Genomic DNA, 137305 nt, shown 5'->3' with positions numbered 1-137305 from the left:
GACGATCCTTTTGAGATGGATTAAGCCATTTATTTAATATTTACAATTAGTCTTGAGCATTTAACAGCTTTATGCATAGTGTTGCCATTAAATCGGAAGCTAACCAAGGAACTAAATCAGCCGGCAAAATTTTTTCTTAATATAATGGACCCTACTTATATAATCTCTGATATATTACTGATTGAAATTTTTAAAATTGCAATGATTTGATTATGTAAATTAAAACTGGATGCATAATTCGTCATTGGGGGTCATCCATCTTGAAAAAGGTGATTGGTTAAAATTGGATACGTATTGACAAGTTGAAACTAGTCGCTAAAAGCATACAGCAACTAACTAACCATTTCCTTGATAACAAAAAATTCGCTTTCTTTGCTGAATGATGGTATATTTCACTCTATTTTTATTTTAATAATGTTAGGAGATATTTGTTGAACTATAAAATATAAACTATAAATAACACTCAGCCAAACAGATAAGACTTTAGATTACAATTAATTGTTTTAATATGTGGGCATCACAAAATATTTATCTGAATTTCTAAATATATTTTAATAATGTTATATTATTGGCACGCTTCAATAATTTAAATTAAACAATATTTAAATAAAATTTATTATTAAAAAAATAAATTAAAACAAAGCTAAATTTTAATATAAAAACTATAAAATATTTTTATCATAAAATAAATATATCAAACCATTTTTTATAAGCAACTAAAAAGAACATAAGTATGTTATTTATTTAATTCTACAAAGCTTAAATCCTGCCTACATTAATAAAATCTGCTGATCTATATTTTAGTTCAATAAAAGATCCTTCGAAAACCACTAAATTTTCGAATCACAAAAAGCTACCAACACTGAATATAGCTTTTATCATACATCACTCTCTATTACTCAAAGAACTTGCCACCATTTCAATACGTATAGCATTTTATTAGAACGAAGTTAATCTTTAAATTTTATAGAAAACAAATTACCGCTCCTCTATTTCTAATGCATTTTTTCGTATTTCACCAGGTGTAACAAAAAAGAACTCACTTTTTGACAGCTGCTGTTCTTTTTTGACACTTTACGCGATTATATTATACGACATTTTTACTTCACTTGCTCGAAATAAAAATCACAAAAAGGCTTCTTTTCACCTCCATTGTACGCATTGACAGCATAAAAAACACCGGCGGATATTCCAAAATCCGGCAACGGAGTCACAAAAGCTTTTCCTCCCTTAGCAAAACGTGTCGCCGCGCGCTGAAACTGTGTGACGTTGAACACATTGTCCGCCGCATATCGGTGGAATAATAAACAGCGCTGCATATACTATAATATTTTCCACTCGCTCCTGGGGCTGCAGTCTCTTTTTTCAGCCGAGTCAAGGGCGGTGGTTCATTGTGCAATAACAACTCCATCATGACGGCATATAAAATACTCTAGTATGTGTGCACTGCACGAACGTATGGCTGCGGGACATTTTCTCCCCCTGCAGGTCTCATTACACCCTTGTTGCCCTCTGTGCACGAGGGGACCAAAAACGAGTGTGTTTTTATGCGCATATAAAAGGATTGGGGGTGCTGGTTTATGGGGATTGTGCCAGGAAGGAAGCTCTCAGTCAATTTTCGCCGGACAGGAAACATATTTGCGCATTGTGCGTGCCTACCCTTGTGAATTGCTATTTTTGAAGCGTGTAATTTTTTGGTGTAACTAGATCACCGACTTCTGATTTTCTACATTTTAATATATTATATAGAAGTTTGACTTTACTAAACAAAACCATTACGTTAGAGACCGTAAATTCACTTTTGTTGGCTTGATAATTACCATAATTATAATTACACGTTAATGCAGCATTTTACAGTCTTATCCGATGCTCACTCAGCTAGGGGGTTTTAAGTGTAAAATAAAAAAAATACGATAAAAAACTCCAAATTGAAAATTATTTTCTTAACAGCATTTCTCCCGGTTTGAAAGAAACGATAAACGCATAACTTTTCCTATTACATTTTTTTATAATTTAAAAAAAACAAATTCCAATTTTTTTTGTCACAAAAGCAAAAAATAAATGGCAAAAAATAAAACTTCCCAAAACTGTATTTAAAAAAAATTAAAAAAACAAATGTATAATACTTCTTATTAAAGAGGAATGATACTGGAAAAGCCTGGAAAATGCTTGTTGCCAATGCATAAACTCATCCCTTAGGATTCAGTTAAAGCCTAAATTGACCTAAGGAGCGCTGTAATTTTTTGAGAAAATTGGCTGGAAAGTTACCGTGCTTTTCAAATGGTAATGGCTGTCTCCTTACTTGAAATCCGATTTAATTTCAAAAGCAAGAGTTTCCCCAATAAGTGGCATACACCGTTGGACAGATCTCGACGAGAGGAATCGGAATATGCCAAGAAAATATGTTCAAGCACTGTAAATTTTGGAGAAAATTGGCAAAATTTGAATTTTTATTGTAGGAAGGTCATTTTTTTCATTTTGCAAATTGTTGAACAAATTGTTTATCGGTCAATTGTTTAAGGCATCCAACAATTTAAATAGTTTTCAATTGTTGCCCAGTATCGTTCCACTTTAATTTGTAGTTGTTGCGGAGCCGAGCTCCCACTCCTTTTTCATTTTTAGTCTAGGGTATTGTTATTCATGATTGTTAGAAATTCGTTAATGCAACAGAGAGAGATTTTTAATTTAAATTAGTTTTCACCGGACACACGAGCCAACAAGTCGCATCTTAATTGTTCCGAGCGTTTAATTGTGAAGGACCCGGCTCAATCGGGTAAATTCTTTTCTAATTTTAAATTGTTCTTCAAGACAAATCTCTTAAAATTGTCAATTCTAAGTCGTTTATCAATTTTGTTTAAAGGTCCTTGTGAACTGTTATACTAAGTCGCCAAGAGACTAGCTGTTTCAATAAGAGAAGAATTCGTTGAAAATCCCGCAAGGTTTAATTTCCACCTTCTACCCCCAAAAATTCTTTAATTATGAATAATTTGCTATGCTTAATTGAAATAATGTGTGCAGGACTTGTGTGTATGTATAGTACATAGACCGTATGGTGGCAGCACTATCCATTAGAGGCTTGTGAGAAACCTGCGGGAAATCGAGCAACTAAAACTAACTCACCGTAAACACCAGTCATGTGTTTGTGTTGACGTTGTTATAGGACTTCTAATTCAATTCAGTAAACAAAACTGCTTAACGTGGTTCAATTAGCATTTCTGCAATCCCAAGTCCTATTTGAGCCTTCAAACCTTACAAGCAATCATGCCGAAAGTTGTCTCGAGGAGTATAGTTTGTTCGGACGCCAGAGATCAGGAAGAATACGGCGACGACAAACCTTTGAGGACCTATTTCTGCGTTTGCGGCAATATGACTCTGATTTTGGGTAAGTCCGCTTCACTTCTGTAAAATTCTTTTAATTTAAAACTATGAAATTGCAGACTGTTTGATGGAGAAGCTGCCTCTGAGGAAAAGGGACGGCGCCAGGGTGGTGGACGGCAGCAAACACGCACACAAAATCACTTGCGACCCTGGCGAAACAGTTTACATCAAAAGGGAGGAAGGAGTTGAACGACAATTTCGGTTTAAGTGCAAAAAGTATGTGGTTTTTTCATTTTATTGAAAACTAATTCATACTGCTAGTAAAAATTATTATAATTTGGATAAAAGATTCTTTCAACAATCAATTATTTGAAAAAACAATAATAAAATTAGGAATTTTGGGCCTTGGGTTTTCTACACTAGTGAAGATAATTTTATCTAGTAAATTTTACGATTAAATTTTGCACATTTAGAAAGAAAATTGTCAAATAGAAATAAATTTTTTAAAACGTTTGTGGTCTTCCCAGCAAAGACCTGATTGTAAATTCCTACAAATGTGCATTAATTAAATAATAATTAGGTTTCTTCATTTTTTTAAATTTATCGGTTCTTTCAATAATAACAATGACACATCATGAGCAAAAATTCCTTATTTCCTATCATTTCATACTATTTCAATAACCCTTTTGGGTTTTTGGCCACAGTTTTGATAAATAATTAAATGTTTCAGGTGTAGCCTCCTGTTGTATTACAAACTGGACCAGCAAAGTACGGTCCACTTCATCGTGAGAGGCGCCCTCAAGAGCTCCGGGGAGAATCCCATCAAAGATTTCTACTCTCAAGCAGCGGCGGCAGCGCCTTCAGCCGCGGCTCCGAAGAAAGTCATGGTCACCAAGCACACGAAAAACATGGGCAAATTCTCGTCGGTCACGGTGTCCACCATCGACGAAGAGGAGGATGAAATTGAAGCGGTAGGAATTTGGCAATTTCTTTTGGTAATTAGATCATTTTTTTTTATTTACAGAGAGAAGTGGCTGACTCATACGCAAACAACGCCAGAATTATCGAAAAGCAGCTGGAGAGGAAGAGCGGCGTGAAGCGGAAAACAGAATCAAGTAATATTCAAGATTATGTCAAAATTAAACCAAGAGGAACCCTGATTGATCAGTAGCATCGCATAACTCTTATTATAAAAAAATAAATTCTGGAAATGAAATTAAAATTTATTTCGTTTTATTTCTGTCAAAATGTGGTTTCATTCTATAGATAAAATCGGTAGCAGCACTTCACAAGCGGAAGTATAACCTCAAACCTGACTGCTGGGGGTAGATAACAAATGTACTTCCCTTGTATGAAACAGCGAGCTTTGTTGATAAGCGTTGATAAATATTTGCGAAGCTCGGCCCGCTCTTCGGAACGGATCAATACTGAGCTTCACAACAAACTCGATTTATTCTTTAAATTATAATATTATTCCACTTATCCATTTGATTTAAAAATTTTAATTATTACTTTTAATTTGGTTACATGCAGAATTTCTCTTTAATGAGCAGTTTTTTTATAAAATGTTCGTGCAGTAAGCTTTGGTATCAAAATTTTACGAAATAATAGGACCTGAATAACCTTTGCAGCACAGAAATTAAAATAAGAAATTGATTTTAGTTTTATCCTTTTCTTCCTGATTTATAAAATAATCATCTGCTCTTTTCTTTTATTTCATGCTGCTCCTCTTTTTACATTCAGAGCAAAACATGCGTCAGGCTGTTGTTGGGTGTCGTTAGGGAAAATGTCAGTTTCCGAGCGATTAAGCCAAAATTAAAGCGGCGGCGGCGGGTGTCAAAAGGCGCCGGGCGAGCGATGATCGACGCACGATAACTGCGTGCTGGTTGAGTCTCGAGTAGAAGGGCGCAGGAGGGCTTTGTCACTTAATTTCAGGCGAATGCGTCGGCGCTAATTCACTCGCTGGCTGCCGCTTTCGCGAGTATAACAAACGGCAGAGAGCGAGTCAGACCGGCACTCGCGAGCGGGCTGGTCACCGGGGCGCTTTACACACTTTCTGGCTATTTCGGCCAACATGCCCGTCGAGAACGCCGCCGAGAAAAGGCACTTGGCAGACCTCTACTCGCTCGGCGTCTGGAGCAATCGTGCCCTTTCCGCCTTCCAGAACTGGGGCTTCCAGGAGAAAGATGTGGATAAGGCCGCCGTCAAACTTAGCAGATCAAAGGTGAGAGAAAACGTATAGGGGCGGTTTGCAGTTTGTTTGTTTGTTCGGAGGTGGGAGGCTTTCTTGTTTTTATTAATAGACAAAACAGACTAATAGAAACTGCCAACGCGAACAGACATGGTTTTAGAAACAGAAGTAGATTTTGCAAAGTAAAATAAACACTAACAAATTTATTGAATAGCGTTAAAATAAAAATAAAACAAACTTATCTCGTTCCGGAACTGTTAAATAAATTTATTTAATTTAAGCAACAAAATGGAAAAATAACTGAAATCTAAAATTATTTTTCCTGATTTTTATCAGTGTCTAAACTAAAACACACATGCGGGCGAATCTTCGATTTGCAAAATATTACGAGCAAAACCAATCCGTAGAAACTATTACACACCTGAAAATTGGATAGTGGAGGAAGGAAAAGGCGCAAAAATAATTACTCTCTCACGCTTCAAAAAATAACCTGTTGCACCGTTTCCATCAATTTTAGCTCTCTGTTTTATTGCCTCGCGAGTTCATATACTCGTAGGTCCGTGACCATATATAAATTATTTTCAAACAATATTTGCTTGGAAAAAATCAATATTTATATAGCCATCAGGAAAAATTCATTTTTTTCATTATAATTTGACGTTTTCAGTAAGCTAGATTTATTTCCCGCTGAAACAAAGGCGGGCATTCATTTGATTTGATACATGTCAGTTGCAAAACAATCTGAGTGCCGGCCTGAAAAAGGCATCTCTAATTCAATCTACTCCTCGCTGTGCGGGAAACGCGGAAACACGCTGGGTCGCTGGGTTTCGCGAGGCTCGCTGGGTTTTATGCAACCGGCGCGTCACTAGAGCCATACGTGGCGCCTGCGAGCGGCCACCAGGGTCAATACAAAGAAGTAGTACACTTTATGAAGCAACACGCACGCTACTCTCGGTATTATTCACACTGAACTGCCCTCGAAGGACAACAGATGATGCCCCCTAATTAGTTAAATGCCTCTCCTGGCTGTAAAAAGAGATGAAAATGATTTTGGAGGGAATTAATGGTGTAGTTTTTCATGCAGCCTTTAATTAGAGCTAAATTGTTTTTTTGCACGAATGTTTTTAGACTCAAATATAATTTCAACGAAAGCGCAATGTTGAGAACTGAAATTTATAAAAACAGCTTTTTTAGTTTGTTTATAACGTCGGTTTGGGCATCCCTTAATTTATATTCTTTATTCATTAGGGGGAGTTAAAGTTATGCAGTTTTCGAAGTTCTGATGGTAAGAGCCTGGACAAAATAGGCAAAAAATCACGTTTTTTTAAGTGTGGGAAACGAAAAAACCATCACTCTGAAATTTTCAGCAAAATTAATAATTTTGACAGATTCATGCTATATATTTAAGACTTGATAAGTGGTATAAATTTTGTAGATTTGGCTCATAAACTGTCCTACGACCTAAAGCCCTTAGCTCGACCGAAAATTTCTCCCATCTAAAATAACCAGTTTTTTTATTTTCTATTTGCCCAGAGCAAATAGATTAATAAGCTTTATTTGGCCTTTAAAACACTTTCTCATTAAATATGCGCAGTTGAGTTGTAAGAGCGGCACTTCAAAGGAAATATGTTGGCTCAACCACATCATTCGAAAAGCGAATAAATTAAGCCACTTTAGTATGTTGCTTAAGCATAATAATAAACAATTATTATATCTAGTATTCCGTGTCTTGGGAGAAAGAGGGATTGTATATTATACTGTTGGGACTAACAAGGGACAAGGAAGCGCACAATTTAATACGAGTATTCTGGTGTTTTTTTCGATAATGGTTGATAAAGGATGACAATTTGTTTGCCAAAGGGATATATTTCCTGTGATATATATTTAACTCGATCCAATGAGCCTCCAAAATGATGTATGCAATTCATACTTCTGGAAATGTTTGTGATTTTTCAAAAAATTTCTAGCTGACTTGGAAAATCTGCGTTAGTTTTATTTATTGAGAGATACAGTTTATCGGATTTCCGAATTTGCCAAGATTTTAGCTCCAAAACTTTCTTTTAGCTAATTTCAATATGATTTTAAAATGTTTAAGGGAATTGTAGCAGAGAAAAATATGCATTTTTGTATTAAAAGGTGCCACCTAATTTAATAAGTAATTACTTTCAGTTTTGGAGGAAAGGTGGATCGCAAGATTTCGCGTCCTTGAGACAGCAGTGTCTGCAGGAAGGAGTCTTGTACGAAGACCCTGATTTTCCCTGCACCAATGAATCGCTTTTCTTCAGCAGAGCGCCTCCAATGCCATTGAAATGGCTGCGACCATCGGTAAGAAAATCAACAGAACCTGACAACAAATATATGTATAAAAACTCACTATTCTAGCAAATTGCAAAAGACCCGCGTCTATTTGTGGAAAGCTACTCGAGATTCGACATAAAGCAGGGCGAGCTGGGTAAAATGAAAAAAAATGAGCTGACTTGTAATTTCGGAGCGTGTAATTTTCATTACTTGCAGCCGACTGCTGGCTTTTGGCGGCACTGGCCAATTTGACTTTGCACAACTCGCTGTTTTGCCAAGTGGTGCCCGAGGATCAGAGCTTCAAGAAGGACTACGCGGGAATATTTCATTTCAGGTTTATTATATTCACAAATTGTGAAATGCAACAGAATATTCTAAGAACAAACGCGCATTTGACAGGTTCTGGCAGTTTGGAAAATGGGTCGAGGTGGTGATAGATGACAGACTGCCGACCTTCAACGGCGAACTAGTCTTCTTGAGGTCGACCCAGCAGAATGAATTTTGGAGTGCGCTTTTAGAAAAGGCTTACGCAAAGTATAATTTACAAAAATCATCGACGTTGATATATAATTTCCTAATTGTTTTGAAGGCTGCACGGCTCGTATGAAGCGCTCAAAGGTGGATCGACTTGCGAGGCGATGGAGGACTTCACCGGAGGAGTCACTGAATTGCACGACCTGGATAAGGTCGATATGCAGTTTTTCAAAACGCTGAAAGATTCGTTCGAGCGCCAGTCACTGATGGGTGCTTCCATTGAAGTATTTCACGAATTCCTTTTAGTTATTTATTATGATTTTGTAAATTAATTTTAAACAGCCTGACAGTCCTGATCAGTTTGAATGCCGCACCCCCGACGGTCTAATTATGGGACACGCGTACAGCGTCACCAAAGTGCAGTACGTGGACATCAAGACTCCAAGAGTTACCGGGAAAATCCCTTTGATTCGCCTGCGCAACCCGTGGGGAAACGAAGTTGAATGGAAAGGCGCCTGGTCTGACGAGTAAGCGATAATTGTTTTAATTATAATGGTTGGAAAGTCAACCAAGCGCGTGTTTTACTCGAGTTTTACGGTTTTTAAATTTTTTTGTTAATTTCTTCAGCAGAGTTTTATGAGCCATTCGGGGAAGTCGTTAATAGTGTTTGAAACCGTCAACAGCCTCGGTTCAATTATTTTTTTAAGTCCATAGTGTTGATTTAAAAAAATAAGAGCTATGCAATCAGGGAATATGTTTTTAGTACTCGGCGCATTTAAAACAACAGTTTTAGGTAATTATCCTAGTTCAGGTTAGAAAATTGTTTGTTCAATTTAGTCTCAAATAAATTCTGCTGCTGTGCATCCTATTCGCGGAAGGAAATCAAAATCGGCTCAGTCGGTTTTATGGGAGAAAGGAAAAAACAATTTAAAAAAAACCTTGCTGCCGTTTTTACCGTGATTGGCTGAACCAAATTTTGGTTTTAACCACATCAAATAAAATCTATTTACGCCTATATAGAATGTGAAGGAGAAGGAATGAAAAATTAAAAACAAATAAATCAGAAAATCCACAATGCAAGTACCTGAAAATTGGAATTGAACGATGGAGCCTCCTGCTGGTGGCACCACTCCACACACCAAAACGACTTTCCCAAATGAAAGTGATTTTTAAATTTGATACGACATTTAATGATTTTTTCAGATCTCAAGAGTGGCAGTTCATCCCTCAGGAGGAAAAAAACCGAATCGGTCTGACATTCGATAAAGACGGAGAATTCTGGATGTCATTCCGCGATTTTGTGCGTAAATTCAGCCGATTGGAAATCTGCCTCTTAGGCCCTGGCTCTTGGAACAGTGACAACCAAGGGAAGAAGTGCTGGGAAGCGAGCGTTTTCGAAGGCGAATGGGTGCGCGGAACGACGGCCGGGGGTTGCCGCAACTATCCGAGTAAAATTTAATTTCTTTCTGCACCTGATGCGAATTCTAAATTCTCGAAAAAGAAACCTTTAGCTACAATCCGCAATACAGAGTGACTTTGGAGCCGTCCTTCAATGGCGCGGTTGATTGCGAAGTGGTTGTGGCGCTGATGCAGAAAAACCGCAGAGCGCAGCGGAAAATGGGAGCCCAAAGCCTCAACATTGGCTTCGTCATTTACCAAGTACGTGATATTTGATAAGCCTTAATTAAACCATCAATTAAAATTATTTTTCAAGCTGAATGAAACCACAAGCAAGATAAAGCCGCTGCCGTCGCATTTTTTCCTTGAGAACGTCTCGACCTACAGATGCAAGGCTTTCATCAACCTGCGAGAAGTGACGGAGAGATTCAGACTGACCCCCGGCACTTACTGCGTTGTGCCCTCGACCTACGAGCCCCAGGAGGAGGGAGAGTTCCTACTCAGGATTTTCTCGGAGACCAAAATTCTCCTAGAGTATACATTTAAATATAAAAAATAAGGCGTTATAATGAAAACCATTAAAATTTCCAGAGAAAATGATAAGAAAGTTGAGCTAGTCGAAGCCATCAAGAAGGTGAACGTCTCCCCTGTCGAGGCGGAATTGGATAAAAGAGTGCAGGAGTTTTTCAAGGCCGTCGCTGGCGACGACTTGGAAGTAGATTGGATGGAGTTGAAAAACGTCCTCGATTTCTCCATCAATAAAGGCAAATGATTTATGCTTCAAAGAAATTAAATTACTCAAATAATTAGATTTGCAACGCTGCTCTATTGGCCCGGCAAATCTGATTCAGCGAGGCGGATTTTCCAAGGAAATTTGCCGCAGCATGGTGGCAATGATGGACACCGACAGGTCGGGAAAGCTCGGATACGAAGAGTTTAAAACGCTCTGGCTGGACGTTTGCAATTGGAGAGTATGTTGTATTATTCGTTAAAATGACGAATCGCAATGGAATGTTGTGTAAAAATTTTTTAGCGGGTTTTCAAGGAATTTGACAAGGACAGATCCGGGATGCTGAGCGATTTCGAGCTGCGGGATGCGCTCGCATCCGCTGGCTACCAGCTGAATTGCAGGATTTTGAACGTTCTCATGCACCGGTACGGCACAAAGGAGGGCCAAATCACGTTTGACGACTTTATCGCCTGTGCTGTCAGGCTTAAGTGCATGATTGGTGAGTTTATCGTTTGAAATTGGGCTTTTCTGATTGGGAGTTTCATATTTTCAGATATGTTTAAAGAGAGAGATCCCAGGAGCACTAATAAGGCGATTTTTACTTTTGATGAGTGGATGGAAAAGATTATTTTCTCTTAAAATACTTAAAGCTTCCACACTATTGCTAAACAAGTCTACCATTTTCAGTAATTTACGAGTTTGTCAAAAAAATCTGTGATTTATCATATTGCTGTGACATTTGCTAACTAAAAAAATTGTATACAGAGTTGGGAATTTGAGACATTTTCAAAGAAGACTATTTTAAGACGGTTTAGACGGTTGTAGACTGCTTTAACAATTTTCTCCTTACGATTTTGTTGCCATTAATTTATATCTCATTTTAAAAGGAGGGAGTTGGAATTCTTTAACAAAGTTTTTAATTCTAAAATGAGCTCTTTGGTTTAAGTTAGATGATTTTACTGACAGATTTTGATTTTGAATTAATACCAAAGATTTCCAAAGTCAGCAACTGATTTTACAGCTCGACAGGGATTTATTTAGATAATTTTTCATAATATGCTATTAAATTTTAATGGCCAAAACCGACTTTTAACCATCTCTTTCTGTTTATAACGGAACAAATAAGAAGTTGCATGATGAAGCCTAATTTTCAAAACGGAAAAAAGAAAACCTTTCAGAATTAATTCATTTTTTGTTTAATTCCTAACACCAACATGATTTTAACGTTCATTTTTTAGTAATACTGTATTTAAGTGAAAGTAAAAATCCAGAAGAGTAGAACACATTTTAAGAACAATCTCTAAAACCGAACACGTAAACCGTTTTCCGCGTTTTTGAGCTGTTTCTCATGATTTAATATCGATTTGGAAAGTATTAGGCTATTTTTAATTTGACTGAAATGACTTGAAACTCCGTAATTCGTACTCATTTCGAGTTATAAATAAGTCTGGCACATAGAAAAAAATAGTTAATCGTCTCAAATTCCCAAACCTATAACATTAATCATACAAATCTCTAGATAAAAATAAACCAATTTAAATGGAATGTCTATATTTAAAATTTAAAGTTTGCAAAATTCAAATAGTTCATCTCGCTCTTTATTTATAATCCTCCCTGAATTTCAAAAAACAAAATATTCACCTTTATGAAATAAATCACCGCAGCTGCTTCTCCATAAGGCCTCTCAGAGGAGATTTAATCTCAGCCACAGCCGCTCGGAGCAGAATTCGACACTCCTCAGTCAGGTCACCCTTCAGAGTTTTAATTGCTTGCAGGAGCAGTTTCGCAAAATCCGAGCTGCTTTTCAGTTCGGCGTCCGCGTCTCTGAACATCTGGCAAACCAACTGGACAATCACCGCGTTCCTTGGAATCGAAGAACCTAACAGACACTGCAGCAACTCAAGGTCACCCTTTCTGGCGGTCCAGTCCGAATTCAACAAACACGTCAGGAATGTGTGCCTGACCTCCTCGTTTTCGCACAGGTTGGTCAGCTTGATGGACAGAGCTTTGCCGCTCGAATCATCCCTGGCCAAGGGAACCAGCAGGTGCGTGGACACCAGGAGTGGATGCGATATCATCAGGGTGCAGGTTTTGCCGATGATGGTGACGTCGAAGCCGTCACGTCTGGACAAGGGGAGCAGGATTTTCTCGCACAGGGGAATCAGCAGTTTGATGTTCTCGGTGGCGGAGTGCAGAAGGAGGGGAATGAACAGGTCTGAGTTGCTGCAGGAGGCGAATAGGGTGAGCAAATTCGATTCAGGCTGCGAACAGAGTTTGGAGAAGAATTCGGGGGGAAAGGTGCCGCTTTTTGACTCTTGGCACTGGGCTAGAAACTCGGCTACGGAAACTTTTTCATCCTCCGCAGATTGGGAGTCAAGGTAGGTGTTGTTTGAGTCCATGACCTCCATCTCCTCCTCTTTTTCCGGTTCTTGGAGGCCAGCAGGCTCCTTGGCGAACAGTGGCAAGTCTTCGATTTTTGTCCAGGCGTCCTCGACAACAACAGCTGTTTGAAACGGAGAAACTTCTTCTCTTTTCTCAGGCCGGACCATTTTGGTTCTTTTACTGCTTGGCAAAAAGTGGCCAGCAGCCGCCCTTTTGTGGAAGTTGTGCCATAAGTACTCGCTCATCAAGGTGCCATCCACGCTGGTAGAGCTGTCCACGTTGGCAAGGATGGGATCGAGTTTTTTGTTTCGCATGAAGAAGTCCGTCATGCACTCCAATGAAACGAAAGGTCTGCCCAGATTTTCCACGCCAGCAGTATCCTGAAATTTCTGGGCCAGTTTTATTGTTTTTGAGACCGAGCACTTTTCTTTGCTTGAAGCAGACACTGAATCATCTTTTACGATGTCCGAAATTCTCTGCAGTGACTCTCTTGCTCCGATGATATCAACGTTGTCCTCCTCAACATCCATTTTTAGTCTGTAAATTTCAAAGTGAGAAAAAAGATGGAAATCACTTTCAGAAACAATATTCTTTTGGAAAATAACAACATATGTTACTGCTGGGTTAACTTTTCCTCCCAACTGATCAGTTTATAACATAATGTACAAATAATTTTTTTAAATAGGTTATTAAATAAATATCACATTATTTTTTATGGATAATTATATTACATTTTTTAATTGTTCATATTTTTCACATAGAAAATTGCATTTAAATGTGAGAGAAGAGCTAAATTAATGTGAAATCCTGCTACAGCTAATACATACAAGGAGCACGAAATTTTGTGATGGATTAATTATGTATGGAATAATAATTGTAAAATTAATCAAACACAAATTTAATTTTGAAAAGCAAGCAGAAATTAAGAACCGGAAAAAATTGATAAAAACGTCAGAAAAAATAATTTATTTTCATTTTGCTTCCTACAATTTACTATTGGCCTGTTCTAAAAACTTTTCAGCGGTGAATCTTTTTTAAATATATACACAAAACCTACTTACGACTTAATGATGTGCAGAAGAGCAAAAAATCAAACTGTCAGTGAGTAAATCGCTGTGGCAGCGCCTTTTCCCAGTATCCCAAACAAAAGAGTTGATTTTCGATTTTTGCACACATTGTTGAGCGATTTTTGCAACACGCAAATTTTGCTACAATCGGAAAAGATACTGGGATTGGTCGCTGCCACAGCGAAATTCAATTCATTTTCATTGATAGTAAAAAAACACAACAAACTTTAAAAACAGATGATCCAGCTCAACAAGCGGCAAGGAAAGAGGCGATCCAAGAACAGTCGGCAATCCCGTCCAATCACTGTTGGTTTGCTCCCGCGTGCTCCAATCATGCGAGACCTTGAGAATTTTCGGAGCAGAAGGGGGGATAGACTCAGTTTAGCGGGAAATCAGGAATGGAGGACGTACTATGGGATGAAAAATCGGAAAAATCAAATTATTTATAATTCATATTGTAGCGCAATGAACTATAGGAAGTAGGAAGACAAAGGAACCAACAATCCCTTAGCTCAATTGTTGTAACTGATTGTTTGTTAATTATTTGTCTGTTAGGTATGATTAATTATGTACCACATAATGAATTGTTAAGAAAATTCCGAAGATTCTTCACTTAACCAGCATCCAAAATTATTCACAATTCACATCCTGCTGTATTATTCTTAAAGAACGGTATTCAAAAAGTTGAAATTTTTATGATTACATTTTATCACGATTTATGTATGTGTGCTGAGCTTGAAAATCCCTTAAGCCATTTTAGCAGTTTCCCCAAAATTTACCAATTTTTCACAGCGTTATGTCATGATGATGGATATTTTCGTTATTTTCCCAGGAATAACGTATTATTCTATTTCTAATAATAACAATCATGGCGTTGAGGATGATTGAAAAATCTTAGATTGCGGGTGTTATTAATAATTATTAAGTGTCCGTAGATAGTATTCGGAAATTTAATTGGACCTTTTTCTTTCCATTGGGAAACAATATAAAATTTATTTCGTGTTAGGGTATAGAAATTGAGATTCAACTAACATGGGTGTAAACAGTGAAAATATTCTAGAACATTTATTCACTTTGTAACAAAGCGGCCGAGACGAGGCTTTTGCTTCTCATCTTTCTTGATGTTGTGCTGATCCATAACAAGTTTGTGATTAAAAAGATGTCTCATAGTCGGCCTCCCATGAGGGCAGTTCTAAAATTTACCAAGCGTATGAGCAAATCCACTCAAGGAATTAATTAGCCTACCCATGGCTGGTCCATTGTAGACATGTTATTAACCAGACGTCTCATTCCGGCATGGTTCATTGGTTTCCCGATCATGACGGAATACCGGCACGCTTTTGAGGCCAGAATAGATCGGACTCTCTTGCTCTTGATTTGACTGTAAGGCGAGTCTTGCAGCTGGTAAATAACGTCTAGGACGTCGTCCTTTCCAAATGTGGCATGAAGCAAAGATGGCACAGCAGTCAGTTGGATCCTCTCACCCGCAGGAGCTAAGATTATTTTGTATTACAAGAAGAAACTTATACATTGAGCAAACTATCTCACACTTTGGATGAAGATTTTTTGTTTTACTTTTTACTCACCGTCATCAACAATGTTGAACTCATAGCCATTATCTTTGAAAAGTTTGCTGTGATGGCTGAAAACTAGCTCCTGTGAGGTGTTCAAGTGCAACTTCATTGGTCTGAAAATGATCAAGTTGAAAATTACAATTTAACGTCAGTTTCAACAAATAGAAAAATCTTACAAAACCAATCGTTGGCATTTGATTTTAGTTTCTCTGCATAGCTTTTCAAAGTTGAACTTTTCATCTGAAGCATGCTGGTCAATGATAAAAACGTCTTCCCCTAATCTTGCGATGATAAAGCCAAGGTTGAACTGGCCAACAATCCTCATCTATTTAAGAGAAAAAATAGCATTTCTTAAAATTTAAAAACTTTCTCATTACCTTTAAAAAGTCTCCCTTCATGAAAATTCGGTTTAGCTCCTCTTCTGCCAGCAAACCTTTGGTAGGATCCAAGCCAGCAGTGAATTTGAGATCAGTCTTGCCTGGCGAAGAAGCTTCAACAACTGTTTTTGTTTCTCTTCTTTCGATTAGAACAGGTGAATCTTGGGTTTTTGGCTTAACTTCTTCATCTTGCTCTTCAATATGAAATTCTACAGAGGCAATATTCGCAGATTTAGCGCTTGGGTCTTCTTTAGAAACCTCTACGACTTTGTTTTCACTGACAACTTGGCTCTCCACCTGAACCAACTTGTTTCTCGACATTTTAAAGCGCGCCAAGGGACTTTCTGTAAATATAAATTTACAATTTTTGACAAAAATTTCAAACAGGGTTCACTAAAACTAATAATTTTCTAGTTGTGCACACAAAATTGTTAAATCCTGATAAGTACCTTGACTATTAGTGCGAGCCGCTGATTCCTTATTCTCCTCTTTGGATTCTGCTTGAGGAGCAGGACTATCCTCTTTGTCCAAATTTCCAGGTGAAACAAATTCAATACTAAAAGATGTGTTGGTTGGACTAGATTCTTGCGATTCTTCTGGTTTTCTGACCTCCTCAGAAGGCTCAGTTGACCTTCTAGGCAGTCGCACAAAAAAGCTGTCCAGTTTCAGGGACGGAGACTCGTAAACAGTAAACCTGGGCTTCTTTGCCGCTGGCGGAGTCGACACCTCATTCGATTTCTTTTGACTTCCTTGAGCAAATCTTTCAAAAAAATTACTGCAGTCATTGTATTTGGTTGAGATTGACGTGTTGAGGTTCACCGTGCTTGGAATGTTTTCATACAACTTGTTCAACAGGTCCTGAATGTAAATCAATTAAATTAATAATTAAATTTAATAGAAATTATCAGACCTCAATCAAAGTCTGTAGCGATTTTTGATCTCTAATGATGACGCTTCTCTTGTCCGGCGCCAAATTGACGTCAAAAGAGTCGGACTCTTTGGTTGTGACGTTCAAAACAACAAGCGGAAACTGGTTCTTGTTGAATTGCTTGTAGACATTGTTGATTGCTTTGGAAATCTAAAAATTTTAATTTGTAGAAGTGTTTAAAAAATCAAGACTAGCCTGAGGCATGTCGACTGGTCTGGTGTTCAGATAAAAATACTGCTTGTCAGGCACTCTTCGGCCACTGTCATGGGCGCAGGAGCTGACGAACCCTTTGACTTCAAAATTAGGGTGAGATCCGTCACTGTTGATTTCCAGCAGATTTTGCACCAGTTTGTTGCCCAGAACTTGAATCAAGTTGTTTTTCACGCTGGTCCCATTTGTGAATACCAGCTTTTTATTTTCTTTGCCGTCTGCAACTTGATGAAACACCTGAAATCTATAGGAAAAATTAGGTGTTAATTAAAAATAAAAATTTGGGAGCTCACTTGACTTTTTCTAAAATAATGCAATATGCATGCAGCAAATTCAGCGCTTTTGCAAATTCTAACTGTGATTTGTCTTGGAAAATTTTTCTTCTCACTGGCAGGGTTCCGAAGAGCTTCTTCAGAGTAACTTTTGTGCCAACAGCCTGTTAATAAGAATTATAAAAACCTGAGATTCTAAAAAATCATCAATCAAACCTCCCCAGCAACCTCGATTTTCTCTTCCAATTCGCCACATGCGTTGTATTTGAGTTTCACTGTGACCTCCGAGGTTTCGTGCCTAGTGACTACTTCCATGCCATCGCAAACTCTGCAAAGAGAGCTTAGCGCCTCTCCTCGAAAACCAAACGTCCCGACACTGTCCAGATCAGAAAAAGTGCTCAGCTTTGACGTGTGAAAGCTCTTGGCTAGAGAGAAAAATTATTCAAATTTTACTGTTCTAGTGGATTTTTAATTGTGATAAAAACCTAGTGTTTCAAAGTCAGAATCCTTCACTCCTCGACCATTGTCAACGACTTCAATGCTGTCCAGTCCGTACCCTTTGAGGCGAACTGTGATGCTGGAGGCTCCTGCATCGAGACTGTTTTCAACCAGCTCTTTGACGGCGACACCGATGCTGCCAATCACCTATTATGTGAATCACGGGTTTTAATTTTTTTTTTTCGTACATAAAATATATGAAAATACCCGATCTGAGCAAATTTTGTGGGCTGTGTCCGCAGAAAGTCCAGTGATTGCTTTTGCAATTTCCTGAGTGGCTACCGCCGGCTCTTCTAATTCAATTGAATCCATCGTAAATATTCATTTAACGTCTATAAAGCCTAAATTAAGTTTGCAGTCTGTCTCAAATAAAGAATTAGAGGCTGACAGGTGGTGACAGTGTCCTGATCTAGGGATCTCTTGTCCTGGTCCTGCTCTTTGACTCTCGGTGAAGCTGCCCATGTGTTTTTGTTTTGCTTGGCGCCTGGCGGTTCCGGCAGCCAATCAGAGCTCTCCAAAAGCTGACAGGCGCAGCCGGGGCTTGTTGACGCGGGAGGGCGATGGGGGAAACAAGGGTTGCGCGCAGATGCCAACACTGCTGTTGCTGCTGCAGAAATCCATAAACGCTCTGCTCTGGCTTCCACCCTTGTTTACTTCTCTGTGCCTGTGCCATTTATTTCTAGCCTTAAGTTCTCTCTTGTACTGTCCTTTCAAGATTAGGGCATGGACTCAAGGGACAAATTTCGCGTGAAGTCCGATTCGAGAGAGTCGAAGCTGCCTCACAGCTTGGCAAGCAGCAGTTTAAATGAGCACGTAAGTGTGAGTATTAACCTTTTATTAAATTGGAGTCTTATTTGTCGAAATTGAAATTAATTTATTTTTTCACCACATTGATCAAGTAAAAGGTTGATAAATATTATAGTTAGGAATTTGATACAATCTAATTTATCTAATTTATTTATATTTTCTGTGTGCCCTGCATAAATGATTTAAATCACACATTGATAAATAGTTTAATTTAAATTCGTCTCATTAAGATCCCACAAAACCGGATGACATGTTTAACATGATCAAAAATGTTTGCAATCTCGATCGAGTTGATGATTTTCCTAAAATAAAATCGTGTTTTTCTAACTGATTTTTAACGAACTAATTTTGTTGATGCTTTAATACGGTCAAAATAATTTAAACATTCACCATTTAGAAATCTTGATTTTCTCCAGTCCTGGTAGCAGTTAAAAATTGCGCATCGCTCTCAACAAACACGGCCCTAATTTCAGTGTCAAATTGATTAATTAATAATTAACATGTTTCCTATTCTTGCAACAAGGAATTTGGCGTTTGGTTGTTGAGAAATGCGCAATTTAACCGCTACCAGGACGATTTCCTCCTTTCCGAAGTGAAAACAAGCATTCAGGTAAAATAATTTTCAATTCCCTGAAATTTTTATTCTTGATTGGAAATATATGAAAAAATCCTGTTTAAATGGGTTCCAAAACCCTAAAAATATTTGTCTTTTTGGATTGTAAATGTAAATTTCCTGAGTGGCTACCGCCGGCTCTTCTAATTCAATTGAATCCATCGTAAATATTCACTTAACATCTATAAAGCCTAAATTAAGTTTGCAGAGAAAAAGAATTTAAAGTAAAGAATTTAACCTTATTTAGAAAATTGAATTCCAAAGATATAGGAAATAATTTGATCTTAATTTATAAATTCAATAGAGCTCTTAAATTTTATGTTAAAAATGATTTTCAATTCAGAGAATTCGCATGGCTGCTGTGGACGGCAGAGACGAATCGTTGAGCAGCAGGTGCGGGCATTCGGACGCGGACGCCCAGTCCCCTGGCTCGTACATAACTGTGATCCCCGTCGACTACAGCCGCCGCTCCCCTTACCCAACAGCAACCACCGACTACCTGGTGGACCAGTACAGCGAGTACCTGCGAGAAAGGGCCCGGGACGAGTACCTGAGGGGTGATTACAATATTAACAGTGATCCTCAGTACGAGGACACTGGTCCAATGTACACCTTAGCGCCTCGATATGCAGAGTCGCTTGCCAGCTACAACTCGATGGCGGGGCAAGAGCGCGAGTGGGACCCCAGGAGCCTGGGCCAGGTTGCAAACCAGGTGGTCCCACAGGCACAAGCCATGCAGCCCCAGCAGGTTGTTCACCAGGAGGCGCAAAACTTGAATGAGCAGTTGGCTGCCAAGCAGCAAAGCCAACAGCAACAGCAGCAGCAGCAGCAACAGCAACAAATCGCAGCGGAAAAAGCTGCAATGCCTCCTCCAAAGAAAAGTATTTTCAAATTCACCAGGAAGGATAAGTGAATTAAAAAATATATTTTTCAGCGATTCAATTGGCTGTCTTTCTATTTTCCCCGGTTGTTTTATCATTAGAGGCGCCAAGGCATATCACCGCTGCAGATTTGGCCACCGCTGTTCTGCAAGAGGAGCAACTGGGCCTGCCCAGAAGCTCTGGTGACGCTTTTTCCATCTGGATGACGTCTGGCTTATTAGGTGACCTTTCAAGAAAACTAGTTTTGCAAAATATTAAAATTTATCTTGAAAATGTTAGAAATTCAACTGAAGCCAAACCACAAACCTCTGGAAGCAAGACAGAATTGGCAGTTTCTTTTGAGCAGATTTAGTGACGCATCAGAGTCGAGAAAGGAAAGAGATGAACCAAGAATTGCTCTCCAAAGAAATGTTTATCTTCCAAGACTAGACGAAGAGAGAATCAAGTAATTGTAAACCAACTCTAAAAATTTTCAAATCTTGACCATAATTAATTACAGGGAGCAAAAGGTTTTGGAATTACTTTATGAAGAGGCGAAATACAACATTTTAGAAGGGCGGTATCCGTGTGAAGTTTCCCATTACATAATGTTAGGAGGGCTGCAAGCAAGAATTGAACTCGGACCTTACGACCCGCACAATCACACCCCCGAGTTTTTCCGGTTTGTTTCTAAAACCAATCCTATCGAAACAAAAATTTAAATTCACTTTAAAGGCAACAACACGGTGATTTTCTCCCAGCCCACGTTCGGCGCGGTGCAGGCTGGGCCTGGCTGCCTGTGAGCAGCAAAAGGTCGCCAGAGGTGAGGCTGCTGGAGGCGTTTAAAAGCGTTCCAGCGGCAACTCCGGTCAAGAGGCTGATCAGGAAGTATTTGGAATTCTGCTGGGCACTGCCTTATTACGGGTAAATCTTGAGAAGAGGCTTGAATTTTTAATAATCATTTTAAATAGGAGTGCCTTTTTCAACGGCCAAATTGAGCAACCTGTGCGGGGCCTGACCTCTTTAATTACACACCAAGACATCCCGGTTTTAGTCGCTGTGAATGAAAGAGGAATCCACGTCATTGACGAAATTCAATGCGTGAGTAAAACTGCAACTAAAATTAGGTCAATATTTAAATCATTGCAATTTCAGACTGTGTTGCTGGGACTGAAATATGAGGAACTGAGTTGGGAGTACGCGCGGCCGTCGCAAGAAGACAGCCCGGACTGTCTGCCCTGCTTATTCATTCAATTTATGGTCGTGGAAAATGGAGCGAGAGTGTCGAAAATCCTGCAAGTCTTTTCTAAACAAGCAAGTTCATTTTAGATTTTTTTTTTGCAATTTTTAAATCGTTCCGCATTCCAGGCCATCATGATGGATGCTTTAATTTCAACATTTGTTGATCGATTGAAACAAAAAGCAAGCGAAGAGGCAGAAAAGGCCACTTTTGACGCAGCCACAGACACTGACGGTACTTTATGTCATTTCCCTGAATTAATTTGATTAATTGAGCCACCATTTTTATCAGAGCTGCACGCACCGCTCAGGACTCCAATGCGAAGAGAAATCCCCCTACAATCGACTCTCAGCAACAAACTAAGCAAACTGACTTTGGCCACATTCGATGATGATGGTAATTTTCCAATTTAAGAAAAAGCTAAGTTTAATCTTAAATTTGCAGGTCGCTGTATTGGTCAAATGGGATCTTGGTCATTCAGCCACTAACAATCCCTAATTTATGTGATTTTTACCAAAAAACTAGCTACTAGTCAAATAAACTGTTTCAATTTGAAAGTAAACTTAAATTTTATTACCTTAATTACAAAATTCGCTGGAAATTAAGCTTTGCTGTCTTCCTTGCGAAGCTCGTAAATCTGAAGAAAAGGGGCATTTTTATAGGAATATTCAAATGAAAACAAACAAATTACCTGAATGTAGGCTTCCGTGAGAGTGATCATTTGAGGGAGAACCTCTGTTACGTGCAAGTCTTGCATCTCGTACCATTTTCCAGTGCCCTGCGCGAAAACAATGAAAAACGAGACTACAAATCTTATAAAACGCACCTTTTGCAGCACATGGACTCTGTAGGTGCCCTTCTTTGGTTCTCCATCATGAACAATATTGGCTACAAGATCATACGTGGTATGCTTGTGCTTTGCTTTCATTTCAGGCGTCAGGATGTCTCCAAAATCGACATTCCTAATATTTTAAATTAGGATATTAGAATGAAAACTAGTTAGTTAGACTTACTTGACAGGGAAATTCACAATTGTGGGGTTCTTCTCCACAAAGAATGTGTTTTTGGTGAATCTCTGTGAAAATAATTTAATTAGCATTAAATTATTGGAGTTGTCAGGTGGCTTACCTTGATGTACAGAATCAAGTAGGGGGGCAACTTGGTGATTTCAAACTTCTTCATGAAGTTCTCTTTGTACGTCTTGTACTCCTTCTCACTCTGGCCATTGAATTTGGTCAGCAGAGAGTAGAGATTGACCTGTCATTAAATAATAGAAAATTATATTTCAATTAACACTAGCAATTAACTCACCTGGGGAATGATGTTCTCTCTAAATTCATCTTGAAAGAGTGGAGGTGGTGGAAGGTCGCAGGTCAAGTACAGGAATGGTGACTCAGAAACTGTCTCCTGGTATTCAAAGGTTCGCAACAGTTCTGCTTTTTGCCGGTCATCCAGCTCCACAGGCGGAATTTTCCTCGAGTAGATTCGCATTGAGCCGTGGAAGGATCGGTAGATGATTGATGATGTCGATTTTTTCGTTCCATTCAGAGCCATGTGAAGAGCATTCAGAAGCCAAGACAGGAACTCAACAGGATCCCCTACACACACAAAATGTTAAAATTTATTATTTTCACACTCTAAAAGGTTTATTGCAAACAATAAAAGTATTTTGATAAATTTGGTGTCTTTCTGCAATTAAACAAAGCAAATAAATAAAAATGAAGTCTATGAATTAGGACAGAAACTTTTGATGCAAATGAGGAGTGTTAGTTAACTGCAATTCCCGAAAGCAGACAAAATTCGCTTAGCTTAAAAATACAAATAGGAACAGGAATCTTCTGATTGGAAAAAATAAAGTACTACACAAATCAATTTTAATTTTGGCGAATTTACAACTCAAAAAGGCACCAGAAATTCTGAATTATATAGCAATGCAGACTTTACCTTGTTCTGTGATTTGATACTTTTTCCGACTCCACAAAACCACCGCTTGGAGCATTTCGTGAGGCGAAACGTGTGCTTTAAAGTTGCGAGGGTTCCACAACTTTCGCATCAGCTCGCCAAACCTCTGCACAAGCAAGTAGGAGCTGTCTCCAGGCGGTCGCTTGATGCTGGAGTAGTTCTTTTCCTCTAGAAAGTAGTCTCTCAAGGGAGAAACATGGCTCAGTGCCTAAAAGCAGAAACTTAAATTACTCTGGGAATTTAAATTTTTTATATTGTGTCACCTGCAGGATGACATTGCAGTAATCGTTTTCTTTGATGTTGTTCAAACCAACTATTCCTGGCAGGTACATGGTGCCATCAATTGCTCTGGAGAGTTTGCTTGAAATGTCCAAGTTTTTAATCAGCTCCGAGTCAAATGTCGGATTCAACACGTATTTGATGTCATCAAGTGAAGAATCTAAAATATATGCAGAGGTTGAATAACCATAAACTCCACAAGCAATTTATAGAGTTACCTATGATTTCATAGTTGTCAGGTAGGCAGTAGAATTTCAGGGTCAGCAGATTCAAGAAGACGTGATGGCTCTCGGCGACGCTGTGGGTGTAGGCGTACGTGTTTTGACCTCTCCCTATACCATAACACCCCATAAGTATTTTATTTAACTTATTCCGACTTTAATACATACCCTGAAAATACTTTCCACAAACTAGACAAGCATACGCGTTGATTCTCGATAGTGAGACTGAGCACAGTTTCTCAAAGTCGAAATCTAGAACGTGGCGGTTGATTGTGTCCAGGTAAGGGCATAATCTGTTTCCTGCACCCGCCTTTCTAGTTGCTAAAATTTTAAATTTATGGGATAATGGAGCAGGTTGATGATTATAAAGATATTTATTTATACATACCTCTTGGGTCTTGATAGGCAGCATAATCATCCCCGTCTTCAACAGATTCAATTTTCCTCTTCTTCTCAAGAGATGGCTCGGTTCCATTGTTTTCTGACGACATCTGGAAGCAAATTTTAATTTAATGGTTAAATAAAGATTCATTCCTGTCATAGCTCAAGCACAGATCTAGATAAAAATAGTCAAAATAGCTCAGGCTCTTGGACCAGCTTTTTACGTGCCTTGAAACTGTGATTATTCTTAAATTCTTATCTACATATGTATATATCTCGTTTGCGATCAAATTGTGCGTCATGTGGGAAAATAAAGTACTCTAAATACCTTCAGATTTATGCCAATGCGAGCTTAATAAAATAAAATCAGTGAAATCGGGCTCCGGCGTTCAGCGAATTGCAAAATGCGACCACTCTCTCCTTGTCCTTGTTTGTTTGTTTACAAAATTTAAGGATGGCGCTACTGATGCTTGGAATGAGCCAGAGTGGGCGTTGCTATGTCTCTACGTGCTTTTTAGATGTGTAGAATGGAAAGGAGCTTAAAACTTTACTTTGTTTCAATGAATAATTACGATACTTTTGCACACTAAACTAATAAATTTGATTTTAAAAGCTAAAAAAATTAAAGTAAAATTTAATTTGTCAGGTAGCTTGGACTAAATTCATGAGTTGCGTACAACCGGCTCTTGGTAGATCAACACACTCCATGCACATTCCCGAACGTCACAAAATCATTCGAGTTGCATTCCGGTTCAGCTGGCATCTGGATCTTTTGTTTACACTCATGCCTCAGGTGGACAGGTGTCAGGTCTCGATTGAATATCAAGCACAAAACACAAGTTAGCACTGCAAGTGTCACGACAAAGAAAGCTAGCAGGCTTTCAAAGCGCAACAATGCAGCGTTAAACCTTCAAACTTCAACCGCAAATGGTGAGGTCTGGATTTAAATAGCACCATAAATCACGAGAATTGCATTAATTTTGTATACGCGGCTGTTTTTCATCTTCCCAATTTCTAGAAGATACACACATGAATTATATTTTGTTAAAAATCGCACTCTTCAATACGAGGTCTGATTTAGCCATTGCCATGGATTGAAACAAATTTCGAAATTGAAAAATAACTCGCATTAACTCAGGCATAACTCAAACGGTTAAAAACCACAAAAGCATGACAGCTCATCATGACGTGCCGAAACACGAAAGGAAAAATAAAAATACAGAAAGTGTTAAATTACTGATAAAGATTGATTAGTGCGCTGTTAACACTAAATGCTTGTCAAAAACATACAAAATGACTCATTCATTACACTGCACACCACGCTGCAATTACGAAACCGTGCTCGTCTTCCGATAATAAAATTTTTAAACTATGCGCGTATGATTTATTATGCTTTTGCGTCGTTCTTTCCGCGAAATTGAATGTCCTTGCTAGATTTCTCACGGGCGCGCACTGCTTTTCGTCATTGTTCACAGGTTGAGGGAGACAATGTCGTTTTCAGATGATGAGTCTGGCGCCTCCTTTCAATTCAGGGAGGGGAGCCTGGTCTACCTGAAACCGCGGCATTCAGACGAGGACCCTGAGCCTGCCTTGGTCAAATACTGCGGACCTGTGCCACGGCTCGGACAGGGCAATTTCTACGGCATAGAAATTCTGGTTTGGTTTAAAAAAATTCTGTCAAAATGGTGTGACTGACAAATTTTCTTAAATGCGTTTCAGGTTCCTTCCTCGCAGGGTGTGTGCAACGGAACGATTTTCGGCAAAAGATACTTCACATGCAAGCCGGGAAGCGGAAATTTTGTCAGTGCTAACAGACTAATGCCGTATAAAAGATCAGGTTTGGGAATTTTCTAAAATTGAAAGTAATGAAGGGAAATCGTTTTGATTTTTAAATATTTTCTGCTTTTAGAGAGTTTAAACGAAATGAGCCGGAAAAGCAAACTTAGTCCCAACACAACATCCGTGGTCCTGCATTTGAAGAAAAACGATGAGCCGACAGGTGAACTTTAAAATTGAGTTTTTTTCTAAAAGGACCTTGACGGTGCACTAAAATTGCCATTTTATAATTTCTAAAACATTGTTGAATGAAATTAAATTATTGGCGATTACTAACAATGAAATAGGAACAAAATGTAATGCCAAGATAAAAATCTGGCCTTTTTAGGAATTTTAATTTTTAGATTAAATCAACAATAATATCCCGCTCTATTTTAATTAAACAAATAAATTTCTGGGAAATCAAAATAACATTTTGGAACTGAATACCGTGTTGCTGCCCAGATTTTAGTCCCTAATTTCATCTGTTGTTTGGTTTAAAAAGCATGGACAATAAAGGAAAACCCAACAATCACCTAAACGATCAATGAAAATTTGTATCCAGCTTGTGTTTATGACTCCAATAATTCCCACTGATTTTCATAACATTTTAGCTTCACATTGTTAAAAAGTAAATTTCGCTTCCCAGGTTCTCCCTCTTACGACTACAATAATTGCCCATTCTCGCCGACGTTGGACCCGCTGCCACCGATTACGCCAAACTCCTCCTCCAGCATAAAAAACAACCTGACACACTCCAGCTCCTTGCCAGAACGCGAAGTGAATTTTGATGATGAACCAGATTACTCGCCACTAAAGCTAGGCGACAGGGTCGTCTGGCTAAGCGACAATGGGCCGGAATTTGGGACCGTCCGCTGGCTTGGAGTGCTGCCTGGCGCCTCGTCGCACACCATGGCTGGCGTGGAATTCGTAAGAATTAATAATTTAACTAAGGAGTCAAACTTAACCCTCATTTCCCAGGATAACCCTGTCGGAACGGGAACGGGTCTGTACAACAGGCAGCAGCTGTTCTTGACTCGCAAGAAGCACGCTTCGTTCATTCCCTTGCTTGGGCTGATTAAAGCCGTCGACTTTGTCGCGGCCAACTCTCCAGAGCACAAAGTGCACCATCCAGTGCCGAAGGCAGCCCCTGTGAGTATCGTGTCCTATTCTGTCGACCATTATTACAAAACGTACCTGCTGCCTGTGGAAACCACTGTGAAACCGAAAAAGAAGGTTTCGTTCAAAGATGTACCAAAAACACGGAGAGAAACCATTCTTTAAATTTGTTCCTTGGTTGCGGATTTTTTGTTGCTGAAAGGGTTTTTGCAACTGATTTGTATTGTGTCTCTCTTATGAATTTCACCAGGTAGAAGGGAAAAATAGGGCTCAAATGACAGTGATTGGCTTCATTGCACATGAAATAAGTGTTTTGCTGTTGTGTCAGCGGGATTTTAGAAAGTAAAAACATTAAAACTACGTTTATAAATTAATTCCAATTTTATGCGCAAGGGAATTTTGGAATGCCTAAGGTGGCTACATAATTTTTAAGATTTTGAATAGGAAAAATAAAATATCTAGATAGAATGAGATGTTTTCCAAGATTTTACGGCCAGGAAATTGAAATATATTTTAAGAAAATATATCGCCTTAGATTCAATTCATTAATAAAATGCAACAGAGTGGTAAAAATGTGAATTAAAAATAGCTTTTTCATTGCACAATTTTCTAATGGGGTTTCTGCAGCCCTGTTGTGTGATTTCTGGAGTCCAGCTTTTATTCTAAAAAAACAAATCAAGTTTGAACATTGAAATAAATTAGTGGAGCTGGGACAAAATTTATTTTTTAATAAGCATTTCATCGCTTTTAGATTTTAAGCAACACTGATTCCAAAGAAAATAATTTCGACGATGGTGCAATTAATTTGTCATCGATTTTGTAGAAATCTGTGTGATTTTACTAACAATAATATTTACAGAAAAAATACTAACCCTGAGATGCGTAAATCAATGCCGAATTTATTTTAGAAAAAATGGGTCTTTTATTTTACTCCCCTTTAAATAAAAAAGAAACTTAAGTTAAAATTGAGCAATATTTGCCGCTGGCAAAAAGAAAAACTGCGAACACGCAGTATGACATAACATTTAGTCAGGCAAAATGCTCGCACCCGTGTGGGAATTCCCTAAAGAAGATAATAAGTGAGCGCGCAACAAAGAAGCCTAATTGAGTTAGTTTCCCATGCGCCTCTTTGTTTACACAGTCAATTACGCGCGTGTCCTTCAAGGCTGGGATGAGATTATAGGATTCATATTTAATCCCGTGTCCGAAAATACGTTGGCCAACTCACTGCCACGCGAGCGAGTCCAGCAGCTAATCTGCATCCTGTGTTGCAGCGGACGGAGGATCTGATCGTTCTGCTGGCCGATGAAGTGTACAAGACAAGACTGGGAGACGATGAGACATGTGGCACCGGCAAGCCAGTGGCAGGTAGGCCTACTAGCGTTTATTTTTATCCAGCTTGCTCACTCACTCGCTCGCTCTTCGGGTTAAAAATAAATTCAAACACGGCGGCGACCACCATCTCTCGCCTCTGGTGCTGTCTCCGCCCGCCGTCGCCATGGACAACATACCCATTTTCCTCACGAATGATTACTCAAACAGTGATTACTCGAATCAGTACTGGGGCCACCGGCAGCCCCAGTACCTGCCCTACATGTATCCGTACAGCGATGAAGGTTCCTATTCCCACCTCTCTCTCTTCCGCCTTTTGCTCCCGGAAATTAAACAGATCGCATTTTCATGCTTGCAATTTATCGCTTTTCTTCAAAGGACCGAGCCCTGATTTGCCCGAGCCGTACGAAGATCGCTTCAACGGATACGGTGATGTCGGAGTGGGGTCCATGGTGGAAGTTACGGTCAACGAGGTTCCCCACTACGGAGTCGTGCGCTGGGCTGGACACTTGCACCAAGATCATCAGCACAGACTGGTCGCCGGAATAGAAATGGTGGGTTTCTGTTAGCAATTTACTTTTGGGGAATTTCATCTGATTATTAATAGGATTGGCAGGCGCATTGTATTTTAATTTTAATACTAAAAACTTGAATTATGATTGTAACAATTAATCAGCGGTCCAAATATAAACAAAATTTAGCAAATCGGCGTGAGGAATGTCTACGTTTTTTTTTTAGAAACTCAAAAATTTTAAAAATTAAATAAATGCAACTAAAATCTATGTTTTTTTAGTGAAATTAAATTCAGCTTCCGTGGAGTATATTGAGCTGTTTATTTTTCCATATTTCTTCACAATTTATAGCCCTTGACGATATTTTCTTGGCAAATTTTGATTCCTCTCGTCTCGATCTATCCAGCAGTTTATGCAACTTTTTGGGTAAACTGTGTTTTGAAATAAAATTAGATTACAAGTAAAGAGACAGTGCTCACCATTTGAAAAGCATGCTAACTCAGCAGCCACTTTTCTAAAAGAACCTACAGTGCTAATTTGGCTTTAAATTATTCTTAGGGGTTATTTTATACATTGACAACCAGGATTTTCCAGGGGTTTGCAACATCAATCCTCTTTAAAAGAAGTATCCACTTTTTGGTATTGAAAAACTCACCAATTTTGTTAAATCTTTCATTTTTATTCTTTTTCTCTCGCCACGGTCATTTAACCCAGTGAGATTAGAAATCTGAGCCATCACGCCTTAAAACATATTTTAAATTTCCTCATTCCAGTGACATAGTTAATTTTACTGAATAATTTCCATTCGTTGGTTGCCATTAAACATAATCACCGGAAGTTCCAACCTCAAATTTAAAATAATCGTGTATTGTGGTCAAATTTAGGTTTTAGTTTTGGTAAAATTTTAATTAGAGGTTTTATCACTAATTTAAGAAAACACTTACTAATGATATAAAATATTCCTTATGTAATATACATTGGCAAGAATTATTCTATTTCTATATTGAATGTTTCCTGTGCAATGCTGATAAATAATACCAACAAGCAAATTGAAGCCTTTTACGTGCAACACGTTTGCGTCTTTTTCTCATTTTGACGTATAACACTATAAAGTACGTTGACCATGTTCCGTTTTTCGCAGGAGGAAGATATCATCGGCGGAACAGATGGCACCTTCAACGGCCGGCGATATTTCAAGTGTGCACCGAAGCGAGGCTTTTTCGTCAGCATGGCGCAGTGCAGGCTGGACAGGCGGTTTCAAGAGCAGGCGGCCAGCTTACCAAACGGAATTCCAAACCACAGCGGCAATGCAGAAAATGGTGAGTTTTCCCCCTACGTCTGAATCCTTTTTAAATTTATCCTTTGAATTCCAGGCATTAGCCAGCCAGAGTGTCCAATAATCCGGGATTATGTGCGGCCGTTGAAAACGGAGCAGGACGTCGCGGCCATGTGCGGAAAGTTCCGCGGCATCCAAGGACACCACAACTCGTGCTACCTGGACGCCACCCTCTTCGGCATGTTCGCCTTTACAACGTAAAAACGAATTTGAATTTGAATAGGAAGAAAAAATTACATATTATGGATTTTTAGGGTGTTTGACAGTCTGCTCTTCCGACCACCAACGCCAGAAGACGGCCCGCACTATTTGGAAGTCCAGCGGGTGTTAAGGGAGGAAATCGTCAATCCCCTGCGCAGTTGCAAATTCGTCAGGGCCGACAGGGTGATGCACCTAAGGCAGCTGTTGGAGAAAATCGGCTCTGTCACCGGCATGACGAGCGAAGAAAAGGGTTAGTAGTTTTACTTTTCTTTTATGTTGACTGCTAATCTTTTGCCAAAACGTTAAAATCATCTGATTTCAATGTTGTGCTTATTTCATCTTACAATTAGCTATTTATATTAATTTTTAATCCCAGCCTGTCAACCTGTGGATTTTATCAACTAATTTAGAAATCAAACCCTGCTTTGCTCCAACTATTAAATTTGGCTTTATCCATCTCAGATCCTGAGGAGCTACTGACCTCGCTCGTGACGCAAACCCTACGTGCCAAGCCGTATTTGAAGCTGAGCTCTGGCCAAGAAGCTTTCATGCATCAGTTGTTTGTCGAGAAGGACGAGGAGATCGACGTGCCGTCAGTCCAACAACTTTTCGAACAAAGTTTTCTCTCTAGCGATATCAAACTGAAACAGGTGAGTTGCTTGCCGTAATTTCTAAATCCTCTAATTTAAGTGTACTCCAAATCAGGTCCCACCGGTATTGATCCTGCAAATGCCGCGTTTCGGCAAAGCTTACAAAATGTACCCGCGCATCTTGCCATCGCAAATCCTGGACGTGACTGACGTGATCGAGAATTGCCCTCGTCAGTGCATCATCTGCGGCAAACTCGCCTACTTTGAGTGCAGAGAGTGCTTCGGCGAGTGCGGCTCAGGCCTCGAAAGCATCACCTTCTGCCAGGCTTGCCTAGAAACTGTAAGTGTGCGATAGATATTATCTTTTTAGAATTTGTTATAAAATTGTTTGGGTTAAGCTCATCAGACACTGGAGTAATGTTTGTTATTTGATTAATATTTACGAGATTTTCCATTTTAATTTATTATTTGTTCAATTATTACTTAAAAAACTGATGAAAAATTAAGAAGTTCCCGTAAAAACTGCAAGGAATCAGGATGAATTTTTATCTGTTTTTTTTTTTTTTTTAATTTAAAATAATCTGTGATTGAATCTGAATTTGTTACATTAATTTGCGTTCAGTTAAAAATATCAAATATTAGTACACAGAAAATTACAACAATTTTGTTCCCGACTCCCAACACAGTTTTTGGTCATTAATTTTTTTCTACGCTTTCCATGAGATTATGAAAATTTTAAGACCCATAAATTTCCTTCAGGTAAAACTGGAGATTTAACTCAATTTTCAACATTTCCCTTCAAAAATTCATCTCTCTCTTTTAGCACATTAATTTAGAGGTCTTTTTTTCGACCTCTGTTATCATTTTTACTTAAGGGCGAGTAATTTTGAGAGAAAGCAAAGTTTCCAAGTAAATTTTCCCTTCAATTCAAATATAGCAGACTTTTGATTCGCGCTGATGGAAAATGTTTCAGGTGCACAACCACCAGCGCAGACAGAGTCACGCGTGGAAGCGGCTGTCGGTGCCCAAAGAGTACCTGGACGTGGCCGAGAGGTACAGGCGCAGGAACCTTGCCGACAGCCGAGAGGCGCTGCCGCCCATCCCCAGGATCTACATGGAGTTGTTCGCCGTCGTGTGCATCGAGACCTCGCACTACGTCGCCTTCATCAAAGGAGGCACCGGACCAGACGCTCCATGGCTCTTTTTCGACTCGATGGCAGACCGCAGAGGTACATTTAACATTGCTAAATCGATTGAAATTTAGATATTTGGGACTGGCTAATGTACGGCTATATTTTTGTTACTCAATCTTTTCCAATTCTAAATAAGGGTTTTTTTTTGTTTATCTCTTCTATGAAAAGCGACCCCCTGATTCTCATGGTTTTAAATTCCTTTTGACTTGGACTGTGAATTTTAGACCTATTTTTGCAGAAATTTAAACAGTTTATAGACGATTTTTACGGTTTTTTCACACTATTTTAAGGTTTTGTTATGCAAATTGGATACTCAGAGCGTAAAATCAAAATACCAAGGTTTTATTACCTAAATTTAGACACTGAGCTCAATTTTCTATGACAATCCCAACCTTTTCTCAAAAACTCACCTCACGAGGTATAGGGGCGAAATTAACTATTACTTTAGATACAATAAAGGTCAACTTTGGATTTATTTATTATGTTCTCTTTCTTAGTCTTTTATTTTAGAATAATTGGTAAACTATTGGTGATTATAAATTTTGTTACTCAGGTGAGCAAAATGGTTACAACATTCCCGAGGTTTCGCTGTGCCCAGACCTGCCCAAGTGGCTTCAGTCCGAGGGGTTGCCGCTGGTCCGAGACGAGAGACAGCTGCCAGAAAGGGCCAAAAGACTGCTGTGTGATGCGTACATGTGTTTCTACCAGAGCCCGCAAGTAGCCATGTACAACTAGACTGTAACAATGTGATCCAAAGAAGCAGGGTGGGTGAGAGAAAGCGTTTCAGAAACACTTAAATTTAAATAATCAAGCACACTATGAATCACAGCCAATCAATAAATATGGCTTTATATTGCTCCTTTTCAATGTTGTGGATCAGCTGCGTTTTGTTTTTGCTTGAGAGGCTTCTTTGTCCCTTTTAAATTGACAAAGTAAAGAGCACGATGGTATTTTTCGGCTTGTGTCGTCTTTATCATGCTTGTAAAGCATTTAAAAAATGGTATATTTTCATAGCCGTGTCTGTCGAGCAAACCGTATTCTCAACTTGAAAACAATCACCGCACAAGAAGTGTTGATTAATGTAACAGCGCGTTGCTCCTCGTTTTTCGTCGTCTGCCGCCACAAAAAAAGTAATATTTCTGTGTTTAAGAGCACACACGTGAAACACACACACACACGCACGAGCGTCAACTAGGATTAAATGAATGTATACACGTAGAAATGATTTGACCCCTGTGATGTATGCTTTTCAAACCTTTATTAGTTTCAATAAATTGACAAACGAAATTGTTACATGTTGCTTTGAGAGTTATTATTGAAATATTGGTTAGTGGCTGATTAATAATATAATCTATTTATTTCTATACACATAAATCTGCAGTTTTATTACTTCTAACTATCCAATTAAAAGAGATCTGGCTGAAACTATTCAAACAATCAGATTGTACGTTAAAGAAGATTGAAATATAATTATGGTTTACAATAAAATCTCTCTTCACAATACATATATATTGATACATTTATTTATTTATGTATATAATTAAGATACTTCGCAACAAGGACTGCTCCTTTGAAAGGAATCTCTGGTCTGGAATCAAGTATTTGTTACACTCTAAAACCTTGTTGACGCAAGCAACCGTTTGTACTCTGCATGATACATCTACGTTGAGAAAAAACCTTGTACGCACAACATTCCATCTTTGCATATACATAGAATTTGCGGTTACTCTTAGAGCAGTCTCAGTAGTTGTGCTAAAATATTAAATAGCGTACGTGAACTGAGGTTTCATTTCCGTGCTACCTAAGTTGAAGATTAAAAGTGAATAGTGTTAGTATTTAAATTTACCTAACTCTCAGAAACTACAACACGCTCACCAAAATAGCAATTTGGTCATGAAATCAGATTGCATGCGTGTTGACACGCGCAGGATAACTAGAATTTGTTTTAAGTAAGATTTTACTTCCCAAGTGTCGACGCCTTGGACTTAAATTAGAAAATAAATAACCGACCAACTGGCTGTTTTTCATCAGCCCGTTGTCCGAGAAGACCAACTCAAAACAAACATTATTTTATCTCACTTTTCAATTCACTGAACAATACCAGTCAGGAAAGTGTCCAATAATTTAATTATTTTGCTGATTTGAAGAGTAAATAAAATACTCTTGAAAAGTAAAAGGTCGTTGCTATAGGGTTTAAAACGCGGAGCAGTCTCAAAGAACACACTCATTGAAATGTCGACCGGCAATTATTATTTTGCTACAAAGCCAGAAGGAAGTCAACAAACTGGCAAATAACTGTTCAGCTTTTAAAACTCTAAGGGTGCTAAGAAATCAGTCTGGCTCTATCGTCGATCGATTTTCTAATATTCCTCATCGTCCTCCATAGCAGCGAAGCTCGAGTAGTAGAATCCAGAGTCCAGGTACGCGGTAGAGTTTGGACTAAAATTGAAAGGATAAATATATGAATTAGCAAAATTTATTAATATGGAGCCCAAAACCGATAAAGATTAAATCCTAGCCAGCTTACCATAATTTAATTTGATTTATATTTAAATTCCTGTAAATAAAGAATAAAAATATTAAATATTCTGATTTTCCCGTAAGCTCTTCAGTAGTTTCTAAACGCAACATTGGGTTTTTCAAAATTACCTATTTTAAAGGGGCTTAAAGGGACTAAAAGTCAAACCTATTAAAATTACAATTCAGCTTAATAAAAATAGAAGTATATTTTAAGCTGAAATTTGATATCATACTATATTTTATCCAATTCAATCTTTGAAATCAGTTGGGAGCTTCTCAGTGCAATTATTCCTAGTTAAAAGGGTTGCATTATTGGCTCAGCGCTCATTTTATACTCAAGATAATTCCAAAAGATAATTTAAAATAAGAAGGAATAAAAATTATTATTAAAATTGGATTTAAAGTTGCTAAGCTACAAGGAATGGAACGGTAAAAAATTAAAAAGTAGGAACAGAAAAATAACACATTATGCTCTTGTACGACACAGCAGCTGTTAAAAAAGAACATCCAAGAAGCAAAAATTATTTTTTTAAATATTACACGCAAGAAAAAAATGTGTTTCTCGCTGTAATTTGTATTTAACTGCGTACAACTTTTACACAGAACTACGGAAGGGGAAATAAAAACACGATAAAATTCCTTAGTTAGATACAAAATACGCTGTTACTTATTACTGCAAAAACAACACAACCATAAATTTAAAATTATTAAATATCACGGCATTTTTAAATTGAATTCAGCCTGTTATACAAATGAGAAATTAGACTATAATTAGTCTTTTTTTGTGAAAGAAACTATATTAAGGAAATTTTATACCAGAATGTGAACAATTGAAGAGAAAAATAGTTTCAAATGTTTTCATGCTTAACTGTTCAGCTGGATAAAAAATTGTATGAGAGATTATTGTGAGATAAAATTGTCGGTCGCAGTGGTAAGGTCTAAAAAAATATTATGTATTTTTCCTTGAGTCCTTCCCGTGGGCTATGATCTCACCGCTGCGTAGATAACACGGGCCTGAATGGCGGCAGATGAGCTTGGCCATCATTTCCTTTTTTTTACATAATATTTGCTCAATAATGAGTGTTGTAAACCGCATATTTCAGAATATGTAAGAGTAGCAATAAATAGTTTGGCAGTACAATTACTGCTATAGACACCTGAGGGGCAAATTGGCCTGTTAATCCTGTTATCCAGCAAAAAACCTCAAAATGATTTTTCTCTTTAATTGTATCCTTGACTAAAATTACAAAGAATAACTAACCCTTTTTAAATTATTTCCTTGGCTAGATCAAATCCCCAGCAGATATATTTCTCAAAAATTCAATCCAGAAAATAAGCCATTTAATCCTTTCTTTTTAAAGGTTATGATTAAATTGTAATTTTTTATGAATTCGTCCTGGTCCTGGTAAAATTGCGCAACTTTCAACAACCAATCGCGAATTTCCTTGCTGAAAGAAAAGGTCAACAATCAATTCAAAAATGAAAATTTGGGTGTTTGTTGAACGTTGCGCAATTTTACCGGGACCAGAACGAATTCCTGTTGTATTTTAATTCAAAATCCCCTCCCCCCGAATTAGAAAAAATGAAAGATGTCTTACTTGACTGCTCGGCATGTAAATAAGACAACCCGCTTCAACTTCTTGTTGTAGAAGAAGTAGTTAAAAGACCAGAGGCTTCCTTCTTCACCAAATGGGTCAGAAGCGAGGTCAGGATTGTAGCTGTTGAAATAGGGCATAAGGAATTATGCAAGCATTTTACTTCTCTTGTCTCCCGCAGCACCGCGATTCGCTTAGGTTTACAACAGCGAGTCCGGCTGGCGTTTATAGAAATGACGCCACCGGCCCCCACATTGCTTAACTGTGGTGATCTGACGGGAACCCGTGTTTCAATGTGGCGAAAAGCCGTTGTACCTATAGATTTCGCTTTCGTTCAATACGATCTCCTCATCAATGGCGGCCCAAAGTTCAGGGCGGACATTCTGGTACTGCGCACCCGCCATCTGCAGATAATTGTCCACGACATTCTTCACATACTGAAAATATATACAAATAATATAAAATATTTGAGATTTTTTTCCAAATAGCCAGAACTGCATGTCACATGAAATATTTTCAGCAGGGCAAAAATTATTTTTTCCAATTTTAATTTTTTTAAATTTTGTTCATAACAATGTCTGCGATTGCCAAATTTTGATGTCAGTTAAATAAAATAAAAGGGGGTTTACCAGTGTTAAAATCGTAATAGTTATAGTTTTTACCTCTATCAGATGAAGAAATCACCAAAATATTGCAAAATTGACCAGTAAGAAGGCAAACTGAATTATAAATATTATTATGGCAATCATTGACATTGCAATTTGCATAAAAGTTTTTTCTTTCCATTCAAAAAACAGTTTGAATTAATTTAAGACGCAATAAAACCTGGGTTCACATAGTTGTCAGGATTTTTTCTGAAAATTAGCAACATTTTGTCCGGTATATTCAACACCATTGATTCGAAATTTTTTGTTGCAAAAACGAGGCAAAATTCCCGAAAAATTTCAGTTCCATAATAAAGAATTTTTTCAAAATTGATCGTATTTATCGTGTTTATATTTTTAATTCCATTTGTGGACATGAAAGTGACTCATTCGGCAAAAAGGGGGGGGGAAATAATATTTAATGTTAGACAACATGATATTATGCTACTTTTAAATCTCATTATTTGTTTACTTATTTCAAATAAGCAACCTTCGAAATCTTGAGCTAAAAACTCTCCAAAAACGCAATTTCTCAACCTTGACTGATTTGAAAAAATTCAACTTGTGCAAAATCAAATCAAACGTCATCTGCAAGATATTTTAGTGTTTTTTCCGCTTTTTAATATTGCGGATTTTCGTGCCTTTTTTTAGCATGAATAAAATGAATTGAAACAAATAAATTTCTACCTCATTTGAACGTTCTTTGCTAAATTCATGACTGGATGTGTCTGAGAAGTCGTAGTCAGGGTGAAACGCGGCGTTTAAAGTGGCAATCAGGTAGAAGAGGGTCTTGCGGGAAATTGTGTCGCACAGGGGATTCTCCTCGTCGCCCGAAAAGCTTTGGCTGTAGGGCGACCCTGCATACGACGACCGCGGAGGCGACAGGGCTTGCAGGTCGTTTGGCTTCGCTCCGCTCTCGGTGTTGTTGAACTTCTTGTACATCTGTTTCTCGCCACCAGCTAATTTGCATGAATAGCTTTCAATTCTGGAACACAAATAGAGCGACGGAAATTAAATAAAGTAAAGCGTGAGGTAAATCATAACAAGGCTTGGTTTGAAAAAAGAAAACTATAAATACATACATTGTGCTCATAGCAACAAGCCTTTAATGAATGATACTTTCACCTTTAACCTTCAATTGTGACACATGCTTTGTCATGAAGGCAAATCGTTGTGGTAGCGGCTAATGACTGTAACTACACTTGGTAGCGAGCGGCGAATGACTGGTAATTCAAATACCTCGGCGTTTTTTACCTTTAACTGCACTTCGTTACCAAACACGGTTTCGTGCGTCTTTTGTTTTTTTTTACAATGATCTACACCAGGACAAAATTTTACACCATTATGATGGTTAGAAGCGTGATTTTTATGCCATCTAGTGTATGCGATGACAATACATGCAGCAATCGCAGAAATCAAAACTCAATAATCGCCGACATTGTCATCGCCAAATCTCGGGTTTAAGACATCAGAATTACAAGAACAGCACACCGTTCAACTCGTCTAAACCTTCCCTAGATAGCCGAAGGGTTTGGAAGGTGATCAACCCTCATCCCCCTTCCACCCTGTGCACTACAGATAAGATAAAAATCGCGTTGCTTAGCACTTTCAGACACTTTTTCTCTACAAAACAAGTCTCTTAAATTAAAAAAATACTACCCTAAATTGCATTGGCTATCTATAGGAAATTGAGATGAGTCGAACGGTGTGCAGTTTTTACATTTTTTTATAATTAGAACCCAAGATTTGGCGGTGGCAATGTTAGCAAAAATGCATGCACGCGCTCATAATATAACGTTAAACTTGATCTTTGCCGACATAGTCATCCCTAAATCTCGTATTCTAAGCTCTAGACGAGTCGAACGGTGTGCCGTTTTTGCATTTCTGACACTTTGAACCCGAGATTTAGCGATGACAATGTTGGCAAAAATCAAATTTTATGTATGCGTGTATGGTATGTATTTTTGCTAATATTTTTTGTCAAATTATCACATAATTACGATAATAACCATAATAAATATCAAATTGCATAGCTGTATCTTTAATTATTTGCACAAATCAATGTCTTAAGGCAGCATAATCACTTGGTAATCAAACTCAAATGTTTAATACCACCTTCAGGGTCAAGTTTTGGCTATAAAATAAATTAGTGAGACGAAGATTTCTTATGGTGTGACGGTATGAAAATAGCTTCACGATAATGCAGATTTTAAATATCGATATCGATTCTACCAACTCATAACGCAAATTTAATAAACTCGTTTTAAGTCTCTCCTGTAAAATCGGTATCGATGTAAATAAAGGTAAAAAACGCCGAGGTATTTGAATTACCAGTCATTCGCCGCTCGCTACCAAGTGTAGTTACAGTCATTAGCCGCTACCGCAACGAAATGTTTAATGGAAATAGGGCGAACACAAAATTTCGTACCTTCCAATGATTTTTGATCCTCCAGTTTCGATATTGAGAGCTGTATTGACAACCTCAAACTTGGTACTTTCCAAAAGTTTCATTCTCGTAGAAGATCTCTAATGCGCGGCAAGGAAATTTACAAGTCTTGTGAATCACTTAATATTTTCTCGATGAGGTGTTGCAACTTATTATTCCGTGTCCTTTTCTCCTGCAGTGTACTGGCAATGCGAACATCAATTGGCAGAGGTTTCGGTTTGCAGGTAAAAACATTACAGGCGTCCCTTGAGTGTTTATAAATAAACTGGGCGCCCACTGCTTCTTCCTTGTGTTTGCAAACCTCGGATGTGCGTCGAATTTCGTCTTCAAGGGTAGTAGGATGCGAAGTGACAGCCAAGGGATCGACGTGCCTCTTTCCGTCAGTTTTCGCTCAACGGTGGCGCAGAAATTCTAGACGAAATACTCGCTCTAATTTCCAACCTCCAGCGATTCGTCTGTATAATGCACAGTTTGTTCTATTTTGACAACTTCAGTTCCTCCAGCAGTTGCAGGCTACGACAGCGAGCTGGAGAAGACGCGATTAATGAGATGCGCAATTAGTTGCAACAATGAAGCAGTATTGTTGCGAGTGTTGGACTTACAGTTCAATCGTATCCTCTGGCTGTTAGGCTCTTTTGTGTGCAGCTTTCGGAAGAGTCCACTTTCAACTTATCACTAGGGGACCTCGGCAGTGCTACCAACCATGCAGTTGTTTATTGCTATCGTTAAGAGTTTCTCGACTTAATTAGAAGACTATGTAATTGTCGTAAACAATCACTTTTAAACTATGCCTTCGCCTTTTGAAAATGAGAATTTAATGTACTTTAATTTTTAAATGCAATCATCCGGTTAAAAATATGCACGTAATTTGTTAAAGGTTGCTGTGGGAATCCTTCGCTACTATTGGCTATCAAGGTGACCTTGAAACATTGACAAACGACATCTATCGGCTATTCACTCAACACAGCGATCATTATCGATAATTAAGGCGGCAACTGCTCGGCGTTCGCTTTGATATAGGTTATATTTAGGTTTTCACGTTAAGTTTGTGTTTTAATTGATTTTTCCATTTCACCGAAATTATAACAAGTATTTTTATCCTGCTTGTGGTATTTACATCCCGTATTTACCGCAAGGTTTTGCAACTTTTGTCCGTTTGTGGTATTTATCTGCGCAGCTAATATTATTTTTTCAAAAAAAGGTTTTTCATATTATGTACGTAATTGAAATATTTTTATTATTTTACCGAATTTTCCCCTAAAAATATCGAGCTCAATTAAATGAATTAATTTGCAATATTAAAAGTTTTCGCTCTACATATTTATAAAAATGATTATTAGAGAAAATGTGTCAGCAGTTAAATTTAAAGAAGATATAAAAAGATTGAAGTATTATAAAGAATACAATTATTTATAGAAAAGATTTGGGTAAAAAACATCCAATTTGTGCATGTTCGAAAATGATGCATTTTGTTCTTATATGTATTGCGCTAAAGTGGGGTTAAAACAACAATCACAAAAGTGACCACTCTATTTTTGAGCTTAATCAGGGAACTAACTTTTGAAAGGCTTTTGGCATCATAGACTCTATGACAGAGATGCGCGTGTAAGATGTAAAAATATTTTTAATTACAGAGAAAATAATATTTCATAATCCCAATCGTCTAACAGTGGAATTTTGCTGTTACTAATGAATTCATGTGACAATTCTTAAAATTTATCAAGATAGTGTGGCAAAATCAGATTTTTTGCGCTCTCTCCTATATTGAGAAGCCATTTTATATTAAAAATAATTTTATTTCCTTGTTTTACCTGCTAATTCGATCTGTTTCAAGTCCAGTTATAGTCCTGAGGACCTTAAGTCACAATTATCTTCCACACTGGACGATCATTACGCTCCAAATAATCTGTACAGGTGTTTCACCGCTCTCTGATACCTCTCCTGAAAGAGGAAGGTGTCGAGGCACCAATAAAATTGTTATATTTGTGGGTGGCCAATAGTCTCGATGGTGTTTATACCGGCGATCTCGGCAGGCCTGCTGGGTGAGAGAGGATTGAAAAATATTCTCCCGCAGTTCCAAAAATAAAATATTAGATCAATTTTATATTGAGATGATGGCACTTTATTAAAACAATATTATTTTACAGTTGTTTGCAAAAAGTGACCAAAAATAATAAGTGTTAATATTTTAAGTTTAGATATTGGCAAGAACAGAACAAAAATCAGATCATTTGATTTTAAGTAAATGAAAGATCAAAGGAAATAATAAAGTCTAAAATGATGAGATTCTTACCTCGTAACTTATGGCTAACAAAAAGATTTCAATGGGAATGACTCTACGCTGCGCAGCGCCTGAATGCCAGTGAGACTTCCAACAGAGATGTAAAATTCATGAGGATTCTGGCATAAGTGCAACAGCATTTTGGCAGTAAAACATCTTCAAATGAATCAATGAAATCCACACGCAAAGTAATAAAAACTGCTGGATTAACCATAAGAATTGAGCATATCATATTGTATTTTACAGACTTGTTAAGAGAATGTCAGGGCAACCCCGTTCAACCGCGGAGATCTTCTGACTGAGACAGGCGTGGCGCCGCACGGGGTTGCGTAAGACTGGTACGGGGTTCTCTTGAAGGCACTGGCCGCGACAGGTCTCACGCTGAGCGGCCTCTTGATCGTGGGGCATTGCTTTGGTGTCGAGGGGTTGATTTTGTTGACGTCCACGGCGGCCAGGGGAGACTTCACTTGCGGCACTTTCGGGGTGCACACGTCATAGATCGTCTCCTTCAGACACATTGGCAGCTCCATTTTCGGGGAGAACTGGGTTTTGATGGCTTTCAGGGTGTCGCAGGGCGAGGAGACGTTCTCTTTTTCCTGGGTTACTGAACGACGGGGGAAGTTTGCTGACCGCCTGCGCTCTGGGGTGACTGTATTTGTCGGCTTCCAACCAGCACTGAGCCTGAAAAATGAAAGAGGAAAAATATATTGCATGATGCATACAAATGTCTAACTTTTGATTATTAAAAAAACTTTTAAAAATTATTTAACGTTAAAAAATGTGTTATAGTTATTTACGGAGGTACTCAAGACAAATCGTTTGAATTAATAGCCACAAAATAAAATACAAAATTATGATACTTTAAAGAGTGATGTTTTAGTTAAGCCAACAGAAATTTATTTTTGATGGTCTGTGACTTTAATTTTGTTCTAGGGTCTATAGAAGGAAAAAATTGGCATGTCAGAGCGGAACGATCCCTGCAGGTTCTCCTTTGTAAATAAACATACGCATCAATATTTTCCAAATTACCTTTTCTTTGGGCTTTTCGACTTTGGGCTGATGAGAGGGGATGTATCTTTGGATTTAGCGCCGCCCTTGCGCTTTTCCTCCACAGGACTGGTTTCAAACAGCTTGACACTGGCCAACACCATGCCGGCCCTCTTGTTCTTGATCTCAGCGATCGAGGGCCGGCCGACCGAGTCGAGTTTACTGGGAGTGTTGTGGCTGAGGAAGGACTTGGCATCCAGCCACGACTCGTCCTGGCTGCTGGCGTTGCGGAAGCTCGGCGTCTTTCGCACGTGAAGATGGCTCATTGGAGACTCTGGCGCGTGGAACGAGGAGGCCTTGCGCACGGCGCTTCGAGTCGACATGCCCCTCACGGAAGACATGGGAATGGCGAACTTAGGCGACTTGGTCTGCTCTGCCGTCGGCCAAGCGACCTTTTCAGTCACCACAGGCGTTGACACTTGCTAAAAATACAAAAATAATTATAAATTAAGTGTATACAAGCAGGCGTGAAGAAGAAAAAATTAAAAAGCAGTACTCAAAGTTAAGAAGAAATGTTAATAGATGATTCATTTATAAGCTATGTTTCATTATTTTCCACAAATATATTTAATTAATTGCTGTATGTGTTTGATATTAAAATTATTATAAATTTTAATTTGCGAATTTTCATCAATTTAATTTTTTTAGTTTTCGAGATTACATTAAATAAATGAATAAAATGCCTTCTATTTCATCTATATTATTTTACTTGAAGTTTAATAAATAGATAATAAAAAAACTATCCACAGCGTGCACTAAAACAGATACCCAGGAATTTTTTTATATAATCATACATTTACACTGATCCTAAAGGTACTTGAACTACTAATTTAATCATTGTTGAGAAAATATAATTCCAAATTTCTATTATTTAAGAACAGAAGAAATCAAATTACTTCCTCCCATCCTTCTTCGATAGTTAAAAATGATAAATAAATGAATGCACAAACTGAAAGAAGCAAATTTACAGCATTCCACCCACGTACCTGTGATGTGCTGCTTGATGCGACAGCGGAGCACAGATTGCTCTCAGAGGGAGCATTTTGCCGCTGCAGTTGGCCAGGGCTTGGCTGGGTCAGCCCAGAGGTAATGCTATTGGGGCGGCCCCTCTGCAGACTCCTGCTTGTCTGGCCGGTGCCGGTGACGCTCCTCTGCGGACTTCTGGACAGCCTAGTGCTTGAATTAGTCTTCACGATGCGGCCGGTCTCCTTGGACCTGCGCCGCAAAGTGCCGATTTTCCTCGCACTGGGCGAGCGGATGATCCTGTTCTCGGCCGAGCGGCGGATTTTCAGCTCCCTGCTAAGACGTTTGGCCAGTTGGTCCGTCGTCTGGCAGGTGTTGAAGGGCTCGGCGTCCTCAATGGTCTTCTCGTACTCGGTCTGGACGAAGCTGGCCGTGTGGCCATTTGTGTCCATCTCCTCTGGCTGCTGTTGCTGCTGCGCCTGGCTCAGGACTTGGTTCAGCTGGCTCTCCAGAGAGGCCACTTTGTTTTTGATTTCATCGTACTGCGACTGCAGGTTCAGGGCTGGCGACAGGTCGACCATGGCCGTCGCCCCTCCCAGGCCTTCTGGAATTTTTCCTCGCAGACGCGGGGCGTAGGGAGACGACAGTAGAGGGGTGTCTGAGAAAGTTATCGGAGCCAAACGGCGCATGTTTCGGCCCAGGGAACCACTCAGCGAGCTCCAGCTTTTCTTGCGCCGCAGTGTCCGCGAAACTGGTGGCGCTGGCTCCACTTTAGGCTCAACTTCTGACTTGGGCGGGGACAAGTTTGGAGCTTTCACCAGCTGAAATTGTTGAAGTTCTTAAAATCATATTCGATGGATTGAATTTTTAATCTTTAAATACTATAATAAAATTGTTGCTGAAAAAAGAGGGCAAAAATCAAAATATGAAAGCTCAGAGTCCCTTTTTAAACTAGAATTGCGTGTTTTCACAATTTGTTTCTAGGGTTTGCTCCACAAATCCATTACAACGGCAGCAATTTTATTTATTTTCAACATACTAATAAGGAGTGGTGTTTAAATCCTTGTAACCGAGGGCTGTGAATTTTCAACCACTTTTTTCTAATCCTTAAATCGCAATGAATCTACCACATTAGTTTTCTCTCATAAACCATGAAAATTTTGAAAAACTTTCTTTAAATTAGAACTGTGGGATGAAAAAAATGGTGGCAACTTCCAAGAAAGCCCAAATTTTAATGGCAAGTCCACTAAACCATAATCACGAAAAAGAAACACAATTTTCATACCTGTTTCTTTGAGGTCTTCTTTGAGCCAAAACTCAGACGAGGCTTCTTCAGCTCTGGCTGTCCCATCACTCTTTGCAAAATGCTTAAGAATAAAGATCAAATTAAAAACCAGTTTCCACACAAATTAGTATAAAATTACCTTTCAGACTTTGAACGAGGAGTGAAAAATCTACTTTTCTGTTTGACTTTAATTCCCTGAGGGTGAGGACTCTTTTTCACCGGTTTTGGAGGGCTGGAATTAAAAGCACCGAGTTAATATAATGTTCATCTCCTAAATCTAGATACGCACACACACTTCTAGAGCAGTGAGACCTTACCTTTTGGGCTTAAGAATGGGGGTAATAGTTAAGTGCGACTTAGCGGGCGTATCAGAGGGCATTGGCTTCATACTGACTGGTTTGAAAGGTGTGCTTGACAGCAGCACGCCGTCAGGAATAGAGTGCAGTACATCTAATCTGCAACACAAATTCACACAATTCGTGCAAGCGTCTATCTACTCGAGTTACCACACATAAAAAAGGAAAACACCAGGCAAAATTATGTGCAGTACGAAGAAAAATTACATACTTCATTTTAGCTGACATGGCTACTGGTGCAGGCGTATCAGCCTTCCGTTTTTTGGTTGATTTGATGACAGGTGTGTGCACAGCTTTGCACGGAGTTTCTGTTTCGGTGGGTGATGGGGGTCGAGCACCACCGCCACCAACGATTTTCCGAATTCCATTGAACATTTCTAGAAAATAAATTCAGTAATTTCCCTCTAATTTTAGTAAGCAAATAATTACTTGTCAAAGAGCCACTGCGTCGTTTCCTTGGCTTGGTTTTGGAGCTCACAGAGTCCATGCTGGCATTGCTGGCGACTTCATCAGACTTTTCGTCGTCAATTAGGCCAAGCTGGTAACCCAGGGCCATTGGGATCTCTCCAATGTCTTTGGACTCGTTAATTAGGACCTGAAATCTCGATAAGGTTAAAAATCCTGACGTTTGAAAAACACGCACCTCGAGGATCCGGATGTTGTTATCATGCTGCAGAGCATGATTTGTCAGCTTGTCGTGGCGGTGCTCTGAAATGGGCATAAATGAAGGGGAAAGGACGATTGCCAGATTACTGGCGGGCATCAAATTGCACTTGGAGAAAGAGGCCACGTCAAGAAGAAACTATTAAAAGAAAAAAAGGTAAAATGATGGTATTTTCCACCAAGGCTGAATAATTTACCTCAGTCAAAAAGGCCAGCAGGTGCAAATGAGATGCTGGTAGCAACGTGCACAGCAAAATCATGAATTCATTGCTTTGCTTCTGAGCCCTGCAATTGAATAAATTTTAATATCAAGTAGATTATTTTAAAATAAATAATACTTTGAGAGAACATCTTGAAATGCAGGAGAAATTAGCGGCTCTGGCAACTCCCGAAGGAAATGTTTTAGAACATTGGCCAAATCAACTTCATGGAAGTTTTCCTGAACTGTTCCACCGGCTTCAAAGTGCGTCTAAAAATGGGAGAAAAAAATAACAAAATTCTTGGCAGGTATGTATTAACAAAAAGACAGCCATGCCTTAATTTCTTTCTGCCTTGTGGATGAGCCTGCTTTTCGAAAGATCCCTTCAGTGTCCAAGTGCTTTCCGATTTCCTGGCACAAATCAACAACAAAACAAGGCACGTCAACAACTCCTCCTGACTTCAGCAAAATTGGTTGTTTTGGAAGAGCCTCCAAGGGACGCTGGAAAATTCTTGTCTTCAGCGTTGAGTGACGCTGGAAGAAAACAGCAAATTCAAATCAAATATCACGCTCACTTAAATAATCAAACGCTGGACATACCTTTTTAGCTTTTTTAATTTTCAAAGCACTGGCCTTCACTCCCAATCTTCTCTGCAGTTCTTTTTCCAGGTGACCCAGGAGGATTTCCCTGTTTTCCAGCGAAAAAACGTGCATCGTGGAATTCCGTCACCTTGTTTCGTGTGAATTTATGGTGCCTTCAACTCAAAAAATCGGCGAAATAACTAAAAATGTAATCCCTTCAACATCGTCACCAGTTGCAAGGTAACAGCTCGAGCAACGATTTAGCGGCGACACCGCGACAGAATTCCGCTCAAAACTAGAATTTTATCGCTCTGCTCCCATTGGCGGGCAAAATTAATTGGAGCAGCAGATTGGTCAAAACGTTTCGTCCAACCAATCGGAACGCAAGGTCGAATCCAGATAAGCTGTAAAACAAACCGTCACTTCGCAGTTGTACCAGCATGACCTAAAGGATCTCTGGCCATTATTTTGATTTTGTTACGTTGGTGCTTGCTGCCGCTGCCCCTGAAGAGCTCGACTCAAAAATGAACATGTGATTTCTATCAACAATACCGAAAACCAAATATTTTGCAGCTTTCAGATAAAACGTCGACACTGTTTGATAGATTTCAGGGCTATTTTTCTATTTAATTGGTTCGCCAGTTTATTTACAAAATTTTGTTGTGCACTCATCCTGCGTAATTTTTATTCATAAAATCCAAACATGATTGGGATGAGGTTACTGCGGCATGCTCTCAGAACTGAGGCAAGAAATCATTTGAAGGTAGTGAGACACTTTTCCAAAGATTCCGATGCGATGAACAGTGGTTAGTATGGACAGTAAATAATTTCCGACAAATAATAACGGACTAATGAATTTCAGGAGTTGAGAGGGACCCTAGTCAGACATTTATTTCTCCAGAAGTCCAGAGTTTGCTGAAAGAATTAACGGCTGTAAATTTGGGCAAGGTCTTTGAGATTAAAAGATACCAGGAGAAACTTGGCACTCCAAAATACAAATTCATGACAGACGAGGAAGTGGAAATTGTAATATTGAAAGAAGACAACTTAAGCGATAAAAATAAATTTGCAATATAATTCTAGGCGCGTAATAAAGCAGTGCAGCAAAGTGCCGAGAAACTGCAGATGCCTCCAGTGTTGCTGGCAAGAAAAGAAAATCCTGAAGTGCTCGCTAGGGATCCGATTTTAAAGGGCTACGATCCTGACAACTCGACCTACGTTTTCACAGACATCACATTCGGAAAATCAGATCATGTAAAGTTTCTTCTAATTTCTATATAATTCAAACTTAACTAAATTTTACTGCAGGACCGACTGATTGTGAAAAGAGAACCGGACGGCACTTTGAGCAAAGTGACTTGGGAGGAGCGAGATAATATCAATCAGGTCTATTTCCCGTTCCCAGGGAGGAAATGGACGCTGCCCAAGATGTTTGAGCCTGAATATTTTGATGTAATGCTGAAAAATGTAGTGATAAAGCATGTTTTTCACGTTTTTAATCTCAGGATCTTATGAAAAGAGAAGAGTACGTATTCATCCTGGACAGGGCCTGCGTCCAATTCGAGCCAAACCACCCAAAATATATCGAGATCACTCAGAAAACGTATGAAACAATCAACGAGAAGAAGTCCTTTGATAAACTGCGATCGACCAGACATTTTGGACCGTTGGCGTTCCACCTTGCTTGGAACAAGCAGATCGATAATCTGGTTTTAGAGTGTTTGCAGAAGGAAAGGTACACATCAAGTTTAAATCCTATTCAAAATTAGATTTAAAAATTCATATTTTAAGAATTGACGATGCTGTTCGCGCTATTCAATTGCTCCACATCATTCATCAGGACTCGAAGTCGATAAATGTCCAGTTTGATGGCAACAACCACATGGAATTCATCAAGGTAAACCACAATATTTATTAATTGAAGTAGAAAATAATTAAAAATTATTTCAGAACTACACAAACACAGACAGCCTGAAGCAGGGAGCTTTGAGTCTCGCGATTGAAACTTTTGAACAGACAGCCCTTCAGAGACAAGAACTGCTGTCAGTCCACAACAGCTAAAAGTGTGTACAGTTAAAATCAAAAGTTTGTCTAAAATAATAACTATTAAAATTTGTGCGTTACACAGATATTTCACATTTTTTTTTGTCACAAACTGAGATTTATCTTATAATCTCTAGATTTAGGTGTTGCAATTATTGTTGACGTTTCGGTACATAGTATTTGCCCCAATTAGGTTGCAACCGTTCTTTTTATTCCTGAGATCTTGCAAAACAGTAAATTCCCAGGTAATTTTTTTCGAAAAGAGTGGGTTTAGCTGACCGTTTCTCCACATGTTGCACACCAGTTGTTCTTCACTTGCCAGTAAAGGATTATTACAATTGTTATAAAGAAGTTTAGAACATTTTCATTAAAAGGCACGTCAATCAAACTTTTTTGGAAATTTTATCTTTGAAACTTGGTGTTTTGATCGGCGATTTCTTAGATTTCTGGGCTATTCGCGCTGGTAGGCGACACGCCACCAACGGTAGCACGCTTCGTTCTCCCATTTGGAGGCTAGCAACAGTATTATGATTTGTTATTGCAATTAAAACTCAAAGATTGACAAATAATAATTAGAATAGCTTTATTAAAACTGTAACGTCACAGAGATTATATCAATATATATTTTGATCACAAGTAGTTATGTCAGATCTAAAGAAATTCGTTTTGTTCTGTAATTACGTTGGCACGGAAACAATTGATCCCACAAAACTTGCTATTTTTTACCCCAGCTAAGCTTCTTACTCCACCGTGGCCGAGGTGGCCATCATGTTGACACCACAGGTTCCATCACCGCGGTACACTCGGTAGTAACCCTGGAAGAAAAATTTAAATAAATCCACGCCCTTTAAAATGTTTAAGCAATGCAAAATTTAGCCGCTTTGGTACCTGTTCGCCCCACTGCGGTCCCCAACTGTTCTTTACAGTCCAGAAGGGGAGCGTCTTGTTGAACAGCGGATACGCTGAAAAAAAGGCGCAAAAATCAGTGTCTAGCTTACCTTTTCACCCCATTTGGGACCCCAGCTGTTTTTCACGATCCAGTAAGGGAGTTTGCGGTGGCGGATAGAGGTTGCTGTTGGAACAACAATAGAACAGGGCCTTTGTTAGCGCACACACTCATGGGAATGGGTATTAGTAGATGATTTAGGTGGCCAGCCGTTTGGATATACGTCCCCAAAGCGAAAAGTGGGTCCTTATCAGAGTCGAATGAGAAATTTTTTATTTCTTGGCCAATTGTTATGTAGACTTGGTATTTTATTAATCAAAGAGACTTCAAACTGGCTTTAAAAATCGGTGTTGGTTATCTTTTTGGAACTGTAATTAACTTTTTTAAATTCTTTGGTTATAAAAATAAATGCATTTAAATCGCTAATTTGATGGACAAAAATCTCTTAATATTGTACCACAAGAAGAGTTCAAGAAATATTTTTGAAACTTTATATAGAGGCAGATTAACAAATAATATTTTGGCTTGATACTAAATTAAAGAAAAAAAGATCAAATTCCGACAAGACGAATTTTTGTTCCTTTTAAGTCGGAATTCACAAAATGAAATCTGGGTTTTAAACTTAATGAAAAATTAAGAATTATCGCATGTTTTGAAAACTGGCAACAATTCCCAAGTCTACCAATTTTAACTTGAGTTTTTTTATGCAAATTTTACTGAATTCTGCTAATAAGGAGTCCTTGTAAAAAAAGACCAATAACTCACTGTGAACACCAAAGCCGACAATGAGGACTCCGTGATCAAGGTCCTTGGGGCTGCACAAGAATTTTGGAGGGTGAGACACGCCTCCAAAGTAGAACTGAAAGAAGAATAATTATTATCATTTATTATGATGTTTGTTTAGTCTCACAATCAGTCACAAATACATCATTTGAATATAAGAGAAAGGGCGTCAATTCAGGAAACCTCAGTTAAATTAATTTTTTAAGGTAAAACCAACCTGCATGGCATTCGCATTGATGCCTATAGAGATAGGTCCGTTCTTGACGAGCCACTTGGCGATGCTGTCTTCGTCTGAAGTAATGTTCACTCCGCCAGTGACGGTAGCGCGCACCTCGGTCTTGTCAAAGTGGCACTTTTCGTCCTTGCCGTCATATGGATAGTCGGTTTCAGTCTCCAGACCACCGATGTTCAAGAGAGCCTCGTAGGCGTTGCTAGGCAAACCTCCGTTGCAGCCGCTGTCCAGGCTGTCGCAGTCGACCAGCTCCTGCTCAGAAAGGGAGAGAAGTTCTCCCTTGCGGATGGCCCACTGACCTTCGACGTTGCCAGTGACTGAGAAAGCCCAGCAAGATCCACATTGACCCTAAAATGTGAATAATTATTCAACAAGGCTGTTGCAAACAGGATGGGACTGTGGAAAAATAAAAACCCTCCAAGAGCACGGTTTTCATCTCTTTGGAATTAATAATTAAGAGGAGAATGACTGTGCAAAATTAATTTCAAAACTAATTTCTTATTCTCATATGGGTTGATGGCGTTTTAATCCAATTTTCTCTCAGGCAGGTTGCTTCTAATTTAGCTTGAATGAGCTGAAATTCAAAATATTTGCTCTCCTGAACCTTTTTATATAGTCCAAATATTTTAACGTGATAACTGAGCTGCAGTTCTAAACCGATACGCCGATTTTATTTATCAACCAAACAAAAAATTAAAAGAAACTGACCAAGTTTTTAAATATTTATCTTTTGAGAACAAAATCAAGTTTTGTTTTAGGACAAGGTTGGGAACCCCCCATTTATTTTTCAACAAACCTGATTTTTAACTGGAGTGACAGCATTGTAGTTGCGCCAGTCGAACTCATCAGGGAGGGTAATATTCGGAATAATAGCTTTCTTCATGATGAGCTTTCCCTTCTTTTCAAAAGTGGGTTTGAGTCCTAGGTAGTTTCGCTTAAACTCCTCGCCTGACACAAATATCACATTAATTAAAATCATTTGAAAGATTTCATCATCAATTTTACTTGTCATGTCGGCAAATCTGGTTGGCCCGTACTTGGCGGTGCCCTGCTCGGTTTCCTGCAGGTACTGGATCTTCTTCATGTTGGCGCGGAAAATGCGGTATCGCCTGTGGAATTCTTCCTCTGATTCGTAATGTTTGCCGTGACGCTCAATGTACTTGAGGAAAATTCCAACATGGATGTCATGGGTGCCTCCACCAATCTTTCCGACAGACTGCAAATGACAATAAATAATTTTTTTTCATTAAAAACTTATTTAAAGAGAATAGAATAATTTTAATGTCTCTTAATTTGATGGAAGGAAATTTTAATGGACCAGATTTTTTAAAGAAAAAATTCATAAATTAATTCTTCAGTAGACTCAAACTCCCAAACAGCTTGATCAACAGTAAAAAGAACACGCAGATTATTTTTTCTCTTCAAATTTTACTAGAGCTAGCTCATCTTTATTTAACTTTGAAATTTAATAGTCCCATTATATTTATCTATTTATATCAATGCATCTAGTTGCACTGTATTTAATGAGTCACAAAAGTCCAATTAAAAATTTTCTAAAAACAACTCACCCGCCTTGTCCTCGACACAGACTGTGTGCAAGTAAAGTTAGTCACCTCCCTTGCATTCAACCAGGGTCGATCCCACACCTGGACGTCGCAAATTTCCCTTTCTGAGCCTTCAGTCAGCTGGATTTTGGTCGGCTTGGGCGTGTTCTTTGCCCAGTCACTGTAGCCAAGCTCCAGTTTCAGGTAGTACAAAGCTCCAGAAACCACTTGCTGCCTGGCAGAGACAATTTTGACAACTGTTCTGTGGTAGAGTGCGTTGGTTCCTTTGTCCAGCTCAAGCACGGCGTGATCGGCGATTTCTTTGAATTTAGGGTCGTTCGCGTCGGCTGGTGACACGCCACCAACTAAACCACGCTTGGTTCTTCCACTTGTCGCAGGTGCGACGCCAGGATTTTCAGCCTCGTGCACTTCAAAGGCGCCTGTTGATAAATGACATTGGGTTAAATTCACGGACTGATTGGTTGATTCCATACCCTCGGGTTCGCATTCCGATCGCATGACCTTGGTCGTTGGTTTGCCTCTGGGCGTGTCAGGTTGGGACTGGTGCACCTGCACCTTGCAGAGGAGCGTGGGAAGGGAGTCGCCGGCGATGCAGTCCTCACCTCCGTTGTCGCAAGGGGGCATCACCGCAATTCGCATGGACAGATGGTACAAAACGCCATTTACAAGCTGAATTTAGAAAGAGGAAAATATTCATGAGAACAAAAAAGGCAAAGGAGAGTTAAAAGTGTATGTTCTGCAATTTTTTAACTTTATTCCAGCCACCACAAGTACATGTTTTCCAATCAATTGGTTTAGCTGGCAATTAATCCCAAGTACTGGTGTTTACAAACCTGTTTTTTCGCTTCAATAACATCAATCAGCTTCCTTCTGCTGACATCGTCGTCAATGTCATCAATATTCTTGAGGGCCATTTCAGCCAGTTCCCTCATCTTATCGCCTTCCTTCTCCAAATCGATGGGTTCAGGGCTGCCCAAGAGGTTTGATCGTTTCGCCCTTGTCTGAGGAACTTCAGCAAACTGCTGGGCCTCCTCTGACTTGTCTTCTTCGCTGTAAATTTCTCGCTCCTGAGGGGATGGCTCGGTCACTTCAGGCTCAACGGTCGTTACTTCATTGATCGGCTTGCACAGGGCGCTGGAGAGTTTCCTCTTCCTGTCGACGGCACCTTCGATGACCTCAACGCGGCATGTCAAAGTGCTCTCAGCCCCCTCGGCCACTTCACAAGGCTCAGTCTCTTGCAGGCAGGGCGTCAGTTCGACGTTCAAAACGTAGCGGACACCGTTAATCACCTTTAAATATTTTTTGGATTAATAAAAAAATGAGAAAGTGCTCCATGTTTGACAGCTACGATTTATTTCTTATTTTTTAGTTTTTATTTTGAGTACGTAAAATAAAAAGATCTAAGTACTTAAAAACACTTGGGGACTTTCCCAATTGTGTAATAATTGTGGATTTTAATTGTTTATTGTACCTGTCGGTGGGCGGACAGCACCCTGACGAGTTTATGCGGACTGGAGACCAACTGTCCAGCGTTTATGTCATTCACAGCAGAGTTGGCAAGTTCAGTAACCTTTTCATCCTCTTTGTTCACTTCCTGAAGGCAGCCGGTGCAGTAGCCAGGGCGCTTGATTGCATCCCCAACAAAATCAGCTAATTATTGACCATTAAAACGACTTTTCATCCAAATTAAAAAGACAGCAAACCTTTTCTGGCATCAGGGGCAGTGGGCATGAGCTTGCAGTAAGGGCGAGAGAGCAGAATATCATTCTTCCAAGGCCTGGACCAGGTTGACAGGGTGCAGAAGTAAGGCTGTCCCTTTGGCTCGCACTGCCACTGCAGCCCGCGAGCGTCCTTGGGACATCTGGTCGCAGACAACTCCAGTTTGAGCAAGGTTGTGGTTCCTCCAGAGCCGTGAGTCATCTTAAAAGGGACAAATTTAATTTGCAGGAGCCGCGTTTAAAACAGTCGTACTATTTCAGAGGCCTCCAGGGTATCGTGGACAGTGAAGTTAAAAACGGAATCAGTATCAGAGTTGATGTTCTCCAGGGCCCAGTTGATTTGAGACTTGATCTCGTCAGGAGTGAGCATCTTGTTTCCTGCGGACGAAAAGTCGTCTGACAAAGCAAAGCAGGTGGTTTCCATCTCCATCACTTGCATCGTGCCAGGGGCGCCGAGGGTTGAAGAGAGCTCGCACACTTCCAGCTCCATGACGTCGCCGGTTCCAGCGGTCACTTTGGAAGTGATGTAAACCTCGGTTCCAGCAGAGGTTTCCTAATTATAAAATTAGGAGAGTTAGAAAAAGGGAGCTTAAGTTTGTCTTAAAGGCCCCTGAATGGCATGAATTGAAGCCATTTTTCATAAATATAAAATAAATATTTGGTTTGATAGCCAGATTTAATAAAAATAGTTTCATATTTACAGTAATTTAATCCAATTTTTACCAGCTGGAGGGAGATATTATTTTTAAAAAATAGTAATAATTAACAGGAGGTGATTATAAATAGCTGACTAACACAATAAACCTCTTAAGTGATTGTAAATTCAAGACTATTTGTAGATAAGCCTCTAGAAAACAAAACCCTATTAAAATAATTACCCTTTTCTTCACGGACAAGATGTCAATGACTTTTCTCTTGCGGCCGGTGTCTCTCTGCAGCTTCATAAGGCCGTCGTCCAGAATTTTGGAGACGAAGTTGTTGGAGTGCTTGACCAGGTAGCCCTCTTTGTACTGGGGCGCCGGAGGGTCAGATTCGCGAATGAAGCACTTGACGTCCGACACCTCACCAGCCAGAATGCCACCCTGACACACCATTCCCGTCTCGATGCACAGGGCATCTTCAGGGTCCTTGCATTTGGGACTCAATTCGGCCAGGAAAAAGGTCGTGTCACCCTAAAAATGAGATGAAAGCAACCATAGATTTTTTTAATCTGCTATTCTGGATGAGATATTATATGGCGTTGTAAAAATTTGTGAATCAAGTAGAACAACAGGCTCAAAATAAATTTAAAATTAAATTTGGTAAAATTCAAGTTTAAGAAAAAAAATACATAAACGAAGAAGATAATTAAAAGCTATTTCCAAGAAATAGTTTTATCTTTTCTTTCAACCAGCTGAGTAAAACTATGAGTTGTATGGTTGTGAAATTAAAACTCATCTCTGGCAATGACCAATAGAAAAAGATTAAAAATATAATTACATTAAAAATTTATTCTTCAAGGGCAATAATATTATGTGCGCAGTTATTATTTATTGACCAATAAATGATTTAAATTCCAATTCATATAATTGCAAAAAAAAGTTGAACTATTGATCCCTAGTTATGTATTCTGCAGAGGAAAACATGTCATGATTTTCAAAGCAGTACATAAACAAACATTGTGAAGACAGCCAATAATATTGATTTTAGTACCAAGCTGCGACGCAATTCATGAAAATCATTCTTTCACTCTAAGATTCAACAGGCAAACTTCGAAACTTACGACCAACTGAGTCTCAAAGACGTCGGCATCCTGCTTGAAATCGTATCTGTTGCCTTGTTGTCCTTGGAGGAACTGCAACAGTTTGCTGGAGATTTGCTGATTCGTCACTGTGTCCTCGTTCGCCAGGGCCGAACAAAGCAAAGCGGCGGTGACGAGGGACAGGAGCAGGGCTTTGCTGCCCGTTCGCACCATTGCTCTCGACAAAATCAACTGACAGAGGAAGTTACAACCCAAATTCGCCAAAGTTCCTCTTATAACAACAGCAGTCTCATGTTTTGCTCTACCACGCAAATCACTGCTCGCTCACTTCACTGCTGACTGCTGCTTTCGGCTTTGCTTGGCTACGTCAGTGTTTTACTACTCCTACTCCTCTCTCTCCTCTCCGCCCTGCAGTCAAGACGCTGGTTGCTGTGCGGTGCGGGGCGCACTGGGCGCAGTCGTGCGGTTCAACAGCCTGTGAAAGATGCCTATCCCTACTCCATTTATCGTGTCATTTATTGTAACACTATTACATGCCTCCAAAATATTCCATGAATTGAATCCTACGCGCGTGTCTCTAATTAGTGCTAACGTGTTGCGTAACAACTACTATACTAGAGATCTTGTTTTATAATTGAAATTGAATTACGTTGAGGAATATTTTTTTAAAACTGGACATTTTTAAAAGGGCATTTTTTATTATTTTTGCCTTGTCTGCTTTTTCGCAGAACGAAAAATAGGCTATTGTTCATTTACGAGTTTGAAATCGTCCTGGTCCCGGCAAAATTGCGTAACTTTCAACAACCAAACGCGAATTTCCTTGTTGCAAGAAAAGGTCAACAATCAATTCGACAATGAAAATTTGGGTGTTTGTTTTGAACGTTGCGTAATTTTGCCGGGACCAGGACGAAATCATATTTATCACCTTCAGCAGTTTTTTTCTGCACAGACAGACCAGATGGGTGTTTCTCTAAAACAACAATATGAATTTTTACGATTTTTTCGTAACGGTAAACTATAATTTATGTACCGCTACAGTTTTTTTTCAGCAGACACTTAAGTTGAAAGATAATAATGAGACACGTCTTCGAGTTTCCTCGTTTAGCAAGCCTTGAACAATATCTTTAAAATATGAAAAAATATTTTTTTAAAGAAAATAGATCGATAGACGAAACAGAACGTGAGATAATTTAATTTATGCTTGGAAACCATAGTGGTTGGTGCAATTCATCATGAATCACGCCATTGGATTTATGTTTGTATTATTTTTCTAAAACGTGTGAATTCCATAAAAATAAATATAGTTCGCAATTTAGAAATGATAATAAGTATAATCTTTGGGTAAGTTGGGATTTCCAGATGTTTTTTTTTTAGCGTAATTGAGTTCAAAACTAACCTTCAAGATCCGACCCTGACGTGACCCTGAGAGTCAAAAGACGATAAAGTAACCAAATTCCTGCGTAAAGTCTGGCTAAAAATACCTAAAGTGTGATTTGCGCTTATTTTTTGGTCTTTTGGTGTCTATACAAGTAATTGAAACACAGAAAAAGTTATTCTATATAATATGCATGTCTTAAATTCCCAACCCTTTTGGACAAATTTTTTTCTCAATATTATGACTTCAGTCAGAGCAGTCGAAACGAACTGGAGATTAAATTTAACAATAATTATATTTCCCACCGCGGAGGATGCCTTTTCTCAGACTGAAATAAAAATAATTAAAATTATATTTTGCAATGAGAGCTAAAATAATTTAACTATTGCCTTTTGGTCAGAAAAATCAATTTATTCCAAATAAAAATAAATACAACCTAGATTCTGGCTTAGCTTAAAACAAAGAAAAATGTATTTCCTTCGACATAATGTTGCACATTTAAACTTGAAGTCACTCGTCACGATGACACTTGAGGTGACTAATCAATCTGTATTTACTCTCAAAGGCCTTATTGCACATGTCGCAGAAGACGAGTGCCGCAGCTGCGTCGTTTTCCTTCGCGTTGTCGTGCATAATGCGCTGTTTCTCGCGCTTCGCCGGTTTGTCCTGGTGGTGAGCCTTGCTCGCGTGCAGCCGCAGCATCGCTTCGGAGGTGAACACGTAGGAGCAGGAGCCGCACTTGAGTGGCAATTTCTCGTGGCTGGTTCGAATGTGGTGTTTCAGGAAGGTGGCTTTGGCGAATTTCTTGGGACACAGCCTGCAGCTGAACGGATTGAGCACCTTGTGCGAGCGCAAGTGCGTATTGAGCCGCTCCTTCACTTTGAATCTCTTGTCGCAGAACTCGCACTCGTGCGGGCTCTCCTCCGAGTGCACAGTGGCCTTGTGTCTCGTCAGGTGCGACTTGAGTTTGTAACTCTTGCTGCACTCGTCGCACTCGAATTTGCGCGGATTATTAGGATTTTTCACGTATAGTTCTTGAAAGGGGTCGAATGTTTCTGTCAATCCAGTGTCCACGGCGACGGCGGAGTCTTGGGATGAGAAATTGACCACGTCGATTTCCGTTGTTTGTTGCGATGAGGGGAGCCTTGGACGACCGAACATGCGTTCGTTGCTCTGGTTCTGGACACCTGCAAATTTGTAAAAATCAGCGATTTTTAATGTAAAATTTAATTTATAATTTATTGGCTTAAATCTTCAAGTCGGTAATTTAAGATTTAAAAAAAATGCACCAAAAATGGGCCAGCAACAGCAAATCTCTTAAAAATAAAATTTACAGCAAATTCGTATTTTGAATAAATTAGAATTTGTCATTATAGAATGGAAGACAAAAATTGATCTGAGTAAGGGTTTGAAAATATACAGTCCCAGGAATCATGAATTTTATTACAGATTTTTTACTTCACACCGCAGCATAAATTGTTTTGGCTTAAAAATTCGATTGAAGCCACCAGGCAGTATTTATTGTGCGACTCTTATTCGTCAGTAAGTGATATGTACATGTGTTTGCATAATAATGTTATTTAATTTATAATTGCTCTGTAGACGGCAAGCGTCAAAATATCTTTAAAAATTAATCTTGAAATTTTGATTTAAATTTGGCCCAATCGCAACAAAAACATGGGATTTTCTTTGGAACATTGACTTCCCTTCCAAATGCCAAAGTATTTGCTCTAGATATGACCCTTAAAATAAACAACCTTTTGACCCTCCAATAATATGATGATATTTTTTGTACGTCCGCTACGCGGTTCTGATAAAGAAACTGTTTTTTTTTTTAATTTTTGTTAGGAATATTTTAAACGCTTTAAAATTAAAAAACAACTTGTACTTCTTTCAACCTGTCTTGATTTCGTGCGATAAAATTTAATATAGGCACTAAAATACAAATTAACAAATTAGAAATTTCATCGATTATTTTGTGAAATTTGTGAAAATTGAAAACGTTGCATTTTTCCTCCAATAATTGGAAGTAGTTAACCAGGAATTTGATATGAAGTAAAAAATTACTGAAAAATACCAGCAAAGTTTTTTTAAAAAATGAATTAATTACGCTAATTGGGCCAGAAAAAACTCGCAAAATTACAGGAAGCAAAAAAAGAGAGCTCAAAATTGCCCATATTTCAAACTTCAAAGCCTGGCCAATGCTTAAAATGAAATAAAATTAATTATAAAATGCAAATTTCGAGACCTGAGGTGCTGGGGCTGTCTGGGAGCGGCAGTGAGATTGTGGTCCTCCGCTGGTTGCCACAGGCGGGAGGACTATTATTGCTCTCGTTCGGCATCACAGGCGATTGGCAGCCTGGGCCGAAGATGCTGTAAAACGGGTCCAGCGTCGGCGTCGGCGCCGACAGACCCAACAGGTAGGGGTGTCTGCTGAAGAAGTCGTCAAACTGCGGGGTGCGCAGCGGAACGGGTGCGTACAAGAATTTGTTGGCCAGCACGATCAGGGCCAGGCACAGATCGTTCTGCGTGTGCTGGAACATCAGGTGGTGCTGCAGGGAGAGCAGACAGTCGAACGGCTGCGCGTTGCACAAGCAGCAAAATATCGACTCCTGCATTTAGAAGAAAAAAAATGTGTTTCTTTAAATTTCTGGGATGCAATTTAACTGCGGAAAAAATCTGAAATAATTGTAAAATTAAGTTTAAATTAAAAAATATTTTTAATTTAGTAAATTTTACTTAATATTAAGCTTCTGATGAAAATTTAATTAAAAATCTAACTGTCTGATTTATAGCCGATTTGTAAATTTCATAACACAATTCGTTACAGTAAATAATTTAGATTAAAATTATTTACCATTTCCTGATATTATTTCTTCCTTGCCGTATTGCTGCACGCCACCAAAATTAAAAAAGAGATCAAAGCTGGCAAACTGAAAATTAAATTAATTAAATCAAGTAAGAAATCGAGCTCAAGTACACACATGCATAACAGTTCCGCGTACACATGTAGAAATAACTCTAAAAAAATACAAATTTCGCTTTTTACAGTACATTTTTTATACTATTCATCACTAGATTGAATTTTAATTGCAATTTTATTGAAAAATTACAGTTTTATGTGAATTGTCACTCTTTATAAATGGGTGGCAAAAACTTAAAAGTTGCTGCCGCAAATGAAATACGGCATCTATTCTTCTTAATTAATTTTCCCAACATAATTGCAGACTAAATTTAAAACCATCACGAAAATAAGCTATTACCATAAAACAATTTTCATACGCCTGCCTCCATTCCGCGTGAGCATTGAATGAGAACTTCTGTATGAGATAGAACTTCCTCTTTCCCTACCGACCGGAACTCAACTTTCGACTTGTTTTTGGCATTTTTGGGCTGTTTGCCCAGCAAGTTGGTTGCTTGATCCCCTGCCTGTCTCACGTTCCGCCCGTTAAAGCAAGGTCAAGACTCCTCTCGCCCCTCTCCCCGTTGAGCAAAAATATGCATTGCAAGAACGTGCAACGCATTTGGCCGATGCTTTATGGCGTCTCTTCTTTTTGCACGTCACAACTTAAGTTCAAGGTTCCGAACTTCGTTCAAAAATGCAAACCCTAAGATACGAGACTCGCTTTTTAATTATCGTGCTGTTTCTAAATGAAAAAAATTATCAGTCTACTCTGCGAGTAAAAAATTAAATTTCTTTGCGACAATAATTTCTGCAAGAGGATTCGTTTAATGGCGATCAGACCGAGAATTTGAATCAATCTGTTGTGAAGTGCGTTAATGTTGCCACACTGAATGCTTTCTTCCCATTTTCAATGTCTTAACCGACGCATTATAAAATAAATCACAGTTTGTATGAGTTCCTGTCGGATTTTTACCGGCGCAACGCTGAACAAAGCAACCACGTGAGTTTAAATGCCCTGTCAGCAAATTCGCACGCTATTGGCTGAGAGTTCACTGACCCACTAACAGCGTTTCCTGATTGGCCGCAGCTCTCTGTTATTATTGTGCATCAGCTGATCATCTCGCACTTTAAATCCGTCTAGAACAGGTCGAGAAGCAACAGTTTGGCTGGACATTATTTAAAGTTAATAATTGTAAGAAAATGTTGGCCTCCGCCGCGACAAAGCAGCTGGTCCAGCTGTGCCGGCCAGCATCCGGCGTGTTGCTGCAGCGGTGGTTCGCGCAGCAAGCGTCCGACTCGGTGGTCATCAGCCGGCTGCAGGACAAACACAATGGCATCGCCGTGCTGGGCATGAACCGTCCGGAGGCGAAGAACGCGTTCGGCAAGGCGTTTGTGCAGCAGTTCACGGACGCCGTGAAGATCGTCAAGCACGACCAGTCCATCCGGATTCTGATCGTACGCAGCCTGGTGCCTGGCGTGTTCTGTGCCGGCGCCGACCTGAAGGAGCGAGCCACCATGACAGACAGGCAGGCTTGCATTCCTTTCTGAGTGCCATTTTTTAAATAAAATGTTCAAAATTCTTGGAATATATTCAGCAAAAAGGTTTTTTCTAATTTTACATCTTTCGATCGAAAATTTATAACTGAAAGAAATTGCTCTGTATTTCTTAATGAACAATGTGATTTTTTTGCAGGGAGGTGGTCGAGTTCGTCAACCGATTGCGGAAGCTGACGACGTCGGTGGAGAAGCTGCCGATGCCAACGATTGCGGCCGTGGACGGTGCGGCCCTCGGGGGCGGGCTCGAGCTGGCCCTTGGCTGCGACCTGAGGGTGGTGGCCTCCAACGCAAAGCTGGGCCTCGTGGAGAGCAGACTGGCCATCATCCCCGGCGCCGGCGGCACGCAGCGTCTGCCCAGGATCGTCGGCGGGCCGCTGGCCAAGGAGCTGCTCTTCACCGGACGCATCTTCGACGGCAAGAAGGCCCGCGAATACGGCATCGCCAACCACGCGCCTGAGCAGAACGACGCCAAGGACGCAGCCTTCCTCAGGGCCATGCAGCTGGCCGAGGAGATCCTGCCGTCAGGGCCGATCGCCCTGAATCTGATCAAGACCGCCGTCGACGCGGGACTGCAGACGAGCATCGACCAGGGGTACAAAATCGAGGAGCAGTGCTACGCGCACGTCGTGCCCACCAGGGACAGAATTGAGGGGCTCCTGGCTTTCAAGGAGAAAAGGGCCCCGAGGTTCACCGGCGAGTGATTAAATCCGTCCTAATTTTGATATTTGAAAGGTGCCAATATTCGTTATTTGGGAAAGTCTTGGTGAACAGATAGCGCCACCGTTTGTAAACAGTTCTCGGGTACTTCCATTGTGATTTCAGATTTAATTCTTGGCGCAAAAAATGTAATTAGTAATAATTTTTGACCGATTTTGGTTTTCGGCACATCAAACAAGAAAACCACTTCAAAATTTTAAATTACCATCTTTTGGCAGCTGTGATCACCACAGAATTTCCCAATAATCGGCGAATTGTTACAAATCAACGCTTTATAGCATTTTCCAGTCGCTCAATTGTAAATGAATATTTGTCTTGTATCATTAAATGAAACGAGATCGTTATTATTTTTGAATAATATGGGTATAATTTTAACTCACAGCAAAAGAAAATCAGTCTTCAAACTGATTGGAAAAATATATGTGCGAAATCGGGAAATATTTTTCACAAAATTCCCAGAAGCTCGGAAAGCTGCTTTCTTGTGTCATCAGGGGATGTGACTTTGTGGCCTACTGTCTTTTCATGGTTGAAAATTTCGTGATCATTTCCTCCTTCGTCGGTTTTGTCACCGAAAAAATGGATTTCATCATAGTTTTCAGGCAAAATGTATTTTAAGCAGTAGGTTTTGTCCCATCCAGTTGGAAAAACATCAAAGCTGATTTGCCCTCCTGATGATATAATTTTAGAAAATTAACTTTAACCATTTAAATCCTTATACCAATGCTGTAGGTGAGGCCCAAGTCAGGGAACTGCGTCCGAAGCGCTTCGACAAACTTCTTTCTTATGTTGTGGACGGCGTCGTATTCGCCGAATTGGTCCCTTTCGGCTTGGCTGCAACTTCTTCCTACGGGACACACGTTGACCAGACCATTGCGGAACTCGATGAAGGTGCCTCTCTTCACAGGCAGTTCGATTTCAGACATGTATCGCAAGGAGAAGTTGATGAAGCGCTGCAACTTTTCCTCACCGACATAGTTTTGGATGGACTAATTTGATCTTTTCAGTAATTATTCATGTCACATTCAAGATTAGAATTACCTCTTGGCCGATTTTCTCTCCATTTTTGTAGGCAACAAGTCCATTTTCAGAAAAGACAAAATTGCACTTTTTGACAACTGGAAAAAATGTGTTATTTTAAACACAATAGTTTTCTTTTTAATAACAAAAACCTACTATCCATGCCACCAGTTTGCTCAGCAATTTTGCTCAAGTCAGATCCTCCAACCAAGCCGATATCACACTTTTGCTTCACTTTTTCAAACAGGAATGTTTCCATTTCTTTCGTTATCACCTGATTTACAGTTTAGTGCGTAAGCGTTCACAATACATTTTTGTATTTAAAATTTACCTTTCGGGGCGCTGTAAGCGTGCCGTCCACGTCAAAAAGACAAATAATCCGTTTTCCACTCATTGCTGAAGTGCCAACAAACTTTATCTGGATTTGTTTGTGAAAAGAGGAAAAATGAAAGAATGGAGTACGTGGAACTAAGCTGCGAATAAGGGTGTGCATGCAATCTGTGGAAGATAAAAATATTTTATGAGAAAGATAAGTTGATAATTAGCAATAGGACTTCCTATATAACATATTTATTGATTCTCGCTATAAATCGATGGTTAATATGAAGACCGCACTTCTAAAATTAATTTGAAAAAATTGCGAGGAAGAAGGAAATTGTTTTTTTATATTTTCTGGAAATAGAAAATGCTTAGAAAATCACTTAAAACTGTCAATTCAAATTAATCTGCAAAATATACTGCAATAATCATCAATTTCAATAAATAAAATGTAGTTGTATAATTTTATATTATGTATGTAATGTATTTCGATTTTTTTGTCCATATATAGCAGTCGCATTATTTGAGTTTGTCCTCTGTGAATTCACAAAGAAAAATAAAGCGAAACAAATTTATTCACTTCTGCTGTTATTAATATTAAATTTCTGCAAAAATTAACACAAAAAATACCCACTGCAAGAATTTTGCCGGTGCACTGGTGTACAGTTGTCACTTTCCTGACGCAAGTTCTTCGGCAATGTTATGATTGTGACAGCTTCCCTCCCCACCGATCCAACACCTAGCGACACTAGGCGGCGGAAGGCCGAACGATAGCCACCCGTGCTTTGTAAGGCGCGAATCCAAGAGGGGGAAACTCTGCTGAAGAAGAAAAACCACGTTCTCGAAATTCAAGAAGTAGCGAATGCCGCGGGGCGATTTCGCGCGCATTCAAACTTGGCGCCTTTCGCGCTGCTCTCTCAGGTCGAACCTTTCGGGGCCGTGTGGCGGGAGAGGCAGCGAGACGGTGTGCGGTGCGCGGCTCGATTTAGGGTCACTTCAGTCCTCCTTCTCCATTCTTTACGAAGCGAGCTATAAAGTGAAAGTTTCTCGTCTGTCGTCCGCGCGCCGACTTTCATCGCAGTAACTGCAGCGGCCAGCTCGAGACACACGCAAAGCAGGCTGCCGAAAGGGATGTAGCCATGCCAAGTTGCCTACGAATGGCATATAATGGGCAATAGTGCAGCACTTCCGCCGGGGTCAGGGTTCGCCGTGCTGCTCACCATCTGCCTGAGCCTCCTTTGGACACCTGGACTTACAATAAGTGCCAGTCAACCCACAGCGCTAGTCGAAAACTCAAACTCGACCGTCGCCACGACACCAGCAGGTATGTAGACCCTTTGTGGTTGACTTACAATTATTGGCCACTGCATGACTGTTCTAACATTTAAAATAAAATATAAAATTATAAAACAAATTTTTCACCAAATTTGATGCTTTTAATGATTTACTGACGTTTAAAATCAATAAAATTAATTTAAAGGAGCTGAAAATAAGACAAAATAGCCATGTTTTTCTAATTTTCCATGCCGTAAATTTAGAATTTACTCATGAATTATATTCAAACAGTTATTTATGTTCGAGACACGGCTGCTGCCCTCACAAGTAATCTTATTACAGTAATTCTTATTGAAGAAGCATTTCAAATGTTGCTATAATTCCAACTTAAACTGCACAGGAATTTATAGAATAAAGACTAGAACGGTAGCACAGTAAAATAAATTCTAGATGGAATAAGATGAGAATCATACGGCCGGAATATTGAATGAAAGAAAATTAAAATTAAATAAAAGTAAGAATGAAAAATTACGTTTATTTTTTTCGTAGAAACAAATCGAATCCTTGAAACCTGCAAGAACATTAAACTTTCATTTTATATCAATTTAGTGGATGCACAATATTTAAATTCTCTTATTTCATTTTAAGAGATAGCTTATTTAAATCTTAAAAAATTGATTGATTAACATAATTTAAATGCGTATCTATTTACAATTAAAAAACCAACAAATTAAAAAAAACACATTCAAACAAGGAAAAGTTGTGATTTGAAGCCCAATTTTCGTGTATATTGCATTGAAAACTAAAAAGTGGCTAAAATGGTGAAATTTCAACACCAAATTAAATTTTTTCAAAGAGGTTTAAAAAACAACATTTAATTTGTTGAAAAATCCAAAATATTAAATTATTTTTAAGGTGCCTTTAGGCTTAGAATTAATTTTGACGATTTTAGAGACGTTAAATGTGGCTCAATAGTCTGTCTTAATATCACGAGTTTCATGCTCATCTTGTACGTCTCAAATTAAAGATGCACAGAAATAAAACTCCAAGCCCTAGATGCTTCCAATAATTGCGTCGAAGCTCACAAAATTAGTCAACTCTCTGAATTTTACAGCCCTTTTAATGAGGAAAAACTAAGTGCGTGTGAGTTTCTAATTATTTTACAGAATAATTCCCTTATGCTAATTTCACGGCGGCCTCTCCTTTGTTTTCCTCTTCTCAATGGCATTCAGAGGTGTATTTTTTTCTAATTTGCAGCCTAATAACTGCGGCAATTATGCATGGAAATGTTTACAAATTCGGCATTGTGAAGTGTGTCAAGCATGACATTATTCATGAGCGGTTTTATTACAAACAGGCAAGTTCACGCTACTCGGCATAAAATCAAAACTCGACGCATTTTCGGTTAAATGCACGCCGCCAGAAAATGTGTATGGGTCAATGATTTTTCCGCCAAGGATCGGGACTAATTGGCTGCGTTTCAGCACTTTCCTTTGCCAGCCCCAGCAGCAGATAAACTTGAGAGATTAAAATTGGAATAATAATAAAGTCCTGGTGCAATGTAAATGAGAATTGAATAACAATGACGCACGTGCAGCTTAGCAGCAGCAGTGACCGCCGTGGCAAAAAAGCTTTCCTCGCACCTGTGGCCGGTGCTGAGTGAGAGAGAGACGCAAAAACAAGACTCGAACGCCCACTCCGGGAATCCCTTGATCGGATAAACGCGCATAAACTCGTTTACAGCTTCCTCAATGGACAGAGTGTTTTCCACGGAACTTGTACCAAAGGGATTATAGTTATTTGGGATTTAAGCAGGCATGACTCACAGTCACGAAAACTTTCAACTTTCCTCATATCGATCTCATTAAAATTGATTGCAAAGCTCTTAAGGAGGATTTATACTATACAAACCCCCGGAAAATCCTTGTTGCCAATGCATAAACCATTCAGTTCAAGCCAATATTTACCAAGGTATATTTTTTTGGAAAAACTGGCTACAAATGGGGAGGACTCTCGCTACTTGAGATCTTATTTTATTTCAGAACAAAGAGTTTCTCAATTTAGTGGCGTGAGGAATCACAATCTGCCAAGAAAATGTGGTTCAATGCTGTAAATTTAATAGAAAATGGTCAAAATTTGAATTTTGACTGGTAAAGGTCCTCTTGCAATCACCAAACATTGTAAAGAAACTGCTAAAACTGAAACATTTGATCAACAAAATCGTTTTTGTCAATTATAATGAATTTCAAATAAAACCCTATACCAATCTACTAGACAAATGGTGGTTGCTCAATGCGGCGTGAGATAACTATTGTTTTCAAGCGTTTTAGCAGTTTTCTGCTAGCATTTGTTTGCCCATTCTTACCATGTCTAAATTTTAACAAATCAATGCAGCAACAAATTTTTGTAGTTAAAAATATATTACGCAAGATCAAAATTGTTAGCTGTTTAAAATTAAATATTTCGCAATTTAAAATTTTTTAATCCGTTTAATGTACTAATGCATTTTTTAATTTAAAGTAAAATAAATGATCAATTTTTTTATTTGATTTGAGCGTGTGGCAAAGAATGGACAAATTTATTGAAGGTAAATCGACTGAAAGTAATAAACTCTTTTAATTTTATCATATATTTTCAGGGTACAAAATTGTACAAACACACCAATCAAATATTTCCTAGAAAATACGCTTAAATATGATTGGCTATAATTTAAAATGCCTGGAACAGATTTAATTCACTTCAGAATATTATGCGTAAAAAAAGAAAACGAAAGTCACATTAACAGTCCTTTTGGAGTGAAACACACAAGGGCAAGGTCTTAGAAATTGTGATTAGTCTACAATTTTCCACACTCACACAACATAATAAGTGACCGTTCCAAAAATGGTATGTGACGTTTCCATGCGCGGGGAAACGAGAGTGTTGAACTTATTCTCGCTTTAGTTCTCTGTAGCAATAAGACGATGAACTCGTCAAATTCGGTCCAGCGTAAAATTGCCTCTTCAGCGATGATAATGATAAATAATCTAGCCTCATGCGCATCATTAGAGTTTTGTTTCTATTCGAGTTTTCTCAACGTCGCGCGGAGCCTACTTTCCCAAAGCGATTAACCTTGACAACGAGATAAATTCGTCGCACAAGGAAGCTCGCATCAGAAAAAGCAATATAATAAATAAAATACATTGGAATTTGACGACGGTGACAACAACAAAGGGAAATTTCCGATATTATTTTGACTACCAACGCCGATATTGAATGACGGCATCGCTCGAACGCTGCGTTATTATTTTTTTGCGCTAAGTGCGCGCCGGTGAAATCTGTGGAGCAGAAAACGAGATCGACTCTTTATTTATGATGCCGCGTTGTCGGGCGTTTAGAGATCGTGCCCTTCGGAGAGAAATTGCGCTACAACACGCCGCACACGGTGCATTCAGTTACACACATGGACCTGAAGTTCAATGACAGAGTTTATTGACTGTTATCAATTTACATTGCAATGCGCAATTATTTCTACTATATGCCATAAATGTCGATCAGTGCAGACTGCAAAGTGGGAGAGTCGAAAACTAATTAATTATGCAATGAACTAATTCTTGAATATTTTTCTCGTCAGGACAAATTGTTTAGTTGAGTAATTTGTGCGTTTTTATGAGTAGAAAAGTCAAGAAATTTGTAACGAGATAATTATGTTCTTCCAAAGTTTGTAGTTCTCAGTTATGAAAAAAACGATAATAATTCTCAGAGATGCTAAATATTTTTCACAACAAATATTGACAGTGGAGCCACTTTCACGGTGTTTATTTTGCATTATTTCCACAGAAAAGTATGACAAAATGATATTTCTGTAGATATAACCGAGGAAGCTTTACACTGGCGTGTTTCCTCCTTCATTGGAATTTATCAACAGACAAAAATTGAGTCAGCGCAAACACATTAAAAAATGCAAACAAGAAATACACACACAGGCTTAACTTTCCGTGGGTTTACTTCTATGATGGAGCTGAAATTTGAATTCTAAGAGGACTTAAACATTCGTTTAAATTTTGAAGGCACTTTTTTAAACATTTATTTTTTATTTTTTGCTATAATTCACATTAATGATGACAATCTTAAACTGTGTTCCTTGAAAAATGGGTCCTTTTTCCTGAGCCTTAATATTCACAGCATTAAAGGAAAATTAAGATTTCAAGGCAAATCGTAGATATTAGTCTGCGTGTCAGTGATTTAGTTAGTTTATGGTTCGGTATTGTTGTTGTTTCAGCAATTACGGGACGCCATTTTTAAATTTTATAATTAAAGATTGATACAATTGCTTAGTAACAATTAATTTTACCAAATAATTTCTAAGTCTTCATTTTGCCAAAATTTTCTCACAAATTTCCCCGATTCGACCCGCTTGCCAATCCTCTCGTTGAGATCTACAAACCGGTGTGCCTTACGAGGCACTTTCTTCTTTTGGTGAAATAAATCACGACTCTCAATAGGCAGCAGACAGGTGCTCGAGCTCGCCATTTGAAAAGCAAACAAACAAATTAACGCTGATCTCTTCGAAAATTCGTACTGCTTTCTAGGTAAATCTGGGCATCAAACATCAAACACATTCCTTCTGTCAATAAAAATATTATACAAGAATATATTTCCTGGTAAACATTAATTAGAGCCAACTCGCAGTAAATTTCTCTATTTAATTTTCAAAAAATCGAGTTTCATCACGCATCTATCAATTAACCTGAACACCTTTGGAAAGTGCAAGTTGATTGAGTGCCAAGCGCCAAGCGCAGCAGCGGCTTAATGTTTTGTGACTCTGGTGAAATCTAGATCTATGGGACCGGCGATGTTATTCATGAGAAGGCAGCTCTTTCAAGATGAATTACAAACGAACCATCTGGCCACAATGGCTATGAGGTTCACAGGCTCTCGATTATTATTTTTTGTAAATAGGCCATGGTCTCCCGTTTTTTAGTGGCAAATAGAAGACACTATGTGAACAAGTGGATTCGCTTTCAAAATTACACACGCACGTTGCGCGGCATCTATGCAAATAACCATTTTCTTCCAACCCAGTTTCCAGAGAGAAAAGCGAGCAAAAGAGATCAATTTTTAATATCGAGCGGCGCCGACGGCCTCGCTTTGCACAATTGATGATCGCTGGCTGCTTTTTGACACACGCGTTTTATATAATATGTATATGCGTTCACGTATGACACAATCGGCACAAAATCAGGCCAATACTCGAATCTCACGAGACTGTTCACGCGGCGGTGCCTCTTTTAATGTGTTTGATCGTAAAATTTTTATTTACGATCGCGCGATAATTGGCCCTTCTGCCTGCAACGCACGTTGCAAAACGCGTGTTTGATCGGCAGACCTTCGTTATTTCTGCAACCAGCCATTTATTTGCAACAGGAAACAGAGAAACGAGAGTTATTGCCAGAGATGCACCATGAAATAATGGAGGCTATCAAATTCGAATTGTATAAAACGATGAACCGAGCGACTTCCGCTCAATTTGAAGGATTATCACGCGTGAAGGCAAAAATTGGATTTGTTGCTTTGCGCAAGCACGATAGCAACGAACGTGGGCAACGTTCGCAATCGAATATGGTTTCAATATTCCACACTCATCCCACAGGAAATTCCATATAGCCATAATTTAGTTTAAATATTAACTTGTTAGAAGGAGGTGAAAATTAATTAGTTTTACAGATGGTACTGTGCTCTCACAGTGGAAAATTGTTTCAATTAAAATCGTTTGGGATTTAATGGTTCATTTCACTAATTGAATTTCCCCAAATTAGTGGATTTTCATCTCATAGATTATAGAAATGAGCATTTTGCATTTTTGATTGTACTGTCGGAACGAGTAATTTAAAAATGGTGCAATGTAATTAATTTTAAATTTAAAGCTTTGATGATTGCAAAATATACAACATTTATTTTAATTTACATCAAAATAAATAGCTATTACAAATTTTAAAGTTTTTTTTTAATATTTTTCTTATTAACTATTTATCAAATTTTGTGACGTCGTGTATAGTTTCTTAACTTTTTTTTTAAGTTTTAATTATCTTTTGACAGTAGCATTTTAAAATAAATAAAAAGTCTTTTGAATAATGCTAAAAATTTACAAAAATATAATTATATATTTCAAAGCGAGAACAGCATTTATGTTGAAGATCTTTTTTTACAAAAAAAGATAAATACATAGCTAGATTAACCATGCGGCCAAAACTGCAACCTCTGCGAGAAATTTCTACATTACTCGTTCCTCATCTGTTCAACTGCAAAAGCTTTAGAAAATGTGCACTGAAATTTTTTCAAACTGTTGCTCTATTCCAAAGAAATTCATTTTAAACAAATTCATTCATGCAACTGGTTTGCACTCAATTAAAAATAAATATTATATTTTGAGTAAAATTAATTTTTTTATCCCTCTTGTGCTCCAATAAAAAAAACTTGCAGGTTAGCCATAAATTTTGCTCTCAATTTTCACCTTTTCCTGATGACAGATGATTGTCGAGCAGCCCAGAGGAAAATGAGCAATTTTTCACTTTCCGGAGAGCGACAATGAGCAATTCAAATTTGCAGCACGTAGGAAAATCCAATGCTCCGGCGAGTGTGAATTATTGCCGCAGAAAAGTGTTTTACTGCGAGCTCGGAAATTAGCTTCTCGGTCGCCGGAAGCCCGAGGGTGCAATTAGATTTTCCGCCTTTTCAGCAAAAAAAGCATATCGCGGAGGCGGCGGTGGCGGCGGCGGCGATTGCGCCAGCAGCCCAGCAAACTCTATTAAGGCGAACCCGACTAAATAAGCCGCGGTCACAGTGGGTGCACCAGCCAAAAGTACATCAGTTTTTTTGCCGAATGCGTTCCTGCATGCGTACTTAGATTATAGTTCGGCATTGTTCTGAGCCATCAAAGCGAGAACTCGATTGTTGCATCACTTTGCTTGCCATCGTCGTCGGCGCGGTCTCTCTTTTTTATAATTGGCCGCTCTGAATCGCGCGCGCGCGCGGCGAGCGATGATCTCGGCACAATGGGCCCCCCGACCAGCACGTACCTAGGCTGTGTACACTTTCGGACGTGGACGTGCTCGACTATCAAAGGGAAAGCAGCTATTCAATCGCGCTGCCTTCTTACAATTAGCGTCGGCCGGGCTGTGAGTGAAATTAATAATGAGACTTTTCACAATCTCACAAATATTGGCCCGATTCAATTCCACCTTTGTCTGGCGCGCCGCATAATGAACCCGTCGTGATATTTTTATTTTGACCGGCTCTCACCGCATGTGTACAATTGCTGGCAACACCGAGAGGCGAAACACGCGAAACTAATCGAATTGACGATGCAGCCGCAGCGCTGCACGTTGATTGTTGAAATGCACAGTCAGCCTCTGCGATGCTTTCGCAGCTTTTCAAGCCTAATTGTCGACGAGTACTGCAAACAATGAGCGTGTTTCCGAACAAACGCCTCTCCACTGAAGGTGTTAACTTTCATCAAAACATTGCAGCCAACCTCTAATTCAATTCTTTCGTGCTGCAGAATTAAGCCATTAATTTAAGTCATTGTGATAAATTTCGTGTTCTTGAAATATTTGGATCACTGATTTAGCTTAAAAAGAAGACCACTAAGCTGCCGTAAAATTTCTAACTCTTTAATTGTTAATTAATGAGTGTGCAAAAATAATTGTTTTTTTATTTTAATGGTTACTACAATCTCTAATAGCAAATTATAACTCTAGTGTTCCGTTCTCATAAATAACAAACGTCATTTTCTGTATTTTTTCCATCGCATGTATTAAAACCAGTGGGTATGAGATGTAATTTAAGCCCTCATGAGGTTTTTAAAAAGCACTGTTGATCACTTGTAACCTCCGGGAGTTTAAAATAGGTTCGTGGATCACAGTAAAATCGAAAAAAAGTTTTTCATCTCTTCCGTCGAGAGTAAATATTATTCCCCTATCAGGACACCGTTAAATTGAATTATTTTTCAGATCTGACGTTAAAAACATAAAGTAAAAAGGTTTATTTCCGACCATTTTAAAAATCGCAGGCATTTATTAAAAGCTGCAAAGAGATAATTTAGAGTGCCTAAAATATTTTTCTTTCGTTTTCAGGACCTGAATCGAATATTTTCCCCATAAAAGAGACTTTCCTGGTCGTTAATTTAGACCAAAATTATCTAATCTTAAGTTTGTTTTTAAAACAAAATTGACCCAATCCATTATTTATTTTCGTTGATGTCTTGAGAAAACAAAAATATTAAATTTTATAGCCAACTCGTTGCGCAGCTTTTCAGGCCTCATGATTGTCAACAATGCATTACTCTCACTAAAGATGTTTACTTTCATTTGAACATTGCAGGCGGCGCATTTAATTCATTTCTTTCGTGTTAATGATAACAGCAGCCGCTTTTAGCGAGTGATGGCATGACGGCGAATAAAACGACACTACTATTACTTCTTTTATTATCCACGCAGGCGACTTTCCAATTTCGTGGCTCGTCATCCTAATTGCCTGCGACAGTTATTACTCGCGTGATCGTGGGAGGAATTACATGAGCAGAATTGTGCACTCAGATGATTTTTTCATCATGCCGAAAATCAGTTGGAAATATCAAAATAATCAAATGTTTAATTACATGGATTGGGTTTTCAAACTTATTTGGCTGGAAAATTACGTTGGGATCGTATCAAGCCACAGAGGATATTGGCTCATTGATTGGCTTCTGCACGAGGACATTTTGATTACAATTCTGAATATTTAGGTAATGATTAATGGCGCATAAAAATTTAATTCTTTCCTTTGTGAGAATTATTTATCAATTTAAGAGAATTGATATTGCAAAAACCCTGAAAATTCTTTTTGACGATGCATAAAACAATCCTATGGATACAGTTAAAGTCAAAATTGACCTAGATAGCGCTGAAACTTTCGAAATTTTGAGAAAAGTGCGAAGTTAGCATGCTTTTTAAATAGTGAGGACTGTCTCTTTATTTGAAATCCGATTTTATTTCAAAACAATGGCTTCCCTAAAAGAATTTATGCAGCTGATGGACAGATCTCGACGAGAGAAATCGAACTCTGCCAAGAAAATGCGGTCCAAGCGCTGGAAATTTTGGAGAAAATTTGAATTTTTACTTTTATAAAATCCTTATTTGATTATTGCAAATTGTAGAATAAATTGTTTATCGGTCAATTGTTTAAGGCATCCAACAATTTAAATAATTTTCAATTGTTGCCCAGTATCATTCCACTTTAATTTTTCATAACTGCCTAATTTTTACTTTTTATATTTGAAATTTGTCGAAAATGTTTGGAAACACGTTAATGAATATGCCCATTTTGTGCCGGCGTTAAAATTTTATTTCTACCTAAGTCATATTTCACCATGAATTATTTAATGTTAGCCATTTTCATTTATGTTAGGTTTAATAACGACAGTAACGCGCGTGTTGTTATAGCATAATAACAGGCAGGAATTCCCATTACAACCATGCTGGTTGGATTTCTCGCTTTTGAAGGATCATCTTCTATGTGCAATTTTGGAGGTTAGCCGGAAACCACCTGCCCAATGAGTGATGTTGTTTTGCACACACAAACACACGGAGCGCTTCGGAGAATTCCTTATTACGCGGTTAGTTCAAAGTTGAGTCGGAAGTAAATGGCGAGCTGCTCATCATTCCGCGCGCAGAGGCCATTTCTCATACATGAGATGTTGCTGTATCGTATATTGTAGAAATTTCTTCCGCACACACATAAAAAACACTGGATGGAAAGAAAGGTCGGGAAAAGCAAGCAGACACGTCAGTCAGTTCTTTCTTTCTTCGGCTAATGTGTACGTAGGCATCTGTAGGCGAGGGAATCATCTGCTCTTACTTAGCCGCCGCTACCGCCGCTCGGAGAAGCAACTTTCTCTAAAATTGAAAATTGTGTATTTCACGGACCGTTCACAATAAATAGGCAAACCAGAACTGAAGAGAATGGCTGCTGCTGTTGTGGCTCTCGTTAGCCACGGAGATGAGAGAATACCTGCATGCAGCGCACTAAACAAAAAATTTATATATAAATAAAATGCTGAGAGTTGAGTGAGCTGCGTCTCTCTTTCTCAAATGAAGGCGAGAGGCCGTTAAACTCGCCAATGTTCGCCTCGTGTTCGCGGCGACCAGAATTTTATTGTTCTGGCCGCGAGAAAGAATGCCGCAGCACGATTTTCATTCCGTTCGCGCGAATTTGAGATCAATCGATATAGACTCTCAGTCCGTCCGTCCGTGTGATGTGCCTTATTTGAATTTCGCATTACGCACGCGGAGGCTTGCTAGGATGTCGAGGAGACCGTACCTTTCTTTCCCCTTTATGTTTATACGTGAGCCTGCGAACACACGTGCGCCCGGCCTGCCAAGCCGAATATCATTTCTAATTTTATTTGCAAGGTGCGCCAAGATTATCAATTTCGCATATATGCGGCCGACGGAGCGAACACACATTGTACGCGCGATTGGTATTCAAAAACAGGCGTGCGTGGAGCAAGTTTCTGCTTCAACTCACAAAAGAATAATCCGTGGGCCCGCCGCCGGATCTTTAACATTCGCAGCAGATGCGATTGATAGCCAATATGATTTCAATAAGCCTAAAGGTGAATCATCTGATGCACAAAAACGCTATTAATAATTTATCTTATAAGAAATGGGGTTTTTGAAGTAGGATTTTTTATTTTGTAAGAATAATTAGGATTCAGGTAAATCCTAATGTTAATTTTTACCAAGTGTTTTGGCACCTGAAGGGCCTTAACCAAATACAGTACAAGTTTATGCATTTGTTTGAAACTATAAAGTTAAAATTAAATTAAGTTGCTCAATTTTCTCGCCAAAAAGTTGCTTTAAAAATTAGTTACTAAAAAAACACAATTTTATTTATTTATTAAATTTTAATTTTTCTTAATTTTACCAGTCATTTTTCCTTGTTTTTAAACATAAAAAATGGTTGCATAAAATTATTTGTAGTTAATTAATAATCAAAGTTTGGTATATATTTGAACTAGGAGCGACTTTTATCCATTATGATTTCCACGAAATATTTGCTTTAAATATAGACTGTCATTTCAATCACACGGAATTCAAAGTAAAAACTTTTTCTTTTAAAAACGGGAAAAGCGGTGCACAAAATGTAAAAACTAATATTTTCCGCAGTTTATGAATGGTTGACGCGCAATTTTTAAAGTTATTTAATGGGAAAATACTGTGAAACCCCACTGTTTATATATTGATTTAAAAACATTTTATAATTTCATTTCATTAATGTCTCCCTACAAAAAAATCTGAAATAATTTAAAACAGTGCCATTAAAAAAATTTCGAGTGCCGCATATTTTCAAGAAATTTGGCATAATCTGTTTTTTTAGCTTGGCTCTGTTCTGTTTGATGAAATTCGTCGGAGATCAATTGTTAAAACAAACGAACTCAAACGATCGCTTGCAGAATCCATCAATGCATATGATTTTCAATTGTTTGCCTTATTAATCTATTTATGATTTATTTTTATCCATTTTAAGCCCCAAAATCTTTGAAAAATTAGTGGATATTAATATTTTGTGAGTTCCCACGTTTATTCTGTGATTTGTAGTAATTTCGTGTCAGGAGACGTCAAGAGAGATAATAAGAAAAAGCTGACCAGCTTAAACTTTTATCCTATTCTCAATGGTGGAGTTGAAATGACAGACGTAAATAAATTATATCCAAGTTAACCCGATTTATTATAAAGTGACGCAAATCGGGACAAACTCTTTAAGGAAAAATCCCATGATAAATTATGTTTCAACAATTTCAAAATAATGTGGAGCTCGCCCTAATTCTGTGTCAAGGGCAGGAAAAGTGTATTACCATTTTTTAGGGAAACCTCTGTGCACTGCCATCATTTTCCTAAAAAGGCTCAAAGCAAATGGTGCGCCTTGACAACGCCTAACGACACGAATTACAATAGGCCACGCCAAGATCTAAATCTCAGAAGCCAACAAAACGCGCATTGTTTAAAGAAAGAGTGCAACCGCACCAGGAAACATTGCGGAGTTGTTGTGCTCTGGTTGCAATTCGACTTATCCGCCAAAAGTGCACCAAAAAGCAACAAACACGCAGTACCGAAACATTGCGAGTGAAAGCGAGATACGCCTAGCCCGGAGGAGAGCTTCATAACACATCGCGCGCGCCTTAGTCACCAATTAAAAGAGCCGCTTGTGTGTGTTTTCGGATTGCCAAACGCTGCGGAGATAAAACGCCGCGTCTCAGATGATGAAACGAGCTGTCTTGGGTCTTGGGCTGGGAGCACTCCTCTTTTAATGCCGCGTCGTGTCCTCCAGGGGCAAAGACGGCGCTCGTGCTCCAGATCGGTGCATTTAATAAGCGGCTCACCGAGCAAATTATAATGCACGATGCATGAATTACGATGAAAATGGGGGCAAATTATTGCCACTCTCGATTGGAAACCGAAAGCACTGGTTTTTCGGGCGGAAAAATTCTATTTAACAGCCGCGGGCGTTCACTCGCGCAACGCGAGAGCAATAAATTTTCCTGACACGTATAAATCCCCGGCTGACGCCGTAAAATTGCGACGAAAGTTCTTCTTATTCTTATTAGATAAAAATCTGCGGCTTGGAACTTGAAAAGAAATCCAAACTTTGTTGTTACTCACGCGGCAAAAATTGTGCGAGATGGTTTATTACGTTACAGCGAAAAAGTTAACATTGGCAACCCGCTGTGCAAGAAGGAAAGTAATAAACGTCTCTTTTCTTCTGCTACTTGCACAAAACGAGGCTCACCTGCCGGCCGTTCAATACCTCGCGGCAATTCACATTGCTGACTGCAATTGTCGCTTGCGAAAAATCCAGACGAATAAAATAAATGTACCGCAAGAATTCATTGTTCCTAAAAGTGAATTTCCCCATTTGATATTATCTCTTGCGTGAATTGCCAGATATTACTTTTTACCTCAAATAGCACATCCGTGTTGATGATGACAGCTTTTTTCAACGATAAAGATGAATAGACGTTTCTGGACTCGGTATAGACGCAATTCAAACCAGTTTTTGTTTACAAATTTTCTTGAGTAGTAGTTTTTTACGCGAGTAATTTTGCTTCAAAAGGGATTGCTTGGAAATTAAGTTTAATTAAAACAAAAAATAATATTAGACTTAGGATTGTCCTCCAAAACTCTGCATAAGTCAACAACTTACTACATAGCCTTTACAATTATATACCGTGATGAAAAGTTATGGAATTAAAAATGCTGAGATAATTATAACTAAAACTTGTGAACCAAATGAAATATATGCCAGCCGCACTGAGAGACTGTTGTGCGGCACAGTTTCCCTCCCTCTGCAAGGCGTATGTGGCAGCAAGATTTTAATGTGCGAGTTTTGTAATGTCTTGATAGCAGAGATGTGGAAATTAGTCTCCATTTTCTTTTACATTGTTAATTATAAAACTTCTGAAGTTAAATTAGAAAAATATTACAAAATTACCAACAAAAATTTAGACCAAATCGCGTGGTTTAGCAGGCTTTGAAGGCGTTTCAGCGGTTTTTGGCAATTTTTGTGGTTTTAAGTTCTCATAAGACCGTTTAAATGTGGTTGAAAGTTCTTGACATTTCATGATTCATCCTCATTTGGTATTTAATAGTGGATCAGGTGCTATTTCGTCGTGTTAAAATTCCAACCTTAACACAGACAAGGAAACAATTATTGACAGTAGATTTTTTTCTCATATATATTTGGAGAGAGCTAAAAAATTTCCAGATCAATTGGCTACAAAGTTTGAATGCTTTTCATTGTTTGCCTACCGAAAGTTGTTATTTATTTCGATGCAAAATTTCCTTCAAAAGGCACATTTCAATGAGAAGATCGTGACGAGGAAATTTAAATGAGCCGCGAAAGTATGCATGACCGCAAGCTGAGCAAATTTAAATAGAAAAAACAGCAGAGTTTCTTGAACTCTCATTGCTATTTTTTCACACTGCAGAGATTAATCAAATAGCTAGTTGATTATATCAAAAATATATCCTAAAGAAAACATCCTCTTTAATGCCCAGGACGTTAAGTACTTTTCGCTCTTTTGTCCCGCAATCGATTGCCAACGATTCTCTTCTCTAAATGATTTTTGTCCTTTTTTGCCATATTTGTCCTTCAAATGTATGTTTACACAATCGCAACAACGTCAGATTTTAATGTTGGCAGTCGTTAAAATATTAGCGGCAAGCTGCAATCTGTAGGTAGAGAGGTTGAGTATTCGCCTTGTGTTTACATTTGCCTCGGCACAAAGCAAATTTTCATTACTGCGGCGCGCGGCTTTGTTTTCTTTTTCTCTGGGGTAATGAGAGTGCAAATAAGAAAAATCAAGGCCGCTCGTAAGAAACGTGTTGTTTTAATTATGGGAATTTAAAAGGAGTCTGCGACCGTGTTTGCGGAGCGGTTTCGCACATTAAATCAAGATTATCGCGCGTGGTATTCATTGTTGGCACAAGATTGCTCCACTTTGGCGGCGGCGGGCGAGCGGGCGGGCGGCTTTTGACACGTTCTCCCACTGACACGGGGTAGTACTTATTTAAAGCGTGTGTGTATGTGCATAGCGCATAATGAGTTTGCTTTTGTAACGCGTGTTTTTTCGTCGCCTCTTAGCAGTCAGTGGGAGAATCCTTGGTTCGAGCTGAAAAGGAAACACACGTGAAGTGCCGCCTTGACAGTTAATTTATGCACAAATTCCCCTTTGTTGTCGGTCGGTGTATTGATGAGCGGCGCCGGCTATATTTATTCGCATTGTGCAAACCTTTTGCACTGCTGATATAACAAGAGCGCCTACTTTGTCCCAAATGGGGAATGTAGAATTTATACGAATGGTTCGGAAATTTTCCGAATGGCTGGAATTTGTCCGAAAATTTTGAGTAATAGCTGGTGTATACCTTTTGTAAAAATATTTATTCACTAAATTTGAGCATTTGTTGTTAAAAAAAGTTGCATTTTATTTTCTTGTTTGAGCCAGAATCTTTGAAAGCAACAAAGTTCTAGCTTTGGGTCCAGCAATTTTAGTAAATTGACAGGCAAATTCGTTGAGACACCCCGAAATGCCTATTTTTGCGGGTTTTACGGGTGCACAAATAGCAAAACCAGGGATTTTTTGAGTAATCCCTAACTTTGTTCAGGTTGGTCGTAATCGTAGAAAAAAATAATGCACGGTTTGAATTTTCTTATCTAAATAAACAACTTTTTGCTATGGATCCCAAAGTTGTAGGTCACTAAAATCAAATTTTCGAAATGAATATTTTGAATTTGAAAATGAATTTATTAAACTGTTTTTATTGTTTGCACCACATTACGCAACGGAGTTGAGTGTCAATCACTGCAAAAACACTGGAGTGCCTCATTTGACGTGAAGACAAGTAAAGTGGTACTCAGTTTTTGTAAATTTGACATTTAGAACCTGAGATTTAGTTTACACCCTAATTTTAATTGCGTCGGCCTCCGAAAAAAATACATTTTTTTACCAAATCTTGGCGTCTAAACATCAGATTTACAAATATTGCACAACTTTCGAAGTATACAACCGTTTCCCACCCCAGATAAAAAGGTATAAATCAAATTTGAATTTTGCTGAAAAAACGTGTGAAGTGGGCCTGAATGAAGCATTGAAAAACAGTGTGTAACAATCTAATCCGTTCAATTTGCACGGAAAAACATTATTATTAAAAAAGTCGACTATTTTCTGTAAAAAAACCAAATAAATTCTTTTCGGACAAATCATATTACTCCGATGCAACAGCCAGGCATCCGTAGCGGCGAGAGAAGGCCTGCTGCTGGTGCTGCTGCTCCTTTTACGCTGAACAGATGCATAAAATATGATAATGTGCTGCGTGCCCCAGAAACGAGAACGAGGCGGAAAAAGTGAATCGCGGCACAGATTCCTGCGTTTAATAACGCTTTGTTTGTAATTGAGTGCAAAAGGGCCCACGGGATGTTTGCCTGGACGAATATCACTCAGCTTCCTATCTCCTCAGTCAGTTCCTGGTAAAATACACACGAGTGCCGCAATAAACGGGGCCGATGCTTTTGCGGACCGACCCTTTAGGGTCTGATTGAATTCCGTGTCTTGCGCTAGCTGCCGACGAATCGTTGCGGAACAGCGAGTCCCGAGAGCCGTGTTGGATGAAAACCGAGCGCCGCCGCTCTTTCACACTGCCGCTGGCCAGCGCCGCCGCCGCCGATGATTTTGCATTACGGAATTAGCAATGCAAAAAGTTCATCACGCGCGGGAGAGTGTACTAAATGAGATTATTACCGTAAAGCTTATACACTGCTCTTAACAAATAGATGAACGCAAAAAGGGGCAAACTTGCTCAATTCATTATTCAAACTATGCAACGCTTCTATTTTCCTACTTTCTATTAATTTATATTATACAATTTTAATTATATTTAACTTATTTCTTGAATTTCTTTTGTTAAAAAATAACATTATTTATTTTTCTTGATTATTATTAGAGTACATGAAATCTAAAATTATTATCTACTAGTACACTTTAATTTATAAACGCACAGTGCTAACAGGATTGCACAATGTGTGATTTTTAGATCAAATTCAGTGGTTTGATGGGTTTTATTATACATTTTTTTTTACAAAATTTCAATTTGGATAGAATCGTTCTTTATAGAAAGGGTTACAAACAAAATTTGAGAAGTTTTGAGAAGTTTGTTCATAAATATAAAAACTTCCTGCAAATCCAGAATTTTCAAAAACATAACACACACGATATACCTGTTTTTGAAGCTCAAACTCTGAAAGTGGTGTGAATTAATATTCCAAGTAGAAGGACAGATTTTATGTATTTAAAGCTAATTTAATTACCACACTTAAAACGTCTAAACCATTCAAACAAGAAAAATACATAAGGGAACAATTAGAACTCTAAACCGTTTTAATTCACATTGGTCTCAATAAAAAATTACGCTTTCTTTTGACTTACAATTAAGATGCGTTAAAAGTATTACTATAATAATGACTATTATTAATAATTCAAGACTATTTTTCTATTTCTTAATGAATTCCACGATAATGAAGGAAGTAGGGCGGGAAATCTAAATGAAAAAAGCCAAAAGAAAATCAAAAATATTGAGGGAAAAATGTTTTTTGGTGGTAATGTATTAATATCGCCCAAAAAGGTCCTCTGACTTAAATTGAAATAGCTATTTGTCCTCCTCGTTTTCTAATTTTCCCGCTATTTTTTAAAACTATAATTTTTCAAAGACTTAATTTGAAATATTTCAGTTTTCTACCTATATTCGTGATTAGATAAAAATATTAAAACAAAAATCTTTGAAGATTCATTTTTTTTAGTTAATTTCATTATCATCCAGAAACTAAAGTTTCGCCTCCTTTTATCTCACTGCCTAAATCTCTTTGACACCAATTAATTGTTTTGTCTGTCCACATTCCTTCGCAATAATTCAATCGGTGGTAATTGCCAATTTCTCTTTTTCCGCTCTACTTTAAAACAAGTCGCCGCGATAATTGCTTTTTCTTTCTCTGCTTGCGGTAATTAACCGGACATATTATACTTTCTGTTGCAGATGCTGGCGCTGCGAAATTTGACGAGAGCTCGCGGGCAGCAAATCACACAAACGCGCACTCACTCATCAAGCCGTCAAGTGCAAGCACAGTTAACTCGACCGACGACGAGCCTCCAGCCACCGCTCGGCGACGCTTCATCCTGCGAGCCGGAGCTGCTTCAACGACTGCTTCGTACACGCACTTGAACAATCGGTCAAGAAAGAGGCACAGCAGCTACAGCACGCAAGATGCTGCGGCTGCCACGCCGGTGCTCGAGTATGGCCAAAAGCTGCTCTCGACCGGCCGCAATTCGTTAAACGAGCTCAAGTCGACGCTGCCCTCCTTGTCGACCGAGTCGTCGTCGTCGACCACCCCTCGGCCAAACGGCAATAAAAGCAATGAGAGCAGCGCCACCCTGCCGCCGCTGGCGTCCAGCACGGCGAGCAAACACCCCTTTTCGGCCAAAATCACGCCGCAAACGACGCCTCCGAGCAGGGCCCAGTCGAGCGAGTCGTACAACGACATCGTGTCCCTTCGGCGGAGGAGGAAAAAGATTTTGCGCAGGATGCCAAGCGTCTCGTCCGCGGAAGTGATCGCCGGCACCAATTCGAGCGACTCGGCGGCGATGAACGCTGCTCTGGTTCGGCGGAAAACGCTGCTGCAGCCGCAGCGAAACGGCACTCTGCAGAATAGCGTGGTCCGGCGGCCCCTGTTGCGCCCGCCGTCGCCGCCGCCGCCGCTGGAGCCGAAAATTAATACCACGAATGACGAGGAGGACGTCATCCGGAAAATGCTCACGACGTTCCTACCGTCCAACAATAATTACACCACCAGCACCAGAGTAATGACGCTCGAGAGCATTTCCAACGGCACCATAATTCAAAATAACAATGCCACCGTCGCCGCGACGGAATTTCCTCTCGTCGAAACGCTCGCCCCGAATCGAAATAAATCCATCCCAGCAATCCCGGCTGCCACGGAGAGCACGAAAATTGTGAAAAACCAAACGAGCAGCCCAGTGAATGTGATTTTGACGACGACCAGGACGAGCACCCCTCCTCCGCAGACCTCAACCACAACACCAAAGACAACAACCACAACTAGAAGACCTCCAACAACTACAACAACAACGAGGAGCACCACCACTCCAGCAGCGACGACAACGACTACAAAAGCGACGACGACAACAACGACCAGGCGGCCGCCGAAAACCGACCTGCCGACAATTCGGCCTTTGGTTAATGCAACGACGATAAGGCCGCCGATTCTCGGATCCACGTTCAACACTGTGGACCAGGGAAATCAAACGGAATCGAGTGCCAGCCTAGTCACCTACGTCCTCTTCTCCCTTGGCGTTGTCACGCTGATTGGCGCCGTCAGCTACGCCGCCAGACATCTGGCCAAAAGGAGGAGAAGAGTGAGTTTTCCATTTTTTGTTCACTGGAAATAAATTTAAAGAGCAGAGTTTATTAAATAGTTAATAACAGAAATCTGACATTTCTCCAGTTGGAAAATCAGCATTTCACTGAAATTAATTCATTTAATTCAACACGCTGAGTGGCAAGATTGTCGATTATTTGAGAATTTAAGTAATTTTTTTATTTTCTTCCATTTTGCAACAGTCGCAAAAGACACAATCATTTTGGATTAATCCATGAATTTCAGCTAGTTGCTTTCATTTATTATATTTTTTTTTTAATTTGCAAATTACGAAGTACACTGAGTAATATATTTCTCGCAATATTATCCTCAATTTTCAGTTCTTTCGTGCTTTTTGATTTCGACATATATTGCAAAACCAATTTTCTAACATTTAAATATATATTTTTGTATCATGTCATAAAACTCAGTTGAAAAACCTCTGGAGTGGCCATAGCCTGGATAAAAATTCGATTTTTTGTTTGAAAGCACAAGGACACGTTCTGTTATTTTCTTCGAAATTTAGCTTCACATACATGGAAGTGAGTATTGAACATGCAAAAAACAATGAATCAAAAGTAAATCAAATAATTTACTTTTTAAATTTAAAAGTATAATACTGCTTTTTAACACAAATAACAACAAAATATTAAATTTGCTTGCTTACTATATAATATTCCTATTTTTGTGTTTGATTTTTATATTTTTTTAATATTAAATATTTAATTAATAATAATTCAATTTTAATTAATATTTTTCAACGTACAATAATTTTAATTCAATATTATTGTTTTCGTAATTAAAATAAATATTTTGATATCAAACTGTAATTCATTGCATAAATTTGAAAATATTATCATCTGAAACCCTTATGCTTCAATCGCGTTCTAGTTAATATGAAATTTCTCGACTTTTTGATCATGCTCAAATTACTTCCTAGAAGAAAAACAAAATTACCATGTAACTCTATTCCCAGGAAAAATGTGTTTCTGGTCGAAAAACTATTGAAAGCAGATCTCGACAGCATTCATTTATTATGTTGACATTCTGCCATCCTTTCTTATGGAGTCCATATATCATTCCAAGCTCCATTTCACGTGCAATTTATTCAGCTGCTTGCTGGTCTATTTACGTTTCGTTCGCACCGAAAGTTTTCTTTCATTCACATCAGCAATGTAAACACAAAGTTTCTGCCTGATAGATGCTGGACGAATCAGATTCATCGTGCTCGGAGGATAGCAGCATGGCAGGAATGACGCTGAGCCGGCCATCGCCGAAGGGTGGCGAGGGTGGAATTTTGTCAAGAATTCAGCAAGTTTGGCCAACGGAGAAAGGGCCGCTGGCTGCTGCCCCGGCACAGCATCCCGAGTGGCATTTTCCGCGCCATAAACTCCGTCTGCAGACCGTGCTGGGCCAGGGAAACTTCGGACAAGTGAGTTTATTTCAGGCGGCGGCCGCCGCTTTAAGCGATTAATATCTAATCAATGTTCGTTGCAGGTCTGGAAAGCCGAGGCCGAGGACATTTGCGGCATCACCGGCACCAGGCTCGTGGCCGTGAAGAGCACAAAGGCGGGCGCCGGCGAGAGGGAAAAGTCGGACCTGCTGCGAGAGTTGGCCATCATGCAGCAGCTGGGGGCGCACCCCAACGTCGTCACCCTGCTGGGCTGCTGTACAGAGCAGGGTAATAACTTCGTTAACGCTATAAGCCGATGAACTTGTCTCTGCATTGTTGGCTTCAGCAGGTGGTCGATCGATACGCTGCATTCTTTGTGCAAAATTAAGAGTATTTGAAAACGAAAATACGGCAAAAGCAGCACGAAAAGTGAAATTTTGCCAGCTTTTACAATAAAAAACCGTTCTTTAGACGATTTTAGAGTTATTTTCAATATTTTAATAATTTTCTTATAGAAAAATCACATTTCAGGAGGTTTTATCACTCACATGATTTTAGTAAATGAGCCTCAAACTCAAACTGTTTCATTTTTTGCAAATTTGATTTATTTTTTACGGAAATGATAGAATTACAAAATTGCAATTTGGGATTTTCCTCGTTGGTAAATATTTAACGAGCTCGTGGATATTCAGCAAACTAAACTGATTCCGTAACTCTACAAGCTCAGCAAAAAAATCTTTTTAATGCTTTAAAAAACACGAATTTTATAGCTCTAATTCAGATTTACCATCCAATCCTAATTGCAAAATCAAACAATGTGAAAATTGCGTTTTGAAGCCTATGTTTTTAAATATGTACAAATCTCATTGAAAACCAGACACTGCCGAAACATCTAGAATGAAACATTGAAACCTAAAAATAACCTGATTTTTGTATTTCCAGAGCCAATTAAGTGGCTGTAAAAATGTTAGCAACAAATAATTAACTAAAATGTAAAATTTCCGTGAAAATATATATGAAAAATTTTCCGCAACTTAGACCATTTTACGTATTATTTAAGACTTTATTAGGCTTGACAAGCGATTTAAACAGGTATTTTTTTTATATTTTCCAAACCTTCTTAAAATTGGCTGATTCGTGTTTTTTTTTCTTTTGAAGTAAAAAGAATGTTAAACTCCCGACCTATCGAATTGCTCATACATATTTTCCCTCTCGTTGGAAATTAGAGAACTGTGCTCCAAACAATTTCTTCTTTGATAATTTTAAATAAAGATTTTTGGCAGACAGACAACAAACAATGTTCGCTGTTTGAACAGCGTTCAAACTTTTCAGTCATTTTTCTCGGAAACTCGAACTACATTTGAGTAAACTTCCACTGTTGGCCAATCCCTAGAGAGTTCTTTTGGCCAAGTTTTCCTGAATACTACAGTTTTAAAATCTACGTTCGAAGTAATTTCTGTAAAGTCAAATTTAAAAACCATTCATTGATCCAGTTAGCTTTCAAGGATATTTGTTTATAATGTAGACCAGAATTTACTGTGAAAAAATTTAATTTTAATAATTTTAAACCAAATACTACTCTTTATTATTTTGAAGTAATTTAAAATTTGCAAACAATTTCTCTCAGTTAAATTTTGTTTTAAAAATGTTTTTTGCTAAATTAATGTTAATCAGTCTTTTAAGGATCTGTTACAATATGGGAATTGCTGATACATATTATTCTTATAAATTGAAATAATAAAAAAATAGAGCTAGACTCATTCATGAAGGTCAGAGGAATATTATTGTTATTTTATAATTTATAATCGTTTTTGAAAGAAAAAAACCATTAATCTGTTCATTAATCAAGTGCTTGCTGTTAGGTAAAAAGTAGTTTGTTAGCATTTCATTGAGTTTGCTCACAAAAAAACCTGTTAAGCTCTAAAATTACGTTTAGAGAGGCCTAAAACCAACATCCAAAATAAATAAACCTTTCCCAAAAAAATGTTGATTGGAAATAAACGCACGTTAAAGATTTTTATAATTAAAAGTCCGTTCTCTTATTTGACCAATTTGTATAGAAACATTTCAGTTTGTTTAAACTGGGTTGCATGTTGTTTCCAACTGGACTTGGCAACCGTTCTGCGCTGACAAACAGTTTCATTCCGAGCGTGCTCTCGACCTGCCAAACAAATTTACATCCTTCTTTCCTACAAACTTGTTTCATACGTGCTGTTGACAGTGTTTGCCGTTTTGCAAAGCGAATTTTAATTTTGCGCTGACTTTTAATCTCGACTAATCATGTCTACTTGTGCCGCAGAACCGCACCTGCTCATCATGGAGTACGTCATGTACGGCAAGTTGCTGTCGTTCCTGCGCGACCATCGCACTCGCAGAGATTTTCTGCAATTTTCCTCGAGCGACGACGGCGGCGAGCAGGCGCTCACATCTTGGGACCTTACTCACTTTGCCTATTGCATCGCTAAGGGAATGGAATACCTCGTTTCGAGAGGAGTGAGCAGCACTTTTCCTATTTCTATTTTAATTTCATTCCTCCTTCCAAAAGCTAATTTAATTATACAGGCTGGCAGTCATGCTAATATACCTTACTTTCTTTCTCTCTGGCTCCGTAAAGTTCATTTTTGTAGCCGTTTCATCATTTTTTTAACGCATGTTCGCTTTTATCAAAATGATGAAAAGCCCGCGGGCCTAATAAGATATTAAAACGGAGCAGCCTCTCCTACCGTTTTCATTTTCAATTTTCCACCGGCCGGACGAAATTATTGAACGTCTTCTTTTTATAGATAATACATCGTGACCTGGCAGCCAGGAACATTTTGGTCGATCACAACAAGCAGTGCAAAATCGCAGATTTCGGAATGTCGAGACACGCGCGAGACGCCTCCGGAGAGGTTTACGAACCAAAGCAAAAAGTGAGAAGAAGAAAGAATAAAAAATGTTGGGTGAAAGTGTATTAATAATTTATCGTTTTCTTTCCTTAGGGGGCTCTGCCCATCAGATGGATGGCTCCAGAATCTCTTGAAAAGAGCATTTTCACGCACAGGAGTGATGTTTGGAGTTTTGGAATCACCATGTGGGAAATTGTTACGCTAGGTATTTAATACAATTTACAGTTATTTACTTTTAACTTAATTATATCTGCAGAAAAAATAATTTTTAAATGATTCTACTTGTTAATATAAACAAATTAAAACTAATTTAGGTATTAAAAAATTTAACTATTTTTGCAAAATATAATTATTATTTTAATTTTATCATCAATAGCAATAGTCTTTAATTCTATATACTTTTAAGCATTAATGTTACAATAACATATTTTTAAGTTTTCTCCTGCCCTTCTAAATCATTAGTTATGAGTAACATAAAATCAACATCTTAGAGAGTTGCGTAATATTAATTCACTAATGCATAGCGCCTAGCGCCAACTGTGGATGTGGATCAAACTGGATTCTATTAAATTTAATTACAATCATAGAGATGGGGATATTGGGGATTTTTATTCTCGTGCAACAACTTCAGTGAATCATTTATTTGCTAGAAATCATATATAAATGTCAGTTGAAGTTATAATATCGCGGATAACAAAAGCAAATAGCTGAATCATGAGGGAATACATAACTGACATTTCTTGAAAAATTAATGTAGTTTCGAAATTGATGTTTATTAAGGCTCTGCATTACTATTTTGCCATATCCAGATAAATAAATTCAAATATCAACATAATTATTCCGGATTACAAAATATTATTAAGATCTATTGAAGCCTACAAAAACAAAAGAAACTTGAAGTGGTATTTCGATTTACATGTGGTTTTGGCTAATAATAAAAAAAACAAGTGAAGAGGAATATTTTTAAGACTACAAGATTAAAAAAAACACGTGTATCAGGAAGGTTTTGATTCAATACACGCACAAAACCAATGAAATTTGGGTTGCATAAATATTACGAGAATTTTTTAAAAAATATCCTCTAGAAATTTTTTTTATTTTTACGGGACAAAAAAAATTGATTTTTTTTTGTTGAAATGCAAAATAAAGCATGTCGATTTTAATTAAATGAATTTTGAGGTATTTTTAGCAAACTGGTTTTCATTCATTTTTGAAGGGGTTTTAATTAAAATTTTGGAAGGAACACACAGGTTCAATATTTAAGAAATAATTTCTTCAAGTTTACTTAACGCTAGAATTTTATGGTGGGCCAAATCAATGTTTTTTTATCACTTTTATTTTAAATTCCTACAAGAAATCCTTTGCAATTTTACAAAGATACTTTTATTTTGTTTAACTTGGACAATTTTTAAATACATTTTTCTAGCAACGCACAAACCAGCGTGATAAAATGCAAAATATATAAAAACTAGATGTCACAGCCTCGAGATTTAAGGCGGCGGCTGGCGGGACTGGCTTAGCCGGATTTATTGCTGGGCGGTTTTCACCGCCAGCTGGCGGCTAGTGCGGCTGAAAATATTTTAAACGTGAAGGTTGATAGTGCTTGACGGTCCAAAGGGCAGGAAGACAATTTCTTCTCTTGCACTTTCGACCCTTTTTCATCGGCGGCTGGCGCGTGGCATAACCGGATTCACGGCGGCTGATGGCTGCCCACGTGACCCAAAATTCGCCGGCTGGCTAAGACCTCTAATAAAAACCATAAACATTCAGCAAGATTTGTAATTCCAAATTCGTTATAAGATTTATTTTTTAAATTATTTTCATTAGATTGACAGGAAGGAAAAATAATCTTCTAAATTTATTTTTTTCGATTTCCCCATAAAATTTAATGAATTTGATCGATTTTGTTATCATTTTAAAGGTTCGACGCCTTACTCGACGATGGGTGCTCGTGAGGTGATGCGGAAGGTGCGCGAAGGGTACCGGCTGGAGCGGCCGCTGCACTGCCGGCCGGAGCTGTTCCGCGTTGTGGCCAGTTGCTGGGTTTCGGATCCGTACCTGCGGCCCGACTTCAGCCAGCTGCGGGTCGAGCTGAGACGCCTGCAGGACGAGGACACGGACAGTCCCGGCGGCGGCCACGTAGACATCGATGCCGCCAATCCGCAGCAGCCGCCGCCGTCGTCCGCCTCCACCCTGATGGCCAACCACGTGCTCTCTGACCCCGGCGGAATGTGAACAAAGAAGGAAAAAAGCATGTTTTATTTTCGTATCGGAGGAAATTAGCCAAACGATTATTTTTTAAACGAAAAAGCTTACACACAGTATATTAATAAAAATATGTGACTTTTTAAATCAATCCAACTACGAAATAAGTTGTAAAATAAACACTATCTAGTCGATTCTTGTTTGTTTTTTGAATGGCAGATTGAAAAACGAAATTATTGTTGATGGAAACTTAATACAACTGAAGATTATTTAAGATGTAGCTGACAAATTCTGTTGACGCAATTCTGAAAATTTTGGCACTGTTATGGTTTAGGAAATAAATTATTGTTTTTGCAAAACACATGCCTTTTATTCTAATATTCATCCAATATAATTTACTCAATGGAAATTTCAGATAATAAATAATATGAAAACTGAGGGAGTCGAACATTATTTATCACAAGAAGGGTTTAAACGAACAATTAAAAAAAAGGTTTGTGGTTCTTTTTTTTAAAAAAATGATGGTTTATATAGGTAATACAAACAAGGTTACTGGCTTTTGAAAGCCCAAGAATTTTATCTGACTTAATAGATCAAAATAGCAGGGTTCACAAGCAAAAATAGCAATTCTCAGGTGGAAAAAGAGTAACAAATGCTAAAATGATTTTGATTAAAATATAAAACTGCTGAAATTTTATTGCAGCATATCCCCCTTTCAATTTGAGAGTCTCTGGAATTAATTATTAACCTTTCCTAAAGCAAGAGAAAATATTGAGCACGAGGAACTCTTCTATTTTTAGGGCCTAGACTTTTTTCAGGGAAAATTAAGATTTTTAAGCAAATTACAGATTTCTATCGGTTTAAAAAAATTGTTGAAAAAATAAGTAAAATATTTTGGGAGAGAAATTAAACTAAATATGAGTCTATGAAATTCCACAAACGGACCAATATTGGATTTTTGGTAAAGACATATATGCTTTGTCAGTGTTTTCAGATAGGAAAATAAAAAATAGGAATTAATTATGATCGTACTGGCCTGCTTAAAAATCAAGCTCTCAGTCAATTGTTATTTTTTTTATTTTTTATTATATGCTGAAAGTTTGAATAATATCAGAACTCTTTCCAAAAATAGAAAAAGAAAAGCTGCTTTTGCGCCTATTAAATTTTCTTTTGAGTGATTCTTGGAAATGACAAAAAAAATACTAATGGTTCACCCAAAAACCTCTTTTAACATAAAACTCGACGTCAGCCTGTTGTTCAGGGAACGTTTTGTTCTGATTTTGCAGTTTGGGATTATCCGACGAAGCACTAAATTCGTGTTTGGAATGAACATCAATACATCAACTCGGCAGTTTTGTTAGCAGCCTACGTGGGATTTGGCTCCACGGCGCGGGTGGATGTTCCTACATTCAATACGTGATTAACAAACTGAAAATAGCCGCTTTGAGCTCCATTGCGGTCTTGGCCCACGCACGTACTCAATAAAATATTGACGTTGATCAAACCACGTTTCGGTAAAAGTATTATCAAAGCGACATTATTTGTTTCACGATTCATCGCGCAGGACAGTTTGATGAATATTATTATTATTTAAATAAATACGCAGCGAACGAACAGAGGATTATAAGCTGTGCTTGTGCTTGGCCAGTAAACTTGTTTTCACGATTATGCATCTCATGAAGCAAAAGTCACGTGATAAAATCCTTTCGAGTCATAAATTCATGGATCGAGGGAATGCAAGTACATTCGAATGCATGCAGCGCCGACCTCCCCAGCGTACATTTATATTTATAAATAATTTTAAACAAATCCAGAGGAACAGGTTTCACGCTTGAATTTACCCGTCGCTCATACGAAAGGACTGAACTCTCATGAGAGCTTACTAAGTAAGTTAACTTGTTAACACGCCAGCAAATCTATATTTAGTCCGTTTCGAAATTTAAAAAAAAATCAGCTTTGTGCACTGAATAAATTGAATCTTCTCAAATTTTGCGCTTGAAAATATCCGTTCATCCTCTCTCAATGACAGTCGTAAATAATTTTCGCAGTACGAGCGTGGACGAATTATTAAACAGCTTCTTACACTACTTATCCTTTCCCCCATACGAGTTTGCGGAACGCACGAATGACTGGAATGACTGACCGAACGAACGCGGCCCCCTGGCTGTTACATGTGCGTCCGCGGAGAACGCACGTTCGTGTAGGGTTTCACGCGGGGGATTGTGTTTCCCGATTGGGAGGAATATTATTTTGTGTGCGAGTGTGTGTCTTATGTGCTCTCATTTGTATGCGCCCTTGCGAGCCGCGGTGACTCTCTTGATAGGTCTCGTAGCCAAGAGTTAAAACAAAAGCACGTGATGCGCTCGAGTCTCCGGCCAACTATTCGCAGCATTGTTTGAGGTAAGCACCATTTCTCTATTACGTCTCTGATTATTTCTTAATTTTGACAAAAAAAATTTTGAAAGAGCCTCTGGGAAATTGTTTCATTTGCTGACAATTTTCTTAAATAAAGAATTGCTATTTTTGCTTTAAAACAAACTGGGCTTCTTGCCTTGATATTCAATCCTTTCACTCTGACTTAGTTTACATACGTAAGCCGATTAAATCCTCATCACATATATATTGCGACTTTTAGTTTGCAAAAGAGAGCCCACAACATTTTGTTTGATTCTTTTCCTTGTCAACAGCGAAATATTTGCAAATTTTAGACATTATTGTATCGTATTCAATCACTTATTAAATTTTTACTGGCCCCATATAGACTGCAATTTGAAATCACTTCGCACATTTGACTAATCGTGGTTTAAAATGAAAAAAAATTATCCTCCAGAAAATAAAATCGTCACATTATAAGCTAATTAGTTGCAAAACAAGCAGATGAAAAGCGATGAATTGCGGAAATAAACTCAGATATTGATCCTTTTTTCGAAAATTTCAAAGAATTCTAATTATTTTTAAATTTTTGAGCAAAAATCAAGGGTTGCAGGCCAGTCATTTAGAGCGAAATCCATGAAAATCTAAACTTTGAAATATTTCGCGTCAAAATTTTCAGTTTCTCAGATTTTACAGAATTGTTATTAGAACGTAAATCTCATCTCCTCCGGGTCAAATAAATAATAATAAATAAACATTTTGTTTTCTCATTAAGCCCAATACAATTAATACGAAAATTTACGGCATCTGCGTCGAATTCAAATTTACGCAGGGCTTGCCAAAAGTGTAAAAAACAGCCCTATAAATTTTGGGGTTCTCCGCATTTTACTGCGATTTTCCTAAATTGATCACCCAAAAGTGCATATTTTCCGCCAAACATGTTAGAGAGCATTGAAAAATTCTGTTGAATTAAAAAAAAAATCATAATTTTGATAAGTCGGTTAGAAGAGCGTACTAACACAAAACATGATTTATTTTCCTTAAAAAAATCACTGCCTAGTTCTCGATCGTTTTTGAAAACAGACACTCAGAAACTAAAAAGAATACGAATATTTTAATCTTTAAAAAACTGCCAGGTTATAACCATCAGAATTGTAAATATATCTGTCACCATGAGATTCGTATTAATCTCAATAATCCCCCAAAATGAACAGAAGGGTTGAAGTGTTGCTCACCCTCCACGAACCGTCAACCCCGTTGGAATCAAATAAATATTTTGATTCGCTGGGATTTAGAATTGTGTTTCTGAGGTGCAGGTTGGGAATTCTGCTGTTATTGTTTGAAGTAAACCGAAACTGTCCTGCAATTCGTGAACTTTTGCTCGTACCATTTTTCCTTTTTTTTCTTTTGGAAATGAAAAAGTGTTTAAAGTCTACAATTTGTAGATTCAGGTGATTTCGAAAATATTATGAATTTAAGTTTTGGTGGAAATCATCGCATCTAATTATTGAAAATGTCCCTTTTGGTACAATTAATGAAGCTGAAATATGAACCCAATTTAACGATGCACGTATTTGATGCTACAAGAATATTAAATTTCTTTTTCAAAAGGCAAATGTAGAGGAAAAGTCCCTTCAAAGTCTGGAGTATTCTGGTCACGTTTTAGCTAGCAGCTTTCATAAAGCTAGTCTCTGTGTGCGCTTCTGTTCATCCGCGTGTACATCGAACTACGTTTTCCTTTGCACAACATTGAGATAACTTTTTGTTGCGCTGAACTGGAGACCAGTTATAACCGCGAGAATCGTACCATAATACTTCAGAAATCGTTTTGCGAAGCAGTAGGAATGACTTTCAATGCGATGACCAGAATATGATTGTGCAAACCACCCAAACTTTTGCTGTGGAATATTCGGTTTCAATTGGGATATGTTCTTAATTCATGTTTTGACAGTTCGAACAGGTTTTGTGTCACCACAGAATACGTGTAAAAGCCATTATTTTTCTTGAATTTCGCACGTAGTCTCATTTCTAAAAATGTCACAATTAATCTGTTGAATTTCTAAAGAAAACAATTAATTATTAATCAAAATGTTAAAAATCGTTCCGATTTCAAGTCAACATACTTCAAAACCATTTCATGTAAATTATCGCAAATTTAATTTATTTCGAATATCAGAAAGTAGTTTAAAAATGATTTTCTTTCAAAACACTGCGCAAAATTTGTCTTGCCTAATTTGCGTTGAAAGACAACAAATCTTTTTAAGCGTTTTGCCCTTTTGCGTTACGCTGCTCCAGCACACAGCATGAGCCAATTTGCATTTCAAATGCGGTGCACCGTGTTTTCAGGATGGGTCCTGAGCAAAACAGCCAGAACGAGACCATCCCGCTGCTGATCGATGTGCTGCAAAGCAAGCAGGCTGCATCGCCGCGGCGTGGGCGCAGCAGCCCCGCGAAGCACGAGTCGTCGGCCGGCCTTGGCGAGGTCCTCCCGCAGCAGGGCTCAGGCCTCTCCGTCGTCTTCGCCACGCTGTGCATTGTTGACCTCTTTGGCGTCTTCCCCATCATCGCCTTGCCCCGAGCCATCATCAACTGCGGTCAGTCAAACACAAAATAATCGCTCCTTTAAAAAAATAGATCACAGATGGAAATGCGCTCTTCAATACAGGAATTTCTCCTAAAAATAAAAAAGTGAAATAATTCCGAAAGATGAAGTTTAGAAAAAAACATTTACGAGCTGTTTTCAAAACGAAGAGTTTCCCCAATAAGTGGCGTACACCGTTGGACAGATCTCGACGAGAGGAATCGGAATATGCCAAGAAAATTTCTTCAAGCACTGTAAATTTTGGAGAAAATTGGCAAAATTTGAATTTCTACTGTAGGAAGGTCTTTTTTATTATTGCAAATTGTTGAACAAATTTTTTATCGATCTATTTTTTATGGCATCCAACAATTCAAATAATTTTCAATTGTTGCCCTGCATCATTCCACTTTAAACACGCAATAAGAGAAGTCATTGGTTGGAGAGAACTCAATCAGGTCACCACAATAAGGGCATTTTTTCCACTACCAATAATTATAAATATATTATTTTAAAAGATCACTTGTTGGAATCAAAAGTTATTCTTTAAATTATTCGTTCAAATTAAAAGAACTGGAATTTTTATAGGAAAATATTTTACTTTGTTGGCTCTAAGAAATTGAGAAGTGGTTGTCTTGATCTCAATTTAGTGACCTTGGCATTTGACCTGCGAAGTTGGTCGTCCTGGGAAAGTCGTTGGGAGTCAAACGTTGATCATTTTGAATACCAAATTTTTGTGTTTACCTCAAAGAGAGTCCAAGTTACAGATCGCCGAAAACATCACCTTTTTCAAAAATCTCAAACTTTGAACCCCTGTAAAATAAACCATTTTTGGCATTTTCACCTAATATTTTAGGGTTCAACTTAGGTTTCCTAGGGCAACATCTCCACAAATTTCATCAAAATCTGAAGACCACCACTTGCCGAGGGGGGCGTCATTATGTTTAGAACCTTCCTTTAAAAATAAAACAGCTTATTTATCATTGGTTTTTGTGTACACCGATTCTTTTTGTTTCAATCATGAGGTAAATTTTCCAACTGGTGATATAAATCCTTATGTATAACACAGAAACAGAGCTTGGCTCATTTTGCCACTAAATACGCTTGTTTCTCTGATAAAAAAATCACAGCTATTGCATTATTTATGAAAAATGTATTTTAACTCGTAGCAGCTTATTTGGCCCCGCAGGCCTCATCGGCAGTACAAAACAAAATTCATATCACAGTATTAGCTGCAGGGAATTAAATAAAAAAATGTTTATTTCCTGAATCAAGCAGGTTAAAAATAACTTCGAGTTCCCGAAAAAAAAACTTGCAGTGGAGGAAAGGAAATGATTGCTCAGCTGTGCAACTGCTCAAATGTAATCCAGCGAAGCGTAACACATGGGATCCCAATAATTAAATGCGAGTTTGCGAGAACGATTGCACAACTTGGAATAGTATATCAAGCCAGTGGCTGACTATCATTCGACGCCGAGCTGAAATTAATGGTTGTTAAAAGTTAGTCGAAGCCACGGCTTGCGTGTTGCCATACTGTATAGTTCCGTTCTTGATGCCGACCGGGTTTCCTTCTTCTTCTTCAGCGCTGTCAGCTTGAATTTATGTCATCTTGTAGTTTATTTTCTCAATGTCGGCGAGGATTTCGCCAAGCGGAGCACTCAAAATTTGAAACGAGTGAAGACTTTTAAATATTGTTTCCGTTCTTCCTCCCGGAAACTTTCTTATTGTTGCGGGAACTTGATATTCTCCACCGTTGTTTAACGAAAAATATTCCGTCGTGAATTTCGCCGAATCCATTTGGACATTATTCTGCCATCGCATGTGAGCACTCACGAACAAGCGTTGTTTTTCATTTTTTTTTCAGGCTGGATCGGCATTCCATTAGCATTGTCCGTGTTTTCGGTGCAAATATACACGGCTCGTCTGCTGGGTCGATGCTGGGTGATGGCCGAACGAATCAACCCTCTCATCATGCTGAAAAGCAGGTCTGTAAAATCCAATAATGAACGCTCTCAGCTCTGCTTCGCCATCATCAAACACCTCCATCAAACAACGTGTTTATAAAATGTTTGCAAAAAAGCTCATCAAACTTAGTTGGATTGATTGATATTCATCTAGATTAAATCAGCATGATATATTATAATCCTAATCTTATGCAGTGGAAAGTCTCATTATAGCAGGGTAGCTGTATTTTGTCTGAAAACAATTTTTTGCCATAGTTGGGTGATTTTGAATCTTTCAAATTGGAAGAGACACTGAATAATTTTAATTAAAAAAAATTAATATCAAGATACAAAAACTAATCTCTAAGTTAAAGCCAAAATTGACCTGTAAAGCTTTTAGAAAAGTGGCTGCAAAGTTAGTATCCTTTTTAAATTCTGAGGACTGTCTTTATTTGAAATCCTATATTATTTCACAACAAAGAGTTTTCCTAAAAGGTTTCATACGCTGTTGGACACATCTCGGCGAGAGGAACAAAAATCTGATACGAAAATGTGATTAAAAACCGTATTTGACAAAGCTTCTGAGCACACCAATCGATTCTTGAAGGTCGAATTAGGTCAAGTGGATATTTTTGCCGACTAAAAAGTCCAGCGCGACGTGCGAAGCTCTAGTAGAACTTTTTTACCGCCAAAAATATGAACCTATATGCGAGAACTGCGCATGCGTCAGAGCTGGTGTGGCCGAGGAGAGGCGTCACTTCTGCCAGCTCTGACGCATTTCTCACAAATAGGTTCATATTTTTGGCGGTAAAAAAATGTTTTACTTGTGCTACGCACGTCACACTGCACTTTTTGGTCGGGAAAAAATACAATCAACCTAATTCGACCCTCAAGAATCGATTGATGTGCTCAGAAACTTCGTCAAAGACGGTCTTTAAGCGATGTAAATTTTGGAGAATATATGAATTTTAATGTAGCAAGGTCCATTTTTGATTAATGCAAATTGTAGAACAATCAAGTGCTATTGCATCCAAAAATTCTAATAATTTTCATTTGCCACCCTGCATTGATCTACTTTAAAAAATATTCATTATATCATTTCGTGACAAATTCTCGAATTTTTAATTACCTAAGCTCCAATAATAAATTTCAGTGGAATTCTTTTTGGACGAAATACACGTTCCCCTTGAAATGCAACAGAGCTAGCCTGTTACAAAGTAAAATCATTTCAATTAATACCCATAATGTGATATCAAAGTCAATTTAAAAGCTGTCTGCTACATTTTCCTCTCGTTAATGGCACGTTGAAAGCAAGCAGGAAGCGCTTGAAACCCATCCTTTTAACTCAATTGAACGGAGAACAGCAAATTAATAATTTATACTAACTTCATTCCTTTTCACTTCTCACAATCAGCAAATGTTGTATACGCTCACGGTATGAGTGCGGTTTCTCATCTTCCTTTTTTTATTTGGCAGATACCCTTACGCAGCTCTCGCCGAGGAGGCTTTGGGCTTGAAAGCGAGCCGTCTCGTCTCCTTTCTGCTCGACATCACAATTTTCGGCGCCAGCATTCCTAACCTACTTGTCGGCAAGTACAAATAATGTTGATATTTTCGTTGGCTCGTCGCGGAGTGAACAGAACGAAAACTAAAACAACAGAAAGGATTAAATTTAGAATCACTCTGGCAGGAAAATTGTAGTACTTTGCTAATCTTTTTGCAAATTTAAAATATAATATAAAATTTTCCAATTAATTAAAAATAATATTTAATGTAACAACATGTAATTCTTTCAATTTTTTTGTAAGTAAAATAATCTGTGAGTTCATATGTGTTGCAATTTTCTCGTATCTAATTCGCGATTTTTTTTCATTAAACATTAAGGTGTTTTACCAACTCCATCACTTGCGCAGGACATTTGTCCCGTGAAATTAATTCACGCATGCTGGAAAGTTGCTAAGTAGTATAGCGAGTTGGAAAGCTTCCGCAATCCTCCCAAATCCGAATGGAAAATCGTTATTGCAATGACAGACGAGAGTCAAATTTATCTATAAAACGTTGTTATTGGTTATTGTTTTAGCGAGTAAAAAAATTATGTTTGATTCAGTTTTAATTAAAATGAATATTTGAATTCAAATATCATGCCTTTTTCAGAATCAGAATATTATTAACCTGCGTTACGAATAATTTTGTCAGGTGTCTGCAAATATTGAAAATATGAGTAATGAAATGGAAATTCCCAAATGTACCATTTGCAATGAAAATTCTCCTGGCACAATGGTGATTAAAAGTTTTGGCAGGAGAGCGGTGCACTTGACGCAATAACAACGTTTGCACATTTGTTTTCGCCTCGCCAAGTGCTTTTTATTGTTAATGAATCATACAAATTTAAAAAGCTTTCAAATAATCAACCCTTTGAGAGCACGCGCGTACCGAGTCTAATAAAAATTCGATTTCGCCCGCAGCTTCGCAGAACTTGCAACTGATTGGATTAAAAATGTCCCACTGGAATTTCGAGTTCTCCTTCTGCTACTGGCTGGTGCTGGTCGGGATCGTGCTCTGTCCCGTCATGTGGCTCGGCAGCCCCAAGGATATGAAGTAACGTTGTTTATTTATTAAATAAAGTTTGCTGGGTTGGAAACACAACCTGGATTTTCTAGACTTTACTCTGAATAATTAAATGAGTGGCTTTGTGTATTTCAAACTATGGGAATGTGGCACACGTGGCAATTTGAGGAGAAGAATGATGACATATTTTACGGCTGCTACTTTCACGAAACGTTGCTTTTGAGTTATGCATTCTGGGGGAAAATATATTTCTTCTTAATAATGAATGATTATTTGAAAAAATGACCATGACCACGGTTTTATTAAAAAGTTTTTTTAAAGGGCCTTTTTAAACAGATTTTTTCTATTTTCAAACTACGTCTCTGGCGTGACCGTCAATTTCTGAAATCAAATATTTCAAGAGTGCTAAAAAGGGAAACATTCAACATTGGTTATTTACGGAAGTACAATCTATTTTGGTCCGAAATTACTCATCTTAACCCTTCATCATATTTGTGGAATTACAAAATGGAGCTTCAGATTGTTTTCCGACATTCCTTCTTACCCTCGGTTTAAAACGTGCTTGCCCAACAGTAACAAAATTTTAACAAATCATATTTTTTTATACAGTTTTTAATCCTATTCAACCAGTACTAATTATTTTGAAATCTACCCTCCCTCCCCTAACACAATTTAACCTATGAAAAGGCATAGGTGGTACAAACTCTATTATTATTCTACTATACTGTTTAATTTCCAACCCTCTCCCAGCTCTTAATTATATTACAAATTCTCAATACGGGGGTAAACACACATGGTGTTGATTGCAAATTCGATTAAAAGGTGGCTGGCCGGTACCTCAGTGTTTACCGTTGCCTCTGTGGGAGTGCTGACCTGGGTCACCATGATCACCGACATCCGAGACCTGGACACGCAGCCCGTGCCGCAACTTTCCTGGGAGGCGATCGCCGTTGCGTATGGAGTCATCGCATTCCAAGTAAGACAAACTCTGAACTTACTTTCTTGTTACTATGTATTCCAGCTCGCTCTCGGGGTGTGTTGCGCACTTACTTATTTACCCATTTGTCGTCGAGTTGCCACTCTCCTTTTTATTGCCTCTTTGAGTGAAATCTCGCACAAAGTAAAAAGCCCTCGTCATGCTGCGGGGAATAGCAATACCGCCTCTCAAAGGGGTTAACTCTCTCACTCGTCGTTGAATTGCATCAGCGGGACAAACAATGCGACTTTAAATAATGGCACAAAAGCTGCCGCCGTTGCCGCTTAAATGAAACCGGAATATAGACAGCACGTGCATTTACAACTAATTTCTCTTTCCGCGAGTCTGGAGAATCTGGCTGAGTAAAATCTCATTACATTTGCTTCTCGCTATAGTGCCGAGTTACAATTAAATTAAACAGCTTTCAGTGTTCTTGGAAATTTGCTCATGCTTGTCCTATTTCTAAGGTTAAATAGAGCATCGCAACTTCTTGTGTTACACTGATTAAATTTTTCTAATTAGACTGAATGACTAATCAAATAAGGAAATTAAAGGTTACGTATAGTTTTTGGCGGAATGCATGTAGTGTTTTCCAATGGGAGCAACGCATATATTGGTGGAAATGTTTCGATTGTATAAGTAATTTTAAAAAATTAAGGGCCGATCTTATTTAAAAATGCATTTAAAAAATTAGTTTTCTCATAAAGGGTAATTAAAATTTTTAAAATTTAACTGAATGTTTATAATTTTGCCAAAACCATCACGACAAATCCTGAAGAGTTTCCTTGTAAGATGAAATAAAGAGAGTGAGCTATTACATTCTTTGAGTAGATATTTTTTAGATTGAGCCGAGGAAATTAAAAACTACGCCATTTTGCTCAACATCCTTTTTTAATTTTATTTGGAACATTAAATACACATTAATGTAAATGAAATATTTTTTTCATGTAAAGTTAAAATTCTTAAAATTGAAATGCAGTTAGAAGTTTTTGGAATTGTTAACCATATTAGCTGATGCCACGATGCCTCTTTGACAAACCCAGGCCAATTTAGATTTATTGCGGAACAGCAGGGTACCTTTACCTCATATATCCCCACATCCGAAAGAAAATACGTTTGGAAACAGAAGGAAGATCAGTCAGTCGGTTGGGTATTCTGAGAAAAATATTTGGCGGACTTTTTGTTGGAATGTTCTCATATATCCACGCTCTTTACTTTCAGTTTAGGGCTGGAATGCAAATAGGGTTTATAAATCAGAGGTCTGCCTTTATTTAGCTATTATAATAAGTAAAATCAAAACATTTGTTCACATTCATTCGTGACCAAAATACTGGAAATTAATATTTATAGCCAAAGCTCCAGAGTTTGCTGGTATTTGTGCGGCAGAGAAGATACATTGGGGTCTTGATCACAATTTCAAACACCGTCGTAAAAAGAACGTGGGTTGCCTGTATTGGGAAAGAAAATTTATACACCTGATCATGCCATGATTTTTTAATGGTCTATTCCTTCTAGCGGAGCTTGCAATGCTTTTTACTCTTCCTTTCGCGTTATAAATTATTCAGCTATCCGTTGGCAAGACATAAAAAAATTCCTCTCTAAAAAGGCCAAATATCACACTGCTGGGATGTGTATTAAACTAATTTGCATTTCAAATTTCAGTTTGACATCCACCCGATGATTTTGACGGTGCAGGTCGACATGGAGCGGAAAAATGAGCTGGGAAAAGCAATCACTTGCGGATTCCTGGGTAACCTAAATCCTTTTTCGCTTCAATATCATCAATTTCGGAGATTGTATTGTGGTTTGACGCCGCGATAAAACAAAGCCGGTGCGAGTTATTGAAACGCTTGTTCCGCTGTGACAGCGCGATGGGGCGCGAGGCTTAGGGTTGCCAATTTCCGGCCTTCCATCTAGATCCATCCAAAGCAACAAGAAAGAAATTGAAAATCCCCTAAAAGTGTTTTTATCTCAGCCGCAGCCCCGGCTCGGAGATCAAACAAGGCCTTTAAAAGCGCCGCTTGGATAGAGGCCCGAGGTTGTTGCGGCTTTATTTATGTTTATTGCCCTTCCAGTCACGTGCAGCCTGTTTCTGACGACGACAATAATCGCCATGTGGCGATACGGCTCGACCGTGACGCCCAACCTTCTGCAGGGCATGCCGGCCAACGCGCCCCTCTACGCCGACGTCCTGCTCGTCACGCTGCAGATCTGCCTGTCCATGGTCGTGGGCGGATGCGCCCTCTACCAGGACGTCGAGGACAAACTCGGCATCCCCAGAGGTACAGAAATATAATTAAAGGGTGGAATGTTGAAAAAAATTCCTGTGTTTTTTTAACGAATCGGATTTTTTTTATTAAAACATCAAATTAAATTCCAGGATTATTTTCCCCAAAAAACATCAACTGCTTTTGTTATATGGTTGTTTATATTAAATTGTCAGTTTTCAGATCAATATAAAATTTAGTGTCAGCGACGTTTTCACAGCAAATTCTGTTTTAAAAGAATTTTTTAAAACATGTCATTCTTCAAACATTTAGAAATTGTTACCTCCACCTAGAATATTTTACTTAAGTGGCCTTTGAATTGGTCTTTTTATGATCCAAATTTAAACTGATTTCTTGGATTTTTAAACACTTTGTCATTTTTAAAGTTTTACCGAAAAATGCACTTAAATACTTACATTTATTTGGAACTACGGACATTTCTTCCTGTTTTTCCGGCCGTAGAAAAAAATCGGAGTGATAAAACTGCAAACCCTGCTGACGAATGGAATTTTCAATCCCGCTGTTGCACCACCGTCACTGATTTAGCATTTTATCGGTGGAAGCATCCAATAATATACTGGCAGGAAATGACATTTCTTTCTTTCTTCTCGATGAGACATGTCACCCGGCGATTCTCTTCTTTCTCCCCCTGGAAAAGGGAAAAGTTGTTTTGCCCCGTCATTGTGTTTTATTAATATCGATCTGCTGAGCTGATAGAAATATATATACGTATGTTTGTGCGTTTCATTTCAGAGTTTAATTGGAAAAGGTGCTTGGTGCGGAGTAGTCTGGTCATGCTAGGCGTTGCCTTGGGCCTCACCGTGCCTAGATTCGACCTCATTATGGGCTTGATAGGTGAGAATTAATATTTATACAGATTTTAATTAAAAAGTTTGTTGTTTCATCTAAAATTAATTTCGTTACATTTTCGATCAAATCGCTCTCGATATAATTAACATTTCTTAGAAAGTAAAGTGAAACCTGCTACTGGAAGCAAACTAATTAACAGTGATAATCATGAAGGTTTCATTAATGAACAGAGTTGTCGATCTGGAAATCGATTAAGAATCAATCGTTGTTTAATGAACAAAATAGTTTTATAATATGAAAGAAAAGGGTGACGCAGCACTTAATTGCTTAGGCTAATTTTGGGAGTGAAAGTGGAAATTTTTGCTGACAAAAGTCTTTGAGACTGTCGTATTTTTAATAGGTTTTTAAGAAGTGTCAAATAATTCGGCACTAAAGCAGTAATTTTCGTAATTTGCAGTCTACCAGTGCAATTTTTTGCAAAGAAACTATGCACTCCAGGAAAGTTCCCTGAGAGAATAGAAACATGATATTTCCTCGTTAATTTTATCTAATGAGACAAAACAAGGCTATAATGTTACTGAAACAAGGAAAATGTTTTTTAGTTGTTTTTCTAGGCTTAATTTTTTTAATAAGAACACTACGCTTTAAATACACAAAGGATCAAATTATTCATAATTATTAAGCAATTATAAAAGTAGAACTAATGTGAGAAGAGGGAAAAACAGCGTCTTTTGTGTTGGAAAATATCAAAATTGATTTTACTGTTTTGAATTGTAAATAATTCTTTTAGATCGTATTTTCTTCTTCTCAAAAATTAAGTCATTTTCCTGCCTTCATCGATCGATTGCATACCATCCAAAAGTCAGGGAAATCATCAATTTGCAAAGAGCCAGCTCATTAAAATTTCTTAAGCCGTGTTTTTGCCAAAGAAGGAGACGATACGACCAACTTTTCACAATTTTTTCTACCTTGAACTAAAGCGCTTGTTTGGTTTATTTACTTGTTTATTTTATTTAACAAGTTGAACAAGTTGTGCCGTGTTTCTTTTTCGCTTTGTGAAGGAAAGACATGACATTATGCAACCTGCGCTGTAAGACTGTTTTCCGGCACAGTTTCCATCCGTTTACAAGGCGTTTAGGACTGTGTTTTAGACGGCTTTCGATGCATTATGTAGCATTTTGTTGTTTAATTGAAAATCTTTGAGAGGCTGATAATACCCTAGTAAAACCTAAATTATCAAAATCAATTGCAAATACACACACTCACTTTAAAGTTGAAGCAAACAAAGGAACACAAAATAGTTTTTAAGTAAATCTGATATGTTCTAATGAGTTTAAAAAAATTTACAGCTTGGACATAATCACAAAAATTAATAACATTTTTTAGTGATAGCTCCCTGACTTAAAGAGTAATTTTTGTGAATTAAGCCCTTGACAGCAGCCCTCGGTGCAGAACACACATACCTTCTTTGAACATTCATTTCCAATTACATAAATTTTACTTTTTAAAATGAGAGTAATTTTTCTAATAGTCGTTAAGATAAAAAAATAATATTGTTCTTATTTCAAATAGATCTAATACAACCCATATCAATAAAGAAGTCCATAGTCTTTTCAAAATTATTAAACATTGAAAGGCACTCAAAATTTATAATTTTACAAATAAAAATTATTTAAAACACATAATATAGCGTTTTTAAAACTTATTTAAACCCCGCTCAAATTAATTTTAAATTTTTTATTTAAATAAAAATAAATATAAAAAAAGTTTGTTTATTAAATATTGAAGAAAAAATATAAATTAAAAATTATTCTTTTACACTTAAATGTTGGATTAATATTCAAGCTTACTTGGATGTTTGGCCAATTTAAATGGTTTATTACATTGAGGAGATTTCAGGGATGCTTCAAATGGCTTCTATTTGCATATTTTGATCTCTATACTGGGGACTCATGATAAATAAACCACGCTCTCAACCTTTTCAATTTAACAAGCACTATATTTTATTTTAGATTGAACAGTTGCAGATTCCTTTTTGACGGGGATTAGAAGGTTTTGATATATCGAGGCTAAAAAGCTCAAAATTTACGAGCACTACGCACTTGACAAGTCAAGTTACGTCACATAGGGTGTCAGAAAAAATAGTCGATCGTCTTCATCTTCATTTTACAGCCCTATATGCATTGGTTGGTGTCTAGAATGAAAAAAGTTCAATCTTGTAGTAAGGGATGTAGGTCATGCGTATATCGTGTGAGATTCTTTCTTTAGAAAAAAGTTGTGCATGAATCGCGCTCAACGCACCATTTATCACAAAGCACAGCTGCGAATGAAAACCAACGCGTCAACTAATTGCCCGCTCACCGTTTTTCCCTCTCTCTCTCAACGACGCGTGCATGCATAATACACATAAAAATAAAAATAAAAACACTCTACAATTCGCAGGTGGAGCGTTGACAGGGCCGCTGATGTTTATTTTCCCGCCGCTATTTTACCTTCACTTGAGCAGGAACGCGCTGTCGGGGGTGCGACGGCACCCCGTGTGGATGGCGGCTGAGCGACTGCTGCTGTTAATCGTCATCCTGTTGGGGGTTGCGGCCACGATCGCCGCAACCTATTTCTCACTTGTCGAGACCGTCCAGTTTGCGCACTTCACTCCGCCGTGCATTGTCAACGTCACCTCCGCCTCCAGAGCCTGGATCAACGACGCTTTCAGCTTTGATCTGTGAGCTGCCGTATTTTTTTGAACAAATTTTATAAATTGATACCAATATTTTTCTTAGAATAAAATTAGTTTAATTAAAATTGTGATTATAAAACACTCTGGGATTCTCGATTTGCGCAGACATGGCTGTTACTAGGGTGCTTCAATTTAAAATGACTATCATTATTATATTTCCGTTTTAACTCTACTTTAAAATCAAGCAAAGAGGAAAAGCATTTACATTTACTAGACATTATCTCTAAATCAGTCAAAGCTAATTTTTGGCCAGAATGCTGTGTAGTTTTTCTGAAAATTGGTTCCAAAGGTTGCATAAAAATCATCTATCAATTTTTTATTTTACAAAAATCCTCTATTTTGCACGTGGATATCACCTCTGAATACAAAATTTCAAATTAATTGGTCCGAATTTAATCTTTTGATATTGATGGTTTATAATTTGATGGTCGATGGAAAACATTGAAAATTTAAAATTTGGAATCTAAGATAGGTATATTTTAGCGAGTTTGAAGTTTGGAGTTTTCCCATTCAGCGTAAATTCAGTAAATGGTGATAGAGCTAAAAAAATGCTTTTCCTGAAAGCTGATTAAATTTGCAATTTTTAAATTAAAATACAAATCCACCTGTCGCGCAATTAAGCTAAAAAATGATAGGGCAGGAATGATTAAAAAATATCCTTCGATCTTGTTAATAATGGTGGAATGCCCTAGTAGCTGCCATCTTGCCCTTTTCTGAACAGCAAGATGAAAAAATAACTCGTGTCGGGATCCCACTGGATGACTTTTTACGATTTTTGTCAGAGTTGTTGAGGGTGCTATGTTACCAAAGAAAAAGATGTCTTCCGATCTGAATTTTAAAATTAAAAATTGAATTGGAAATATCATGTACGCTGATATGTAAAACTCAACAACATACGTAATTTTGTTTAAGGATAAAGAAATTCAATCTAATTGTCGGGTGCATTGTCCACATCGAGATGTAACATTTTGTTTGGGAAAAGAGAATGAAAAAATAGGGGAAATTTAGGGAATTCAAGTAAATTGACTTCATAACAGATCACACTGACTCATTTTTTAGAAAAATAATTTGAGTTAATATCTAAATAATCATACTGAAACAGATGACTGTTATGTTGTTCCTGGAAATAATTGGCTACAGGTGGCCTGATTTTTTTTTACTAGCTTAGCCCATAGCAAAATGGTTAGTTGAATTAAGCACGCAGCCCTGAATTCCACCCAAAGCGGTTTGAAGGTAAAAAATTGTCTCATCGCTATACTTGTCTTGTTTTGATATAGTTCTTAAGATATTTTATTTTTATTTCGGTCGGCTGGAATCACTGCCTCCGTCTTACGTGTTTTAAAAGTCCACGATAACTTTTAACATGAATTTACCCTTGACATGTTCACCAACAAAACAATGTGATTTTTACGGTGAATTATAGTGCAGCAGTCATTTAAACTGAAGTGCAAACAACGTATTTTTATATACGCAACCTCAAGTTTTACAAAATAAATAGTGATATAATTTGTTACTTGTACCAACAGGAATTTCTACGGGCTCTGTTTTAAATGCTAGAATAAAGGTGTACAATAGCGGCAAAACAAGACAGTAAATCTCATTTACTTCCTTCACACCAAGATTTAAACTGATCCATTTGTTATTTGTGCTCAGCAACAGGAAATAGCGCAAGTCGAAGCGAGCAGCAAACTGTTTAGCAAACAAAAGGCTCTGCTCGTTTAATATGTGCCGTGCTGTTTGCGCGCATCTATGTGCTCAATAAGTTGTTAGCGAACGCCTTATCTGCCAACTCAACACATCCCCGGGGACGGCGACTGAGAAAATAGCAGTCAGAGTTGCACGCGACGCAAAAAGTCGCTTTCGCGGCGACCGAGACCAGAGAATTGAGAGAGCCCGATGCTTCGGTAGCGGACTCGGGTCATGTTTCTTGCATGTCGGCTTAAAGCCCGGGAATCGACCGTCTGGAATGGCCCCAACTCTTCTTCTTCGCTCCAGAGTTAATTGGCAACTGGTTGCTTTCTCTGAATCGGGAACTCTTTGCAGAGAAAAAGTAATCTGGAGAGCGAGCTTTGACATTTAACGACTTTTTTAATATAGAGAGCATTTTTCTTTGCCAATGTTCATCTCATATAGACATTCATAAAGACGATTTCCTTATTTAAAAGAGTACAAACTGTTGCAGAAAGATACAAATATCGCATCAGCATAAGTCAATTTCTATACCCAAATATTTGATTTAACTTCACAGATGTGGGAGCAGAACAAATTTAATAATGCTCTTCCCCCTCTTTGTTTAAATTAAACATAATATTCAAAATTACAAAAGGACAAATTAGAATTGTTTTGGTACTTGTCCATTTTTGCCAGTTTAATTAATTGAAAAGGGTTGGAAATTTGAGACGATTGAAATAAAAACGGCTATTTTTAGGATCAATTGAGATGATTTGGTGGTTTAGATGATTAATTAAGTGGTTTCATACGATTATTTTCACTTCTATAATAATTTCCTAGCCATTATTAAGATCAGTTTTTATTTAGACGTCGTCACATATTTTTTATTGTTTTTAAATAGAATTTGAATTGGCATTGGTCTTATTTAAATTGCTTTAGTAAATGAATTACCATTACCTCGCAGATTGCATTTGCCGTGCTCTTGCTCCTCACGCTGCTTTCTTTACCAAGAAGTGTTCGTTTGCTTTAATTCCGACTTGTAGCAAACAAAGAAAGCAGCAGCAGCAGTAGGCAGCGAGAGGAGCAAGATCAGGGCAAATGCAATCTGCTAATGAATACGGAGAATTTCCTACCGGACGCGCCGGGATTAAATACATCTTAGTGCTTATTGAAATTAACAATCATTAGTCTATCAACTTTCAATGCCCTTGATTCTGCTTTCTGGTCCCATAGGAAACATGGTAAAGTCAACAGCTGAATGCACTAACAATTAATTTATTATTAACTAACAAAACTAGAAGCTTTTAAAAGTTATAAAAAATCCCTGAAAATGCCCAAAAATGGAATTTTTACTCCTTCTCAAAACAACCAGGCATTTTGATGCTCTCCGTATGTGCCTACAAAGTGTGATATTTGGCACAGCATCGAAAGTATCAACCATTTTGCAGCAATTTAATGGTGTTTTGGGGATGTACAGGTGATTGAATTGGTTTTTTTTAGCTCCTACGATGGTTTTGAACGCATTAAAATGTGCCTCAAAAGTCTTTAAATTGCAGGATTCATGCTTATTTAATGCCCAGAAAAATGAAATATCTTAGGTTCCAAAACAACTTTATAATTAACGAAAATGAATAAAAATTGAGTTAGATTATATTTCGCAAATTTAAATAAAGCGTTTTTCATTACAACTTTGCTTCTTATGCCACTAAACTAGGCAAATCTTGTACGATATTTGTTTCCTGAAGGTTGAAAGTTCTGATTTTTAAGAAAAAAAAATGAGGAAAACTTTAGTTAAGCTGGCGACAGTCTCTTCCATGAAACAAAAACTATGATATTTTCAGTCTAATTTCGGTTTCAACTTGACAATATTTATTAGAACTATGCAGATAATATAGAAAAAATATTGAACTGATTGTGATAGAGTAGCAACGACAGCATAGGGTATTCTTTGTTTTTTATCTCTCTTTTTCCCCAAAAATACAACCGTTCACTATGCTGTTTTTATTCTCAAGACCTTCTCCTAAAAGCAATCATAAATTATTTCTAAGGGGAAATCAAAGTGTTTGTCAGTCTGCAAGGCACTGCCTATTTTTTTTCGTGGGAGTCGCACATGTTTTCCTCTCTAAAAACATTTGATTCTATTTGAACAAACAAGAGTTAACTAACTAAAAATGCGACAAAATATATAAAAAGGTCTAGAAGAAAAATTAAGTTGTCACGACAACGTCCCCTGAAGTAATTTACTGGCGGGTTTTAATGACGGGGGTCTTTCTAATGATCCCTATTGAGCTCGGAAATAAATTCTGGTGAGCCTCTACTTCAGACTCAAATTACAACTGCGGAAACCATATAAAGACGGCCGGCTTCTGTTGATTCTGCCAGCATCGCGTTCTGGATCAAGAGCATCGCGGATTTGGCTTGGTCTGATGGCGTAATCAGCAATTTCGTCTGAATGAGCGCACCATTTGACTGCGAGCACACACAAAGGCAAATAATAATAATAGGTACTTTGCATGCAGGCGGGCCCGTGGCTTTGTAACATTCGGAACTACAAAGGGCAGCACGCAGGAAGAAAATTAATTTGCATTCGCTCTATACTGTATCGAACTGAAAGCAGGCAGGGGAGTCGCCGCGCACGCTTTGTTCTTCGCGTCTGAATTTCATCGAAAAGGAAAGTCGACGCGCAGTTTCTTTTTCGAAACGAAATATTAATTTTCACTCACGTACGCTTATGCGTTTCAAAAAGGCCAATTTATTGTTTTTCTCCGCCGATCAACGGTCGTTCGTGCGAAAAAGTGCATCATCGAGAGCGTTGCAAATGCGCGGAAAAAGATACAAATCGCGGCGACGCATGGTAAGTAGCTCGCGAGGCGCGAATGTAGGTTACGAGGAGCAGTATTATATTTTATATCGTCCCTCCGACTCACTCCGGCTTGCACACACAGCACAGCAGTAAATGCGATTTGACGAATACGAGCAGCTAGAGCGCTCGGCGGCCGTGTCCCGTTATTCTCTTCCTATAAGCATCAAGCGACGGCGATTCCTTTCAATGAACCGGCCTTGCTTACGTGTAAAAAAATGCATTCCGTCGTCCAACGACTCTTCTTCTTTTATGAAATTTCATTGCACAAACACTTGCGCGGAACCGGGAGCCGGCCAACGACTTTTGAGTAAGTTACGAAGCAATTTTTTTGCTCCGTACGGCATATGTTTTGAATGCGAAAATATTTTATGTCTTAATTAAAATAAACGGTATGATAACTGTTGAATTACTACACTGACTTTACAAATTGTTCATGACTTCATGCAGGCTTGAACAATTCGTGTTAAATTGAATAAGAATTTTTTAATAGCATAAAATTACATTATCGTTAATTTCCATTAACTTAATTTGTGTATGAAAAATTAGCTCAGTATTTGCAGTGGAAATAAATTTTATTGCATTCAACGTATGGAATATAAAAAAATGTTAAAAATAAAACACACACTGAAAAGCACCTGTGGTAAGTTTAATGAATTTAAATTTAAGAAAAACTGAAATAACTCAATATACTTTAAGTGTAAAATTAAATCTGGACAGCTAGCTTTTAGAAAATGAAAATTATATGAGAAAAATCAAAATCACACGTTCGCGTACTGTACAGCAGCTCTTTCGGCCCTGCAGCCTTCGTCATCTTTCCCTCTAAAACAAAATTCAAGACCGCAGAATTGCTGTAGAGAATTTTGTTACAGCGATCATCAAAAGAGGTCCGGATATACCCATTTCTGAGTAAAATCGAAAAGCTAAGCCATCCAGAGTTAATTTTCCACACAAGCCATTCAGTGTTTATTTTTCTTATATTAAAAATTTAAATAAATTAATGAATTTTTTGTAATCTTTGTTTCAATCCAGCGCGAGGTTAAATTTGTAATTGATCGTGTAACATATGCAGTGTTTTGTTCAATCAATTTTCGTATGTGTTTTATGTCAATTCAATAAATAATATTTATGTGTTAAAATAAAAAATAAATGTGTAAAATTAATTTATAAAAATATTTGAAGCAAATTAAAGTTGAGCTTGACAGGCCAACACTTAACAACATTTTGCATTATGGTTCATTGAGTTTATTGTTTGTAGAATTTACCAACAGATTATCTCTACAGAGATATCAGGACTAAGTATCAGTATAATTGTAGATTTTTCCAAATTTATAAAAAAATAAACCCTTTGTCAAAGATTTTTCACTTGGTTTCGATTTCATTGTCTCTCCTGGCGAAATAAATCCTGATTTTCAGTAAAGAGACAGTGTTTGCCGCTTAATGAGCGTTCAAACTTTGTGAATAAAAATTATTTTTCAGAATTATGCAGAACATATTCACTTTAAATAGTTAATTAATGACTTCCTCTATAACATATCCAACTGCAGTTGCGTTACATTTATAATTTTAATTAAAACTCTTCCTACACTGCTTCTGAGAATTACAAACTAATTATTTTCCAACTGTAAACAATACCAATGCGAGGCACAGAAATAATAAATAAAGTTTGAATAATTACAAAGGTTATTTATCGTTCAGTGCAGCAGTTTGTGAACAAAGTTTGGACTTTCAATTTCTAACCTTATTCAGAAGGAGAATCCTCTAGAGCATGCTAAATAATAAAAAAAAGGAGCCGACATAGACGAAGAGACATGTCGCCGGTTTTTTGCTCGACAAGAGCCACCCAAATTTTTAATGAGGGTCGGCTTGACGTTATGGAAATGAATTAGAAATTAACCAAAACGAAAGTTTGTGGATCACACGTCAATGCAAACAATATCGAGTACTAAACATATCAGAGAAACCATCTCAGTTCTTTCGCACGTCGCACTGAAACGAGTCTGCCCCAGCAACTCATTTACGTCAATGCAGCAAAAAAAGAGTTGAAATTCTTGATAAGAAAATAATTCACAAGGATAGAAACCACCTGGTGAAATTGTGGCTTCTTCTTGATTTCGTTAATAGTTGTACTCTAATTAAATGCATTTTTTGCAAAGTCCGTTTAGTCACAGAAATATTTGATATATTTTAATTTTTTTCCTTTATTTGTATTACACAGCGGTACAAAAATCGAAGCTTCCCCATTTCTGTCCGCGCATTTAAAAATGAGTCTCAAACAACAAAATATTAATAACAATAAATATAGGCAACACAAAGCTTGCTGTCGTGCCTTTCGAAGGGAAAATCTTTTGGTTTAAATGAGATCAAGTGGCAAATCCGAAGAATAATTCATGCCCCAGAGTGGAAATTTGCATATTTTTTACATTTTCTAATCAAACCGCATTGACTCTATTGCATAAAACCCCATTTTTAGTCCTGGTTGGCTGTAAAAATTAATCCTTAATTATTATCTCCACAAAATACAAACCCTAAATTGAAGGACATAAATTTTTTAGTGTTTAAAGTTTAAAGCCTTCTCATACCATGTCGTTTGAAGTAAAATGGTGAAAAGAAAAATTGTCGAACTAACAATCCAGCATAGCTAAAAAAAATCGAGGTACATAAAAAATAGAAAGCATTGAGGGCACCTCAATCCATGCAATATTGAGTTTATTAAACTATCAGGAAGACCATCTAAACTGTTTTTCTGCTCCAACGTCTTGCCGGTCACACATGGTTGCAATAAAACGAGTTGATTTGCAAGAATAATCCGGAATTGGGCCAATATGCTTTTAGGTCAAACGGCTAGAAAAGTCGTGTTTGCGCCGTCTTGAACCATTAAACGCCATAAATATTCAATCGAATCATAGAAGAAATATATTTTTACGCTCATAAAAATTATAAAAAAACAGTTGGAAGCAATTAATTGCAACGCCCAGCAGCGGCGGATGGTATATTAAGAGATGGAAGGAGGTCACGTGGCCGAGCGGCGGCGGCGGCGAGTGGGACAGAGGAAGAGGAGGAAGACCGCTCAGGTGCTGACTAAAGGAATTCGCTCCGTGCTTTCAGGTGCACGTGGACCTCGAGTGGTGTATGTGTTTGTTTTGAGTGCTCTGCTGCTGCTGCTGCTGTTGATCCGGGATAGGAAAAAAGCCATATAATTCGTTTGGCCTGACAAAGTGGATGAACCGAGGATGATGCTCTAGGATAAGTGTGTGCACATCCGATCACACCGTCGACGATGGCACCAATTCGCCTGGCGACGAAGCTGCTTTTCTGCCTCTTGGTAAGCGTAAGCGTTCTGCTCTCGTTGATTGAATATGTCGTTCAGTCGCGTACACGCACTTTCTTTTCGATCGAGGGTCACGTTTCGAGTAGAAAATGCATTTAAAGCAGAAGAGGTGAATCAGAGCTTTCATTTCTATTGTCCAACGCCGCAACCTCAAATTTGTTTGCTTAGGAAAACAATGAAGAATGTTGATTGTTTTGCATGAGCCTGTTTCCGTCCGTGCTCGTTTCCTTGTTCCGATCAAACGTTTTCTCCCTGATTGATTTTAAGTCTTGCGTGGGCTGCATTATTTGCTTTAATTGGTTCTGACAAAGATGAAAATACGCTTAATTAATTAATTAATTAATTGAGATGTTTGCAAGGAAACGAAATGGTTGAATGCATGACTTGCGAATCATACCACCGGATGAATTTCTGAACGCAATCAACAAAATGCTTATTGTGGAACAATAGAAGAGTAAGCAGCTTTTCTCTGATGTGTGGGAATTGAATTCTCGCTAATGGGTCTTTCCTTCTATTTTCAACCGAAGGCTTAGAACGACTTAATCCAGATTAGGAGAATCATAATATTAATTAACAAGTGGAAGAAGTTTTTTATTCGGATGTCTTAAACTGCTATGAGCTTCAAGGAAATTGTTTCAAACTAATGTTGACGTGTTCTGTGTGTTGGAATTATAATTTAGCGCGAAAATTGTCCGGAAAGTTTTTTATCGATGATTTAGACCATTTTTTCTTCTTCTGGAAAATCATTTGATGTGTTAAAAAGGTAATAAAACTTAAATTAGATCATTTTAGACCGAACAACATCACTAAAGATCGAGCCTTTGTAGATAAGATGTCTCCCTAATATTCTGAAAAAACGGTTGAATTAAAAATTGATTATCTTACAGGGTAACAATCAACAGATTTTGCATCAAAGCTCTAAAAAAACGTCCATTGATGAATTTAATGTTTGTGAATTGAGCAACATTTCATCATTAGAATGTGCAACAGCCAAACCAGGATCAAGTAGAAGTTAAATTTCAGATTTTAAATAATTTCTTAAAAAATTAAACGGTTTGTCAGTGATATTTTCCTTGATTTTGATTCCTCTCGTCACGATCTATTTAACAGTGTGTGAATTATGAGGCAAATTTATCAACTGGTGAAATAAATCCTAAATTTTGAAATAGGCGACCACTCGAGGTTATTTTCATGTTGAAAATAAATTAAACCAGGCTTCATCCTCGTTGTTGTTTCGTCAACATAAATCCTAAATATTCAATAAAAATAAAGTGCTCACCGCTCGATTAGCTTGCAAACTGTGGGGTCAATTTTCTTAGTAATTGAAACGGTCCTTGAAAAATTAGAGTTATTTGGCAATTTGAAGTGATTGCTTTGAAATGATTTCAAGAACTTTGCATTAAATTAAAATCCAAATTAGAACAACCTTTCAAAATTAATAGTTAAGTTATGAACGAATGAATCCACCAAAGATCATTAAATGTATTTCTAATTTTCAGAATAACCGGTTGAATTAATGTGAAGGGAAATTTAGAAGATGCACCGATTTAATGAAATTTAGAAGACGCTTTGAATTTCGGCTCTTTGACGCTTCTGCCTTTTTACTAAAATTTCACAATTAAAAGCAATTGTGAACCAAAATAGGGAATTTGTGTAAGAAATTGTATTCAAAAACTAACTAGCAATTAAACCTCGTTTAATCCACATTCCATTCTTGAAAGTTCAATAAATAAACACGAACAATTATTCTGAGTAAAATTCTCAACCTAGTTTTCTGTAATGAATTTGGTGGATTAGCATCCGAAGTGAGAGCTTCCAATTTCCTCGACCTTAACCTTGATGAAGAGGCTGCCGTTTATTTTTTGCGCCTTTCGGCATTTGTGTATAGTGCGCGTGTGGGTAACGACGACGCCGGTCATCGCAAACGCAAATAACTGTTCATCTGTGCAGGGAAGGGCCCGACATACGAGTTCGCTATACGGCAGAGAAGAGAACGCGCAGCATAATAAAAACGGTACACCCATCGCGCGGCACCACAATTTTCCGCCATCCTCTTCCATTTCTGCGGCGCACAAGAACTGCTTCGCCAAATTCGATGCATACTTTATGCAGAGCAAAATCGTCGTCTTTCGCCTGAAATAGAAAAAAGCTATCACTGTCGTGTTCGTGGCGCGGACGAGATTATTTGTTCATGGGTGAAATCGGGTGGCGAAGTGCCAGGGGAGGAAAGGAGGAAGCAGGAAATGCACTTTATGAGATGCGATGGCAATGATCGGGTTTGAAAGCACGCCAGCGGAAGACCTGCCTGGCTCGAGGATCACCAGAAGGCTTTGTTGCTGCGGAGGATGATTTAGGCAGGCAGAGCAACGCTCGTAATTGCGTTGGCACCGTTTCGTAATAGATCGTAATTGTCGGTCCAGCCAGGCGACAGTCTCTTGGGCGGAAAACGGGAAATGGCTTACTTGGGAAGAGAAGTGGAAAGAGGAAGGACCTCTTTTGAGTATAGTTTGTAAAGTTGAATTAAATGCAATATAGCAATTACTTTAATTTTGACTAAATTTAATTAACAAATATGTTTTTAAATTATATCGTGTATTAAAGCGTGTTTGATTTAAGGTTTAAGAGGGTTAATTAAGTTATAATAATTTTTGTTATAAATCATTTTCATTGATAACCATGAAAATTATGTAACAAACAAATTTTAAAAATTAGTTCATTCAAATCTGAAATAAATAATAATAATAATTACCTATACATATCATAATCCTAACATTATTGATAGCATGACCTCTTTGGAAGCCCTGGCACCAACTTTAAGAAGGAGTAACTTACGTAAACTCACAATAAGTACTATAACTTGGTCATATACAATCGGAAAAATCATCAATGCTGTTTGAATATCTGAAGCCTTTTAGTTAGAAGGTCAAAGAAGAAAAGTTAGTTTCATTTACATTTGATCGACAAAGAGTAACGTATGATTCCAAGCCTTAGGATCTTTTAAAGGATTAAAAGTGCATTTCCATCTTTTCCGTTCAACTCTATAACTCTAACAAATTGTTGTTTTCAAGCTTATTTCTTATTCATACAGCAGAGAATTTTATTTATTTATTTTTCTGAGCTCTGTTTCATTAGAATCTTGATTTTCATAACGGTACCTTAACAGTGACAATTTGTCGGTCCAAACCAACTAAAATAAAATATATTTCTTTTCAGAAAAAACCACTAAATCGACAGAAATTGGTAGAAATTAGTTAATATGCTTTGACTTCTCTATATTTTGAACTCTCCAGCTCTATTTAAAATATTTTCGCTTATGGAAAAACGTAATAGACCCTTTCAAATCCTGGAATGATTAAAAAATTATTAGTTTTGGGAGTTTCACAGAGTCCAGAAAAGATAAAAATATTGCAAAAATGCAATAAGTTATAATAGCTCAAAATGAATAAAAAAACGAATTAGTTTATGATTTTCAAAATCTCAAGTCTAGTGTGCAGTAATTTTATGTTGTGATGATCTTCATATCCAGTTTCCATCTATAATGAAAAGTACATATTTCATCAACACAAAATCTTACTCGAAATTTTTAAAATTTTAAATGAATGTGGATATTATGTGAAAAATTCACCGCAAAAAAACTCTCAATTCAGCGAATTCCATGTATAAAATCTGTAGAAAGCTCTTATTTTTGCACATCTATGCAAGCAGTATCAAAAGATCGCTTGCGATTCACGATACGGTGCGATAATACTCCACGCTTTGAACGCAAAAAAATCATCCAAGCAAAAAGACACTTTCTTAAAAAATCTAAATTTCAAAAAACGTCGAAATGCGAGGGAAAGTCAGGTGAAATTTCATCCGCAGCAGCCAATTAATTTCTTCCTTACAATTCCAGCTCGTTTTCTCGAGAGCGGCGGAAATTCCGGCTGCGGAAAAGCCTGCCGTGGAAAATGCTGCGGCGGAGGAGAGGTCGACTGTTGCTGTTCCGCAGGGACCCGAGGCGGAGGCGATTGATCGCGCCATTTTTCAGCAGATCATGACCGCCTCGATGCAGCAGCCCGAGAGCCGCGAGCGACTAATTGAGGTAAAAAACGAAGAGACGCGTGCTCAATGGCAACTCATTATTCCACTTTTTGCGACAGGTGATGCCTCTTTTGCGCAGTCTGACCCGCTCCCAACGACACGCGCTCGCCAACATGCTGCAGCGGGTCTCACGACTGCCCAGGCAGGGAACGCAAGCGGTACGTTTTTTTTCGGTGGTATTTCTTACGATAGAATTTTAAGGGTAATTTTCATAACGTGTCCTTTCTGATTTTTTATCAGGTTGTTTTTCCATATAAACTAGTTTTTTTTTTATTTTGAGACGGATTTGGTCTGCTATTAAACTGTTATACGGGCTAGGAGAAAACTTATACGGGTTTCCTAGTGATTTTCTCATTATAACTGTCACATTTTCTAGGTTTATTGTAGTTATTTTTTTTTAAATTTAGCGTAAGAGATTTTAAAGGATTGATGCTGGTTATTTTAATGTTAGTTTCTTGTTGAATTTCGACGACAATTTATCAAAACATAATTTTCCATCGTCTGATTTCTAATTTAATTTCTCTAGATTTCAACAATTTGATTAAAGTAGATCGATACAGGGTGACAATTGAAAATTATTTGAATTTTTGGAAGCCGTTGATATATAAAACACTTGTTCTACTATTTACAACAATAAAAAAACCTTTTGTTATAATTAAAACTCAAGTTTTTTCAATTTTCTCCAAAATTAACAGCGCTGGACCACATTTTCTTGGCAGATTTCGATTCCTCTCGTTGAGATCTGTCCAACAGCGAATGAAATCTTTTAGGGAAACTCTTTGTTGTGAAATAAAATAAGATTTCAAGTAGGGAGACAGTCCTTAACATTTTTTGAAAACGATGCTAACTTTGCAGACACTTTAAAAAAATTGCGGTGATACTTAGGTAAATTTTGGCTTCAACTGAATCCTAAGGGATAAGTTCATGCATTGGCAACAAAGATTTTCCACGATTTTGCAGTATCAATCCTCTTAAACAGCTCTTCAGGAAATAAAACAACCTTTTTTACGGCTCAAAATTTATTGGTCAAAGTTTGTTAAAAATTGATAAAAGCACCATTATTTTTGCATTTGTCAAAAACACTCTTAAAATGCAACCGTACACACACACTCTTTACTCTCGAGTATCTGGAGTGAATCTGAAGATGACTAATTTATTTTTGTAGGCGAAGATTGCAGGAGCGAGTCTGCCGACCCTGCTGCCCGAGTTGGACGTGGTCCGTCTGCTGCAAAACGGAGAGTCCCAGGCTCTAAAGGAGGCGGAAGAGGAGGCCAAATTAAAGGCCATAGAGGCGATTGCCGCCCTTCCGCAGGCTCGTTCCTTTGACACGTCGACTGAACTCAATGACACGATGCCGGAGGAGCTGCCGCAGGTACACATAAGGGTTTATTAGTTTCCGAATCGGTTTGCTCGAGTTACTCCGCATCTGCTGCACAAAGATACAAAAATTGCTGGGATTAATGTCGTTATTTGCATTGGACACAGCAAACACATTTCAGCTTTCCCTTCCAGGAAAGCGTAATTACTATTATACACACAGATTTATTTGCTTGACGCAGAAACGCTAGCTGGAATTTGTTGGATATTTTATTATGTTTTTCTGGCTTTTTTATTCGCTTTAGGCTCAATTTTTTGATGAATTTCCGTTCCAGATAAAATGCTTTTTGACAGGCTAAATTCAGCAGCTGACAATGAGCATGTTTGGGCTTCGAAGGTCTCTTACGGTTGGCTAACTTTGTAATTTTCATATATTAATTCCAAATATGGCTTCATCACATTTTTACATGGGAATGAACGAAAACGAGAAAATTGAAAATCTCTCACGGTAATATCTTTGACTTCTTTTGTCCCTTTGTGTCTCATTCTTGCTAAAGTCATTACATATAAATACACACAAATAGAATAAATTCTTAGCAAGAACAGTCCCACCACTCTCTCGCCTGTCTGACGTGCATCAAACCATTTTTTGACTATTTTTTTAACCTGCTTTTGGATTTTTTAACTGGCCAGTTGGTGTTAAAAGCCACCAATATCGATTTTAAGGCGCTTTTCCGCTGCGATTTCACTCTAAATCCTGCAAGTATGCATTTAAAATATTTTCTTTTGATGTGCTGCAAACCAAAATTGGTAGCTAATCGCTGTAGAAACGTCGGGAAAGATTTTGATTTCAAATATTCTTTTAAACGACTCTACGGCAATTGGCTGAACCAATGTTGGTTTCCAGCACATCAAAAGAAAATATTTTGGGCTGCATACACAGTAGCAGTCGTGAATCACAGCAGAGGTGTCTTAAGAACTGAATTATAAGGTTTGTAAGGCCATTTGTTGGCGGCTTCGGTGAATTTTTCATCGTCCTAACAAAATTTTAACAAAAAATTAACTAAAGTGCCTCAGTCTCAATCTGACGATAACAACAAACAGGCAAATTGAAGATTTACAATCAATTGCAGACTTTTGGAGAAAATTTTAAGGCCTCGGAAATCCTATAAAAAGTGCGGTTTGTGCTTGACTGAGCAGAGAAGAAGCAGAATAAATTAACATTCCATTTCCAATATTAGCATATTTGGTTTTATCGGCCGAGTGAAACCATCTTTTAGAATAAATCGAGCTTTCAGCGTGGAGAGCATTTTCTCGCTTTTATCTCGCCATAGTCACTTTTTTCCTGTACGAAAGCAATTTGAAAGCAGCTTTTGCAGAGAGCAATATTACTTTACACTGCCTCTCGCAATTTCCTTGCAAAAATACTGGCAAGCAAATAATGCGAGAAAGTGTTGCGAAGATTTCGACTCTAATGGAACTCGTCTGCCGGGTGTGCCATCCGCATGCTGCTGATCCAATTACCCCCTTCTGAAAGGTCGAATTTCTTTTCACATATTGCGTACGCACGGAATGGATTTCAGGCGCTCGAGTCGAGATGGAAAATGACGCCGGAGGAGTTCATGGCTTTCCTCGCGGAGCACCGCAAATTCCAAACGAGTGAGCAGCCATATAAACGAGTGGATGAAAAGTTTTGCTAATTTCCTACGTTCGCGTTTGTGTGTGTGTGCGTGTTGCAGTGGCCAAGAGGCGCCGCGTGCAGCAGCCGGCAACGAGGGTCAGCGTCGGACTGCGCCCGCCGCCGCTGCCAAAGGGCGAGGAGTGCGACTTGTTCTCAAACACTTTGTGCCTCGAAGTTCCAAACTACCCCAAGTAAGTGCAAAATCAGCAGCAGGGTTGCCTTTTGTGCTGCGTGAGTTGCTGCGCCAAGGTCTTAATTCAATGCCCAATTATGCGCACGTCAAAGATCTGAAAAGTTAGCTGGCGGTGAAAAGAAACAAAACCAAAAAGGCTTCCGTAGAAGTTTCTCTAAGCTGATTTTGAGTATTTCTAGAGGTGCTATACAAGCAGGGCTTATACCAGAAACATTCAAGCATGAGACCTTATTTGAACTTTTGTTATTTACGCTGCGCTTGACTTTATTTTCCTGGCAAATTTGATTGCTCTTCGTCCAAGATCTATGTCACATTTTGGGGATATTCATTTTTGTAAAATAAAATCAGATTTCTAATCATCACCATTTGATAAGCATTTGCAGTCATGTCAATTGCAACTTAGTCAGGAGTAATCTAGCTGATCAATTATCAAAAATTTGCCTTTTATCTAGAATTGCGTTGCAACCTTCGCGTACCCAGGCATTAATTTGGGCCGCAGGACAGAACCCCCCAGTAGTTACCCTCCCGGTGGAGCCGTGCCCTTTCAGGATTATTTCTGACGCCACAAACTTTAATTAGTTCCCAAAGTTGGAAATGGAAATTTTTAAATATTTACGATGAAAAAATTACTTCTCATAAAATTAATTGGATAAAAATTTTATTAATAATTAATTTATTAATTTAGAAACTGAAATTTAAATGTGATAAAATATGAATTTTAGACGAGCGGCTTAAGATCACGTAGTTTCTTTAATTACTAGGGTAGAGCAATGAAAAATATTCTTACACTAACAATAAGAGCGTTAAGCAATTTCGAATGTAATCCTGTATTACTGCAATAAGGGATTCACAGTCACTTATTTTCTAAAAAAAGAAGAGAGTGTTATAAATAAGCCGGTTTTGGCTTAACCTGAATCCTCAGGGCTTAGTTTAGGCATTGGAAACTCGGAATTTTCGCGGTTAAGCTCTTAAGGTCCTCTTTACAGCTGTGAAAAAAGTCACCACAAATTTAGCTCAAACGCCGCTTTTCAAGTAGAAACTTAACCCTTTGACACGATCCCCTCTGACCCAAAATGAACTCAAGGGGATAAACATCAACATCGTGTTATTTTTCCCCATCCCCTTTGGCCATGATCTTAATCTTTCACTGCTCGCAGGGAGGCCATAATCGCCAGCATGAAACGCAGCACCACGTCGATGCTCGGCGTTCTCGCACGGGAAATTGGCACAGAGCAGACGAGTGACAGGCGTCAGGACGTGGAGGAGAACCTCGTGGGCGTTGATAATGAAAAAGGAGCTACGTTGTGTCCATCCATCACGAAATTCGCGAGGCCGAAGCGCGCCCGCAACGTCAACGGCCAGTGGAAGTACCTTGTAAACACAGGCGACGAACACTCGCAAACGCTGCGCATCGAGCTCTGCACGTGAGTTAAATTTCTTTTTCACCCTCTGTTCAAATTCAACCCGGCAGAGCGGGGCTTTTTTATCTTGGCGCTTTGGCATGGGGAGTGAATGCAAATCTGCTCTAAATAACCTTCTCTCATTCGATCAGGAGTCAGAGGCGTAGGGTTGCGTGTGCCTCTGCTTCTATTGTCGGTTTGAAATGCACCCCGATAAAATTGGCCCTGCCATCTGAAGGGAGACGTTGCCTGAAAGACGATGAGCCTATATGGAAACGAGATTTTAAAGGATTCGGTCGGGAGAAAAGAGCCCACTTTAAAGCACATTGGATTTTCCGCGCGATTTGCAAAGATGTTTTATTAGCTTAATCTCGCTGATGGGAAATCGCGGAATTGGATTTATTTGATGCTCCAGAAGCGCTTCTATTTATTTCCTTTCAGGCTTCGAGTGTGACTCCAGCTCTGTGCTTATAGGGAGTCTTTAATTAAAGAGCAACACAAGTGGCTTTTCAGCTCGATTTATTTTCCTGAGCGGGTCGCCTGATTTTGTCTGAAAGGAATTGGTTCGAAAATAGTGTCATCGTAGTTAATTTGTTTCGTCATGAAGTTTTGATTATTAGAAATATTCACTTTGAATTTAAAAAATCATTTACCTACTGGTCCCTTTTTTGCCTTTTTCGGCAGAACTTTTGCTTTATATTACAGATATTTTAGAATCCAAAATATTTACGTTCAAGCATAGGCGATCGGTGCATGTAAGTGGGTCAAGGGTCGTTCAAGTGGGTATAAATTTATTGTTACGAAGGCAATAGAAACGCCTACGACCCAGAAAATACAGCCCAATTGAAAACTAACTGAAAAAATCCATTTTTCCCTCAAACCAGCGGGGTTCAGATGTACGATAAAATTGATTCCCAAGATGGCGTCTGAATGTGGGAAACAAAAAGCTCTCTTTGAATTCCCGTAAGAGTGTCAAGAGATTGTTTTTACGATCCAAAGACTAAATTAGTTCAAGTAATGCAAATTATGTCACAATATTGACGAAAACTTGGTCCATTTCGCGCATTTTCACGTTACCGTTTTTTGGCGCCATACTCCACCGGACGCCATATCTGCGCATCGCACGAATCTGGCCCCCGCTGTCTCAAACTTATATTTCCAATTTTTCCCTTTATTGGAAACAATTAGTCTGCTAAATTACTTTTAATGATCCAAAAGACATTAAAGATTTTTGTCCACAAATTTTCTGGCAAAGTTATATTCTAGACAAGTTCCAGTTGTTGGGAAAATTGCATATCCTTAAGTTAAATTGCTTCTATTCAAATTCCGATTTTCCTTTTACGGACCAATTCCAATCAGACGAAGTAAGCATCTCCTCCCGAGCTATACAAACACACAGACGGAGTGGGTCAAAGAGATAATCTCAGCACAAGAGTTTTTAACCAGCAGTTGTCGACAGCTTAAATGACTTAGGTCCCGAACTTTGAGGAGAAAAACAAACGCACCCTTTCGTCAGCATAGCTCTCGAGAAAAGGCGTGTGTTTGCTTTTGCTCGCTCCACTGTCCATCGATTTTAGAGCTCTCTTTCTTTGCATTTGTGTAGCGCATTTCGACCTTTTTATTTCAAGCCTTATTTCCCAGAGATATTTTCATCGCTGCTCTCCCAGCAGCAAAAACAATGAAGGCTGAATTTACGGCGCGCACGTGCATGAAAACTGAATTATTCATGTTTTTTCCGGCAACTGCCGCTCTCGGACAAAATTATCCGGCACGACGCAAACGAATAAATTCAATCAAACTTTCCCGATCACGCTTTTGTCAACTCCAGGGGGGCGTGAGTTTCGCAAAGAGCAGATTTTTCCTTCTGCGTCAAAGCGTGTTGAATATTCAACGCCTCAAAATCCTTGTTGCCACGTGAATAACGAGATTTCTCTGGAGGCAACGCTTTATTTGCTCGAAATTGTTTAATCCTGGTGATGTTTCAGTGAGGCTGGAGAATCCTGCAACTACTTAGCGAACGGCGTCGCCTCGCAGTGCATGCAAGTTTACACTCACCACAGACTTTTGGCGTGGGATTACGACAAAGGCCTTTTCCTCGACTTGTTCAAGGTGAGTCTGAAGAAAGCGACGCGCAAAATGCTGGAAAAGGGTTGTAAATACTTGTGCCAACAAGTGCCGTTCCCGCCGGGGCGGTGAGGACCGTTTTAGGCAGTCCATCTTCATTCCGAGCACATAAAGATTTTAATTAGAAACTTTCCGCTCGTCGCTCGCTGCAAAGTGAGGCGGAGAGAATTTCTTCTTCATAAAAGTTAGTCATAATTGAAACACGTGCGTTGAGAGTCTTAATCAGGTAGAAGACATTCCGCTGTCAAACGATGGCTGCACAATTGTATTATTTTAGTTATGAATAATGACATTTCTTGACTGCAGTTGCCTGGAAATCGGTTGAGGAAGTGGGTCTGTAAATTAATTTAAGTTCTTGCAAAGTTTAAATGCAATTTCTATACTTTGGCTTCAAGGAGGATAATTACAGCGGAAATTAACTCAGGATGGTTAGATATTCGTGTAATATTAAATGGACAAAATTGAATAACAAACTTTGAACAGCTGAACAGCGGTTATTTCGGCCCCGCAGGCCTCAGATCATCATTGCTTTACCTCCAAAATAATTCCGTGATTCGTGCTCACTCAGATATACAGATAAAACTAGTTTCTTGAGTCTTCAATTCCCATCCCTGCTGATTTATATGTATTTTATCCCTCTCGTCATTTTTGCCAAAGGTATGTGGGAAGCGTGGGAAGTGAGGAACGAATGAATGAGATTTTCGGAAGGCTGTAACGCTTTGATACTTGAAAAGCTTATGAATTTTAGAACCGATTTGCTTGGAAATTCACTCTGCGAGCAGCTTTTACTCAATTTTATAAACTTTTTCAAGGAAAGATTAAAATTGACTTTCCGCAATCCACTTAAAAGTTGTTGAAGCCAGATCACCCTTCAAAAAATAACATTTAGCTCCTCCAAGCCTATCCATTTATCATTTTAAATAGTTTAAAAGCTGTCATGAAATTAGTGTAATATTGGCTTTAAGTATTTTGTTACTTTTTAAAGACTTTCGAGCTTCTGAGCTTTCGACGTCATGAATTTAGTCAGCATTCCGCCTCACCTGAAGAGTGTAGAGTTAATCTCGTGAATGTTTATAAAGTTTGAGAAGTCAAATATAACTTTTACCCTCCTCCCACACGCTTTACTCAAGTGGCGAAGTTTTCTGTTGCCCAAAATATCTAAATGCTGAAAAGGAACGGAATTCGCGTCAGAGTATGCTAATTTTTTGCGTTTTTCGCGAGTTGATGAGCGGCCGTAAAAGTTTAGAGGATGCGTCTGAGCAAGAGAAAAATTCTCGGGTCGTGTAGCACGCTTCATAACCACCCTCGTTGGCCGCAAATTACTGCGTTATATTTCTCAACCAGCCGCGCGTCTGCAGCCGAGTAATAATGCCACCAGGCGCATTGTTTTAACTTTGTTATGCAAATGCGCGCGGCCGACGGCAACAAACATAAATCACTCGGCGTCGACTGCAGCAAATGGGATTTTCTCCACGCATTTACCAGCTGGAAATTCATCGGTTGCAGGTACCAACTTGCTGCTCGTGTCACATTCAGCCGGCTTACGGCCCGGCCCTGTTCCCGCCGTCCACTTCGCCGAAGCCCCGCAGGACTCCGCCGCCGCCCTACGACGCGGAGCCCGAGTACATGGAGGACGACGAGTCGGACTCGTCGAGCATCGTCGAGTCGCACAACCCGCCGCGCCCGATGCGCATTCCCGTGCCTTGGCCGACCAAAGCCACGCAGGCCGCAAAGATTAGGCCGCTGCTGGGCAAAAACGGCCCTTTGAAGCCAGCCTCCCCGGCGCCGGTGCACGAGATCGTCCCACATCCGCCCACCTACGCCAAGCAGCCTCCGAAGAGACTCAGACCGAATGAAAAACTCAGGTGCGTTACAGGGAATGTTAATGAAAAACTTTTGCTTTGAAGTCGATTGACTGCGGTGGCGGCAATCATTGGACTTTTTTTCGTTTTACGAACCACTGCTTTTTCGTTTGAAAGTTTTCAGGCGGGGGCGACGTTACAAAAGTTTGGGCTTTGTGCGGAAAATTACAGCGTTGGTACCCGAATGAATCAATTGTCACATCAAAGATTTGCAGATAAATCCACGCTCTCTAGGGTTGTGGAAAAATAAACTCAACTTTTTGCTTTAATCATCTTAACATTTAAATAGTGAAAAATCTAATTTGGTCAAATTTTCCTGCTATATTGGCAAGGTTTCCTGAAAGTAATATATGTTTAAAATACACAAGCAATTTAAAAATTATGCGGTTAATCCAGAAAAATGTTGGAACTATTTCTACCTACGCATTTATTTAAAAATAAAAATCTTTCTCACTGAAATGGTTTCACATATAATAAAGGATAGAAATTTTCGATGGCTCTAGGCAGGAATTATGAACTATTTTTTAGACCGTTTCATGGAGCAAAGTAGTCGGATATTATATATTACATGTTTTTGTGCATGGTTGTAGCACAATCCACGCGTAATTTTGGCTTGAAATTGAATTTTTAAAGGTTTAGTTTGTTTCAGCGATGGAAAAAATATAAACCTTTTAATAATGAGACAAGAAATCTATAATATTTTCATTTATTAAAATTTGAGAAATTGGACTGTTGAGTTATTTTGAAGTGCACTTTCCTAATGAGAATATTTTCCTTCCTTGACTTTATTTTAAATAATGGTATTCTCCATCTAGGTAAAGAGGTAGGTTTTTTAATTCAAACAAATAATAGATATAATAGGAAAAATAAAACGCAGTTGCAATATCTCTCTCTTTATTGTCCCTCAAATAATTTTTTTAAACAGATCTATAAACTTGCAATGAAACCAATATTTATGTGAACACCAAAATACTTTTTAAAACAGGAAAACATAGATAAAATAAAATTCTATCTTTAAATTTAAATTTCCGGAGAGGACCGAAATAGCTTTTTCCAAGATAAAACATGAAATTACAATGTTTCATATATTTTTTTTATCATCTGCCCATCAGCACTTGTAGATATTTGGTGGTTAGCACAGTATCAATTAATTCAGAAACTTGATGGTATGTTTTTATCTCGATTTTCCTCTTCAACCCCCTTGAGTAAAACCAACATTTGCCTGAAACACAAACAAATGGAATTCAGTGTAGTTTCAATTCCCAGAATAGACAAGTAATATAAGTTGGGAAGCAAACAGCCTCCTTGATTGAATAAACAAGTTCAGCATCGCATCGAGATCAAGAGAGATCTTGTCAGATTGAATTGTGCGTGATACCGAGAATCGCCTCTCTGCTATTCTGTTTCACAGACAGTTGCGAAATGTTTACTGCGAACGCCATGACCCGTGTAATCCTTCACATTTTCACAACTCTGTAAACAGCGTCAAAGTTCGGTGCTAAAACAGGTAGCATTAAAAATAACGGGTGCCAAGTCACCGTCCCACGCGCACAACGGAGTTAATGACTGGCCGGTCCGCAGGGGTTTCAAATTGGGGACGGCCAAGTCAATTTCGCTCAGGGCATATGGCGACGGTAAAAGCTTTTGTGCAAAATAGGCTGCACTCGGCCATTCACTCGGTCTTACATTAGTCTGCGGCTCAATCCTTTCATCAGGATTGCTGCCAGCGTCCGGCTTAAAAGGCTTCAAATTTGCCTTGGGATAATATCATTTTGCTAGTTGCTTATCTTATCGATCTTATCGATTTCAGAGTGGATTAAATTGATTTTTTATAGAAAATATTTATGTTTATTTTGGTTTGAAATTTATCTATCAAACTAGGGATAAACTGCATAAATTAATATTATAATATTTCAAACTTTTCAACGTCGAACTCACTTTTTTGGCGTTTATGTCTTTTTCACTCTAATTTTTAATTTGATCTTTCCAACGTTCAAGATGTTATAAAAAATGAAGAAAATACACACTTTTTTACAAAGGCCAAAAGTTGCTGTTTTAAATTCCGCCAACTTCTTTATTTTTGCGATTTTAAGGTACTTTCGCTGTAATTTCGGACTCGATTCTTTTCCATTATATTCTTTAGATGGGCAGTAACGAAAAATCTATTGGCGGCTGTGAATACTAACTGATTTACGCAAATATGAAGTTCAGTAAAGGCTTATGTTTGAAATGTAGAAAATATACCGCCTCTGGCTTAAATGTGTTACATATCAGCGTGTTTTAATAGTTTTAAACGAGTGTAGGATTTTAGATAAAACCTTCAAAGAAAATTTCGAATTTCATCAAAATTAATTTTGTATGAGAAGGTTTCAACAGCTAAAATACAGAGATCACGGGAAATACAACTGACCTTTAAATATTTTGGAGAAAATAAATTTTTCATTCCTGTTTTCTCCAGTTTGGACAGAAGTTTCCGTGTTGTTTCATTATTAAAACCGAAATATTTGATCTTTTCCTGCTCATGTTATTAAATTACCGGAATTTCCTGCTTCCCAAACACCCTCCAATATTTTGTTCGCAAACTTAGAATATATATTTTTTTTAAATTTAATAATTACACGCCATACATGTATCGATTTAAATTGTAGAATGATCTGGTTGCTTTATTGGATGACTTTTTTATTCATTTCAACCAATTTTATCTATTTCAATCCTAAAAGAAACTTTTCCGTGTTCTTTCTCTTAAGAACTTTTAATTTTAAATATGCTTGCAATCAAAGTCTCAATCTCTTTCATAAAAATAATATATAAAAGAGACTGATTTAAAAAAAAAAACTAATCAGTGCTAAGTAAAAAGTGAAGAAATAATCCAACAGTACACAAAATTTAACTCTGAAAAGCAACAGAGAAACGAAAATCTGGAAATAAATGCAGTGTCACAAAAATATATCTTGAGATGATTAGAATTTGCTCTCAGCGGGACCCTTCCTGCCTTTTTGGCAACTGCCAAAGTTGCTCCCCTTTCCCTGTTTACGATCTTTTCGCTTTCACAGGAGACGTTCACGTGATGTGCTCGCGCGGTTGTTATTTGTTCCAGACAGCGTCGTATTTATTTTGTAGAGCTGGGCGTGGGCGGCCCGCACAACAGCGGTGCCTGGCAGGTTGCATACTCTCGCAGCTGGCAGGGGCTCTGAATTGTTAAGCAGCGCGCAGGAAGCGCGTTTGTGCTTTTATTCTCGACTTTACGACAGGAAAGAGAGTTAAAGTTAGGAGGTCGAGACACCCGCAGGGCGATGTTCGCACGCGCGCAACGAGTTTTTTAACCACCGCGCAAGGATGATGCACAAAAAGGGAAGCTGCGATGAAACGAAATGGCAGGGATCATTTTACTCTGCCGAAATTTAATCAAAATTCCCCGGTGCAAAGTCACAATTAATTCCCGCTCGCCTCACCCCACACCCGGCACCTGCTGATTAATTGATAACGGCGTGCTCCCTGATGACAAACAATCGAGAGGTAATCACTAATCAACCAAACACTAAAAACGTCAGCCGCGCTTCCGTCAGTTGCGCAAGCTCGGTAAAAGTCGATGGTAATTTCCCTTTCAAATTGCGCAACAACAACTTACTGCTGCTCCATGCACTCACACACACACACGCACACACGTGTGAAAGGTCCCAACATAAACGACCTGACTGAATGAGTCAGAGCTTGGGTACTTTTCACAAAATAGCCAAAGAAAACTGATACTGTCCAAACCTGTTCTCATTTTTATAATGACTCAATGTATATATAAATAAAAACACGCCATGTAGAAAATTTAAAAATAAAATCAAGAGAAATAATTAAAAATAATTGAGGAAAAAATTAAATTCCTCTAAAAACCACAGTTGCAAAAATGATGATATCACAGCAAAAACAAAATTGACCAAGTCCCTCTAATTTCTAAGATTGGCTCGTTTTCATTTGAAAAATAACACGTTTGCAAGGTTCACTTAATTGCACTTTCACTGTTAATGACCTGAAAGCGGACATTAAATGCTCAACCGACCTTCACGTCCGCTTTGATTGTGTTGTTGCATACGCACAAAATCGAATAATCACATGCAATAGTTCTCAAAATTATTTAATTTCACTTGGCGCCAAGCGCAAAAAATCCTAGTAATTAAAATATTACAAACAACTATTACTGTGTCCAGAGTAAGTTAGAATTTCCATGAGAGCCAGCAATAAAAAAATTGATTGCATAATTGGCCATGTTCTTGACCAGCGTTTATTTAATATAAAATTATTTTAAATTTGACCTTCCAGCATATTATTCTCTGCTGGTAATTTTATCAGCTTGGACATTAAATTGAAATGTTCTTAAAAAAGCTTCTTACGTCCAATTTCTTACAAACAGTCCTATAATTTATTGTAATCAAAGTAAGTACGTATATTTTTTATTATCAAATTGTTCAATTCAGACCATCAGTTAAATCATGACAAATTTGTTTTCATTTTTAAGCGATTTTTTTCTTATTTCTAGAGGATAAAGGATTTTGGGGACGTAAAAAGTCTAGGTTTACAGCTGAAATATCCGTTTTCAAAATGAAAATATGAGTTTTGGGACAATTTATAATTTTTGGAACTCGAAAATGAGCTGGATTTGATTTTTTTATAAAATTAAAAACAAATATTCATTGGGAAAGGTCAGAAAAACTGTTCTATTTTTTCCAGATCAAATATATCGACAGCTTTAAGAAGATCAAAATTTCAAAGAAAATTGTAGTTTTTTAGTCAGCATTTTGTTTTATAGCTGCTTTTGGTCTACATACACTGGTCAATCTTAGGGGAAATAATTAAACAAAATCAGATGAAGTCTATTTTAGAAGGGTTTTTCATTATTAAAAAATATTAATGCCAATATTGAATTTTAAAATATATGCTGTTAATTTCTTAGGAATTTGTATAGAGCTTAGTTTAAAACAAATAACGTATTTTTGGTACCAATGAATTAAAGTCAACTTCATTAAATAACCTTTGTTAGATATTATAAACTTTGGTATCCGATGCATGATATTTTATGATTTAATTATTTAAAAACTGAAATAATATTCAGTTGAAGATAAAATTAAATATGTTATTTTGATATTCTATGAAATCTTGGAAGAGTTTAAAAATAGAAATTATTTTTAACTCATCTAACACCTACCAAAACTAAAAAGTAACATCAGTTTTTTTAGAAGTACTACAGAAAAGAGTTATAAAAATTAATAATACAGACAATTCTAGACATAGTGTTGCACGCATTGCTTTTAATAAATTTTATTCATTCAAAATTTAATTCGAACTCGCATCTCATTTTCTCAGGCCGGATCTGGACGAGGCAGGAGCGACGGCGACGCACCGCAGACGCAGGCCTCCGAGTGAGCGTTCGAAGGAGAGCGTGGAAACGTCCGAGGACAACTCGCGGATCAACTACAGTTACCATCCGATCATCGACTTCTTCCGCAACGAGGAGCGGGCCAAGCAGCAGCGTCAGCAGCAGCAGCAGCAAATGAGCATGGCCGAACGGAGGACGAGCAGCGTGCACGCCGACGACGACTGGCGGCCCATCGAGCCTTCGTACCGCGTGCCCGTGCGCCGCTTCTGATCGTGCTCCTGAATAATTAACTGCTTTAATGTGTGCTTAATTTATTTCCCCGCGCAGCGTGGGACTCGATGTGGTATTAGATCGTTACTTTGTGCCGGGCGTTGCCATTATATACACACACGAAGAAGAAAGTGAACTACTGGTGGTGCAGATATCAATTTTTTTTTAATTTAATGTAACATGTATGTACAAGTAAAGTGCTGTAGTAGAGTAGGACGGATGGATTTAACTTTTGTGTTTTCGAAAATAAAATCAAGAGTTAAAATATGTTTAAGTGTTTTCTTTCGTAAATTCCTAGGAAAAGATCCAGAAATTATTGATTCATCTGTGAGAAAATGATTGAATTTCTTATCAGTATAAATTTATCGTATTACCAATACGGTAAACCACCCTCTTATCTGGAGGATAGATGGTCCAGTGCAGGAAGACGGCGATAATGATTGGTAATACGACCAAATGGAGTGAAATACGATGAAATAAAGGCAAGAGTTGAGTTTCTCGTGGAAAATTCTGATTTTTTTTAATTTCATTTATTTATCAATTTTATAACTCCGGTTCTATTCATCCTACAATGATCTAAAATGCGTCCCGTAAAATAGGCCACTCCCGCCTAGGAAATAAAAACCGTGAAATTAATTTAAATTCACCTATATGGAATCGACTTAAACCTGGAAAATCTATTTTTTATTGTTCCCGAAGATGAATAAAAGAAAATAACTTTCTCATTTATCTGACAATTTTGCTCTCAACGAAAAGAGTCCCTGTATAGATTAGAAAGGCGTTGTTTTGAAAAATAATCTGTTAAATCCGTTAAATCATTTTGTCGAAAGCTAATTTAGTAGAGCAAACTATATTGCAATCAATTTTACCTTTTAGCAAACAAAGCAGAATCTAAAAACCGAATAGGTATTTTCAGCTAGCAAAAGTCGACTAAGCGTTAATTCCCGCCACGCGTAACACAAATAAACAATTTCACACACTAGCTGACAGCAGCAAGTAGTTTATTAAACCGCAAAATTGAAGCGGCATGCATTGGGCGGAAAATAGACGACGCGATGGATTTCGTGCATACTCGGCTGGTAATCAGTTTAGCAGCAGATCGAGTGACTTTCCTTTTCACTGAGTGCACTGTTCGATCATACACGCTCCAACTGCGATTTGCATCTAATTGAGGAAGTTCACGCAGCGTGCACACTTTTCCAATTAGACAGTCAGCAACAATGACTTGTGCCTAATGAATACTACTAGGAAGAGCAATTTATTCATCTGCAAAAGTTTCTCAAGAAGAACTAAGTTTCGCAAGAGCAAACTTTTTATACTGCGCGAATTCCAAACATACATATTTCCAGTTCATGTGAACATTCCTCTGCTGCTGGCTTCATTTTTCCACCAAAGTCGCATTTTTAGGAAACCAATATCGTAAAAAACAAGCCACATTGATAAATATATTTTTATATTTTTGGCCTTCTCCTATAAACATGCCACCCGAATATCAAAATTCTTTGACAAACAAAAATTATACCTTTCGTGGAGCAATGGTTACAAGCTTGAACTCCAACTGATGCGGTTCAAAGCGGTAATTTGGTCTTTATTTAATTTGTTTGTGAACGCTCAACCGGTTTGATTTAACAGCCACGCTGTTTGTGCTTGCTTTCTTGCTTTCTAAATTTCTACTGTTGTCGCAGAGAGGCAGAACAGATTTATACCCTGGAGAGCTCTGGAAAACAAATGGGCGTATTTGATTTGAAGCGCGAGAAAATAAATAGAAGTCGCAGATCTAGAGTGTCCCCAAAGGGAAAATTCCGGCAGTCTTGATGTTCAAATTAAATAAGCCACGCGGAATGCTTTGACCCTTTCGCGCGTTGAAAATCCAATCTTCCCAGTTTTTTTCCACTGGAATGGCCAGAGAAGGGCGCTTTTGATGGTAGAGAGCATTTTTTCTGCCCCTTTGCCTGACATTTTTGGCACAAAAAAAATGTCGCGAGGAGAATTGATGGAGCGTTGCCAACGCCAGCACCTTGCAAGGGTTATATGTATTTATGTCAGTCAAAATCCAGGCCATACTGCAGCTGACTGCTGCAAGACGTAAAAAAATCCATAGATTTTGACAGGTCATATATGTATATTTAAATATTGTCCTTCAACAAACCAAATTATCTCTTGCGAATTAAATAATTTCGTACTTTTTGTTGCTGCAAAAACGTAGCCAATTACTCATGTCTCATGTTCAAAAGCTGTTCAGACAGGAGGCGTATGCGGCATGATTAATACCTTTCGACCCTCGAATTCACCAGCCAATTGGCAATTGTGTTGTTTGTCGTGCGTCCACAGCAGGACCGACAGTTACATAATCGGATAAATTTAGACAAAGTCTGAAATACGAGTCTTGCTCAGCGTGACGTCAATTAGGAGAATTTCGTGTGCAATTTTTTCTCTTTAAATGAAAAATAAATTGCTCAGCACCAAAAGTTGATTTGAAATTTCAATGTGATTTTTCTTTCAAGAAAAGATTGAATAATTTTGCTAAAGAAAAAAATAATATTTCTTGTCAAGGATATGAAGCACAGAAACGATTTAACAGTTTTATTTTTTTAGCACTGCTTCACAAATTTCATGTCCAATTTTGGCTCATATCAATTAAAAAGGGGAATAAAATCAAGGATGCATGAAGGCATGAACCCCTGTTTTCAATTTATCACATGGATTCAATATTTAATTTGAACACCGACGGACAACGAACTAAAATTGACTTGTGTTAGTTATTTAGACCGAAAATCCCATCTGATATATGTATTTAGATTTAATAGCTGAGAGAAAAATGGCGAAATTTCGATGGAGCAACTTTCGAACGAAGGAATGAATAAAAAACTATTACACATAGTAACTAGGTTGTAAAATCTGTCCAAATTCTGAATGTTGGATTTATTTAAAATACACGATGGCTTTCTCTATCTCCATGTACAGGAGACTTGATACAAAATAAACTCAAGGATAATCTGAGCTCACCAAATTTAAAGTAAAAAATGAATCATCCAAGTCGTTAAAAATTTTAATTTAGAATAAAATGAAAAATATTGTTGATACATCCCTAACTATATACTATAAACAAATTATTTCATTGATTCTAATTATTCAAAGGGGCCGAAATCGAACGGCCCTCCCGATAAAAATTTTCACATTTTTTATCAATACACACAATTTCTCTTTTGAGGAAAATGCACGAAAATTCGGCCAATCTAATGGCACTCAGGTGAAAAAGGAGCCACTCGCAAAAGTGTGAAATTACAGTACGACAGGCGAGCGTGTGACAAACGGATTCGGCGTAAGTCAATTTGTTCGTGACGCACCGCGGGGTGTCAAAAGCAGCGGCGGCGGCGACGGCTCACATTTGAGGGCAATGTGGGCAAGGTCAGGCCCATCGAGCAGGTGACCGCGGCGGCGAAAGAAACCGCAAAGAAAACACTTGCTCGCTTTCACTATACTTGTTGTGAGACCGGTCGGTATTGGCAATGACAGCGAGCGAGCGTGCGAGCGCAGGCGGTGAGAGCGAGAGCCGCGCGCGCGCCAACCACTGGACAATGACCACGGGATGATTTTATTTTTGTCACAATTGTGTGAGAAAGCTAGCGTGGCTCTCGCTTTCTGCAGCTGACCGTGGTCGTCGCAGCCGAAAAGAATCGAATTCGTCGTTGGTCCATTCACTTTTGATTGGCCATCAATCACACCGCGAGAAAAGCACAGCGCATTGATTGATTGCGACGCGGCGGTGGCGGCGATTCGGTTTCATGCTTCATTTGGATAAAAGGAAATGTCAATCGATGCCTGAATGCCTGGCTAACGTCCGACACGCCAATCACGGTATTTTCGGCGCCACTTGACGAACGTCAATTCACTTTCGGTTCCGCTGCAATATTGTCAATGTTTGCCTCCGCTGCTCTTTAAATATATTCAGAGAGCTGTTCAAGTTTCCACTCCAAAAATTCGCTCTCTCAGTTATACAAACGTTTCCGGTAGATATCTTCAAATTCAAAGTTATTTTCATTCATTTACAGGAAACCATCCTATTTCTTCAAATTACTATTTTTGTGGGATTTAACGGAATCATGACGATTTTAAAATCATTGTTTATTTCCAGACGACTAACCGTTGCAAAACCATTATATCAGAAAACATTTTTACACATACAGCTTGCGGAGCTATTTTTGCGTTATTAATTCCTTATTTGAGAGAAATTAAGTCTCGGCAGTAATTAAAATATTGTAGGATTAAAATTCTTCAGGAGCTACTTTTATTTATTGTAAAAGAATAAACTAATTCCTGGCCTGAAGAATACATATAATTTTAAATTGTTTAAAAATTAAATTTTTTGTTTAAATTAAATTTGAGTTATTATGTGATCCATTAACTAAAAAACATTTCATTTATAGTTTAAATAAAATTTGATTGGTAAAATAAAAATA

General features: G+C 38.2%; 17 protein-coding genes across 24 annotated transcripts; 9 read left to right on the top strand and 8 right to left on the bottom strand.

Annotated features, from left to right (window-relative positions):
* Positions 1-3159: 3159 nt before the first annotated feature.
* Positions 3160-4540, top strand: LOC135943933 (STING ER exit protein). Its single transcript, XM_065490603.1, has 4 exons — positions 3160-3382; positions 3438-3594; positions 4049-4289; positions 4343-4540. Exons 1-4 carry the CDS (start codon positions 3262-3264, stop codon positions 4487-4489), a joined length of 666 nt encoding a protein of 221 aa, XP_065346675.1. The 5' UTR covers positions 3160-3261; the 3' UTR covers positions 4490-4540.
* A 638-nt stretch (positions 4541-5178) lies between these two features.
* Positions 5179-11996, top strand: LOC135944152 (calpain-B-like). The gene is made up of 14 exons (XM_065490932.1): positions 5179-5542; positions 7679-7834; positions 7892-7961; positions 8024-8141; positions 8207-8341; positions 8397-8565; positions 8624-8808; positions 9485-9729; positions 9783-9940; positions 9996-10213; positions 10271-10443; positions 10490-10650; positions 10713-10908; positions 10963-11996. The coding sequence occupies exons 1-14, from the start codon at positions 5393-5395 to the stop codon at positions 11046-11048; spliced, it is 2220 nt and encodes a 739-aa protein (XP_065347004.1). The 5' UTR covers positions 5179-5392; the 3' UTR covers positions 11049-11996.
* LOC135944157 (uncharacterized) lies at positions 11986-13902 on the bottom strand. The gene is made up of 2 exons (XM_065490942.1): positions 13853-13902; positions 11986-13328 (listed from the first exon to the last, which is right to left on the bottom strand). Exon 2 carries the CDS (start codon positions 13319-13321, stop codon positions 12065-12067), a length of 1257 nt encoding a protein of 418 aa, XP_065347014.1. The 5' UTR covers positions 13322-13328; positions 13853-13902; the 3' UTR covers positions 11986-12064.
* Positions 13903-14897: 995 nt separating this feature from the next.
* Pms2 (mismatch repair endonuclease PMS2) lies at positions 14898-18182 on the bottom strand. The gene is made up of 12 exons (XM_065490944.1): positions 17925-18182; positions 17705-17864; positions 17436-17644; positions 17241-17383; positions 16933-17191; positions 16720-16887; positions 16259-16667; positions 15810-16153; positions 15609-15757; positions 15445-15545; positions 15104-15351; positions 14898-15050 (listed from the first exon to the last, which is right to left on the bottom strand). The coding sequence occupies exons 1-12, from the start codon at positions 18027-18029 to the stop codon at positions 14928-14930; spliced, it is 2418 nt and encodes an 805-aa protein (XP_065347016.1). The 5' UTR covers positions 18030-18182; the 3' UTR covers positions 14898-14927.
* Positions 18183-18321: 139 nt separating this feature from the next.
* Positions 18322-21799, top strand: Bili (FERM domain-containing protein 8 Bili). Of its 6 annotated transcripts, none has more exons than XM_065490935.1 (12): positions 18322-18536; positions 19048-19134; positions 19481-19694; positions 19755-20018; positions 20072-20239; positions 20298-20463; positions 20518-20679; positions 20733-20921; positions 20969-21311; positions 21366-21471; positions 21529-21633; positions 21682-21799. In XM_065490935.1, exons 1-12 carry the CDS (start codon positions 18441-18443, stop codon positions 21723-21725), a joined length of 1944 nt encoding a protein of 647 aa, XP_065347007.1. In that variant the 5' UTR covers positions 18322-18440; the 3' UTR covers positions 21726-21799. The 6 variants fall into 6 exon arrangements, with proteins under 6 accessions (XP_065347007.1, XP_065347005.1, XP_065347009.1 ...); XM_065490934.1 differs by having other exon boundaries at positions 18328-18536; positions 19481-20018; positions 20969-21098; positions 21153-21311; XM_065490933.1 differs by having other exon boundaries at positions 19481-20018.
* On the bottom strand, positions 21749-28303 carry Usp39 (ubiquitin specific protease 39). 2 transcript variants are annotated; one of them, XM_065490941.1, is made up of 12 exons: positions 28243-28303; positions 24088-24190; positions 23868-24020; positions 23697-23810; positions 23463-23638; positions 23182-23407; positions 22549-22835; positions 22366-22494; positions 22251-22312; positions 22064-22199; positions 21929-22015; positions 21749-21874 (listed from the first exon to the last, which is right to left on the bottom strand). In XM_065490941.1, the coding sequence occupies exons 2-12, from the start codon at positions 24188-24190 to the stop codon at positions 21839-21841; spliced, it is 1509 nt and encodes a 502-aa protein (XP_065347013.1). In that variant the 5' UTR covers positions 28243-28303; the 3' UTR covers positions 21749-21838. The 2 variants fall into 2 exon arrangements, with proteins under 2 accessions (XP_065347013.1, XP_065347012.1); XM_065490940.1 differs by lacking the exon at positions 28243-28303 and adding an exon at positions 24409-24618.
* Positions 24792-33552, top strand: CYLD (ubiquitin carboxyl-terminal hydrolase CYLD). Its single transcript, XM_065490931.1, has 15 exons — positions 24792-25010; positions 25556-25736; positions 25800-25917; positions 25990-26079; positions 26545-26825; positions 26877-27047; positions 28289-28382; positions 28725-28900; positions 30000-30177; positions 30232-30391; positions 30449-30645; positions 30858-31045; positions 31101-31325; positions 31959-32214; positions 32732-33552. Exons 2-15 carry the CDS (start codon positions 25569-25571, stop codon positions 32911-32913), a joined length of 2484 nt encoding a protein of 827 aa, XP_065347003.1. The 5' UTR covers positions 24792-25010; positions 25556-25568; the 3' UTR covers positions 32914-33552.
* On the bottom strand, positions 33420-39858 carry Maf1 (repressor of RNA polymerase III transcription Maf1). Its single transcript, XM_065490943.1, has 5 exons — positions 39366-39858; positions 37625-37922; positions 36609-36730; positions 36297-36416; positions 33420-34617 (listed from the first exon to the last, which is right to left on the bottom strand). The coding sequence occupies exons 1-5, from the start codon at positions 39446-39448 to the stop codon at positions 34539-34541; spliced, it is 702 nt and encodes a 233-aa protein (XP_065347015.1). The 5' UTR covers positions 39449-39858; the 3' UTR covers positions 33420-34538.
* Positions 39859-41511: 1653 nt separating this feature from the next.
* Positions 41512-47120, bottom strand: LOC135943673 (uncharacterized). Its single transcript, XM_065490328.1, has 13 exons — positions 46778-47120; positions 46514-46711; positions 46317-46447; positions 46176-46263; positions 45959-46117; positions 45745-45910; positions 45527-45692; positions 45277-45414; positions 45099-45191; positions 44960-45041; positions 43698-44495; positions 42694-43133; positions 41512-42345 (listed from the first exon to the last, which is right to left on the bottom strand). Exons 1-13 carry the CDS (start codon positions 46889-46891, stop codon positions 41916-41918), a joined length of 3003 nt encoding a protein of 1000 aa, XP_065346400.1. The 5' UTR covers positions 46892-47120; the 3' UTR covers positions 41512-41915.
* A 138-nt stretch (positions 47121-47258) lies between these two features.
* Positions 47259-48888, top strand: mRpS22 (mitochondrial ribosomal protein S22). The gene is made up of 7 exons (XM_065490332.1): positions 47259-47565; positions 47622-47785; positions 47843-48013; positions 48068-48211; positions 48265-48494; positions 48551-48656; positions 48710-48888. Exons 1-7 carry the CDS (start codon positions 47463-47465, stop codon positions 48818-48820), a joined length of 1029 nt encoding a protein of 342 aa, XP_065346404.1. The 5' UTR covers positions 47259-47462; the 3' UTR covers positions 48821-48888.
* Positions 48889-49360: 472 nt separating this feature from the next.
* LOC135943672 (uncharacterized) lies at positions 49361-56137 on the bottom strand. Of its 2 annotated transcripts, none has more exons than XM_065490326.1 (14): positions 55809-56137; positions 54925-55218; positions 54300-54599; positions 54032-54248; positions 53800-53978; positions 53162-53617; positions 52802-52997; positions 52332-52747; positions 51769-51979; positions 51560-51711; positions 50749-51111; positions 50514-50607; positions 49801-49874; positions 49361-49617 (listed from the first exon to the last, which is right to left on the bottom strand). In XM_065490326.1, the coding sequence occupies exons 1-14, from the start codon at positions 55998-56000 to the stop codon at positions 49543-49545; spliced, it is 3219 nt and encodes a 1072-aa protein (XP_065346398.1). In that variant the 5' UTR covers positions 56001-56137; the 3' UTR covers positions 49361-49542. The 2 variants fall into 2 exon arrangements, with proteins under 2 accessions (XP_065346398.1, XP_065346399.1); XM_065490327.1 differs by lacking the exon at positions 49801-49874 and adding an exon at positions 49691-49764.
* Positions 56138-57595: 1458 nt separating this feature from the next.
* LOC135942774 (zinc finger protein 524-like) lies at positions 57596-60116 on the bottom strand. The gene is made up of 3 exons (XM_065489079.1): positions 60020-60116; positions 59411-59774; positions 57596-58349 (listed from the first exon to the last, which is right to left on the bottom strand). The coding sequence occupies exons 1-3, from the start codon at positions 60020-60022 to the stop codon at positions 57673-57675; spliced, it is 1044 nt and encodes a 347-aa protein (XP_065345151.1). The 5' UTR covers positions 60023-60116; the 3' UTR covers positions 57596-57672.
* A 1045-nt stretch (positions 60117-61161) lies between these two features.
* LOC135943677 (methylglutaconyl-CoA hydratase, mitochondrial) lies at positions 61162-62699 on the top strand. Its single transcript, XM_065490333.1, has 2 exons — positions 61162-61593; positions 61761-62699. Exons 1-2 carry the CDS (start codon positions 61268-61270, stop codon positions 62323-62325), a joined length of 891 nt encoding a protein of 296 aa, XP_065346405.1. The 5' UTR covers positions 61162-61267; the 3' UTR covers positions 62326-62699.
* On the bottom strand, positions 62689-64465 carry Pmm2 (phosphomannomutase). Its single transcript, XM_065490334.1, has 6 exons — positions 64311-64465; positions 63690-63856; positions 63515-63632; positions 63380-63456; positions 63060-63327; positions 62689-63009 (listed from the first exon to the last, which is right to left on the bottom strand). Exons 2-6 carry the CDS (start codon positions 63849-63851, stop codon positions 62786-62788), a joined length of 849 nt encoding a protein of 282 aa, XP_065346406.1. The 5' UTR covers positions 63852-63856; positions 64311-64465; the 3' UTR covers positions 62689-62785.
* Positions 64466-64582: 117 nt separating this feature from the next.
* LOC135943674 (tyrosine kinase receptor Cad96Ca-like) lies at positions 64583-90798 on the top strand. Its single transcript, XM_065490329.1, has 8 exons — positions 64583-65000; positions 82555-83951; positions 85155-85385; positions 85451-85634; positions 87646-87839; positions 88130-88258; positions 88328-88439; positions 90156-90798. The coding sequence occupies exons 1-8, from the start codon at positions 64844-64846 to the stop codon at positions 90467-90469; spliced, it is 2718 nt and encodes a 905-aa protein (XP_065346401.1). The 5' UTR covers positions 64583-64843; the 3' UTR covers positions 90470-90798.
* A 1792-nt stretch (positions 90799-92590) lies between these two features.
* On the top strand, positions 92591-108286 carry LOC135943675 (uncharacterized). Its single transcript, XM_065490331.1, has 10 exons — positions 92591-92839; positions 95159-95406; positions 97255-97375; positions 98810-98922; positions 99799-99931; positions 100724-100877; positions 102540-102627; positions 102953-103159; positions 103898-103999; positions 106397-108286. Exons 2-10 carry the CDS (start codon positions 95160-95162, stop codon positions 106678-106680), a joined length of 1449 nt encoding a protein of 482 aa, XP_065346403.1. The 5' UTR covers positions 92591-92839; position 95159; the 3' UTR covers positions 106681-108286.
* A 6022-nt stretch (positions 108287-114308) lies between these two features.
* NT1 (Neurotrophin 1) lies at positions 114309-133112 on the top strand. Its single transcript, XM_065489347.1, has 10 exons — positions 114309-114547; positions 118446-118634; positions 118693-118791; positions 119799-120005; positions 121534-121609; positions 121690-121822; positions 122982-123248; positions 125210-125333; positions 126855-127213; positions 132563-133112. The coding sequence occupies exons 1-10, from the start codon at positions 114503-114505 to the stop codon at positions 132843-132845; spliced, it is 1782 nt and encodes a 593-aa protein (XP_065345419.1). The 5' UTR covers positions 114309-114502; the 3' UTR covers positions 132846-133112.
* The last annotated feature ends 4193 nt before the right edge of the window (positions 133113-137305 follow it).

Source organism: Cloeon dipterum, chromosome 4, assembly GCF_949628265.1.
Source record: "Cloeon dipterum chromosome 4, ieCloDipt1.1, whole genome shotgun sequence".
NCBI lineage: Eukaryota > Metazoa > Arthropoda > Insecta > Ephemeroptera > Baetidae > Cloeon > Cloeon dipterum.
This window is presented reverse-complemented; position numbering and strand designations above follow the sequence as displayed.

Coding starts and splice junctions, on each gene's coding strand:
- LOC135943933 (XM_065490603.1), top strand. CDS start 3,262: ATGCCGAAAGTTGTCTCGAGGAGTATAGTTTGTTCGGACGCCAGAGAT. Junction 3,383..3,437: donor CAATATGACTCTGATTTTGG/GTAAGTCCGCTT, acceptor ATGAAATTGCAG/ACTGTTTGATGGAGAAGCTG. Junction 3,595..4,048: donor TTTCGGTTTAAGTGCAAAAA/GTATGTGGTTTT, acceptor TAAATGTTTCAG/GTGTAGCCTCCTGTTGTATT.
- LOC135944152 (XM_065490932.1), top strand. CDS start 5,393: ATGCCCGTCGAGAACGCCGCCGAGAAAAGGCACTTGGCAGACCTCTAC. Junction 5,543..7,678: donor TCAAACTTAGCAGATCAAAG/GTGAGAGAAAAC, acceptor AATTACTTTCAG/TTTTGGAGGAAAGGTGGATC. Junction 9,941..9,995: donor TTGGCTTCGTCATTTACCAA/GTACGTGATATT, acceptor TTATTTTTCAAG/CTGAATGAAACCACAAGCAA.
- LOC135944157 (XM_065490942.1), bottom strand. CDS start 13,321: ATGGATGTTGAGGAGGACAACGTTGATATCATCGGAGCAAGAGAGTCA.
- Pms2 (XM_065490944.1), bottom strand. CDS start 18,029: ATGGATTCAATTGAATTAGAAGAGCCGGCGGTAGCCACTCAGGAAATT. Junction 16,668..16,719: donor CGCTACAGACTTTGATTGAG/GTCTGATAATTT, acceptor ATTTACATTCAG/GACCTGTTGAACAAGTTGTA. Junction 15,352..15,444: donor GTTCAACATTGTTGATGACG/GTGAGTAAAAAG, acceptor AAATAATCTTAG/CTCCTGCGGGTGAGAGGATC.
- Bili (XM_065490933.1), top strand. CDS start 18,441: ATGGACTCAAGGGACAAATTTCGCGTGAAGTCCGATTCGAGAGAGTCG. Junction 19,135..19,480: donor AAGTGAAAACAAGCATTCAG/GTAAAATAATTT, acceptor TTTTCAATTCAG/AGAATTCGCATGGCTGCTGT. Junction 21,312..21,365: donor TGCAAGTCTTTTCTAAACAA/GCAAGTTCATTT, acceptor TCCGCATTCCAG/GCCATCATGATGGATGCTTT.
- Usp39 (XM_065490941.1), bottom strand. CDS start 24,190: ATGTCGTCAGAAAACAATGGAACCGAGCCATCTCTTGAGAAGAAGAGG. Junction 23,639..23,696: donor TGACAACTATGAAATCATAG/GTAACTCTATAA, acceptor CATATATTTTAG/ATTCTTCACTTGATGACATC. Junction 22,200..22,250: donor ATTGTGAATTTCCCTGTCAA/GTAAGTCTAACT, acceptor TTAAAATATTAG/GAATGTCGATTTTGGAGACA.
- CYLD (XM_065490931.1), top strand. CDS start 25,569: ATGTCGTTTTCAGATGATGAGTCTGGCGCCTCCTTTCAATTCAGGGAG. Junction 27,048..28,288: donor CAGTGCCGAAGGCAGCCCCT/GTGAGTATCGTG, acceptor CCTGTGTTGCAG/CGGACGGAGGATCTGATCGT. Junction 31,046..31,100: donor GCGATATCAAACTGAAACAG/GTGAGTTGCTTG, acceptor ACTCCAAATCAG/GTCCCACCGGTATTGATCCT.
- Maf1 (XM_065490943.1), bottom strand. CDS start 39,448: ATGAAACTTTTGGAAAGTACCAAGTTTGAGGTTGTCAATACAGCTCTC. Junction 37,923..39,365: donor GGATCAAAAATCATTGGAAG/GTACGAAATTTT, acceptor TTTGTGTTCCAG/AATTGAAAGCTATTCATGCA. Junction 36,417..36,608: donor AACGAAAGCGAAATCTATAG/GTACAACGGCTT, acceptor CTATTTCAACAG/CTACAATCCTGACCTCGCTT.
- LOC135943673 (XM_065490328.1), bottom strand. CDS start 46,891: ATGCACGTTTTTTCGCTGGAAAACAGGGAAATCCTCCTGGGTCACCTG. Junction 46,712..46,777: donor AAATTAAAAAAGCTAAAAAG/GTATGTCCAGCG, acceptor GTTTTCTTCCAG/CGTCACTCAACGCTGAAGAC. Junction 46,118..46,175: donor TGCTGGCCTTTTTGACTGAG/GTAAATTATTCA, acceptor TTCTTTTAATAG/TTTCTTCTTGACGTGGCCTC.
- mRpS22 (XM_065490332.1), top strand. CDS start 47,463: ATGATTGGGATGAGGTTACTGCGGCATGCTCTCAGAACTGAGGCAAGA. Junction 48,014..48,067: donor CATTCGGAAAATCAGATCAT/GTAAAGTTTCTT, acceptor ATTTTACTGCAG/GACCGACTGATTGTGAAAAG. Junction 48,212..48,264: donor TTGAGCCTGAATATTTTGAT/GTAATGCTGAAA, acceptor TTTTAATCTCAG/GATCTTATGAAAAGAGAAGA.
- LOC135943672 (XM_065490326.1), bottom strand. CDS start 56,000: ATGGTGCGAACGGGCAGCAAAGCCCTGCTCCTGTCCCTCGTCACCGCC. Junction 55,219..55,808: donor TCTTTGAGACTCAGTTGGTC/GTAAGTTTCGAA, acceptor TCTCATTTTTAG/GGTGACACGACCTTTTTCCT. Junction 53,618..53,799: donor TGCTGTCCGCCCACCGACAG/GTACAATAAACA, acceptor AAATATTTAAAG/GTGATTAACGGTGTCCGCTA.
- LOC135942774 (XM_065489079.1), bottom strand. Junction 58,350..59,410: donor AGACAGCCCCAGCACCTCAG/GTCTCGAAATTT, acceptor ACAAATTTGCAG/GTGTCCAGAACCAGAGCAAC.
- LOC135943677 (XM_065490333.1), top strand. CDS start 61,268: ATGTTGGCCTCCGCCGCGACAAAGCAGCTGGTCCAGCTGTGCCGGCCA. Junction 61,594..61,760: donor CGAGCCACCATGACAGACAG/GCAGGCTTGCAT, acceptor ATTTTTTTGCAG/GGAGGTGGTCGAGTTCGTCA.
- Pmm2 (XM_065490334.1), bottom strand. CDS start 63,851: ATGCACACCCTTATTCGCAGCTTAGTTCCACGTACTCCATTCTTTCAT. Junction 63,457..63,514: donor GCAAACTGGTGGCATGGATA/GTAGGTTTTTGT, acceptor CATTTTTTCCAG/TTGTCAAAAAGTGCAATTTT. Junction 63,010..63,059: donor GGGCCTCACCTACAGCATTG/GTATAAGGATTT, acceptor TTATATCATCAG/GAGGGCAAATCAGCTTTGAT.
- LOC135943674 (XM_065490329.1), top strand. CDS start 64,844: ATGGGCAATAGTGCAGCACTTCCGCCGGGGTCAGGGTTCGCCGTGCTG. Junction 83,952..85,154: donor TGGCCAAAAGGAGGAGAAGA/GTGAGTTTTCCA, acceptor TCTGCCTGATAG/ATGCTGGACGAATCAGATTC. Junction 88,259..88,327: donor TTTACGAACCAAAGCAAAAA/GTGAGAAGAAGA, acceptor TTCTTTCCTTAG/GGGGCTCTGCCCATCAGATG.
- LOC135943675 (XM_065490331.1), top strand. CDS start 95,160: ATGGGTCCTGAGCAAAACAGCCAGAACGAGACCATCCCGCTGCTGATC. Junction 100,878..102,539: donor ATGGAGTCATCGCATTCCAA/GTAAGACAAACT, acceptor TTCAAATTTCAG/TTTGACATCCACCCGATGAT. Junction 102,628..102,952: donor AATCACTTGCGGATTCCTGG/GTAACCTAAATC, acceptor TTGCCCTTCCAG/TCACGTGCAGCCTGTTTCTG.
- NT1 (XM_065489347.1), top strand. CDS start 114,503: ATGGCACCAATTCGCCTGGCGACGAAGCTGCTTTTCTGCCTCTTG. Junction 118,635..118,692: donor GCCGCGAGCGACTAATTGAG/GTAAAAAACGAA, acceptor TTTTTGCGACAG/GTGATGCCTCTTTTGCGCAG. Junction 120,006..121,533: donor TGCCGGAGGAGCTGCCGCAG/GTACACATAAGG, acceptor AATGGATTTCAG/GCGCTCGAGTCGAGATGGAA.